The 144,179-nt window shown below is 36.4% G+C and overlaps 8 protein-coding genes and 2 long non-coding RNA genes across 19 annotated transcripts in view; 9 read left to right on the top strand and 1 right to left on the bottom strand.

Annotated features, from left to right (window-relative positions):
• The window catches only part of chrna3 (cholinergic receptor, nicotinic, alpha 3), a 10,708-nt gene extending 5,786 nt beyond the window's left edge, over window positions 1–4,922 (top strand). The window contains exons 4-6 of the mRNA XM_083553017.1: window positions 1,409–1,518; window positions 1,639–2,809; window positions 4,488–4,922. Coding sequence (XP_083409143.1) covers window positions 1,409–1,518; window positions 1,639–2,809; window positions 4,488–4,616 — 1,410 coding nt within the window. The 3' untranslated portion in view covers window positions 4,617–4,922. The remainder of the gene's footprint in view (window positions 1–1,408; window positions 1,519–1,638; window positions 2,810–4,487) is intronic.
• Window positions 4,923–10,517: 5,595 nt separating this feature from the next.
• On the top strand, window positions 10,518–12,118 carry LOC310732567. Its single transcript, XR_014535500.1, has 5 exons — window positions 10,518–10,714; window positions 10,819–10,851; window positions 11,059–11,355; window positions 11,463–11,771; window positions 11,979–12,118. It is a non-coding gene; the product is annotated as an uncharacterized lncRNA (long non-coding RNA).
• A 60-nt stretch (window positions 12,119–12,178) lies between these two features.
• LOC310732568 lies at window positions 12,179–13,781 on the top strand. Its single transcript, XR_014535501.1, has 6 exons — window positions 12,179–12,239; window positions 12,338–12,384; window positions 12,575–12,602; window positions 13,122–13,156; window positions 13,265–13,293; window positions 13,593–13,781. It is a non-coding gene; the product is annotated as an uncharacterized lncRNA (long non-coding RNA).
• Window positions 13,782–22,271: 8,490 nt separating this feature from the next.
• LOC310732484 (uncharacterized protein) lies at window positions 22,272–26,418 on the top strand. Its single transcript, XM_083553098.1, has 12 exons — window positions 22,272–22,345; window positions 22,477–22,518; window positions 22,644–22,949; window positions 23,772–24,080; window positions 24,355–24,471; window positions 24,572–24,596; window positions 24,685–24,716; window positions 24,801–24,831; window positions 25,332–25,384; window positions 25,707–25,731; window positions 25,909–25,979; window positions 26,149–26,418. The coding sequence occupies exons 1-12, from the start codon at window positions 22,321–22,323 to the stop codon at window positions 26,262–26,264; spliced, it is 1,152 nt and encodes a 383-aa protein (XP_083409224.1). The 5' UTR covers window positions 22,272–22,320; the 3' UTR covers window positions 26,265–26,418.
• Window positions 26,419–38,146: 11,728 nt separating this feature from the next.
• On the top strand, window positions 38,147–43,995 carry LOC310732486 (uncharacterized protein). Of its 4 annotated transcripts, none has more exons than XM_083553101.1 (13): window positions 38,147–38,259; window positions 38,384–38,416; window positions 38,566–38,880; window positions 38,964–39,260; window positions 39,350–39,460; window positions 39,838–39,862; window positions 39,968–40,011; window positions 40,097–40,127; window positions 40,199–40,305; window positions 41,126–41,156; window positions 41,309–41,373; window positions 41,459–41,489; window positions 42,956–43,995. In XM_083553101.1, the coding sequence occupies exons 1-13, from the start codon at window positions 38,235–38,237 to the stop codon at window positions 42,975–42,977; spliced, it is 1,137 nt and encodes a 378-aa protein (XP_083409227.1). In that variant the 5' UTR covers window positions 38,147–38,234; the 3' UTR covers window positions 42,978–43,995. The 4 variants fall into 4 exon arrangements, with proteins under 4 accessions (XP_083409227.1, XP_083409229.1, XP_083409228.1 ...); XM_083553103.1 differs by having other exon boundaries at window positions 40,211–40,305; XM_083553102.1 differs by having other exon boundaries at window positions 38,569–38,880.
• An 811-nt stretch (window positions 43,996–44,806) lies between these two features.
• Window positions 44,807–57,930, top strand: chrna5 (cholinergic receptor, nicotinic, alpha 5). 4 transcript variants are annotated; one of them, XM_083553059.1, is made up of 9 exons: window positions 44,807–44,941; window positions 45,341–45,472; window positions 50,831–50,982; window positions 51,161–51,205; window positions 51,720–51,829; window positions 54,568–54,745; window positions 55,819–56,151; window positions 56,769–57,137; window positions 57,601–57,930. In XM_083553059.1, exons 2-9 carry the CDS (start codon window positions 45,400–45,402, stop codon window positions 57,757–57,759), a joined length of 1,419 nt encoding a protein of 472 aa, XP_083409185.1. In that variant the 5' UTR covers window positions 44,807–44,941; window positions 45,341–45,399; the 3' UTR covers window positions 57,760–57,930. The 4 variants fall into 4 exon arrangements, with proteins under 4 accessions (XP_083409185.1, XP_083409188.1, XP_083409186.1 ...); XM_083553062.1 differs by lacking the exon at window positions 45,341–45,472 and having other exon boundaries at window positions 44,931–44,941; XM_083553060.1 differs by lacking the exon at window positions 44,807–44,941 and having other exon boundaries at window positions 44,961–45,472.
• Window positions 57,931–58,373: 443 nt separating this feature from the next.
• Window positions 58,374–67,678, top strand: ugt5f1 (UDP glucuronosyltransferase 5 family, polypeptide F1). Its single transcript, XM_083553023.1, has 2 exons — window positions 58,374–58,499; window positions 64,389–67,678. The coding sequence occupies exon 2, from the start codon at window positions 64,395–64,397 to the stop codon at window positions 65,982–65,984; it is 1,590 nt and encodes a 529-aa protein (XP_083409149.1). The 5' UTR covers window positions 58,374–58,499; window positions 64,389–64,394; the 3' UTR covers window positions 65,985–67,678.
• Window positions 67,679–69,516: 1,838 nt separating this feature from the next.
• Window positions 69,517–104,402, top strand: nptnb (neuroplastin b). 2 transcript variants are annotated; one of them, XM_083553096.1, is made up of 9 exons: window positions 69,521–70,028; window positions 82,254–82,601; window positions 85,607–85,790; window positions 88,302–88,396; window positions 94,156–94,292; window positions 96,520–96,793; window positions 101,894–101,915; window positions 102,334–102,412; window positions 103,286–104,402. In XM_083553096.1, exons 1-8 carry the CDS (start codon window positions 69,950–69,952, stop codon window positions 102,392–102,394), a joined length of 1,200 nt encoding a protein of 399 aa, XP_083409222.1. In that variant the 5' UTR covers window positions 69,521–69,949; the 3' UTR covers window positions 102,395–102,412; window positions 103,286–104,402. The 2 variants fall into 2 exon arrangements, with proteins under 2 accessions (XP_083409223.1, XP_083409222.1); XM_083553097.1 differs by lacking the exon at window positions 101,894–101,915 and having other exon boundaries at window positions 69,517–70,028.
• A 230-nt stretch (window positions 104,403–104,632) lies between these two features.
• Window positions 104,633–114,830, bottom strand: rec114 (REC114 meiotic recombination protein). Of its 2 annotated transcripts, XM_083553175.1 has the most exons (6): window positions 114,655–114,830; window positions 111,502–111,591; window positions 109,723–109,806; window positions 108,874–109,047; window positions 105,360–105,431; window positions 104,633–105,164 (listed from the first exon to the last, which is right to left on the bottom strand). In XM_083553175.1, exons 1-6 carry the CDS (start codon window positions 114,754–114,756, stop codon window positions 105,000–105,002), a joined length of 687 nt encoding a protein of 228 aa, XP_083409301.1. In that variant the 5' UTR covers window positions 114,757–114,830; the 3' UTR covers window positions 104,633–104,999. The 2 variants fall into 2 exon arrangements, with proteins under 2 accessions (XP_083409301.1, XP_083409302.1); XM_083553176.1 differs by lacking the exon at window positions 105,360–105,431.
• Window positions 114,831–116,333: 1,503 nt separating this feature from the next.
• The window catches only part of hcn4 (hyperpolarization activated cyclic nucleotide-gated potassium channel 4), a 104,485-nt gene continuing 76,639 nt past the window's right edge, over window positions 116,334–144,179 (top strand). For both annotated transcript variants that reach the window (XM_083552862.1, XM_083552863.1), the window contains exons 1-2: window positions 116,334–116,628; window positions 116,806–117,473. In XM_083552862.1, coding sequence (XP_083408988.1) covers window positions 116,821–117,473 — 653 coding nt within the window. In that variant the 5' untranslated portion in view covers window positions 116,334–116,628; window positions 116,806–116,820. The remainder of the gene's footprint in view (window positions 116,629–116,805; window positions 117,474–144,179) is intronic.

The raw sequence follows: 144,179 nt of genomic DNA on the forward strand, positions 1-144,179 counted from the left end.
CAAAAGCTACATGTATTTATTTTATTCATACAACTCAGCAGCTGTAGGGTTAAGATCCTTGTTCAGAGGTCCAGAAGTGACAACTTGGTTTGACTCAAAATATTTGGACCCAAAGTTCAATGCCTTAACCACAGCTATGACCTTCTAAGACTTTTGTGTGACTGTGTGAACTAGATCATGTGTTACATGATTGTAATGTACAATGTGGAGGTAAATAATCAAGTGAAACAAGAGTATATAAATAAGTGTATATGTTTTTGTCATATTTTTATTTCATTTAAACTTTGCCAATTTAACAAATTTATAACCTGTAGCGAAATGACCATATTCGCCATAAAAAGGTCACAATATTAAATACATATAAATTCACCATATTCACCATGAATGAGACACAAAAATCATGCATTTAGCTACATAAAACATTAAGGAAAATTTTACCATTGCTGTCTCACTACGTATTCAGCTTTGAGTGCATCTTACAATGGTTGCAGTTGTTTACGAATATTGATAAAATGAACTTCCTGTGCATTAGTTGTATAAATGCACACTTTCCAGTCTATTCAAATCATCTAGACAAACCACAGGATAATACATTTTACTTCACTGCGCAGTTGAATTCTCAGTTCTAATTGGTACGAAGGTGTAATTAATTAATGGTTCCAGCTATAATTCAAATCACGGGTTTTATAAGTAATATACTACATCTAATGTGTTACCGTTTCTATTGTACCGACTTCCACAGGGGCCTGTATCAGTCTGTGGAATCATAATCAATCAAACTCAGTTTGAATATTGCATTTATGTTCATACTGTATGTAATGTTTGCCTGAGGTCAGAGATCCACAAACTGGCCAAAGTTGGCTCATAGTGACCTTTGATTTGGTCCATCATGCTAAATATGAGCAGAGTAAAAAAAAGAGGGGAACCGGACCAGGTTCATGTCTTTAACTAGAGATCACTGACTAGCTGTATAAGGAATTGGACCACATTGTACAATAAACTGGATTGTTCCTCACTGTACTATACATTTCATTAAACTAGAACTTTGATCAAATGAAACTGCATTATTTAAGTCATGTTTTATACTTATTTTTAAATGTTGTGATATAAATGGAACCAGTGAAACTTTAATTTGAATATTATAATAATAATAATAAATTAATTAATAATAATAAATACATAATAATACATTACATACGATACGATACATTATTTTTGTTTATGATATTTTTGTTTATGATATACAAAACATAATTGAATACATTATTACACAAAAAGTGTGGGCACCTTTGACTTAGATCAAGTATCAGTTGTCATGAAGGGGGAATGTACATTTTAAAGAAACCTTAGAAAAACCTTCACCTGGAAAAGCAAAACTTAACAGTTGTAATATTTGCATTTGCCACAGATATGGAATGACTACAAATTGAGGTGGAATCCCAAAGATTTTGGAGGTGTGGAGTTCATCCGTGTTCCTTCTAACAGGATCTGGAAGCCAGACATTGTGTTATATAACAAGTAATGTCAAAACAGATTTTTTCTTTCTTTTGGGTAAAATATGATATAATATGAAGGCCATATCAAAGTTTTAAAGTTCAGAATGTTTTTGGTTGACCTGTATTTATTTCTGATTCACAGTGCAGTGGGAGACTTCCAGGTGGATGATAAAACCAAAGCTCTTCTTCGCTACAATGGGGATGTCACATGGATTCCTCCTGCCATTTTCAAAAGCTCGTGCAAGATTGATGTCACCTACTTTCCCTTCGACTACCAGAACTGCACCATGAAGTTCGGCTCGTGGACCTACGACAAGGCCAAGATTGACTTGGTACTTATTGGTTCCACAATCAACCTGAAGGATTTCTGGGAGAGCGGAGAGTGGATGATTATTGATGCGCCAGGCTACAAGCATGACATTAAATACAACTGTTGCGAGGAGATCTACACGGATATTACTTACTCGCTCTACATCCGTCGTCTGCCCCTTTTCTACACCATTAACATGATCATCCCTTGCCTGCTCATCTCATTCTTAACTGTTCTCGTATTCTATCTTCCATCAGACTGTGGGGAAAAGGTGACACTTTGCATCTCAGTTCTCCTCTCCCTCACTGTTTTCCTCTTGGTCATCACTGAAACTATTCCTTCTACCTCTCTGGTTATTCCACTAATTGGTGAGTACCTCCTCTTCACCATGATCTTTGTCACACTTTCCATAGTCATAACCGTTTTTGTGCTTAATGTGCATTACCGAACACCTAAGACCCATACCATGCCACGTTGGGTGCGTCATGTATTCCTTAGTCTCCTTCCCAGAATTATGTTCATGACCAGGCCTGAGCGAGGTCCAGGGAAGCACAAAAGTTTCAGAGCTTCTCATCGATCATGTTCTCTCCATCCTCCCAATACCTTTCCCCAACATATGAACAAGCAGCATGGCCTACCAGGAAGCCTTTCTCGGCGCACTCCGCTTTTGCTCAGTACCGAACTGAACACCCTGAGTGAAGCTGTTAAGGCGACCTCAAGTTTCTTATGCAGAGATGGGAGATGTACCTGCTGCATGAGGCAGCTCTCTACTAAACTACCCACAGATGGAACTGGAGTGGCAGGAGTGGGTACTTCGGGCGCAATTAGTGGAGCAGCCATAATAGTAGGAAGTGGAGCAGGAGGAAGCAGCCCTTGTTCGAGCTCTTATTCTTTGGATGGCGGACTTTTGACTCTCTGCACACTGTCACCAGAAGTTCGAGAAGCTATTGAGAGCGTTAAGTACATTGCAGAGAATATGAAGCTGCAAAATGAAGCCAAAGAGGTAAGATGTTTCTTCATGCATTTGATTGTTAAATAAATAACAGTACCAAAATGTGGAACATAGCAACCTCCAGTAGATTTATACACACATAAAGAGCTGATCCTAAAAACGTACACATTATTATTTAGGCTTTAGGCCTACAACTAACAACATAATGCCTTTAAAGCATTTCAGAAGGTGTGTATTATCTACTAATGTACTAACTCTGAATATAGTGTAAGCCTGGGAGAAGCACCGGAGACTTACAGTTTATCATCTATCTATCTATCTATCTATCTATCTATCTATCTATCTATCTATCTATCTATCTATCTATCTATCTATCTATCTATCTATCTATCTATCTATCTATCTGTCTGTCTGTCTGTCTGTCTGTCTGTCTGTCTGTCTGTCTGTCTGTCTGTCTGTCTGTCTATCTATCTATCTATCTATCTATCTATCTATCTATCTATCTATCTATGTGTCTCTCTGTCTGTCTCTCCGTCTGTCTGTCTGTCTGTCTGTCTGTCTGTCTGTCTGTCTGTCTGTCTGTCTGTCTGTCTGTCTATCTATCTATCTATCTATCTATCTATCTATCTATCTATCTATCTATCTATCTATCTATCTATCTATGTGTCTCTCTGTCTGTCTCTCCGTCTGTCTGTCTGTCTGTCTATCTATCTATCTATCTATCTATCTATCTATCTATCTATCTATCTATCTATCTATCTATCTATCTATCTGTCTGTCTCTCTGTCTGTCTCTCCGTCTGTCTGTCTATCTATCTATCTATCTATCTATCTATCTATCTATCTATCTATCTATCTATCTATCTATCTATCTGTCTGTCTGTCTGTCTGTCTGTCTGTCTGTCTGTCTGTCTGTCTGTCTGTCTGTCTGTCTGTCTGTCTATCTATCTATCTATCTATCTATCTATCTATCTATCTATCTATCTATCTATCTATCTATCTATCTATCTATCTATCTATGTGTCTGTCTGTCTGTCTGTCTGTCTGTCTGTCTGTCTGTCTGTCTGTCTATCTATCTATCTATCTATCTATCTATCTATCTATCTATCTATCTATCTATCTATCTATCTATCTACATGAAAGTAAAATAGTGATAAATCACATTATTTGGTGGACATTTGATTTTTTTAACCTTAATTAATAGTAAAAGCTCTTCATTTCTGTGATCTTTACAACCAGCATTGGTCATAAAGCAATATGCTGCAAATATTCTAGACTGCTGTTGGTTTATTTAAACCCTTTTTTTTATTCATATCATTATCTTGATAATCTTACATCTTTACATCATATTACTTGAAACATCGAAGAAAGAAAAAAACGATCTGGATCCCAAAGTCTCCATTTACATCCTCTGATTTATCTTCTTATGTGTCCTTTGAGAGGCGATAAACAAGAGTTTTATAGAGAAGCTGATAATTTACACAAATCATCCTAAAATATTTTCCATCCCCTTTCTGTTAATGTACTGTGATGAACATCAGTTGGAATCAAATAAATCAAATCCAGTCATCCAGCAGAATTTGCTCCTTTAATATGAAAATCACACTTTACTTAATGCTTCTGCATCCATTTTGTGAGTGTGAGGATGAAATCCTCTTTACTCTGCTGATCTCCCCATGCTGAGGAGATTTTTGTAATTCGTGTCTGCTGTTTCGCTTCACCTGTTCAAGGTCCAGGATGACTGGAAATACGTGGCCATGGTGATTGACAGAATCTTCTTGTGGGTGTTTATCCTGGTGTGCATTCTGGGAACTGCTGGACTCTTTTTACAGCCCCTTCTCATGGGAGAAGATATGTGATTCTCCATGATCTCCTTAAACAGACTTAAGATACCTTGGAGGGTGTGGAGGGTGTGTTTGACTTTATAAACATCAAACCAAGGACATCCAGAGCACTCAGTAGTCCTTGTATAGTAGCTTCCTATTTTTTTTTTTTTTTTTTTGAGAAGACTTCCAAGAAGTGGGTAAAAAAAAAACAACATCTTTCAACTAATTTCTTAAGCACCTAAAGATCATTAGATCTGAAATTTCACACAGAATTGTGGTTCCAGAGTTTTTTATGTAGTACATTGTGTTGTTAAATGTCATAATGTCATGAATGACTGGATATTCATGCTTGTTTAAAAATAAAAAAAAAATAAAAGTCTTTCACTTATAACTAGCAAAGTGTTGTCATAAGAAATACACTGACGCTATCAGCAGAGCTCTATCCAAAATCTGTCACTTTTTGTCCCGGTTTTGTGGACAGTGCCATCTAGTGGTTGTATAAGGCATTATCAACTCAGAGAACCTACCTACAATGCATTATAATGTATGCCTACAATGCATTATTAAGATTTATATATATATATATATATATATATATATATATATATATATATATATATATATATATATATATATATATATATAATGTGTATATATAAATATATAATCTCATATTGGGTTATATTTCTTAAAGATTCAACTGTATTTCTGCACAAAAAATAATAAAGATCCTAACAATCTATAAAGATCCAATCGGTATAATATAATATTTGACTTTTGGTATCGCCAATAATAATAATAATAATAAAAAGGTTTTAGATTTTATAGTAAAAGATAGGTTGTGGTTTTGTCTCATTTATTTTAAGAAAGAGAAAAGGAAGCTGATGAAGGTGTAATTATATATAGCTGGTATAAAGTAAGTCATAAGAGGAACTGACTTATTTCATTAATGTGCCACTTTCAGTGCAACTACAAGCACAATTTATTTGCACATTTATTTTTTTAAATAAATGCTTGGAATTTGTTGGAAGATCCAGGAGCTATAAAAGAACTCCAAAAGGAACAAGACACTTCGGGATGTGCTGTTTTAGAGGGAAAAATAAACACATAAAAGAAAATAAATGATGACAACAACAACAACAACAACAACAACAACAACAACAACAACAACAGCAACAACAACAACAGCAACAATAATAATAATTAGTAAAAGTAGTATTGTTGTTGGTGGTCATGCATTTATTTATTTATTTATTTACATGAAACATGCTTAATATTGTGTAAGGAAAAGCATTTAAGGGTTTGCTGTTATAGGAAAATAATAATAATAATAATAACAATAATAATTGTTATTATTGTTATTATTATTATTAGTTTCCTACAATAATAATTATATAAATACTATTTATTTGTTTTATTTATATATATAATTTTTTATTATTATTATCCTAAAAAATCCTGCTTTCAAGATATTACAGTTTTTCTCAACTGCTTTCAGTCATTTCTCACAAAAGAACTGCATTTCTCAAAACTACTCGTCCCACCGTCAGAACCTGTTGTCAGTTCTTCACATCATATCAGCAATGTTTTGTTGTTTTCATCAATTTGCAATTGCTTTTGGACAACATGCAAATGGTTCTGTACATCTGTCAGCTGCTTTTGACAATTCTTGTTGCTTTTGTCCTGCTGTGCAAAATAACTTGTCCTGGTTCTCAGCTAAAATGTCACAACCACCAAACCAATTAGTCTTTTTCTCAGGTTGGAAGTCTGTACTATCAAAATGAGTGAACATGTTCTCAGAATTGTATGTCTGTACAGATTTCTACAAATTATGAGTACATGTTTGCTAAGAAATATGTCCAGAATTGACTAATTGCTCTCAGGTGAGTTTTCACCTTCGTTAACAAAGAGAAACATGTGCAACTCTAGACTAACCAATGATCAACCAGTTCTGTGAAATAGCTCAGAGGTGCAACTCATGAAGACTGATTTGACAGGGTCACATATATATATATATATATACAGTGCACAACACAAGTGTTCCCCTTTCTGATAATGGAAGCTGAAGGAAGAAAAAGAGAATTAAGACTGCGTGGTGGAAGAGTACAGAGACACAGAAGAGGAAGGGGTATAAGATGCCAAAGATACACAGCGATTCCAGATGAAATCAGGGCCACACTGGTGGATCACGTTATCAATCATGGCCTTACAATGGAAGAGGCTGGTCGAAGGGTGAAGCCAAATGTTGGAAGAACAACTGTGTCATCAATAATTCAAACATTTCGTAGAGAGAACAGGTATGTAATGTACTGTATAGAAAAAGTAATATTGTAGACTTACTGTTACGTATACTGTAACACACCTTAGGTTTTCCATGCATACAGTATTCTTAGTTATTTACTGTATGAATCAAAATCCTGTGATCCCTATACTTCTATAATTTGCAATATATTTTCTCATGTAGGACTGCAAGACAACCTCGCAGGGGTGGCAGAGGGCCCCTTTTAACACCTCAGCAGGAGGAAGCAATTTGCAACATGGTTATGTCTAACAATGCCATAAGACTAAGGGAGATACAAAGTGCTATTGTTGAAGACAACAGTATCTTTGAAAATATACAATCTGTGAGCATTTCAACTATAGACAGGGTCTTGAAAAGACATGTAATCACCATGAAGCAGCTGTACAATGTACCCTTTGAAAAAAATGCTGACTGAGCTACGACTCCAGTTTGTACAGGTATGTTGTATAATCACTATACTGTAAGAGTAACTTCTACACATTTGATATTGGTGGAACTTCATAGATCTTTACACTTGATGTAGCTGTAAACAATGAAGACAAATACAGTAATTTATGCACACTGTGTTTTTCTGGTGTATAGCGCATAATGGAAATGGAATCAAGAGAACCACCTCATAACTTCATATACTTGGATGAGGCTGGCTTCAACGTGGCCAAAGGCAGAAGGCGTGGTAGAAATCTAATCGGCCAGAGAGCTACTGTTGATGTCCCAGGCCAACGTGGAGGAAACATCACTATGTGTGCTGCTATTTCAGACCAAGGTGTGCTAGCTCATATTCCTATTATGTACAACACACAGCATCTCCTTACATTCTTAGACAATCTCTATAGAAATGTCATTCCTGAAGATGAGAGGGACCTCAATCGAGATGATCTACCAAAGTATGTAGTAATTTGTTACAATGTCAGTTTCGATCACTCTGACAACATCAGGCAGTGGTTTGTCCACCACCGCAGGATGCTGATTGAATTCCTTCCACCCTACTCCCCGTTCCTGAACCCAATCGAAGAGTTTTTTGGAGGTGGAAGGTTTATGATCATCAGCCACATAGGTGGATGACACTGCTGGCTGCCATGGATGCAGCATGTGAGGACATCTCAGCAGATGCATGCAGAGGCTGGATTAGGCACTCAAGAAGATTCTTTCCACCGTGCATAGCAAGGGAAAATATATGTTGTGATGTGGATGAGAATCTGTGGCCCAACAGAGAGGACCGACATGACGCATAGGAAAACTGCCATATAATTTTACCTTTACCTTCTGTACATGTATAGATTTCCCCACTTTGTCTTTTTCAGGTTTTCATTTGTTGGTAAATAGCCTATGTGTAGTTTCCTTTGTTTTCTGTATGTAAGTACCACTATTGACAGTACAGTAAAAATGTGAATACAGTGTGATCGATTCTTCCATATACTGTAACGTGGGTCGATGTTGATTGGTTAACTGAGGTTAGATGGAATCAATCAGAAAAATTATCTATTCATACCATTTAAATTACTGTAACACCTGGTTGATGCACAATGGTTTGCTAAAGTAACTTCTTTTTTTACCGGAGGAACACTGTAAATTATGACACACACCAGTACGGTAATTTAGTAGTTTCTAGTCATCAAAACCTGACTTGAGTATAATTTAAATAACTAAAACTGAGTATGATGTTCTACTGACAACATGACTAATAATTTTGCCTGTCACGTTCACATTGTAAAAAAAATGACATGGGATTCTGCTGCCTCTGACACGACATGATTGATGAAAAAACACGCTTTTGCACGATAGACAAAGCATTTTGAGCAGGTGACGCGTATTTTCCGGTTATCCACTATGTTGTGCAGTTTGTACGTGTTGTTTTGAGAAATGCACTTGGAGATCTGCAAACTTTAATTCTGATCTGAGAAATGACTGAAAGCAGTTGAGAAAAACTGTAATCATGTAAATATAATGTACACTTGCTTTATGGTGTCTTAGCCTTATGTTTTATAACAGGCTTTGTCACACATGCTTGTAACTGCATTTGTAAACTATATACATAAGAAGTTATCATATATTACTGTTATGTAATGCCTGGAGAGCCTGATGCAGATGCTGGATTAAAACCAGTTTGGCCAAATAATCCAAGATGGCAGACATTAATATAAACGTAGAGCAGGCCGCGGTCGGGAATCAGCAAACAATACACAAGAGCGAGAAACAAGAAACAGAAACAGAAAGAGAAATGTAAAGAAAAGGGAAATGGGAAACATGAAATGAGAAATGAGAAACAAAATGGTTTGGTAAATGACAGTGAGCTACTTTATAAACTGGATTTGGACACAAAGACGTATTAAAACACAAACAAATGAACACGGAAGTAAGAACCAATGATGAGACGGGGTGAAGTCATTACTGATCTGAGTTAATGAGTATATACTACACACTTAGACACCAGATTTATAACATGCTATATTAATAATAATAATAATAATTATTATTATTAAATTAAGATTTTCCCCCCGAAACTGTCACAACAAAGTGGGAAGCATGAAATTGCCTTTAGATACAGAATCGTTCGATTTCAGCAAACCCGTTCCAGTATGACAGTGCCCCTGTGCACAAAGCGAGCACAAACAGGATGCTGTATGGTTTATATGGTTTAAAATGAAAGAGCAAAGAGGACTAAAATGGAACGGGATGTAAAACTGTATACTGTAGTGATTTATAATCTTACTGAAGTGTTACACATAAGAGGAAGCCTTCGCTTTTGATTCTGGTTTCATCCTCACGTCATTCTAGGGAGTTGTTAGTCCCCGTTCTCACCTCTGAGCTTTTCAATAGCGACCTAAAACTACATGTGGTTTGATATCCTAAAAACCTTTTTTTGAAGCAATGTCGATTAGGGAAAGCAAACAAATAAAACAAATAGAAAAGAATGTAACGGTAATGAACGGTTTATCGTGATGTTTATTGTAAACCGTTTCAAATGAAATGTTCTACTTGAAGCAAGCGAGACTCCGAAACAGCCATGAGCTAGCAAAGGTTTTGTGGTGCACCACATGGGAGTGGAATAAAAGCGAGAACGCGTGCAGCAGGCAGGCCTCTTTTTTACTCTTTCACTCATTCACATTTATTTATCTTGTGTTAAAACTTAAGACATTGAAGTGTAGTCATTGTGTGGAATTATATTTCGGCTTTTGACAGACATTGTGATAATTTTGGCATTTAGAGCAGTTTTGCCTGAATGACAAATAACTAATAAACAGAATACAAGCAAATTGGACGAATTTCTAATAAGGCAAAAATAAACAAAATTACTGGTAATGTTGATTTAGGATTTATAATGCATTTTATTAAAAAAATATTAAATAATATTTACTCTGGCCACACACACACACACACACACACACACACACACACACACACACACACACACACACACACACATATATATATATATATATATATATATATATATATATATATATATATATATATATATATATATATATATATATATATATATATATATAAACCTTTATAAATGAATCCAGTTAAAAGTCATTTTCTTAGGTTTCTACAAAATAAATAAGGGATACGTTAAGGCTTGAAATAAGATATATACATTAAAACAAACACACTTGTATGTCTAAAAATTGAGAAAATGATATAATCGACAACCCATATAACACTGCTTGCTCGTCTCTCTGGTATGTCAGAAACCTAAGTTTCACTTTGCACTCAGTGCATAATTACCGTTACCCTGTTGTGAACACACAGTGACTTGTAATGAAAGAGAGAACTAAACACATCCCACGCTTAAGCTCTACAATGCTTCACTTCAGTATGTTAAGTAAGTAACTTTTATATCTACTGCAAGAAAATGATCATACATTTTTGAGATTATTAAAGAAATGTCAAAAGTAATAGTTTTCCTGATATTCAATTTGATTTTAGTGATCTTGGTGGCTTGGCTGTTTCAGGCTCGAGGTATGGATTCATTTATGTGGTAGTAAAATACTTTAGCATTAGTATAACACTAACTGTATATAATTTATATATATATATATATATATATATATATATATATATATATATATATATATATATATATATATATATATATATATATATATATATATATATATATACAAGCACATATTTGCAGTTAGAACTAACTCTATTTTTCTTTTAAAGGTAAAGAAATCTATCCAGCCAAGATTTTTGCAAACAAAAACAGAGACATATTGGAGTTTACATGCAGCACATATGGGCTTAAGGATGGATTTCAGAATCATAGTACTTTCCATATTTACCTCTGCAGAAATAGATTTGGCATAGATACAAAAATGAGTTCTCAGGACGCAACATTTTTTATAGACGAAAAAAAAAAGGACAACGCAGGAAACTACAGTTGTGTTTTTTCGGTGGATAGATATAACTATAAGGAAGTAAGAGGACACGGTCTCAATTCTATTTTCATTACTGTGAACGGTAAGATTTAAGATTTTATTACTGAAAAATATGATCATTTAGGAGTAAAGTCTCGCAATAAAAGGCAAATATTGACCTTAACTCATTATGTCATTCCTCACATCAAGATCCTTTCACCCCGGCGGAGATAATCTTGCCCGAGACGAGTGTAAAAGCAGGAAGTGATGTTGAAATCCAGTGCACTTCTTTAAAATTACCTGAGAGGAACCAGAAAGGCAACATTTATGCTTATTTGTATAAGAATGGCACTGTAATTCAGGTGAACATTTGGGACACAGTGAAGAACGAGGTGAGGTTTACTCTAAAAGAAGTCACAACACAAGATGCTGGGACATACATCTGTTTTGTGATGTCAGAGCCGTGCCCTTTTCCTGAAAAAGTGCACGGTGTCAATGAAGTCAATCTTCATGTTACAGGTAAGATGCAAAAGGAAGTTGATAAAATAATAATAATAATACACACCCTCTTATCAAGACAATCATTTCACTAATTATACGTTTATTAGTAGTAATTTTGAATACTACTACTGAATACAAGGTGTGTGTATGTGTGTGTCTATATATATATATATATATATATATATATATATATATATATATATATACACTTTATTTTTTTTCCAGAACACTCATATAAAACTGTAATGATTACTATTGGTGGGTTTTCTCTGCTGCTGCTGATTATTTTGTGTCTTGGACTTTTGGGACTGTTTCAAAAGCAAGGTCAGTTACAAGGTCATTATTAACACTACACGCTGAGGTGAGAATGCTCATCAAATTAATTTATTTTTATAATATAATATATTATGATATATAATATAATGTATTACACCTTTGTTATACACTGTTTTCTTCAGTAGCTTGCTTTAACCTCAAAAGTGAAAGGTTTGTTTATTTTTGATTGTCTTACTATTAATTTTCTATTTAATTAAAAAAATTGCAAATGTATCAATATTAACATTTCCACTGACATTTCTGTGAAGCAGAACAGCTGAACATAGGAATGACATGAACACAGAGATGGCCCAAGGTATCATTGTTTTCCTCTTTTTATATATATATATATATATATATATATATATATATATATATATATATATATATATATATATATATATATATATATATATATATAAATTCTATATATTTTATCTGCTACTAATAAAATTAAAGCTTTGTCTAAAAATGATTTTTTTTTTTTCTAATCGCTTTTTTACTAGTAACAGGTGAAATGCAGAATGAGCTCAGGTAAAGTGGTTTTATTTGTTTATTCTTGATCTCAGTTGTTATGCCTAGAGAGTTAAGAAGACTAAGCAAAAGTTGATTTGCTGTGGGTCAGCTAGCCATCAAACGATGCATGTTTATCACATAATGTCCCTACTCTCTTTTACGTCTGGCTGGCTAACGATAACAGGGTTGAAATTCAAGGTTGAAACTCTTCATCAAACCGTAGGACAGTGTGACAGTCAGCTAAAAGTGTTCTTTGAATAGAGCTTAGCATCCTGAAGGTCCTGTTAGAAAAGTGTGATAAAACTTGACAACATGCATTTTGATGTGGCTGCATTTTTCCATTAATAAAAGTCATTTACTGTGCAAAAAACAATCCATTGTAAACTACTGCATCCACATTTTACTTTGAGTAAGAATGTACAGCTGAAAAAAATCTTTTAAATGGTTTCTCCTTTAGTGTTCTACATTTGCAAGTTTCTAAGATTGTATACTTACAGTTGTGTTTTTTTCGCCTAAATTTATTTTCATGCATTTCAGCTTTGGTTCAGAATGGGATGATACCTCAGACTCAGGTGAGTGTATGCTACAGTGAGCTTTATAATGACATTTTTGAAATGTTGTGCATGACTATCACTTGTAGAGAGATCATATCATTTATCAAATTTTTGCTTTTATCCCAGTTCTTGGTTCACACGAGCGTGTTTATCAGGTAAGCTTGTATAAGTACCTGCTAGTTTTAAGCAATTAGGTGAGATATTATATCAAAATAATAATAATAATAGGATGTTCTAGATCGAGTGCTATTTCAGAAAGAAAAAAATTCAGTGATTTCTGTGATAATTACAACTTGAATTTCAAAGACTTGTAGAATTCATGACAGAGCTGCTCTGGCCCAGCACCTTCCTTCAATTTGCTCACTGTGTATATGCCATTGAAAAAAAATAGCATGGTACAAAAATATTTTATAATGTTATGTGCATTTCTTATTCAGTTTTCATATTTTTTTAGGTGTGTGTGGAGCCATAGGAAAATCAGAAGTACAGCTGGAGCGATAGACCAGAAGCTCCATAATCTCTAGTACTAATAAAATGCTGGTTTCCAAAAGATCCACATTTTTTTTTATTATAACCCACATCTGTCCCAATGATACCATTAATCTTAAAAAAAAAAAAAAAAAAAGATTTACACAAAATTTGTATAATGTTTCAGTTAGGCGTTGTTTAGCACAAGCTAAAAATTATACACAGGCTCTACATACACATCTCATTAAAGAAATATACAGTGCATAAAATTATAAAGGCTTTTTGAACCAAGGATTAACTCAAAATGAAGGAATGCTTTTCTACTGTATGAGTCACACTGTTTATTTACTGTAATTAAGCTTATTGATGTCAAGCAAATGTGAAGTGATTTAATTGCTGTGTACATTTTCCAGTATACAAATGTTTGTTTAGTACTTAAATTAGCTATCCTTAATAAATATTCACACTTATCACATCATTTCAGTTGATGTCATACAAACAACACAGTTTGTTGTAGCTAATAAAGAGCTCCGTTCTGGCAATATTTGCTCCACTAAAAGTGATTTCTCAAAAAATACGGCTTGATTAACTTGACCCTTTGGATGATATTATGCACTGTAGATTATGATAACTTCAATCTGTTTACAGAAACTCCTTTCTGAAATTGCTCCACTATTTTTAGCTGCAGCATTGGGGGAATTGGTGATCCTCTGCCCATCTTGACTTCTCAGAGACACTGGCACTCTGAGAGGCTTTTTTATACCCAATCATGTTGCCAATTGACCTAATAAGTTGCAAATTGGTCCTCCAGCTGTTCCTTATATGTACATTTAACTTTTCTGGCCTCTTATTGCTACCTGTCCCAACTTTTTTGGAATGTGTAGCTTTCATGAAATCCAAAATGAGCCAATATTTGGCATGCCATTTCAAAATGTCTCACTTTCAACATTTGATATTGTATCTCTATTCTATTGTATATAAAATATAAGATATGAGATTTGTAAATGATTGCATTCCTTTTGTATTTTTAAATATTCAATTGTTATGAAGGACATTTTTGTATAATTGTTTGTTCCAATGTAAATGAAATATAATTTACCACTGAAACACTTGTTTGTTCACAGAAAACAAAGTCAAATTTGTTTCATTTATAAGAAATAAAGAATTCTATTTTGCACACTAAAATGGCTAGTTTTATTCTTTTGCTAGATCAAAAATTCAAACCCAGTATGCAAAAAGAAAACATGTACATACTCTGTGTTGTTAAAAAGTATATATTTACATCACTGAACTAAAAAAAAAAATTTAATAGGGTTACTGTATGTTCTGTAATTTAATATGTACAACATTAACCTTTCATAAGATGGACAGCGTGACAGCCCGCTATACCTTCTGACAACATTTTATTCCTCTTTGTCACAGTACCATAACACTATGATTATAGGTTTCCACCCATACTATATGCCTCATAACCTTACTACATAGAACCGAATACTACGCTGTAGTTCATAAAAAACTCTAGTTGATAAAAAAAACACATTTCTGAGTCTCTTTTCCCCCTTGGAAGCAACAAGTTATTAAGAGTTAATTACTGCTGCTGTCCAATAGTGAACAATGGGCTGGTTATAGTACAGTCAACAAATTCTTTTTACCACTCACACACACACACACACACACACACACACATACACACACACATACACACACACACACACACATACACACACACACACACACACACACACACACACACACACACACACACACACACACACAGACAAGATAATCTACTTAGCTCTTTGAAAATGAACGTGTGCGGCACTATCTGTAAGTAAACCTCCAATTGTGCTTTAATTTTTGTTTAAAATGTAAACTTTATTTATTTATTAATTTATTTATTTTGCCTTTTTTCCTCGAAAGATGTGTGTTTGATGATCGCATCATCTGTATCTCTATCAGAAGGTATACCATTTATTTTTCTTCACACTGATTACATGAAGCGAAGTGTTTTACAAAGTTATAAAAAGTTTTGACCAATGATGTTTCTTATCATAATAGATGATCTTAAGTTAAATGTTAAAAAGTGTCTTAATTTTACAAATTTTTGCTTGCAATTGTTGGTTCAATAGGTAATTCTTTGGAGGTTTATCCAGCACAAATATCTGGACCCTTCACAGCAAAAGTTGTTGAAACTATATTGTTCAAATGCAGCACTGACATTCAGAGCGCAAATAAAATAGTTCACATATACAGTACAGACCAAAAGTTTGGACACACCTTCTCATTCAAAGAGTTTTCTTTATTTTCATGACTATGAAAATTGTAGATTCACACTGAAGGCATCAAAACTATGAATTAACACACGTAAAATTATATATGGAATTATATACATAACAAAAAAGTGTGAAACAACTGAAAAATGTCATATTTTAGGTTCTTCAAAGTAGCCACCTTTTGCTTTGATTACTGCTTTGCACACTCTTGGCATTCTCTTGATGAGCTTCAAGAGGTAGTCACCTGAAATGGTCTTCCAACAGTCTTGAAGGAGTTCCCCGAGAGATGCTTGGCACTTGTTGGCCCTTTTGCCTTCACTCTGCGGTCCAGCTCACCCCTAAACCATCTCGATTGGGTTCAGGTCCGGTGACTGTGGAGGCCAGGTCATCTGGCGCAGCACCCCATCACTCTCCTTCTTGGTCAAATAGCCCTTGATGCCTTCAGTGTGAATCTACAATTTACATAGTCATGAAAATAAAGAAAACTCTTTGAATGAGAAGGTGTGTCCAAACTTTTGGTCTGTACTGTATTTGTGTAAAAATGGAGTTGGAGAGAGATTAAAACCACTTAAAAATAAGGATGAGCACAACTTCACTTTGAGAAATATATCAGTACAGGACTCTGGTATTTACAGTTGTGTGTACTCATTTGCAAAATATCCTCCAAAGAATATAACATGGTCAGAGATGACTTCAATCAATCTCCAAGTCACTGGCAAGTAATTTATCCATATTTCTCAGAAACCTGACCTGAATAATCATGAATTTAATCTGTACTTTGATTCAACTTTGCTTTTTTTGTGAAATAGTGTGTCTCAAAGACATTATAAGTTAATTAGGATTAAAATTAGTATTTATTTATATATCATATTCTTCCATTATATCAGTTTGCCTAAGGCTCTGGATTCATATTTATTTAAATCAAAATGCAGAACAGTTATCCAATTAATATAATGCAAATATTAACATTTAATAATTAAAAATTTTAATAAAATGTAATAATTAATTTTTTTTTTTAATGAAAAATAAAAAAGTGAGAATAACTTTACTCCATTGCCAAAGCACTGTTCATACACAAATATTTCTTAATAAATATTACCTATTTATCTTATTTTAAATAACAAGAATTTGGGTTTAATTATTTAGTTACAAATGAAGGTACACATTATTTATTTATTTCATTTTATATCAATAGGATGAGATAAACACCTACCTGATGAATTATAAAAAAAAAAAAAATTTATATATAAATTTTACAAAAGTAATTGCTAAATAATATCCAATAAATGTAAATATTACTGGCATAGTTGAATGGTAGCAGTTTAAAACAAGTTTTATAATCAATTGATGAAATATTGGATATCTGACATTTCAGACACAATGTAATCAGATATTTGTTCATTTTACATCATTGAATAATAGTTCCCATGGAAATCACAGCTGGATAGTGATAGATGAGTAATGCTTTTGCTGTTATACTAAACATCAGAATTCTAGAAACACTGCTTATTTATTGAACTAAAGGACATGAACTAGTGCTTGCATAAAGTGTAGAACATTATTGTAAAAAGTATATTTTGAAAAGTGTACAAAATCTTAATTATCTGATGAACTGAATCTATTTATTTCCGGTCAACAGATAACTTTGGAAATTATTCCAGCACAAATTTCCGGACCCTTCACAGCAAAAGCTGGTGACAATTTAACATTAAAGTGCATGATCCCTAACATTCAGAGTTCATACAAAGAAGTTCACGTGTATTTGTGTAAAAATGGTGTTGGGGAGAAAATAGAACTACTTGGAAATAAAGAAGAACACACCTTCATTTTAAGCAATATTTCAGTACAGGACTACAGTTGCGTATTCTCATTTACAAAATATTCTCCAACGAACATTACAGGATCAAGGACAAACTTAATCCATGTTCAAGTCACTGGTAAGTGATTTTAGGTAATCCAATTAAATCCAATTAGTTTTATCTTATATATATGTAGAAGTGTTAAGATTGTTCATTAGAATCATGTACTTTTATTTTACCTTTTATTTGTGCCATTTTTTACGTTCATAAATAAAAGTTCCTTCATGTTCTCCCACTTAGAAATCATGGAGGGGTCTGAAATTGTCATCGTAGGTGCATGTCCACTGTGAGAGACATAATGTAAAAAAAAATAATCCAGAAATCACAATATATGATTTTTTAACTATTTATTTGTATGATACAGCTGCAAATAAGTATTTGAACACCTGAGAAAGTCAATGTTAATATTTGGTACTGTAGCCTTTGTTTGCAGTTACAGAGGTCAAACGTTTCCTGTAGTTTTTCACCCGGTTTGCACACACTGCAGGAGGGATTTTGGCCCACTCCTCCACACAGATCTTCTCTAGATCAGTCAGGTTTCTGGCCTGTCGCTGAGAAACACTGACGCTGAGTTTGAGCTCCCTCCAAAGATTCTCTATTGGGTTTAGGTCTGGAGACTGGCTAGGCCACGCCAGAACCTTGATATGCTTCTTACAGAGCCACTCCTTGGTTATCCTGGCTGTGTGCTTCGGGTCATTGTCATGTTGGAAGACCCAGCCTCGACCCATCTTCAATGCTCTAACTGAGAGAAGGAGGTTGTTCCCCAAAATCTCGCAATACATGGCCCCGGTCATCCTCTCCCTAATACAGTGCAGTCGCCCTGTCCCATGTGCAGACAAACACCCCCAAAGCATGATGCTACCACCCCCATGCTTCACAGTAGGGATGGTGTTCTTGGGATGGTACTCATCATTCTTCTTCCTCCAAACACGTTTAGTGGAATTATGACCCAAAAGTTCTATTTTGGTCTCATCTGACCACATGACTTTCTCCCATGACTCCTCTGGATCATCCAAATGGTCATTGGCAAACTTAAGACGTGCCTGAACATGTGCTGGTTTAAGCAGGGGAACCTTCCGTGCCATGCATGATTTCAGTTTATTTACTGCTGTACACATTCTTTCCTTATAATTATTATAATATTAACTACATTATATTATATTATTATATATAATATTACTATCATTAATATAGAAAAATCCCATTTGGGGAAAAAAACATTTCTGCAGTGTAAGAACTTTATCTGGTGCAGCAGCAGTATTCACTATTTACTATTTCGTTGAATACATGGAAATATTTATATCTTTTATATATTGAATATCTATTAACCCTTAACTAGTTAGAATCACAATGTTTTCTGTAGTTTATGAACTATAAATTTAAAGAAGTTTTATCCATGGGCTGGTTACTCTCTCTCACACACACACACACACACACACACACACACACACACACACATACACACACACACACTGTATAGCAACACAAACGCTGCGTTTAATTAAAAAATGGCTGTGTGCTGCACCACACTCTGTATTTTCTATTTTAAATAGTAATCTGACATTGAAAAATTGGACAAACTAATTTATTTTGATTTATTTCCTACTTTTTTTTTTTTCTTGAAAAGACGTATTTAATGATCGCAACATCTGTATTTCTATCAAAAGGTATTTCTTACATTTTTACTTCTTTACGCTGATTGTATTACATGTGATTGGCACATAGTTATAAGGAATATTTCCTTTTTTATCTTTATACTTTTTTTGTGTAAACAATAATTATCTTAATAAATTATTATAATTTGAACTGAAACATGTGATAATAAAAATAAGTGTATTATTTTATCTGAAATATTTAGATTTGTTTTATTTTTGTTTGCTAGGTAATTCTTTCGAAATCTTTTCAGCTGAAATTTTTGGAGTCTCCAAAGCAAAAGTTGGTGAAACTGTAACAATAAAGTGCCACAATAACTTTCAGAGCACAGAGAAAGAAGTTCACATGTATTTGTGTAAAAATGGAGTGGAAGAGAGAATGGAACCACTTAAAAATAAGGATGAGCAGATCTTCATTTTGAGCAATATTGCAGTACAGGATTCTGGTAACTACAGGTGCATGTACTCATTTACAAAATATTCTACAAAGAATGTCACAGGATCAGGGACAAACTCAATCTATGTCCAAGTCACTGGTAAGCAACATTGTCTTAATCAGAATCATTATTTTTCATCAGAATTTTTCATTAATAATGTGGCTAAACAGGAAACATGCAAAGCACAATAATTATTTTACAATATCTAAATTTCACATTTTATTAGGTGCAAATACATTTATCATAGATCAAAGATATGAAGCAAACGTTAACCACAACTTATATTTATTTAATGTAAGTGTATTAATGAATAACTGAGATCAGTTCATGTTCTTTTAGATACACTTTGGAAAAGAAATGTATTGCGATTAATCTTCTCGGCTTCAGTGATCATTCTTGCATGTCTCATAGTGATATTTGACTTCAGGACGTCCCATTTTTCCAGCAAGTTCAGCAGCTCAGCCAAAGCCCAGGAGAAGAATAATCCATAAAATTCAACACGTCTAGTCTGAATGTCCTGTGTATACTTGGGTCTGTATACTATCATTTTGCTGATGTAAATAATGTAAACTTTTGCAAAATAAAAAAAAATGCAATTATTATGTTTTTTCATTTGTTTATTATTTTGAAACACTTTTAAATGTAAATTGTCTTTAGAAATATGTTTACATTTTTATTTTTCTGAATAACTATACGTTCATATTAATGTAAAATAAAACTATGTAACCATTGGAATACAAACAGTAAAATATATACTTTTATACAATAAAATGGCTGGTTTTATTCTTTTAGCAGGTGTGCAATAAAGAAAACATCTACTTATTAAAAAAGTATAGTTTGCATTACTAAATCCTATAAACTGGGTCACACTGGTCAATAGTTCCATCATGAGCTCAGGTTACAGTCTATGTAGAGTTTTTGTTTTGAGCTTGGTTATCTCAAACTCTAATATGGATTCAGTGACAGCATACTGAAGTACATCTGCATTAAAATACCACTAATTAAGTACATATGTACAGTTATTGTGTTCTTGTGAGGTCAAAAATCTTATTTTTTTATTTTTTAATTTTAGAGGTGAAAACATCTATCCTGGATACATTTATTGAAGATGTTGTTACAATAGCCGATATATGAAATAAAAAAGATAGTTGTGTAGTAATAAATTATCAAGTATCTAAAAATAATCATAATGATGGTATAACTTTCATTTAATTTAAATTTCTGTGAATTATATAATTAATGATTTAACAATGTTGTTGTTACTTCATCATATGATTGTTTAGGAATAAATCTTGTTAATGGTACCCAAATATGCATTTACATTGACTTTCATTTAAGATTTTATTAAATGCTTTTCCTCATAATCAGATTCTTAAATCTTGGCAAATATAGAGACACTATATTGAAAACAGGAACTCAGGTTGAATTCCAGAGTAAGCGATCAAATTACACCCATGTGCCAAAGAACTGCATTACAGTTTACATATATATTCGGGACATAATGGAAAAATAAGAAAAGTTTTACTCTAAAGAAGTCACAATACAAGATACTGGAAGACGCATCTGTTATCCGCACAAGGTAAATAAATTCGACCTTCACATGACTTCTAAGATGCAGCCAAAACCAAAATATCGACATCAGACAGTTAGTAGCGTCACTGCAGCTATTTTAGAAGCACAGTGTTGAATTGTACATGATGAAAAGAGCATGCATTGGTTAAGCGTTGGTTAGCACAAGCTCACACGATGCACAAAGTCAATGCTGAGAAAATAAGCACATGAGAAATGCTGACCTCTTTTCGAAACCAGTGCATGAACAGACATTTTAAAAATAAAAGAGAACATTTTAATGCAACATTTGACCAAATTCAAGTTATTTTTCAAGTTCCTTTATTGCAGTACACATTCTTTCCTTATAATTACTATAATATTAACTATCATTATTATATTACATTATTAACTATCATCAGTAATGAAAAATCCCATTTAAGGAAAAATAAATTTTCTGCAGTGTAAGATCTTTATCTGGGTCAGCAGCAGAAATCACTTTTTTTTCACTATTTAGTGGAATACAGGGGAATATTTGGTCTATTAACCCTTAACTAGTTAAAAAACTATAACTACATATTAGTTTTATGCACTGGTACTTTAAAATTTTCCTTCCTAAATCTCCTCCTTTGAAAGTGATACAGTGATACTGAGACATTTGGAGACATAAGTATCAGTAAAATGACAATCGTTCGGAAACATTTCTGAAGCACTGCATTGTGAAGTGTTGTGTGCTGCTGTTTTCCAATAGTAAACCCTGGGCTGGTTACAGTGCAGACAAATAAGTTTCACTCACCACTCTTTCTCTCTCTCTCTCTCTTTCTCTTTCTCTCTCCCTCTCTCTCGCTCTCTCTCACTCGCTCTCTCTCTCTCGCTCTCTCTCACTCTCTCTCTCTCTGTCACTTACACACACAAACACACACACAGTACAGCAAAAAAAAAAAAATGTCTGTGTGCTGCACCACAATCTGTAAGTGACCTTCTCATTTGCGGTATTTTCTATTTAAAATAGGAATCTGACTAAAAAATAAGACAAATATATTAAATCAGAAATCCTTTGTTTTAATTTATACTTTTTGTTGCTGTTTTTTTCTTGGAAAGACATGTATTTAATGATTGCAACATCTGTATTTCTATCAAAAGGTATTTCTTTTTACTTCTTTATGCTGATTAAATTACACCTGATTAATATAGTTTGAACTGAAACATGTCTTAATTATATTATTTTTATTGAAAATATTTACATTTGTTTTATTTTTGTTTGCTAGGTGATTATTTAGATATTTTTCCAGCACAAATTGTTGGAGTCACCAAAGCAAAAGTTGGTGAAAATGTAACAATAAAGTGCCACAATAACTTTCAGAGCACAGAGAAAGTAGTTCACATGTATTTGTGTAAAAATGGAGTGGGAGAGAGAATGGAACCACTGGAAAATAAGGATGAGCAGATCTTCATTTTGAGGAAAGTTTCTGTACGGGATTCTGGTATCTACAGTTGTGTGTACTCATTTACAAAATATCCTCTAAAAAACGTTACAGGATCAGGGAATAACTCAATCCATCTCCAAATCAGTGGTAAGAAATGTAATCAATATTTTTTAAAAACCAGGCCTTCTGAATAACCATATATTTTATTTGTATTTTAATTCCTCTTTGATTTTCTGTAAAGTTAATAGTTTGTGTATCTCAAAGGCATTATAATGTAGTTGTTTTATAAGGTAATTAGGACTAAAATTTAAATCATCAATATTTATTTCTAAATTATATTCTTCCTCTATTTGAATTTGTCTATTTGATTTTTTTAAATATTAAATCTCAAAATCACTTTATAGGTGAAATTGCAAATATTTTTATGAAAGAAAACCTGAAATAACATTACTCAACTGGCAAAGCACTGTTCATATTAAAATGATTTTAAATAAATATTATCCCTTTACTCTATTTTAAATAACAAGTGTCTTTTCTTTTTTTTATTCAGTTAAAATTATTGTATGCATTTATTTTATGAATTTATTTAATGGTTGTTTAATGAATCAATAAGATGAGATGAACTCCTTCTTGAGGATTTATTACAAATGTTTGTGTTCCACCACATATTCAACATGTGTTAAAAAAAAACATACAATATAAATCATTGGCAGTCAAATGTTTTATAAACAGTAGGAAATATTGGATAACTGGCATTTCAGACACAACATGACCAGATATATGTTCACTTTCTGTCCATGAAAAATACTTCCCATGTTAAAGATTAGGACTATTTATTGTATAAAAAGTGGAATATTGTTGTATAAAGTATATCAGAAAAATGCACCAATGACACAAATACTAATGACCTGTATGAGATTGTCCATTTGATGAACTGAATCTTTGTTTTTTGTTTTTTTTGGTCAATAGCTACTACTTTGGGCATTTTTCCAGCAAAAATTTTTGGAGCCTCCACAGCAAAAGTTGGGGAAAATATAACATTAACTTGCATCATCTCAAACATTCAGAGTTCAAACAAAGAGTTTCACATGTATTTGTGTAAAAATGGTGTTGGGGAGAGATTAGAACTACTTTTAAATAAAGCAGAGCACACCTTCATTTTGAGCAATATTGCAGTACAGGATTCTGGTAACTACAGTTGCATGTACACATTTACAAAATATTCTACAAAGAATGTCACAGGATCAGGGACAAACTCAATCCATCTCCAAGTCACTGGTAAGAGATTTAATTCACATATTTTTTAATTTTAATAATCCTGTTAGTTTGATTAATCCTGGACCTAATTTGAGGCTTGATTTACCCTTGTTCCATGACATGAACCTCTTTTACACTCCATTTACTTTTTAATATGCCCAGAATTGTTTAGCTTGTTGTTTATAAGAGATGATTCTTCTAATATATATATTTTTGCACTTTTTAACTGCAGTCCTCTAATCTCTTCACACAAAAATAATAATCAGGTTGTAATGTGTTACTTCCATTACCACAGGTCCTAAGACTCAACCAAAGGATTCTGGGAAAAATACCTTGGCAGCTATTTTTATTGTTTTCCTGTTTGGGATTGTCTTTAAACAGATGTATTTCTACAGAAGGATAATATATAACAGTAAGTTATGCACACAGCTGTCTATTAGTGGATATAATATATAAATATAACAATAAAATGGAAAGAAATATTAACTAATAGAGGGAATGTGTTGTTGCAGAGTTGTGTCCAAACCAAGGACAGAGGTACAGTAGATATATTATGAGCAGTATATAATATATTATATTATGAGCAACTGATAATTGCAGACTAATGCACTTTCTTCTTATCCAGCAGTGAACCTGTAAATACAAGGAATATTGAAGGTAAATTACTTAATATTGTGATTTTATATTCATAATTATAATGACGTTTGTATATATAAGTTGATTTAAATATGTGTTTGCAAGGTCGAGGATATGAAAACCAGCCAGTGAACAGGTAAGGAATATTATATTTAGTACATAACCTATAACTAGTTACTAGTCACTATGACAATGAAATGATACCACTTTTAGTGTTTAGCTATTAACAGTCACATTTAACGCAAAAGTGTCACATGAATTGTACAACAGAAACATAAAGTGCACATGGAATAAAACTTATAATAATTAAACTAATATTCAATTATACTTATGGTTATTACACTTAAGTACACTTACACTTAAACTATTGCACCTAAATAAGTGTATGAATTTGTAAAATATATATTTAATAAAAATAAAATGGCAAAAGATGCCATTCAACATGATCACATGCTATTAATAAATAAAGTCTTGAAAATGATTCCATATACAATTTGGCATGTATGTTTAGTTTAGTATCATCCTGTTTATTTCAATAAAAATCTCATTCCTCATACACTAGTACAAAGACTTATTAATTCTTTGCTTGCATCATATGCCTAATACATAAAAATAAATCTCTCTCTTTTCATACAGGAATGTATCTTACAGTGACACGGGTGAATACGCCACAATATCTAACACAGGAGGTAACATCAAACATCTAACAACTTCATCTTGATTATTATTATTAATGTTTAGTTAATTATTTATGTAAATAACTTGCTGAATTACAATATAAAAATATAAAAAAATATATTAAATATAAATAAATGCAAAGTGCAATTTGGTTGTAATTTGGTTATGTGTGTGTGTGTGTGTGTGTGTGTGTGTGTGTGTGTGTGTGTGTGTGTGTGTGTGTGTGTGTGTGTATATATATATATATATATATATATATATATATATATATATATATATATATATATATATATATATATATATATATATATATATATATCATTATATTCACAGGGGACATTAGACCACTCACTTCTTGGTAAGTCACTTCTTGGCAAAAGTATTGTTTATATGCAGTATGCTTAATGCAGTATTGTTTATATGCAATATGTCTGGACATCTAAGATGATTATATTGAGTATCACAAACTATTTTTGGTAAAACTAAACACAAATGTTACATTTTTAACTCAATTATGTCTTTCCTGTTCCTTTAGTGCCACTGAGAACATAGTGGTTTATAGTCTTGCTGAACCTGTTGAGATCTACAGCTTAATACAGCCCCATGGTATCTACATTTCATTTGCTGTTATACTTCACATTCGAACATGGATAAATTGCATAATTTTAACTCAACAGGATTTATATTTATTCAGAGTGACTGTACTTTGTCAAAATAAGTCCTGCCATGCATTATGCAACATTTTCTAATAATCATTTAACTTTTATCCTGCCAGAAAATAAGGCGATCAAGTCTAAAGGGATGAAACCCTCTGCAGAAACACCGATCTATGCTCAAGTAAAGAAGGACAAGAAGAAAAAACTTGCCACTGATTTTTTCCAATATGAATAAATGTCACATCGAAACACATAGATTCAATTATCATGGGTTCAAATATCAAATCAAAAGAAAAGTAATGAGCGGACAGGTCAGAGTTACAGTATTTATGTGTAATTAAACCAGCACTGACATACAAACATGAAAAAAAAAAAAGAAATTAAGAGAGACAGAGGGATTTGTTTAAATCAACTGATCAACTAATAAAGTTGCTTTTAAAATTTCTATTTCAGTAGCAAAATATGTGCTGTTTGTAATTTCCAGACAATACATTCAGCTTGTATTAAATAGTGAATATTGTAATATTTATGCTTACATTAAGATTTTACAATTCAGTTTTATTTTGCTTGCTTAATGAGATATCAACTTTAGCGTATTACTGATTCATTTACTGAGTTAATTTTTTTTTTAAGAAATTATGAACTTTTACTATAACAATCCATAACAATCAATTATATTGCGGAAGTTGTAGCTCATGGCTAACACACTGGACTCCTAATTTCAACATTGTGACTTCAAATCCCAGCCGGTGATGCCACTGTTTGGCTCTTGAGCAAGGCCCTTAACACTCATCTGTTTAGTTGTTTAGTAAAAATGAGATAATTAAAGGTTGCTCTGGAGAAGGGCATCTGCTACATGCCGTAAATGTAAACGTGATATTATAATGAGTTTGTGTAATGTTGACTTCTGTATAATAAAGAAAGAAATCCATGTTTAAGCTTTAATTTCTTTGTCATTAATTCCTTCAAATACATTTCAAAATCTTTTTTAATAATAAAATAAAAATTATATGAAAAAAAAAAGTTATATTTTCATTTAATCACATGCATAAACATTAGGAAGAGAAACTTACAAAAAAACTACTTTTCTGAACATATAAACCTTCAAATTATTTGTTATCATAATTTAATGTATATGTCATATGTTTTTTGAAATGTCTTAAATCTGTCTGTGCTTTAATGTGCCAATTTTGCTTTTATTCATAACAGCCAGATATATACTGTATATATATATTTGGGACATAATGGAAAAATTAGAAAAGCTTTACTCAAAAGAAGTCATAATAAAAGATACTGGAAAACGCATCTGTTTGTCGAAGTCAGAAAAACTGAATTCAAGGTCAATGAATTCAACCTTCATAAGACTTATAAGATGCAACCAAAACCAAAATATCAACATCACTGCAGCTATTTTTGGAGCAAGTGTTGAATTGTACATGATGAAAAGAGCATGCATTGGTTAAGCGTTAGTTAGCACAAGCTCACACGATGCAAAAAGTCAATGCTAAGAAAATAAGCACATGAGAAATGCCGACCTCTTTTAGAAACCAGTGCATAAACAGACATTTTAAAAATTAAAGAATTTGTCTTTTTGAACAACTAACATGTAAAATTAAAAAACATTAAAAAATTTTTTTATGTTTTATGAAACATTTGATCAAATTCAAGTTCATTTTAAGATGATTAATTGCACACATTCTTTCCTCATAATTTTTACAATATTAACTATCATTATTATAATTCATTAACTGTCATTAGTAAAGAAAAATCCCATTTAAGGAAAAATATTCTGCAGTGTAAGAACTTTATCTGGTGCTTATTAGTTTTATGTACTGTTACATTTTTCTGTTCTAAATCTCCTCCCTTTATGGTGATCATTTGTGAAAACTGAGACATTTGAAAACATATCAGTAAAATGACACTCCTTCTGAAACATTTCTGAAGCACGGAGTTGTGAAGTGTTGTGTGCTGTTGTTTGGGAAAAGTCTCTCTCTCTCTCTCTCTCTCTCTCTCTCTCTCTCTCTCTCTCTCACACACACAGACACACACACACACACACACACACACACACACACACACACACACACACACACACACACACACACTTTAATTAAAAAATGCCGTGTGCTGCACAACAATTTGTAAGTGACCTTTTCTTTTGCGATATTTTCTATTTGAAATAGTAAACTGACATTGAAAAAACGAATTTCATTTGGTTTAATTCATACTTTTTGTTGCTTTTTTTCTTGAAAGACGTATTTAATGATCGCAACATCTGTATTTCTGTCAGAAGGTATTTTTTTCTTTTTACTTATTTATGCTAAGAAATATCATGTATTTGATCTTCTGAATAACCATATAGCTTATTTGTGTTTTGATTCCTTTTTGCTTTTATTTGAAGTTAATAGTTTGTTTTTTAACATTTTGTGAAATTTGTGAAATTAAATTTGTCAGGAAATATTTTTATAAAAAAAAAATAATAATAAAATAACATTACTTCACTGACAAATTTATTTTATGAATTTATTTAATGGTTGTTTTATGAATCAATAAGATGAGATAAACTTCTTCCGAAAGATTTATAAAAAAAAAAAAGGCAAATGTTACAACACATTAAAAACGTGTTAACAAACATACAATAAAAAAAATATATATTTGCATAGTGTCAGTATGATGAGTATAAAATGTTAGCAGTGAGATATAATATAAATGTTCTATAAAAAGTAGGAAATATTGGATAACTGGCATTTCAGACACAACATGACCAGATATATGTTCACTTTCTGTCCATGAAAAATACTTCCCATATTAAAGATTAGGACTATTTATTGTATAAAAAGTGGAATATTGTTGTATAAAGTATATCAGAAAAATGCACCAATGACACAAATACTAATGACCTGTATGAGATTGTCCATTTGATGAACTGAATCTTTGTTTTTTGTTTTTTTTGGTCAATAGCTACTACTTTGGGCATTTTTCCAGCAAAAATTTTTGGATCCTCCACAGCAAAAGTTGGGGAAAATATAACATTAACTTGCATCATCTCAAACATTCAGAGTTCAAACAAAGAGTTTCACATGTATTTGTGTAAAAATGGTGTTGGGGAGAGATTAGAACTACTTTTAAATAAAACAGAGCACACCTTCATTTTGAGCAATATTGCAGTACAGGATTCTGGTAACTACAGTTGCATGTACACATTTACAAAATATTCTACAAAGAATGTCACAGGATCAGGGACAAACTCAATCCATCTCCAAGTCACAACAAGTGGTAAGTATGGAGTAATAAGTATTTTACTTATTTAAATCAAGTGAATGAATTAATTATGATTAATATGTGAATGTGTTTAGTTCATGTTCCTCCAGATGCACTGTGGGAGAGAAATATTTTGCGATTAATCTTCTCGGCTGGAGTGATCATTTTTGCATGTTTCATCTTGATTTTTGATTTCAAGACATCACATCCTTCCAGCAAGTTCAGAAGAGAGGTTTAAGCTCACCAGAGGAGAGGAAGCCGTTATAGAAAGTAATTGTTTATTACCAATAAGTGAATATATATATATTTTTTTACAAACAAACCCTATGAACTCAAATGTACTATACCCTTGTGTACTTTAGTACCTTTGTGCACTTCTTCTTTGCAGTATAAGAAATGTGTGTTATTGTTTAAAGTGTAAGCTGGTATAATAATGTTTACTGTTATATTACTACCTTTCAGTTCTGGTGCAGTAATCTTACTGCTCCAGTTATTAAAAAGCTGAAAATAAAACATGCTGTGGATTCTCTGCATAATGCAAAAAAATAGATAGCAATTTTTGGTAATGGACCTTTTTCTTGCACTGACTTTGAAGTAAGTTATATTATTATAATAACCACTAATTGTTATTAAAGAAAGATATAAAAATAAAATAGGCAGTAAAAATCATCATGATTATCAATAACTAATGTTAAAAATTACGTGCCAATCTCCCAGGGTTCAAGCACACTTAGGTACACAGCGCCCCCAGTGTCCATTTCATGGAGTCACACAGAGAAATAAAGCTATAAATGAATAATCCACAATGTTGATGCAACTTTTGGCTTTTAATTTTGATTTTGCAGGTATGCAGGGGCACTGTTAAACATTGCATTCAGACTCCACACACATAAACAGAGCCATTTTGAGACACAAATAATAAATAATTAGTTAAGTGTTTGCGATATCTGCATTTCTGTTCCCATTTGTGCAATACAACTCACATCCAAGCTAATGTTACTGATGAAGTACTGGGAAGAAAAGAGGTGGAGCCTGGGAGAGCAGATGGGAGGCATGCGGAAGGTACTGGAGGGAGGATGCTACACTGGGCATTCTGTCTTGCATAAAAAAAAATACATCTACATCTACAAGGGAACAAAGAAACAAAACCACAAATGAGACTGTTACAGATGCTGTAACAGTACAATAATATTATAATATATAAAAAATAAAATTGATGGGGCTGAAATATGACTGGCAGCAGAATCTGAATCACAGCAGTAACTTTTCCTTCGTCCCATCTTTATTTTCAGACTTTCTCTTCCAATGCAGCTGGATTTTATAGTGCACAGATGTATTGCACACAACTGCCTTGTAGTGTTTGGCTGATGAGACTGATGCTCAGCACAATTTGAATATTAATTTTAATTTTAATACAATTTTAATACATTTACTTGATCATTATTTTGATCATGCAAACAACATTAAAGTATTCCATAAAGTATTACTTCATTCTGTCTTAGATGTTTGTTATCTAATCAATCACCGCTAATCAGTGACTGGTTGGCTCAAGCTAGTTTCAAATCTTTGTGATAATTACTGAGGTTCTAACCCTCAATTATTGAGACAGTCCTAGGACTAGTTGGCAAGCATTGATTTAGTATATTCAAATAAGCTAATTTAAATAAAAAGTTAACAATTTAAAACCATATGTATGTTAGTTTTTTATGACAATAACACAGTTTTCAGATCTATCTAATTAATATGAAATAATTAACTGAAAGTGGCTGTTCTTTTTTCAAAGACCTGTTAGTCTTTATGATAAATTAATATCCAAAATATGGCAACTTGATTGCTGTATTATGAAATTATGTTGAAATATTTCTAGGTGTAATACACCAATGTCCAATCAGAGAACATAAATGGTGAGAATTTTGGGTTGGCTTATACTGGTATTCGAGAAACGCTCGTTGCACAGTGTACTGCAGTGTGATTAAAGTGTTAGGGGAACATATTTGTAGCCAACGATGAAGCCCCTGATCATCATGTGTAAGTATGAATATTTAAAAAGGCAGCTTTTATAGTTTAAAAATAATCTTTTTCAAACTACATTATGAGTCTTAGCTACATGTGTATGTTCTAATTTTAGTCCTTCTAATGGTGTCTGCATCTCTTCAGGAAGGTACTGCTATTTTTATGATTAGTTTCATCTTTTGCTTTTGTATGCAGTATATATATATATCTTATATATTTTTCTCTTAAATGAAAACGAGTTATTAAGTTCAGTTTACGGATAATTGCACCGAGGATCATTTTCTATTGTTGTGCATTTGGACAAATTCTGCTTCTGTATATTAGACTAATCTTAAGGTTTGTACTCTTAAGATTCATGTTCATGCCACTGTTATTGGTTTGTTTTATAGTACAATATCATTTATATTGTCATTTTTACCCACTTTCTCACATGGAATGTACTTACTGTCATCCTGCTGTAACTCTCCATTCATTTACATTTAAAGCATTTAGGAGACACAGATACCCAGGGCGACATATAAATGTGCTTTAAGCCTCTAACAATGAATTAATCAACACTGGTTTACTAGAATACAGAGTTCGGATACCATCACCCTAAAACTTTTTTGAAAAGAACTATAGCACACTTTTAATTTTATTTAATTGTATCTTTTTTAACAAACATAAAACAAACAGGAAATGTTATTTGAAGATACAAGATTTGATGAAGTCTGTCTTGGACTTTTTCCCTTAACTAGAAGATCTGAGTGGTTTAAGACCGGCGTATATTTACAATGGTGGAGTGAGCAAAGTGATCGAAGGTGAAAATGTCACATTTAAGTGCCACTTTGCTGATTCGACAGTAAGCACAGTCTACATTTACCTCTTCAAAAATGGTGAGAAAGTCATGATGGATTCTTTTCAAGATGCAAAAAGAGACGACACCAAATTCCACATTACCAGTGTCACTGTAGAACATTCTGGATCGTACACATGCCTCTACTCTGAACAGAGTCTCAATGTCAGCAAGACGAATGCGACGGGAAACAACTCCATCTCACTCCAGGTTTTGGGTAGAACACGTTCCTAAGTTGGTCTTTACATTACTTTAGTGTGTATTTTACTTTTATAATCAACATATTTTTTGTGTTTAGGAAAATTTTTACCAGCGAAACTTGAAATAACAAATCCATTAGAAACAATGGAAGTGACTTTGGCACTGACCTGCAGCTTAACACAAAATCAGATCTGTACTGAAGTCTACATTTATCTCTGTTTTAATGGGATCAGACTCAGAAAGCAGAGAGTGAAATGTAGTGATCTGATTATTTCCACAACATTTCTACTAGAGAATAGCTCAGGGAGCTACAGCTGTGTGTATTCAGTGTCTGATTATAGTCTCAATGAGGTGAACATTACAGGAGAAAACACCATCTTCATTCAAACAAAAGGTTAGTAATTACTTCAAATGTACCTAATAATATATATTTATTATTGAAAGTGTTATTTTTTAAACATTTTACATGAAATGTTTATCCATACTGCATTTATTATAAAGTGGACAAATCACTTATATTATATAATGCATTTATTGCACATATATTGTTTTCTGGTTGATGCTGCAGTCATTCACTGTGTTAGAAATGTTATGTGATACTGTGTTTTGTTGTTTGCATATATGCACTTAATGTAGACCTGTGTGTACGTCTGCTTACGTTTAAGTGAAATCCGCTTGACTTGATTAATAAATGCATTTTGAACTAAATATTTAAATTAATAAGCGTTTATAAAATTCATATCCAGTCCATACACGCAATGACTATCCTTCTGATTTATTCATTAACTATATATTTGTTCAAAAAATAGAGGATTTCTCTGATATCATACCAGCAAAAATCAACCTAAGGAAAATTGGACAAGACCTTGAGATAAATTGTGAAATTCCTGATTTAAATGTAGTGTTCAAATCTACATGTATCTGTGTAAAAATGGTGACGGTCTGAGAATGACAGTCAGAGATAAAAATGAACACACCTTGTTGAAGAAAGTCTCAAATCAAGACTCTGGGATTTAGAGTTTGTAGTTTGACTCCTTTTAAAATCCAGGTTCATATCTATAGTGAGAAATTGTTGAGCTAAAATGTTTTTTTTTGTTTCCAATAAATTCAATCTGAAGATGTTGAATTGGGATCTTTTCTAGGTTTTACAGAACTACACTGGGAGAGAAATCTTTTCAGAGTAATATTCTCTATTGGAGTGATCCTTCTTGTATGCTGCATTGTGGTTTTTGAATTCAAGACCAACTGATCCTCAGCCTGCTACGGCACTTTATAATACTGTTTAATTGATTTTAGTTTTTGTAATATTAATAGACCACTTTGTGATAAATGATCATTTTGTCTCTTTTGTCTCTTTTTTGAAGGGTTAAAGGGTAATTTTTTACAATAATTATTTTAAAGCGCTTTAAAGCTAGCGACATGTACAGTGCTGTGAAAAGGTATTTTTTTTTGGTTTGTTTTTTGTAGCATATTTGTCAAACTTAAATAATTGAGATCATTAAACTAATTTTAATAGTACACAAGGATACCTGATAACATTTTTGGAAAGCTGGGTTAAATTTCACTTGCCATATCCAGGCCTGATTACTGCCAAAATGGTTAAATCAAAAAATAACTTTAATAGAAACTGTCTGACAAAGTGAAGCATGCTAAAAGATCTCAAAAAAGCAACACATTATGCCGCAATCTAAAGAAATTCAAGAACAGATGGGAAAAAAATATTAACATTTATCATCCTGGAAAGGTTACAAAGCTATTTCTAAGGCTTTTGGACTCTAATGAACCATTGTAGGAGCACTAAAGAACCTTCCTTAGAAGTGGCTGGCCTACCAAAATTACTCCAAAAGACCCCTGAACAAACTTTTAAAAAACTGCAAGACTCAATTTGCAGCTTCAGGACCTGGTCGCTTTGCCATAATTGATAGAACCATGAAATCTGCACTCTACCAGAAAATTCTGAAGGAGAATGTCCAGCCATCAGATCATGACCTCAGGCTCAAGTGCAGTTGCGTTATATAAACAAGTATATTGTATGCCATTATAGTTTTTGGCAAAATGCACAGATGATTCTGTTAAGGTTAAGAATGTATACTATGTTTACTATGTTTATAGAACTGACCATCACAATCATATGTGGGTACCTTCTACATGGAGTGTTGGCAAAATCAATTAAATAGGATTACATTATTTGCAAAGCAACCTCCATGAAGACATGCTGTGTTAAGGTTGGAGCCTTGACCGCAACCCTACTGAATATCTTTGGGATGAACATGACCATATGAACTGGAACATGACCACACCATAGACCTCCTCACCATACATGAATGTCAGACCTTACTAAAGCTACTGTCCCTGAATGGCCACAGCCATGCTCCAAAATCTAGTAGAAAGTCTTCACAAAATAGTACAGCTTTTTTATAACAGCAAAGGAATAAGTTGTGATAGTTGACTGTCCACATATGTTCGTGGTAATATAGCTAGTTGTCGAAAAATAAAAGCAAAATAATAACAATTCTGACACTAACGCTACTAAATGTGCTTATGCTACTGATATGTCCACTGCTGTACACAAACTCAGAGCAAAACATTGCATTAAAGTATATAAATAGAGCTGTGGAAAATTGTGTAGTGTTAACATTTAATACAAAAGTGTTACCATAAACACTGTATTAAATCAAAAGTGGTGCAGTATCCATTGATGACGATTTGAGGGATAGAGGTAAGAGCCACACAGGGCTATCTTCAGACACACAATATTCCTCATACCCTTTAGGGCATCATGGTGGCAGCACCTCAGGAATGTAGACAGTGCTGTTGACATAGGCCTGATGAATTTAGCTCCTAAACTCTGGAATAGTCTTCCTGACAGTGTTCGGGGTTCAGATACACTCTCCCAGTTTAAGTGTAGATTAAAAACATATCTTTTTAGCAAGCCTACACATAACACACATCACATCACAACCTTGTGCTCCAGAATATATGATCACATGCACATTATCAACTTGTGCTGTTAATATCATGAACAGCAGCTACGCTTATTCCTCTCCACTGCTTCTCTTTCTCTCCCCATCCCGAGGAATCCTGAGGTTTGGCCAGCTCCAGTCACGTCCCACCTCGTGAAGATTATGGACCTATGGATGATCATGGAGAAGTAGATGCCGAGTGTTTAAAGGCCCTGGCATGGAGAAGCTGATGCTGGATCTATGATGATCACAAATTGTTCTGTATTGTTGAAAGATTTATGCTCAAACTCTTGATGTCACCCATATGAGGATGGGTTCCCCTTTGAGTCTGGTTCCTCTCAAGGTTTCTTCCTCATATCATCTAAGGGAGTTTTTTCCTTGCCACTGTCGCCACGGCTTGCTCATCAGGGACAAACGCACACCATTCACCTTCACTGTTGTTTTCTGTCAAGCTGCTTTGAGACTATGTCTGTTGTGAAAAGCGCTATACAAATAAACTTGACTTGACTTGACTTGAATGATCAACCCAATAGGAAAAAAGTCAGATGTTAAGCATAATGAGAATATTATAATAATTATAATCTAAAAAAAAAAATCAACTCTTATTGGCTAAACCTCATTCCTGACTACTAGCCGTTTAATCAGCTAACAATAATTTTTTTAGAAAGATACAGCAAAAAATTTAACATTTACTGAATTCAAAATAATTGTTAAATAAATTCACTGGCTTCATATTCTAATATATTTGGGCTCTTTAATTTTATACATAAAGTTAAGTTCAAAGGTTTGAGATGACATTGAAAGTCTGTTTACAAACAAACAGATGTTTTGAAAATGTTAATGTCGTGAACATTTAATATTGCTAAGTCCTATGGAAATGTACGCAAATGTATGCTATTGATCATATGACATCATGCCTAATCTCTTTTAGTGAAGCGTGTGATCAGTTGACTCTGAGATGGATTTGAGGAAAAAAATGGATGGTAGGCTTTTGCATAAATGTGTAGAGTTTGTGCTAGCTTGACTGCACACGATCATTAAATGTAAAAAAAAAAATTAAAATGCTAAAAAATTCATGTGAGTATTCAAAGATTTATCTTGTTGTCATTCACAGAATTTGCAATGAAACATGTTGCCTTAAAGTAAAAGATCATGCAAAATTAAAGTATTTTCTCCAGTAGGCTTAGACTTCAGGACCTTGCTGAATGTATAACCAAAATAAAACATCTTTATTTTTATTAAAAAGAAAATGTATCAAGCGGGTCTGGTTAAATCCAGGTTACTATTTTTCCATCTGTTTGTTTCCCACTTTAATTTTAATGTTTGTAATATCTGAAAATATATCACAAAAGCTTGCAAAAGCTGTATATGCACTCTATTGTGTAAATATCAAGAGTTTACAAAACTAAGCTGTTTTTGCCTCTTCAGTGGTTAATTTACATGATAATCTTTTGTCTTTGATGCAATTTCCAAAAAACTAAAATTACAAAAGGCATGGCTTTCCAGTAGTTTCCAGTATGTTTTTTATGTCTCACTTTTCTTCTTTTTATTGAATATCTTTTTCTTGGGTTAATGAAATCATTTTCAAACTGTGTCATCACTGTTGGCTGTGAGGAGCTCTTCACTGTCTTGGTGATGATGTGCCAGCACAAAAGCTAACATTTTAAAAGCCAGTGAACTGATTATAAACTGAACTGATTTGATGAATCGAGTTTCCCAGACTAAGCAACAAATATTATTCACTGGTTAAAATAACTATTAAATACTCAAAGCATAAGGATCACCTGTACTGTATGTGTAATGTATTTCACTTAAATAAAACAAGTTCAATATAGGAATTTATTTTTGCATTAAAGTTTGACATTTTTTTTTTTGTCGTTTTAACATAATAAAGATTAATACACATCTGTGCTTAATAAATATGTCCAGGTATTTTCTGAGCTGAAATAAATAGATATCTAGATATCTGGATGTAATGCTGTATGTCAATCCAGTTTTGAGCAAAACACACAAATATAAAAGAAAAGAGGATTTTTATAGAAATGTGAAGATGGACTGCGATTATGGTTAACAATAAATGTTTACTATATTATGTGGCCAACTTGCTTTAGCATCATTTTCTATATCATCTATGAATCTATAATTCATGCATTAAAACAATAAGTACACATAAGTAAACCCATATAAAGAAGGAAAATAATTATGGTAAGATGTACAAGTAACATTTAACAGAAATGTTAGAAAAAGGTTTTAAGACTAAAGCACTAAGACTTTTTTAAGCCAAGTTGTGAAAACAAAACAAGGTGTTTTTGAGGTATGTGAAGATATGTAGACTATGAATGAATGGAGGTAACGGCATTTGCGACTGCAGTACATAAAGTTTTCTCCAGAGAAGCTCTTTGGGACACACTGATTGACCGCAGTAAAGCTAATTTAATTATTTTTGTCAATGCCCAGAAAGCCTTTTTTATTTGTTTATCATTTTATAATGTGAAGGTTAACTTTTAATAGTATTTAAATGATAAATAGCCAATCCAAGTTCAGACCCTAAACCACCCAACAAATGTTTTCCGACATGATACAAGCAGACATTTAAGTGTAAAGTATTTACTACTGTATTAATTCTGACCAGCCAAGTTAAACAGGCCTCTAATCTAGCAGAATCTCTCCAGAGTAAGAAATGACAAATGATGGAATCGTGCTTTAATGTTTCTTACTTTACCTATATAATCTCTCCCAAACTCATCTGAATCAATCCAGAAGTGAAGAAAAAGAAAAATACATTCTAAAGAGTTCCTACAGTAACCATGAACCTAAAAAGAGAACTGGCATTGTGTAATTTGGAGATGTGGAAGTGGTTCAGAAACAAAGTGCAGTGATCAGGACAACGTCAGTGTGAATTGAAAAAGGATCTCCATACACTCAAGACAAAATGACGCTTGTTTTGATTGCTGTATGTAAGTATAAATATTCAATGCTGTCAGTTTTCTATAAAAGTTTGTAAATAACAAAGTAGGACAACATTTAGCTTTTTGTCACATTTTCAGATTAGTTTTAACAACTTGTTTTGATCATTTTCAGTTGTAAACATTTTGTCCACATCTCTACAGGAAGGTAAAATAATTTTTTATTATTAATTTGCTTGTAAGTTACTTGTTTGGAAAATGATTTTATTGATTATTACAATGTTTTATATTAAGCTTAAAACTTCTAAAGAAAATGATTTTCCATGATTTTGATTGTTAACTTTTTCCCTTAACTAGAAGATCTGAGTGGTTTAAGACCGGCGCATATTTACAGTGGTGGAGTGAGCAAAGTGATCGAAAGTGAAAATGTCACATTTAAGTGCCACTTTGCTGATTCGACAGTAAGCACAGTCTACATTTACCTCTTCAAAAATGGTGAGAAAGTCATGATGGATTCTTTTCAAGATGCAAAAAGAGACGACACCAAATTCCACATTACCAGTGTCACTGTAGAACATTCTGGATCGTACACATGCCTCTACTCTGAACAGAGTCTCAATGTCAGCAAGACGAATGCGACGGGAAACAACTCCGTCTCACTCCAGGTTTTGGGTAGAACACGTTCCTAAGTTGGTCTTTACATTACTTTAGTGTGTATTTTACTTTTATAATCAACGTCATTTTTTTGTGTTTAGGAAAATTTTTACCAGCGAAACTTGAAATAACAAATCCATTAAAAACAATGGAAGTGACTTTGGCACTGACCTGCAGCTTAACACAAAATCAGATCTGTACTGAAGTCTACATTTATCTCTGTTTTAATGGGATCAGACTCAGAAAGCAGAGAGTAAAATGTAGTGATCTGATTATTTCCACAACATTTCTACTAGAGAAAAGCTCAGGGAGCTACAGCTGTGTGTATTCAGTGTCTGATTATAGTCTCAATGAGGTGAACATTACAGGAGAAAACACCATCTTCATTCAAGAATGTAGTAAGATCAATTCTATTATTGCTCAGTTATATATGCACTATTAACCACATTTTTATGTTCATAAATGTTTTGCCCTTTCTTTTCTACAGATAGAGATGGTTTTGGTCTTTTGAGTGTTATAATTAGTGCTTTTGGAGGTGTACTAGTGGTTCTGTTGGTGGTCATGGGATTCTTCTACTGCCAAGGCATTTGTTCATTCCGTGAGTTCCTTCAGTTGGTTTCTGATACATATTTTATACATTTTATAAGCATTCATATTCTATATCTGATTTTCTTGTCGATCTTTTTTATTCAGCAAGGTTTTTAATGGGTTTTTCTCTTGTCAATTTGTTGGTTCCGAATGCTGAAAAGATGTTTTTAAATGTAGATGTGTTATTTAATACAGTTTTAATCTGCATGTCATGTGAGCAAGTCCCTTAATATAAAAATTCATTTTTTTTTTACATTTATTTTCTTTTTTTCTTAAGATCTAATTAAACCTACCACAAATGTGAATTTTTGATAGATACATAAATCACATTAATCAGTTCAAACATTTAATCATTCATTAACCGTTTATCATTATTTTGTTTTTTAGGAGTGTACAAAGATCCTGATGTAAGGTATTTCTATTTAAAAGGTTTTTAGAATAGAGTTGAAGCAATAATTAATTACAGATACTTTGGATCAAATGAATACTGAGTAAAACTCATTTTTGTTCCTCATAGGACCAGACCAAACAGTGAGGTTTTCTACCATGAGATCAGAGAAGGTATTTTCCTTGCTTTATCCACCATTGTAACTTTTTATTTTCATATTAAATTAAAGCCACTTGCATGTGTTTTATACTTCATAAGGTACGCTCTGCAGGGATGAAAATAGAGAATTGTGAGTGTTCTTTTTGTGACCATTACTGAGTGTACAAATGTATACAGTGCCTGTAAACCAAATGTAAAAAGTATGTTTTTCAGTGGAAGTTGCAGTAGAAGGCCTTGTGAAAGTCCAGTGGAAACTGTTGCAGTGAGCACTGTGAATGCTTCATATGTAACAGTGCAAACGCATGGAGGTAACAATGGTTTACTACAGTATATATATATATATATATATATATATATATTACTATTACTAAGTATATATTACTTGAAGATTGTCGATTATTTGCAATTGTACATTTGTGGACACCTGACAACACAAAATCTTCCACTCCAACCAATGTAAATCATATCTTCATGAAGTTGACTTTGTGCACAACAGCATTATGTAAAGACAAAAGTTAATGCTACTGAATTCAAAAACATCCTCAACAATTACAGTGTTTGACTCCAACTGTGGTAACACTTTGGGGAAGAACCACATACAGTACAGTGGTTGAAAAGGTCAGGTGTTCCAGTACATTTGCTCATACAAAATGTGCTTGAATGTGTGCATGTATGTATGTTTTGTTTGTTGGTTTGTTTGTTTATCAGTTTTGATAATTTCAGATTTTTACACTCTGCATGAAATGTTGCATAAATGTGCATGTGTGAGTTTATGCTGGTATAATTAATAAAAAAGAATTTGCTTCTTGGATCTTGCATAGGTACACAGAAGAATATTGGACCATATTCAAAGTATTCAAGCACATTAGATAAATATTTATGGTTTAAATGATCCTTGAATATAAGGTCAATTTAAGCAGGACATTTAGTTGCTGATCAGATTTTAAATAAAAGAAAAAAAATATGTAGATACTATACCCTAAATTACCATTTATAGCAAGTAAATGTATTCATGATAATTCACACCTCATAATAGATACTCACAAAAGAGGAAATTCGAGACCTGATGTCTACTAATAGCGCTATGCCAAGGTCAATCTAAGGGTAAATCTCTTCCATTTCTTCCAGATGAACAACATGAGGTGAAAAATGCAGTGCAGTAAGTTTTCCTACTGACCCTGAAGTTCACCTTATAATTTCTCTGTAACTTTGTTGTTGTTGTTGTTGTTGTTGTTGTTGTTGTTGTTGTTGTTGTTGTTGTTGTTGTGTTGTTTTAATTATCATTGTGAATTTTTTTATTTTTTTTAACAGAACCATAGATGTACCCTGGTATGACAGCATTAAAGGTCCGTATGCTACAGTCCAGAAAAGCAAAGGTAATCCAGGAACATAATTATTTGACTATATGTGGCTTGTAAAATATTAATCAGAAATGTATAATTATGACACGCTTTTTTCCAGATAAAACAAGTAACAAGCAAGTAATGCAAAGGTAATCCTCATGTTATTTTATTATTATTATTATTATTATTATTATTATTATTATTATTATTATTATTATTATTATTATTATAAAGCATTTTAGAGGCCAAGCACACAGATTGGTCAGCTACTTATTCACAGGCATGCTACAACTGTTACCCTAAATTTCGCTTAGAAATACTACTTAGAGTTCTTCAAGCAAATGAAAAGTCATGATCATAAACATATTAAACACAAATTTGACACCAGAGTTTTGCTGACATTTGCTCAAAATTATGCAAATATGTTTGCCAAATATAACAACTTTTACCAGACTGTAAAGAATGTGATAGTAGAAAAAGAAGAATAAGAAAAGTAAGTGCTTGATCCCCTAATCAGGGGTTTTCAACCGGTGGTCCGCGGCCCCCTGGTGGTCCGCGGCGGCATTGCATGTGGTCCGTGACAGCCTACATAATTTCACTATTTAAATCACTTTTTTTCCATAATTTATTTTTCCAAACATTTCCAAAATATTTGTACATTAGTGGGAAAACTGAATTTAATAAAAATATCTAAAATATTCAAACTGACACAGGATAGGCTAGCTTTGCACCTATCAGGCCTATGCTTTGCTAACGTTGTGTTTTGCGTCATATACGTACACATTCATCTTGCGTGCGAAATAGACCAGCATCTCGGAGTTAAGAAAACACATTATTCAGGTTTTATTGAATAGACGCTTAATAGGAGTGGAGCTGTTATCTAACGTTTCTAACTAAGGTGAAGTTTGCTAGTCAGCACCAGCATGGATCGCTTTTTACAATAGTGGGCCGCCGGATTACTTGTTAGTCAGAATGGTGGTCCCTGGCACAGAACCAGTTGAAAACCCCTGCCCTAATAATGAAGCACCAAAAAGTCTCCTTTTTGGAGACAAAGAGTCTTCAAGACATGAAACTTAGCTTGTTTTTTTTTGTTTTTTTTTTAAGTTCTTTTAACTTTCAAAGTTGAATACAGGAACAAAAGTGTTTCATGGAAATGTTTACAGCAGTTCTCTTAATTCACGTCTGGCCATATCAGACCATCATTTAAAATGTTTGGACCACAGCAAGCATGTTATCGAAAACTCTTAGATTTTTATTCCTTACATAACAGAGAAAAAAACATAATTAAAAGGCTTTAAATCTTAGAAAATTAAATATTAAATTAATTAAATGTGTTAAATTTAATTAAAAAAACTAATTAAATGTAAATAGTAGATATTGTATATATATATATATATATTCTTAACAGCTTCTGAATGTCTTAAAAGAGCTAAAAGTAATCCTTATAATTTATATATTTACTTATTTATATAAAACTCTAATTTTGAAATGTTTTTATTTTAAATACTATGGTTGCACCTTTAACACATGTAAGATTTTGACCTAAACAGAAGTGAAACAAAGAGGCCCAACTACTTTAAATGCCTGAGTTGTGGGTGTTTTTGTTCAATTTTAGCTTCAGCTGTAAAGGAAATTGAATGTACAGCATGGTGAGTCAATGAGGTCTCATCAGCCAACAGCAAAAACCACAAAGTACATCGAACTCCAGATCAGCTACAGAAAACCATCATACACAGGTTTTAATAGTAACAGCGTCTCTATGTGAAGAATGAAACAGCACACTTTCACATGCACAAGCTGAATTAATACAAATCAACATTGTTAAATATTATAATGTTATACTTTTAGGACTGTTGTTTTCATCAGTTGCCAAACTGGCCGTATTTTTAAATAACATAATTTTTTATCATTTCATGACATAATTATTTGTTGTTTTCTTCAAATAGTTCATCAAATTGTATTTATTCGATCATGACTTATTATAACGTAATACTGTAATATTCTGTTAGCAAAATAAACTCTTGTCACTTCTAATGAACCAATAAAAATTACATGCATATGTGAACACACAAAACTAATTTCTTTACAAGTGGTGCCATTACATTTTCCCTTCACTTGAACTAGAAGACCCAAATCTGTTCCTGCATGGCAATACACCTGTGCACAAAGCACACTCCATGACGATATGGTTTACATGGTTTGGAATGAAACATCTCGAGTATCCTTCTGTTGAGCTTTGACCTCAACCCTATTGAATATCTCTGGCAGGAATTGAAACTCAGACTGCACACCAGGTGTCCTCACGTCACCTCCATCAGTCCACGACTTTACAAACGCCCTTGAAGCTGAACAAACACAAATCCTCACAACCACACTAAAAAAATCAGATGGAACATCTTCCCAGAAGAGTAAAGATTACTAGAACAGCAAATGGGAACTAAATGTGGATTGGGATGTTTAAAAAGCACATGCAAATTTTTGCTTACTTTTGTAGATATTGTGTATATGTGCACTTGTATCTGCTTCCTCCTTACTGCATAACAAAACCAGCCAAGCCACACAAAAAAATCACACTTCTGCTACAGTAACAGTTTTGCTTCCCAATTGTTGCTAAACAGACTGTTTACAGTAATGACATTATTCTAATAAAATATATAGAATATATAGGATCTCGGTGACGTCATTTATATATAAACAAAGTCTAGGCAGAGAAGCTGCAGCAGAAACCACTTCACTAGTTAATATGTACAGAAGAAAACATATAACGTCTTTGCTCATATGTAAAATATACAGTAAAGTGGTGTTTTAAAATGAACTTAATTATGATAAGATAATATATACCTTATTCATTTATTAATTCATTTATTTTATAAAATTTTTTTTATAATTAATGCCCTTCCCGTGGGCTCACCACCTGCAGGAGGGACCGTAAGGGACCGGTGCTTGGAGGATTGGGCAGCAGTCGAAGGCGGGGGCCTTGACAGCCCGATCCCTGGACACGGAGAAGTGTCTGGGGAATCTGCTTAGACTGCTGCCCCCGCGACCCGAATTACGGATAAACGGAAGAAGATGAATGAATGAATGAATGAATAATTAATGCCAGCCTGCCATTAATTATTTTCCCAAGTGTTATATTCCTTATATTACATTAAAGTGTATCTTAAAACAAAGACACATCACACTTTCTATACATTTATAGTTGCATACAATGTTGTGGAACACTCACAAATCAAGTTTGTTTTTCTTATCACTTATTTTTCACTGAAAATACCAACATACACAAATTTACAAACATGAGAATAACGTAACACCACATTTGAAGTAACATTTAAAAAATTAACCCCAAATTTTTTAAATTCAGAATAGACTTTATCTCTATTAGTGTTCATCTATACCCCAAGTACTGAACATCATGAAATAAAAGGAAAAAACCCTCCAGACTGACACAAGTGTTTGACCAAAAGGTGGCAGGCTTTTCCATATCAAAGCAAGTCCTTCATTCTGATTGGCTGTCTTTCCAGCTCGAGGGGAAAAAAGACCCTGAGGGGGAAAAAAAGACAGAAGAGCATCTTTTGCAGAGCAGGAAGAGAGGAAGGTAGAGGTAAGGAGAAGATCACAGTTTCTATGTGATGTGTGCGAATGTGAAACAGGAGGGAAACTTGGCACTTGCCAGGTGAGAGTGTGTGATGGGATGAGGAGGTGAGAAAACAGGGAATGTCTCCATCTATGTGCTTGTTGTGGGTTGAATGTAAGATGCTTGTGCACTTGTTTGGAAGTGTTGAAATGATTGTTGCCGGTCTGTGGAGTGAAGGATTCACTTTATATTGTAATATGTGCTATTAATATATGTATAATTGCAATGGCTTATAAGTATAGTATAGTAGATATAAAGTATATATAGTATATAACGTATAGTAGTATAAAGTAGTAGGTATAGTAATTTATATGTTTTGTATACATAATACCATGCTCTTTTGCTTGATTCTCTTTTATTTTGCAGCATGTTCACATTAAATTGCTTAAAAGTGTCAATTGAACACTGACTCTACAAGTGGAAACATGTCACAAGCTCAAATCTCATTTTCCTGTCTGGTTGTGCTTGTCTGCTGCTGTTTCATCTGCTCCACCCTGAGTGAGTTCATGTAACCTCGCTATAATATATTGCCTGCTGTCTTTGTTCAACGTGGGAAGCAAATGGAATGGCTTTGACATAAAACATAAAAATTCAAATTTTTACACAGAGAAGCATAGTTTAATATTTTTGTATTGCCATCGAGTCATTTATCCATTTTTATCATCAAATGAACAAAATGGTGCAAAAAATATTAAATTAAGGTCAGTGTGCATGGGGGTGTGATTTTATTGTTTGGATCTGATTCCTCTTATAGACATTGTAGATTTCTACCTGCTGTAATCATAAGGACTGCTATAACTTCTACTATAGTGCTATTAAATTCTCCTTTCTGATTGGTCAGAGAATATTGATAGATTTTCTACAGTGGTACCACGCTTATCGACCTTAATCCGTTCCTTAAAACCGGTCGAAATGCGAAAAGGTCGAAGAGCAAATGTTCACGCAATATACAATATACACGGACTAAATTGTTATATTGACCGCTAAATAACACTTTATTGTTCACAAACCGAAGTTTAATTTACGATAGATGCTTTCTCCACGAAGGCTAAGGCTAGACTGGGAAGATCCTTTCCCTCGCACCACGTGGGTCGTGGTAAAAAAAGGTCGATAAGCGGGCATTTGGTCGTTTAGCGGGTGCAAATTTCAGTCGAAAAACTGTTCGCTAAGCAAAAAGGTCGATGTCCGAGCCGGTCGATAAGCGGGGTACCACTGTATTAGAGTTGTTTTGACAGTAATAGTGACTGAAACAGAGAACGAGAGCTGGTGTCATATAGACTCAGTGGATGATCCACATAAGACTAGTTACATGCTGGTTACCTTTAAGTTTATTAAATGTAAATGACTGTATATGGTTGTGTCACTTTCACGGTGCTACGCAAACTAAAGTTTAATGGCAATTCTTCACGAGCACCCGTCAAAAACTCTCTGTGTCTCTTTTATGGATACCATTGGGCAGCTACATTAAAGGAGTCTCTTCTTCTTCTTTCGTCTTTCTTCTTCTACATCTGCCCCTTCCAAACCAACTACCTGTTATCCCTCACCACATCCATAAACCTCCTCTTTGGTCTTCCTCTTTTCCTCCTTCCTATAGCAATTAATATTTTTTACCCTAGAGCAGAGGTCGGCAACCCGTGGTTCTTTCATCCCTCTGCTGCGGCTCGCTGTGGCTTTTAAAAATAAATAATGAGTATTTAATTTAAATTCATTTTAGTTTAGTTTATCAGTTTTTTTACATGTAATTCTAAATTTGAAGATTATGGTAATTTTGTAACTTGAAAATAAAACGTGTTTCATTAATTGCCGCTCAAAAAAAGCGTCACACCCGCCAATGTGTGACACCCGTCGATACGCGATTTATTGAGCTTTTCATCCCCCGGTAGGCCATGGATAAATCTAAGAAAAGTTTCAGAAGCAAAAATCACATTAACCAGGTGAAATAATATTTTAATTGGCTATTATATTGTAAATATATATATTTACATTGTTCAGTGAAATATTATTATTCAGGTTGACTGCATGCTCCAGTACACACTATAAAAGGATGACATCACACAGAAACAGACAGCATTTTTTGGTTTGCAGCAGGTGCATAATCAAAGTTTGGCTTTTTATTTTATAAATACGAGGAGGACCAAATAGACATTGAATATTTTATTTGAAAGTAAACTCAGCGTTCAAAATGTTTTTGTTGCATGCCGAAATAAAAGTTTGTTTTCTCTGTTGCATAATTGCAACACACTATAGCTTTTTTTTACATAGCAGATATATGCCGTGTCATCTTCATTTTAGATGTCAAAAGGGTTTGTGGCTCCCAATGTTTTCTTTTCTGTGGAAAGCAGGTTAAAATGTCTCTTTGAGTGTTTAAAGGTGGCCGACTCCTGCCCTAGAGGAATATTTTAAGACTTCTTTTTTTGTCCTATTAACTTTAACATAACTTTAAATGAATAATAAAAAGACACTGGGACATGCTGTTATAGAATAGTTATCAACTTCATGTTGGTGATTCTGTTTTACAGTGGCTCACATCACACCATCACGTCCTCTAACAGTGCAACTTGAATGATAATTCAACTTGAATGACAATAAGGTGTGATGCAGCCAGTCACGTAGCAGTTACCACAACAAAAAAGGTTGATTCAGTTGTGAGTCCACTGTATTTACTCATAAATTAGAATGAAGTAACCTTATTAAGAAGTATGTCATACAGTAAATAATGTACATCCCCAAACCCAGCTGTAAATGGAACCATAACTTTAATGCTTTTGCTTGTCAGGGTAATACCTTGGTCTCAGTGGGCCGTAACATTTGCTCAATTGCAACCAGTAATGGGATTGAACATCCCACTGTGTCAGTAGATTTGAAATGTCACTCCCCCTGTCGAAGATAAATGTCACTGCTCCACCTACATTCCCTGTATTAAGATAGATTCATACAATGCATGAGAAATGCCTAGTATGCTAATAGAAGCACAGACAACTCAATTTTGTAATGCCATGCAGGCGTGGTTTCTGTAAAAACATAATTGCTAACTAGCCTGAATTTTTGTTTAATAGGTTATACTGTAGTGTAATAGTAGTAAAAACACAGGGGATCATTGCTAGAAATGGACATTTCTTGAAGAAAAAAATGTCCAGTTTTTAGGTAAAAAAAATTATATTCTTGCTAGTAGGCTGGCAATGTATTTTGTAATGCAGTGTTTGCATAAGCTAAGGATAATTAACACTTTCTTCCTTGTCTCTCAAAGGTGATAACAGCAAAAGTAACAGTACAAACTGTTGTGATAACTGTTAAGATGTTGCAACTGGTATATTACTGCTGTGATGAGTATTGTTTTTAATCATCTGCTACAGATTAGATTTTTTAGAAAAAAAAAAATCGAAAAAGTAAGGGCGAAAAAAGCATATGTATACAAAGGACAAATTGTTCAAGCAATTCAAGAATTCTATAAAAAAAATTTTTATTACATATTTTTTGTAATTAAAATATATTAATGAGAAACAAAAATCAAAGTGAACAATTGTGTATATATATATATATATATATATATATATATATATATATATATATATATATATATATATATATATATATATATATATATACTGTATATGTAAAGTAACTGTACTTGTTATTTCCTGCTGCAGACTAAAATCTTAACATCTAAACTATTTTTCCTTAAAAATTCAAAATTTAGTTTGTAAATGAAATATGAATGTAAATAGTAAGCACCGGAAAGTAAAAAAAAAAAAAGAAAAAAAATCATGCAAACAACTTTATATGACAGCAGCTCATTAAACCATATCTAGACTTCCATCTATCATATATTTTGCCTCGTAACCGAATCTGCTTCTTCAGTAATGCGCTCCATCCCACTAAATCTTGTTGAGCTTTCCGCTATAATTCATTGTGTAACTGGTGAAATTAGATTAGGGAGGACAGCACTAACGGTGGCTCTGGCTTTACAGAGGAAAATTGCCCAGATTAGTTCTCGGATATATTTCCCATGTTTCCCTGTAAGCACAAATATATTTATGAAACTGCAGTTTTTGCAAGTCATGTCATTACTGCTCAGTATTATTGAAGGCTATCAAGCCATTCACACATTTTCCATTAGATTTGCATTAGTGGAAAGTTATTTTAGGATTACTAGTCAATGTACAAAAAGGATTCTGGTAGGTATTTGCTCGGATCAAGCATTAGGCATCCAAATTCACACATTATTTTTTTTTACGTTTTTTATTCAAACAACCCTGTAAATTAAGCATACCTTTGCGATCTAATTTATTAGGAACATCAGGACAATCCTGCAGTTATTTCATCTGTCAAGCATGTGGCAGCAGCACCATGCAAAAAAGATAAAGAAGAATAAAGCCATGAAAAAGTCATGATAACCTCAGGTTCTCTTTCTTCCTGTCCTGGCATCTCAATGTGGTCTTCTGCTGCTGTAGCCCATCTATCTCAAGGTTTGATATATTGCACATGCTGGACTTCTTCTGCTTACCACGATTATATAGTGAGCTTTAAGTGACTATACACTTCCTGAGTTTGTTGTGTGTAAATATCAATAGTTTCTGATATACTCTAACTCTTCTGGTACCAACAATCATGACATAGTTAATGTGACAGAGGGTAACTATATAAATAATCACTTCAAATTCTAATATGATAAAAAATAACACAAGGAAGAAACTATAAGTGGATCCAGACTCCAAATGAACAGAATCCTTTAGTATATAACAGTAAATAATGGGATTATATGGGGATTATGTTGAATGGTTCAGTAAGAGTGTGTTGTAAAATGAGTGTTTTCACATGATTGCTTTTAGAAATACACAATTCTATACCAAGGACAGCTCCTGGACATGTTTAGGGGTGGGGAGCATAATCACAGGTTTGCTTTCACAAGAATTGATTCCACGATCTTATATGTAAAATTTGTAACATTTAGGCAATAGGTCCATCGCTTTATGTTTTATCTCCCAGTTATTCCAAAATTCATATGAGTTTTTGGGAGTGACAACAATGGACAGGATTAGAAACGAGTTTATTAGAAGGATGGCGCATGTAGGACATTTTGGAGATAAGGTGAGGGAGGCGAGATTAAGAGGTTTGGACATGTGCAGAGGAGAGACATGGGGTATATCGGTAGAAGAATACTGAAGATAGACCTGCCAGGAAGAAGAAAAAGAGGAAGGCCAAAAAGGAGGTTTATGGATGTGGTGAGGGAAGTCATGCAGGTAGTTGGTTTGAAAGAGGCAGATGTAGAGAACCAGGGGGGTATGGAGACAGACGATCCGCTGTGGCGACCCCTAATGTGAGCAGTTGAAAGAAGAAGAAGAGAGGATTATAATGCATGTCAAGAATACTTCTGATATGCAAGATGTGTATTCATTCAGGCTGGCACACAATGTATATTTTTCAGGATATTTTCAGTGCAGCACAAACACCACAAATGTAAGCTAAGTCCAGCACTTCAGTCCTATTAAGGATGTTTTATATATCAGCAACTCTAATAAACCATTCTCCAGCATCGCTAAAGTACAAACTGTAATAAAAAACCACTTGATGCCGTAAATCCCAGACCACAATCAAACTTCGGAGCTTGAAAACTGCTTTTACATCAAACATGGTGAGGTCTGAGCTTAAATAACCAGAGTCTAGAAAAAAATTAACAAAACAATCAAAGACTTCATGATTACAGCAGCAATTCTTAGATTCAAAGATTTTTCACTAAAGCAAAGGTGAGATTTGAAATATCTATGTATAATTAGATCATTACAAATATTTTGGTCATGATATGTTGGAAAACATACATACTGTACAATCGTACTGTATGCCTTAATTCTGTCTCAGCAACTTCCAAGATATCTTCATATGCTAAAAAGGAGGACAAGCTGTTAAAGGATATCTTCAGAAAGTACCAAAAATGGGTTAGGCCAGTGGAAAATCTGAACGGGACAATACGAGTCAAATTTGGACTGGCCATCTCACAGCTGGTCGATGTGGTAAATACTGTTTTACAGTACTTTATACTGAAAACATATTATTTTGTTGAAAAATAATGTTTGAGGGAATTGACTCAAAAAACCTCAAGGTGTTATCTTAGAATTCTTTGATTTGTAAAGTCAAAATGTTGCCTTATAGTGCAAAAATATAAAAAAATTGTATATCTTTTTTTCAAAGGATGAGAAGAATCAGCTGATGACAACCAACGTGTGGATGAAGCAGGTAGTGCCTCCACAATGTAGGCTTAAATATTATATAATACTTTAGTTTTTCCACAGAAAGCTGGTTTGTCCATGATGCTACAACTTGTTAGATATTTTAGCCTCAACTGTATTCTTTTTCTTTCCTTTCTCCTCCTCCTCCTCCACCTCTAAAACATGTGCTTTTTCCTGGCCTGACAGCTTTATGGAGATTGTATCTGCCCATTTCTGCTGGAGCATTATTGTTCCCAGAGGGGTCAGTAGGTCATAGGTTGCCTGGAGCAATTTCTTACAGGATTAAGGCAGATGAAAAGAGAGGTTATTTGGTTTATAGATGGCTTAAGCGTTGATCCACCAGACAAGAGAAGCAGAATAAAAACTGTTTCTGTCTGCTTCTGTAAAGCTCTAGTGAAGAACATGTCAGTATTAAGCTAGGAAGTTATGACCTTCAGTAGGCTGCATCAATGAATCGATAAAAATTGAAATCACTTATAACTAAAATCTCAGATTAATCTAATAGAATGTCTTGTGTTCAGGAATGGGTTGACACTAAGCTGCGATGGAACCCTGAGCACTACCTTGGTATTACATACATCAGAGTGCCATCTGACTCTATATGGATCCCAGACATTGTGCTCTACGACAAGTATGTACAATACATTCACAATGGCAATGTGAAAACAATATTTACAAGAAAACTGAACTGCAATTATATCTGGAGCTGTTTGTCTCCATGAAATTGGCAACAACTCACTTCTGTGAAAATTTACACACTACTTTGGTTTGAGAGTAAGAGAGAAAAATAAACTACACAATACATTAATAACCCATCAGATGTCACTGCAGGTAAATTCTTCATTCTTTCACAAGCAGGTAATTTGGATAATCAGAAAAAAAGTTGGGTGGTTGTGAAAAAATTCTCTGAACATTTCATATGTAAATGCAGTTTTGGTATTGAATGTCTCTAGGTTACGTAAGCAAAACCGGTTCCGTGAGAAAACGAGACGCTGCGTCAACAACGCTTTGGGAATGCCTCTGTATAACGTGTGAAATTGCCACTCTAATTCGTACCTGGGGCCACAGCCTCTGGGTACCGTGAAGGAAACATGTCACTAAATTGTGCTTGCCCAGCAACTGTTTAGCAATCAGAGTAGGATACGCTGCAAAAAACTGACACATAACCTTTTAGGGTGGTAGAAGACAACTCTGTGGTGAACTGTCTCTGAAGGAACTCCAGCACTGAACCGACCGGGCAGTTAACTGGGTCCAACTGTTGGTGCTCGTACCACACATTGAACAGGCGCCATTTTGTGGCGTACAACCTCCTTGTGGAGTGAGCTCTGGACTGAGGAATGGTCTCCACCACTTTGGCCGGGAGACCAGCAACTCAGGGGCCACAGCCTTCACAACTCCGGGCAGGGGTGAACCACAGTGCCCCCTGCCTGAGACAGGCAGGGGGCACTGTGGTTCCTGCCTGAGACAGAGGATCCCTCCTGGGAGGAACCTCCCAAGTAGGTTGCTCGAGAAGGGCTACCAGGTCCACAAACCATGGTCTGCCCGGACACTGCGGAACCAGGAGGAGACGGACTCCGTCCCGGCAAACTCTCTCGAGAACTCCCAGGAACAGCGCAACCCGGGGAAAGGCATACATGGCATCCAGGCCAAGAAAGGCTGTGTGAGTAAGGAAAAACCAGAGGGGACAGAGTGATTTCTTTTGAGTCACAAACAAGTCCAATTGTGCTCTATAAAACTTTCTCCATATCTGCTCCACAACGTCTGGGTCACGCCTCAGCCCTTGCCATGACAAGGAGTCTGCTCCCTGGTTTAAGCACCCTGGGATATATATGCTGCTCTGACGGAGAGCAGTTTCCCTTGGGCCCACAGGAGGATCTGACATGCCAGCTTGTATAGGGGTAAGATTACAGACCCCCCTGATGGTTGATGTAGGAGATCACTGATGTGTTGTCAGTACTGATCAGCATGTGGCGGTCTCTCAGGTCTGGGAGAAAGTGCTTCAGAGCACGGCTAGCATCCCCAGGCAAGTGATGTGCCATGTGAGATGGAACCCGCTCCATAGACCTTGCCCGGATCGGCCCTTGTGGGAAAACCCTCTGTCTCTGAGCCACCACTGGAGGGGTCTCATGTGCAGGAGGCCAAGCGGAACCATGCTGGATGTGACTGCCATCAGACCCAGCAGTCTTTGAAATTGCTTTGTGAGTGACCAAACTTCTCTCACTCTCCTGATGGCTGTGTGGAGAGACTAGAGTTTGCATGTGGAGATTTGTGCTTATTCAGCCACAAAAAAATGTCAGGTACCAATGCAGGTGAGATGAGGAGGCCTGGCATGCAGTCAGTGTTCTAATTCAAACCCAAAGGTGTTTAATAGGGTTGAGATCAGGACTCTATAGTGGGGCACTCAAGATCTTCCACTGCAACCCATGTAAGCCATACCTTCATGGAGCTGGCTTTGGGCACAAGGCCATTGCCATGCTGGAACAGGTTAGGGTTTCCTAGTTCAAGTAAAGAGAAAATGTAATGCTTCCCCATCCAAAGGCATACTATACAATTGTGTGCTTCTATATTTGTGGTAACAGTTTGGGGAACAATATTTTTGTCTTTATAGTTTAGCATAAGTTTAATCAATTACTTTTTATAATGCTAGAAATACTTGCTAGATTAAACACCGTAGGAGATTATTCCATTATTCCATCGATCAATCAAAAAATAAATAAACAAATAAATAAATAAACAAATAAATAAATACCTTTATTTATTTATTTGTTTATTTATTTATTTGTTTATTTATTTTTTGACGTGACATGTTTAACCACATATCAATGATCTGCTGAGGGTTAAATCTGGTGCCAGTTTGTCGTCTGGCATGTTTGTTTATAATGTGCAGCCAAGCAATATTCAATTATAACTTCTAAAACATCCCAGAGTACCCAACTAGTAATTATGAGTTACATAATGATGTGAAAGCTTTTAGCCTGTAATTACTATAATTTTAACACGGCATAAGCTGCAGTATCGACAAACGTCCTGCATGACTACTGAACAGAACCCAGAAAAGATGTTTTCCTAATTAAATCATGAAGGATTTCAGACTACCATTATTGGCACTATTTTTTTTCCTGGCTCAAAAGTGCTATGTTTAATAAATGAATGCTGTGGCAATCTTATAACCTAACATAATTTTAATGTCTATGCTATTTAACATTATATTACACACCAGTGAGAGTGCAGACTAGATTCTTCGACTTAAAATTCAACGTGAATAATTTTGCAGTACATGAATACTTTTACTGTCTACACTGAAGATTTCATGTCTGACTGAAAATAATCAATAGACAAAAATGAAATAAATGAAAATCTTTCAAATAGTGCAGATGGGCAATTTGAAGCCACAGCTACCAAAGCTGTAGTGAAGCATGATGGCACCATCTCCTGGACGCCACCCGCAAACTACAAATCAGCCTGCACTATTGATGTTACCTTCTTCCCTTTTGACCTTCAGAACTGCTCCATGAAGTTTGGCTCATGGACCTACGATGGATTGCAGGTACTTTTACATATAGTTAGGATATGGCAAAGTCTGGTAGCATAGTTCAGCATAGTTTACTAAATTGCTTCTTATACATGATTTCAATTATTTAAATCATGCTCTAGCAATTTGTAATTTTTTTGAAACATGCATTTATGTTTTACAAAGTATATAAGTACAAAAATATACTTAACTTTTTTTTTTAGGCAACAGTTTATTGACTGACAATGGTTGCATTTTGTTTGTAAATGAGGAGGACGGTCGAATGAACCAGAGTTGTTTTTAGATTGATCAAATACGCAAAATGGCATAATAAATATTTATTGAATACAATTTTAAATAAATATATTTATATTTTATTTATTAATTATATATATATATATATATATATATATATATATATATATATATATATATATATATATATATATAAATTAATTTATTTTATATTTATTTATTAATTTATTTATTTATTTATTTATTTATAATATATTATATATATAAATTTTTCGGATATAAACTCAAAAACAGGTAGACTAATGGCAAGACTGTGAAACACATTCCTTACACCAACAAAATCTTGACATAGAGACACATACAAGATATTATAAGACAAAGGTAAGAGTGACATGTGACAGTAATATGAAGTGCAGGTTCTGATGGGTAATGTAGTCTATTTCGGCAAAATCCTGAATGTTATTAATTTTTTGTAACCTATCATGAAAGTCTCAGGCATTCGATCATAAACAATGATAAACAAATTGCAGCAAAAACAGTATTTAGTGTAGTTATAGTGGACTGGGCGAAACTAAACGATGCAAAAAAAAAAATCTGCGAAGTTTTTATTTAAATGCTGTCAATGGATCGTTTGGAAGAGACTTTACTACTGCTTGAGACGTTATTGACCTTTACAATCATATTTGAAATTGTAAATATGAATGTAAACACTGTAAATATCAGTGTGACACAAATTGCAATCATTATCCGAAATTTTTATATTATAATTATTGAATTATAATTACAATATGTATCCGAATATAAAAGTTAGCTACACTTATAACTTATCTTTATGAAACATGATTCTTAAACAGGTGGACATCCTTCTGGAGGACATCCATGTGGACAAGCGTGACTACTTTGACAGCGGTGAATGGGAGATTGTGACAGCCACAGGGAGCCGGGGTATGAGGATGGACACGACAGGCTCCTATCCCTTTATCACCTACTCCTTCATCATCCGGCGTCTCCCTCTCTTTTACACGCTCTTCCTCATCATTCCATGCATTGGTCTGTCCTTCTTGACTGTTCTGGTCTTCTACCTGCCCTCTAACTGCGGGGAAAAAATCTCTTTATGTACTTCCGTTCTCGTCTCACTGACCGTGTTTCTTCTGGTGATTGAGGAAATCATCCCGTCTTCCTCAAAGGTACATTTTGTACCATTGCATAACTATTGAGAGAATAAAAAATAAATGTTTAGCATTGATTCACCTTACTTAATTACTTAATGACAGAAAAGGCTGATTAAAGAATGTGGAATGGGTTAGAGTTGAAGATAAATCTAAGTGTCCACACTAATATGTTATAGTTTAAAATGCATATTGTTCCCTCCGTTTTGGCCTTTCAGCCACACCGAGATGGCGTTTTCGTAGCTTTTTTGAAAACGCTCTCCGAAGTGAATAAAAGTGAAAACGCCATTTTTACGGCACAGTGTGGACTGTGGGGACGGGGGCTAATAAACACGTTGCATTTTTTGGCACGTGTCAAAGAGTTGGAAAGTAAATAAACGGCAGACGAAAATGACGCAGGTCTAAGCATCTGAGGTTTTGTGGACGAGCAACTATTGGGGAAAGTGTGGACATGGAGCTTTTCTAGATTTTCGAAATTATCCGGATTAGTGTAAAATTAGTAAGCAAACCCACCAACACCACTACCCAAGCCTAACCTTCACGTTGTAACTTCTCATAGTTATTACACTACGTAGTTGTTACAAAGTGTGACACCATGTTGGATAGTGCTTTACTCTCTATATTTCCTCTGACAGGTCATCCCTCTTATTGGCGAGTATCTCGTCTTCACCATGATCTTTGTCACGCTCTCCATCATCATCACGGTCTTTGCTATCAACATTCATCACCGCTCTTCGTCCACGCATCACGACATGGCGCCCTGGGTCCGCCGCATCTTCCTCCACAGTCTTCCGAAGCTGCTTTGCATGCGCAGCCATGTGGACCGCTATGCCACAACAGGAGGGAGTCATCGAGCTGGAGGAACAGCAGCGCTAAACTGTGCGAAGGGCTTAAAAGAAGACAGCAGCCTTCTGCTTAACTCAGCGGCACACAACCTTCAAGCAGCACTAGACTCCATTCGATACATCACGCAGCATGTGGTAAAAGAGAATGAAGTCAGACAGGTAAGAAGAATGGCTCTCAGTGAGTTTCTCCTTCTGGGGAGTCAGTAATCTGTTGATGTGAACGATGGCCCCTGTTATATACAGTAACCTATTATTTTCTACTGTGTTCCATGTTTGTCTTCTTTTATTTGTAGGATTATTGAATATTAAGATTAACTGCTAATACCATTAGGTTATTTAGCGAGTTAAGCACATGACAAGAGACAGAAATGAGTAGATTTCTGTATAAACAAGTTTCTAATACAGCACCTCTGGCTTGTGGCCTTGGCTTAACGCAATCTTTTGCCCCCCTTATTGTCTGGGTAATGTTTATACAGCGTCTTTTCCAAATGTTTAATCGCAAGGTGACTGATTGTTGTGCTAACTGGAAAGTTATTCTGTATAAAGTAAAGTTATATTGTATTCGTACATACTAATTATTCCCCCAGGGTTAGCTAACATACAGTGTTGCATCTCTTTACAGGTTGTTCAGGACTGGAAGTTCGTAGCACAAGTTCTCGACCGTGTCTTCCTGTGGGTCTTCTTGTCAGTATCTGTGCTCGGTTCTGCTCTGCTCTTCATTCCTGTCATTTACAAATGGGCCAAAATCATTGTTCCAACCCATGGTGATAACAGTAGCTAGGAAATCTACAGTGGATTGTACAGAGCTCATAATATTAGAAAAAACACCCTGCCAATTATTGATTGATCAATCGATTGATCTTTTATTATACAGCGTTTATTTCCAAAGCAGTGCCGAACGTTCGATGAATAAATAAAAATAAAAACTATTTTATATTTTCCCTTTTTCACTAAGACATTTTGCAATTATTTGTTTTATTTATCCATCAAATTATGTATTTAAATACTGAACACATTCCTCATATACAACAAATACTTTGTAATACATTAGTATAATTTTGGGAAATAATACAATTAATAAAAACCTTTCAAACTCGTCAAATTCCCTCAAATCCTTATGCTTGCCCATTTAATTTATATATATATATATATATATATATATATATATATATATATATATATATATATATATATATATATATATATATATATATATATATATATATATGCCTATTCTGCATGCCTATTCTACATGCGATACAGATGAAAGTAATATGCAAATGACTAATTTACGTCATCAATTACGTCATTTTTAACGACTTTCCTCTAAGAAAAATAAATAAATTTGACAGCACTGAAGCTGAGGGTTTGACAGAAGGAGAAACGCCGCCTCCTGTGTGAAACACACACACACACACACACACACACACACACACACACACACACACACCACGTGACAACCCTGACTAAACAAAACAACACAGTGAGAACACACTCCACACACTCCGGACTCCAGAAAGAGTAAGTAGTTTTCTTCTTGATTAAAAAAAAATAACTAATGCTGGACTCCCGGAGCAATGCATTTCCGGTTTATTGCATTTTCATAAGTTTGTTTCTCGACAATATTTCGATATAGGAAGTAAAACCAGGTTATAATCGCTGGTTCAAAGTGTTGAAATGTATTAAATGTGACTTTGACATGGTTTTGTGATTGACCAAACAAACAGCTTTAAACTGAAGTGTGATGTAATTCAGCAGCATTGCCTGTGTTTATAACCTGCTCAATTACCACATCACAGTTTTTTATAACCTTATCTCTCTTACGGGTAATTTGTTGCACAATGTATGCAAATATTTTAGCTTTTAATTGTGTTTTTTATAACCTATTTCTGCATCATGCTGCTTCCTGATTCAGCCTGTATATTTTGTAGAGAGAGCGTGACAAGCAGGGTTGCCAGGTCTCCTCAAAATGTTGTGTGACTGATTTTTACTTGAACCATTTTTTAACCATTATTCTCAGTCTTTGCATGGGAGTCATTATCCACACCAATATGCCTTTCCATCCGGCAATATTTATAATATAGCTCACATCAGAAACAAAACATTTGTTTAAAAGTATGTGGACACATAACTCTTACAGTTATGCAAAGGTCACAAGGATTCCACTTTTCTGCAAATGCACAAGCAGATTCATAAGGAAATTATGTTTATATACACACACACTCAGGTCCAAAAGTCTTAGACTGCAATGAAAAGAATGGGAATAAATACAATGGGACACCTCACTGTTTCAGCCATATACAGTATTGGGAAAAGTTTGCATGCACCGAGTTCTGACTTCATCCTCACTGAAGACCTTTGCAATAAATTGGTTCGCTGACTGCATCCATTATCACACTAATGATCTCACCCAAGTACTTGTGGCTGAATCGACACAAATCCCCCAAAGCCTCGTTTTTGAAATCTGGTTTATTTCTGTCAGTATAGTGTACACTGTCTGCATTTGTAAAATAATAATAAAACTGGCAACCCAGATGAGATATCCATTGATTCTTGATTCAAAAATTGCTTTAGGGTTTATCCTTCAGGTTTTCCAGTTTCCTTCGATCTTTCAAGATATAAGATTCAAGATTGTATTTGTCACATTCCAGTAAGTGGCTTGTCGATGCTACGTGTGAATCTCCATGTGATTTCTAGGGTTCCAGGATTGGTCCAGGATGAAGAAGTTAATCAAAAGGAAGCAGTTTATTTTCTTAAACCACCAAAAGTTGCTAAAATCCCTTTGCTTATTTGTGTCTGGAATGATCACACCTACAAAGAAATCCAGAATGCTCCATCAGTATCAAGATGACAAGATCTCAAGGAGGGTCACTTAGTAATGGAAAGTTCAAAACACCTCCACAGCTTTTCATCTTTCCAAACTTGTATGTCGAATTTGGCACATCTGAAAAAAATCTGCATATTTTTGAATGAAAGTTAATTCTAGTGTCATTTTGAGGCAATAATGCAAAGCTCCTATGCAAAAACTATGAAGGTTGGCAAAATGTATCTTGTTTCTTTATTTAGAAGTTTCTTTATTTAGAAATGCCTTGTAATAATGCTGAAACCGTCACCATGCCAACAAACAAAAAAGAGAACGAGGACCATATTCACTGAAACATTGAAATCTATTGATCACCTCTAAGCTCACAAAGCGTTTCAGGATCCGAGCTGACAGGCACATTGCTTTTCTGGAAATGTCAGCCTCGCAGGGTATGTGATCCGCTTCTTAATGTTGGTTGTGACAGCTTGCAAACGTCACCTGGACTTTACTTTTCTGCAAATGCACAGGCAGGTCCAGGAGGAACTTGCTGATATTTTACAGGTCTGACGTTGTGTAAGAAGTCGGATGTTTATATACGACACACTCGGGTCCAAAAATCTAAGATCACAATAAAAATAGCACTTTTTTCTTTTAGCATTGGAAATAGACAAAAGGTTTGAATTATACTATATAGACAAAAATATTGGGACACGACTTTTTAAACCCCTATGTGGTTCTTCCCAAAACTGTTACCACAAAGATAAAGGCACACAATTGTCTTTGGATGTTGTACAATTCCCTTTGTGCACAAAGCCAGGAAGATCTGCCTGCTGTGGAGCTCCTCAAATATCAAAAATTTAGTGGAACATCATCTCAGAAGAGTGGAGGATGACTTCATGAACACCTTTGAGATGAATTGGAATGCTAACAGCACCCCAGGCCTCCTCACCTCACCTACATCAGTATCCGACTTTACCAACATCCTTGTGAGCACATCTCCACAAGCACACACTAACATTTAGTGGAACATCTTCCCAGGAATATTATAACAGAAACATGAAACTAAATGTTGAAAAAAGTGCATACGAGTCTTACGGCCGGGTAAACTTTTGTCCATATGGTGTTTATAAAATTAAAATGTGGACATTCAATATACTAGATATTTAAGATTATTGGCTTTTTATTTTTATTTATTTTTTTAAAGTTTGTTGTTTTCGACCCTTCTTTTTTATTCAATGTTAAACAATCACCAGTTTATATATCCACTGCTTTGAAATGATTATTTTCTAGCCAATCACAGATACAGAAGTCGTATTAAAATGAGACAGGAAGTAAAAATAGGATTTGTGTATTTTGCTCGTTTCCTGTAATATCCATTGAGAAAATCAGACTGAAAGCGAAGTCCTCATCTCAGCTAAATAAGCATGTCACAGGGTTTTGTTTGAGGAACTGAAGGTCATGCTGACCTGCACAGAAGATCCAGATACGTTATTCATTTGCAGAATGACATTTTTTCTGTCACGTTTTTATCCAAATGGACACTGACCAGGTTGGAGACTAATTTCCAAAGTTTACATTCCTTTGTATAGTGACGCATTCAGACTGCGCATTTTCACGCTTGGGCAAAAATACTAGCAAAACTTCCACGTTTCAGATACTTGTGATCCTGGTCCAGGATCTTTATGAACAAAAGTTTGTGGACACCTGACCAAATTTGTATGTGCTTCTGAAGAGGTAAAATAACCTTCACACTTCTGGGAAGGTGTTTCACGCTGTTTTATTTATTTATTTATTTATTTATTTATTTATTTATTGGATTTGAGCTCTTTTAGACAAAAGGGCTTAGTAATGTCAGAAGTATCTGAGGGTGAGGAGGCCTGGGGTGCAGTCAGCGTTCCAATTCATCCCAAAGGTGATCAGTAGCGTTGAGGTCAGAGCTCTACTGCAGGCTACTCAAGATCTTCCATTTCAGCCCATGTAAACCATAATCTTCATGAACCATAGATTATTATGCATCATACATTATTGCTTCTCCTCCCACAACCTGTGAAACGAAGCCATCATGGTTCATGTATATCAGAATGGAGTGGTACATAAATGACTTACTGCTGTAGCCATGTTGATTTGCTTGTTTAAATGCCTGATTTATTCGCCGAAAATCTTTACATCACATCCCCTACTTTGGTGTTTGTAAAGCTAACTAAATGCTGAACTGCAGCTTTGGTCCTGCTAATTTAGGATAAATTTTTTCTGCATATCCACCAGTAGTAATTACAGATGTGCTAGTGTGCCCTGCAAGTTCTAGTCATGATATTTTGGAAAAGACATCCTATACAGCCGTGTGCCTCGAACTATGTGGTAGCAACATAGAGAAGAACCATATGGCTGAAAAGTCAGGTGTCCCAATATTTTTGATATATATTTGATAGAAATCATAAGTTTAGTCAGAATCTAGGGGTCATTACCTGATCCGTCTCTGCTCCCGCTGCCTATGAACGGGTGCTTATATTAAAAAAAAATAATTTTTAATAGTGTACATTAATAGTGTACAGTCTGATTAAAACAAAGACAAAGAATATGTAGCAGCCCAGTCATAAAATAATGTATTGTTAGTGGAAATCCTGTTTTTGCTGTCCTTGTATGTCAGCAGTAGTGATAAACATAAGATCAGAATCAAACTCATTTATCCTGTTCATGGTTACAGCAGATCTGGTAGATACAGAACGTAACACAGGCATATCAAGAGGATATGGGATACCCACCAGTGTATCACACACACATTTACACACACTTATCCACACTTGGATGCAATTTACAGAGCTGACAAATCAAGGTGTGGAAAAACCTGTCCATAAAACCTGTTTATATTAATACAAGTAGACACGAGCAAGCAAGCTAATGAACTCATACGCTACGAGCTAAAATAATAAGCAAGACTAAACACTAGGAAGCAGAAAACAAAGGATCAGTGGGAGTAAGCACTACAAATCAACAAACAAAGGATTTCCCAAGGGAATGACATGAACAGGATTTTAGGGAGGCTGAAGAAACTAATGAGAGCTCACGAGACAAGACACAGGTGCAGAAACCAAACAGTGAGTGGGAACAGGGAGAAGCTCAAGCAGGGGGGGAACCAGGAAGTGGGAAAACAAGATTATTTTAATCTTCTTCTAAATTCATATCATATATATTTATATATATATATATATATATTCTCAATGTTAAAGAATTCTGGCAAAAAACAATTGGAAATAGAAAGGAAGACAAAGAGACATGGTGGTGGACTGAGGAAGTGCAGGAGAGCATAAGGAGAAACAGGTTGGAGAAACAGGATTGGGATCGGCAGAGTGATGAGAAAAGTAGGCAGGAGTACAAGCAGATGCGGCAGAAGGTAAAGAGGGATGTGGTGAAGGCCAAGGAAAAGTCATATGAGGAGCTGTATGAGAAGTTGGACACTAAGGAAGGAGAAAAGGATTTATACCGATTGGCCAGGCAGAGGGACCGAGCTGGGAAAGATGTGCTGCAAGTTAGAGCAATAAATGATAGAGATGAAAATGACTAGTGAGGAGAGTGTGTTGAGAAGATGGAGGGAGTATTTTGAGCAGCTTATGAATGAGGAAAATGAGAGAGAGAGAAGGTTGGATGGTGTGGAGATGGTGAAGCAGGACGTGGATAGGATTAGTAAGGAGGAAGTGAGAGCAGCGATTAAGAGGATGAAGAGTGGAAAGTCTGTAGGATCAGATGACATACCGGTAGAAGTATTGAGATGTTTAGGAGAGATGCAGTGGAGTTTTTAACAGGATTGTTTAACAAGATTTTGGAAGGTGAGAGGATGCCTGAGGAATGGAGAAGGAGTGTGCTGGTACCGATCTTTAAGAATAAGGGAGATGTGCAGAATTGCAGTAACGTCTTCTTCTTCTTTCGGCTTCTCCCATTAGGGGTCCCCAGAGCGGATCATCCATCTCTGTCCTCTACATCTGCCTCTTTCAAACTAACTACCTGCATGTCTTCCCTCACCACATCCATCAACCTCCACCTTGGTCTTCCTTTTCCAGAAGACATACATCACCAGATTTAGGCAATGAAAATAAAGAATGCAGTGACATTTAACTCCGCCCCTTTGTTAACGGACACTTCAACCAATAAACAAGCAGAGAAACTATGCAAACTATGCACTACTCTCTATAAATGTGATATTTCTACGAATTTACACAAAATTCATGCCGCTATATTCTTGCAAATGTTTTCTGTGTGTGTTTAAGGAGTGTGGGAGGATGATTTATTGTTTAAACAATAAAAAAAAAAAGAAAAGATTTTTTGGGGTGGTGTTTATCGTTATTGACACGTAACTACCGCGATAAACGGGTGACGACTGTACTATAAATTGACTCAAAAAATATGTTGTGTTACTCTTTAAACAAGCAAAAGTGTTTTGCCTTTTAAACACGTCAGGGCATGTAGTTTCAGGGAAATAATTAAATTAATATAAAGCATTAATGGCTTAAGGTAACATTATGAAAATGAGGTCATTCATATTAGTATCTTATAAAGAATTATGTTCATTTGTATTAAAAAGGTGTCACTTTTTTTTTTGTCCTTTGTCTCAGCTCCTCATGATCCACATGAAGATGATTGCCCTTTGGAAACTCGTCCTCAGCCTGACTTTGACAGGCTCCATCCACTGCGGAAAGGTCCTGGTGTTCCCGCACGATGGCAGCCACTGGGTTAACATGAACATATTAATACAAGAGCTGCACAACAGAGGTCACAATATCACGGTCATCCGTGCGGCTGACAGCTGGTACATCAATGAGCAATCACCCTACTACCACTCCATAACCATCGACTTCTCACTGGGGGGCGACGAAGCTTTCTTCGCCACCTTTGTCTCCAGACAGCTGCAGATTCGACGGGAAGGAAGCTCACTCTGGACTCGATTCAGTCTGGACATGGAGTTAAAAAACAGGTTTTCGGCGGTGCACAGGAACATAAGTGAAATGGTCATCCATATAATCGAGGATCCAAAACTGATCGGTTCGATCCGAGAAGCGGGGTATGATGTGATGCTAACAGACCCCGTGAACGGCGGAGGAGTTGTGCTTGCACATTATCTGCGCCTACCTCTCATTTTCAACGCCCGCTGGACGGTGCACGGAGAAGCCCACTTCGCGATCGCGCCGTCGCCGCTATCGTACGTTCCTTTACCTTTATCCATGTTAACGGATCAAATGACGTTTTTCCAAAGAGTATATAACATGCTCTATTATTACCTTAGGCTCTACTTATACAAGAGCATTGTAGGCCCACATTACAGTGCTTTGTGTAACCGCTACTTTGGGCCAGATGTGGACTATTTTAAATTGTTCCAGGCAGCCGACTTCTGGCTTATGAGAGTCAATTTCGTGTTTGAGTTTCCTCGCCCTACGATGCCTAACGTCGCTTATATGGGCTGCTTTCAGTGCAGGCCAGCCAAAGCCCTTCCAGACGATTTAGAAGACTTCATGAAAAGCTCAGAAGAGCACGGTGTTGTCCTTGTATCATTGGGAACGCTGGTGGGACAGCTTCCTGATACCATAGCGGACGAAATGGCGGCCGCTCTTGCAAAGCTCCCTCAGAAAGTGATCTGGCGATACTCTGGGAAGAAACCGTCCACTCTCGGGAACAACACTATCCTCAAGGACTGGTTGCCACAAAACGATCTGCTTGGACATCCAAAGACCAAGGTCTTTGTGAGCCACGGCGGAACGAACGGGATTTTAGAAGCTATTTATCACGGCACTCCGATCGTTGGCCTGCCTGTGGTTTTCGATCAACATGACAATCTCGCGAGGATAAAATATAAAGGTGTAGCACAGGTCATAGACATAGCGACACTAAACGAGAATGCATTCCACGAGGCTCTGCAGGAAGTCATAAACGAGCCTTCTTACAGTTTGAACATGAACAGGCTGTCCAGGCTTCTCAGAGACACACCTGTCGAACCTCTGGACAACGCCATGTTCTGGATAGAGTTCGTCATGAGACACATAGGTGCCCCTCATCTTCGAACGGAGTCGTACAAAATGCCTTGGTACGTTTACTACAGTGTCGATGTTGTAACGTTTCTACTGTTAGTTACGTCCGGGTTAATTTTAATCATCTTCACCGTAATCCGTTACATGTGCTGCAGGGCATGCATGAAAAAAAGAGAAAAGCAAGACTGACTCTACAATGCACCACTAAATGTGCATGTACACACAGTTTCAATCAATATCACACGTGTGCCTTTAATTAGTAATTAAATTTTTTATTTTACTTAGTCAACTGGTAAAACTATAAGGGGAGGTGGACACTTAGTGGTTAAGCCATTGGACTTTGGATACGAAGGTTGGGGGTTCTAATCTGAGCCAATACTGCCTCTCCTGGGCTCCTGAGCAAGGCCCTCAACCCTACAGCTGCCAAATGCCATAAATGTAAATATATCAATATTTTATGAAAAATCACATCTTTTGATGATTTTCACCTGCAGTACGTTTCCCAGAGCAGTGTTTCGTTATGCACTTGTTCCCTTAGTGGAGTGTTTCGAGTGTTAACTGGTCAATTAAATTATTTTAAAATGTAGCTAGCGTTAGTTCACACTACTGTTCAAAACACTCACTGGTCTTTATTGCTTTATCATCCATGCACTTTTTTTTGTTTAGTTTGTTTTTTTCCCTCATTGCAAGAATTAGTAATAAAAGCAGGTCATGCTATCTATAAACTGTTTCCTGGCTGCTTTCTAACACTGTTTTATTTTATCTGTAATTATTTTTACTTGAATACACTACATGGGCAAATGTAGTGGGACACCTGACTTTTCTAGCCATATGTGGATCTTCTCTAAAAAGCTAAAGGTGCACAATTGTTATAGGATGTCTTTTGATCCAGGCGCATTAGAGGAATTTCCGTTTTCAAATTTATCCGGATTAGTGTAGACGTAGCCCTGATCGTCCTGCTCTAGAGCGCTGACCTCAAAACAACTGAACACCTTTGAGATTAATTAAAACTCTGACTGCACACCAGGCCTCCTCACCCCACCTACATCGGTATCTGACTTTACTAAGAACCTTGTGGCTGAATGAATCTCCACAAATCTTCACAAGCACACTCCAATATCTAGTGGAACATCTCATAAAAGTGCAGGTTATTATAACAGAAAATAGGAACTAAATGTGGAATGGGATGGTTCATAAAGCGCATGCTTATGGTCAGTCGTCCACACACTTTTGTGCATATAGTATACTTTGTTTGTGGTGTGACCAAAGATGGCTTTTTGTACTGTTTTATTCTCTTGTAATCTGTTGTGATTTACACATTATCTTGATTCAGAAAATGTGCAAGATTCCATCTGGCAATTTCTAGCAACTCCTCTTGCATGTATTAGCTTAAAAAAAACCCCACAATGACGAGCCTCTGTGAGCGAGGAATCAGCTGCAGATTCGCACTACAGCACTCGCTCTGCTCAGTGGCACACAACGGCGCTTCCAAAGCCGTCCCTGCCAAGTACTGACCGTCCAGAACAAGCAGAATGAGGCACAGCACAGTGGGCACGAAGCTGGAGATGGAAGTGTTCTGGCAGTAGGGGGCCTGGCAAACACTGTGAATGCAGTGGGATGATGAAGAAGGCAGAGGAAAATGTATACTGGTTCCACAGTGGACTGCACTGATACTTAATTCTCCAGCTCCACTTCTCCTCCTCCAAACCTGTGAATATGAAGCCATATTGGATTCAAGCAGACTGTCACTGAGTTCATTTTTCAGCTTGGTTACATCACAACCTGCTTTGCATGCTACACCATAATCTGATCTTATTCGTCCTGAACCCTTTATTTGTATTAGATTAATTTGTAATTGTGTTAATAAAGTTCAAGTTTAATGAGCTTCGTTTTTTTCTCTTCTCAATTGTTGGAGGAAAGGTGGTCTTTTATGACTACCTCATACCAGATATGACACGACACACTATGACACTACTATTCTGCCTTTTGAATTAATTTGCAACCTGAGTACACGGTATGAACCACTGCATGGATGTGTAATAATAGAGCATTTCATTATAGCGTTACAACCCGAGTGATTCATGTTGATATTGACTGTAAATACGAGCAGTGTTCAAGTCAAACTGGGACTTTTATTGTTACAGTATGAAAATAGATGCTAGTGTAGAAGTACTACACGCAGTAGTAAGGTGGCAATCTGTCCTCTTACGTCCCACCTCATGAAGATTGTGGACCTTTAAAGAAGTAGATGCTGAACCCCCAAACATCCCGAACCATCTAGAGATGTACCAGTGCCAATTGGATTCCACTTCATGTGGTGTTTAGACTTTGGACATCTTCGAGTGTTTAAAGGCTCTGGCATGAAGAAGCTCAGTAGTTGCTCAGTAGCTTCTGGTTCCATAACGTCAACTGACTGTATAAGACTGTAGAAAGAACATTACTCAATCACACATTCCAGTGCTTGTGTTAGTTCTCACTCTCCAGTGTTCTGTATTGTTTAAAGATTTATAATCACACTCTTGATGTCACCCAAATGAGGATGGGTTCCCGTTTTGAGTCTGGTTCCTCCCAAGGTTTCTCATAACCTCTAAGGGAGTTTTTTCTTGCCACAGTTGCCATGGCTGCTCATCAGGGATAAATACACATCATTCACCTTAACTGTTAAATTCTGTAAAGCTGCTTTGAGACAATATCTGTTGTAAAAAGCGCCATAGAAATAAACTTGACTATCACTGAGCGTGGATGGTTCAGGTGTACTGACAAACCTTTCTATGCCTTATCTTTCTAGGCATTAATGATGTGACACTGGGATAAGTGTATAAATGTAGCAGGGGAGTAAATCGAAAAATAAATGCAGTTTCCACTTTTATTAGTTTGCATCACGCATATACGTACACATCTATCTATTTGCCCTTATGAGAAAATCTTCTATTGGGTGTCTTTTTTTTTTTTTATTCTTAAGTTAATTAACTCTTATCTTCATCAGCTATCTCCTCACATGCTTACACACCTTAAGGCAAAACTGACCCATTTTTACATTTAATAAAAAAAAAAAAAAAAAAAAAAAAAAAAAAAAAAGAGCAAGTCATTAGTTTTACGGGTGCAGTATTCACATTTGTCCGGTAGGTGGCGCATAAGGAATGTAAAACCTATGATGCATGAAGCAAAACGGACTGGGAGCCATGACAGTGACAAAAAAAAATACAAAAATCTCGACTTTAACACATTTTAGTGGGTTTTTTTTGCTTTTATAATTTAATCACAGCTTATTTACAATTATGTTCAGGTCATATATAGAGGTCAAGGTGTGGCGTGTAACCCGAAATGCTCATACACCATGCAAATACAAGGACAAAATATGAAGAGTACAACAGGGTCACCTTGATGATAAGAACTGTATGGGCTGATCACTCATGGGGGCACTTATTATTCTGATAAATGCAATTAATTATTATTTTTATACTGTATGTAGGGAGGGTTTCTTGTTCGTTTTAATTTCAACTTAACTGAAATTTAATTGACTTGTTTTTTATTTGGTTTATTCCATTTTTAGTTTATGAAGGACATCTCACACATTTCAAAAAATCCACACTGCAAGGTCTTCGGAGATCAAATAAAAAAAAATAGGAGGTCAGCGGAGGAGGGGGGAAAAAGCGATTAAAAAAAAATCATTAATCAATAATTTAAAAAAAGCGGTTTGCGCGCAGGTCCGTCCTGCGTAAATTGTGCGCAGAGTTCACGTGCTCGAGCCTCCCTGCGTGTAAAGGAGTGGGACCTACACACACGCGCGCGCGCACACGCGCACGCACCGACCGGCGGACCGACTGGCATCCGGAAGCTTCTCCTTTCCCCCCCCCCCCCCCCCCCTGCAATGCCGCGATCTCGCATGGCTCTCCGTCCGCTTCCATGAACATCCTCCACGGCGAGCCGTCGCTGCTTCGTCGCCCGAAACCGACGCTCGTTTTTGACAGCCGACGTCCTGCAGGGTGTTTTTGGCCATCATCCGCGGTCGCGTTTGCGCATCCCCATCATCATCATCATCACCATCACCATCATCCTCCTCCTCTCTGCGCGCGCTCCGTGCCCTATACGATCCTCATCGACTCTCAAGCAAAAAAACAAAAGAAAACAAAAACAACACCATAATCACAGCAATGTGTCTGTGTGCTACGATGCTGGCGACTGCAGTCTTTCTGGGAAATGTACTGCTACAATATGTGTCGTCTCAAAACGGTAAGGATTAAAGGATGCTTTCCTGCAGGAAAGGAAGAGAGAGAGAGAGTGCACACATCTTCCTAGAATGTATAGAAATAGGTTACAGTACCATCCTTTCTGGCTTGCAGGTCATTGCTGGATTGCATCTGCACAGTTTGCATTTTTTTCTTTCCATCAAATTGCATGCACTTTTTTTTTCTCTTATTCATTTGCATCATCAACAACCGACTTACTGGGAATTAGTGTCCGATTAACCCATTACAGCCAGTTACAGGGCCAGAGAGGATTCCCTCTATTCGGTGCATTTGAATGGACAGTGTACACATACTTTCCCTTCGATATGAATTCAATCCACAGCACTGTGTTAAAGTAATTGCATTCAGATATGCATCAGTGGAATTGATTAGGAAGCCCCCTGTACACCTTTTTTTTTCAATTTGTTCACTGAGACACATTCATTTGTGGTGTTGTCTTTTTCCTCCCTACACTAACGAGGTCCTATCAAACACTGTCTTCTCACCGTGACCGAAGTTGACTTGCGAAAGCTTTCTGTTAGTGACGGGATTATTAACCGTATTGTACTCTGAAGGGTTTTCCCAACATGAATGACCTTTAGATCAGGGGAAAAAAGCATTGACTTTTTTTCCCCCACAGATGGCATGTGAAAAATCTTAAAATTTGTTTTAAATAATGAAATGAATGAATAACAAACAGCAAACTTCTAAAATATACAGATGCAATTCAATGCAAGTATGACAGAGAAAGAAAGAGAGAAAGAAAAAGAAAGAAAAGCGTGTTTCCTTGGTAAGGTGGATGTGTATGAAAGCATGCTTTGATAACTCCGGGATCAAGCAACCAGCTGGGTTTGATTTAGTCGCCGTTTATATAAAGGTATAAAGAATTTCACTTCATTTTCTATGTTCTTTCATCGTATTTCTTGCAGCTCCATTTCCACCTTTTTATTTCATCCATTGCTGTTATAAGATAAGTGACTATCATTCAATATTTATCACTTCATTGTACCACACTTTCACTACTACATGAATGCCAAGTACTTGAAAAAATGTATTTTTATATATGTATATTTATTTAAATATGTTAAGTCAAAGCCCCCAGATTTGAAAGCCATCCCCCTCTCTCGCCACGTTAACTAAAATAGTCATCATGGAGAGAGTGACACAGTTTCTCGATGTCAGAAAACTGGCACTCGGTGTCTGAGGTAGTCGTGATTCTCGACCCGATCTGGTCTGTTACACATGAGTTGAGATATACAGTGTGGGTGATCCTATTACACACACTTGTGAATCGTACATGACATACTGTTTAAATCTCCATCCACGTTTCAGATTGTCACGCGTGTGTGGCAGCTGTGATGTTGGCTGTGTCATTCCTGCGCAGCAAACGATTATCGTCCGAGAGGCCTATTAATAAAACGGCTTTGCTGCAGAATTAAGCCGGTTGTAGAAAATGGTTTAATCAGCGTGTGTGTGTGTGTGTGTGTGTGGTCGGGGGTGGAAGTCGTGTGAGAGTCATTCCACGCGATTTGTGGATGGCCCTCTGAGGGCCAGATTCAGCAACAGATATCTGCAGGACTGTAAATAGCTTTGGTCCATCTCGCCGCATATTTCTATTATTAGAACGGAGAGACACGGGAGCGCAGGACTGTGGCTCCACGAATTTCTTCGGTGAAAGCGCGTCCCATTAAATGTTAATAGACCGTGTTGCATGGCTTTCTGCGTGATCCAAAAAAAAAAAAAAAGGCTGCGTCTCAAAAAATAAGGGAGAACTCCCTTCAAAACTCGGGATACTCAGCGTCACCTCGGGCTGTGTCCATCAGTTTCCCTATTTTTATTTTTTCCCGAATTCATAAGCCTTTTCTGGTACGTGGCTAAATATAACTGGATTTGACATTTTTACTCAAGGCAACAACCTTGAAATGCAAAAAAAAAAAAAAAAAAAAAAGATTTCAATGCCGAATTCCGAGCTTTGATTGAGATCTCACCCGGTCTGACTGTGAGAGATTTGCAGCATTACTAAATATATTAATGAAGTTCAGGGGCGCCTCTCTTTGTTTTTCTGCAGCTCAGGTGATTACAGGTAGCAGTGACCACGAATGCCAGTCTGAGCTGCATCACGTGGCAAGCAGCACAATGCAGAAAAGCATGCAGATAGAGCTTTGAAGGTTTTTTGGGGAACTTTTGAGCATGGTACCCTTAAGTTCGTGATGAAAACCCTGTATGATCCACCTCAAGGTGGTTTGTATTCTTCTTAAGATTGTTGTAATACGAGTGGTTATACGAGGTACTGTAGCTTTCCTGTGAACTCAAACCATTCGGGCCGTGTCTCATCAATGTTTCAAAAGCGTTTCCACCCACAGAACTGTTGCTCAACCAATGTTTTTAGTTTTTCGCACCATTCTGTGTAAAGACACTTTTATGTGTGAAAATCCCAAGAGACCAACAGTTTCTAAAATACTTCTCCAGCAACCATGCGGTGTCAGAAATCCCATTATCCCCATTCTGACCTGAATTTATGTAATTTTAAGTGTTGTGCTGTTGCTGTTGAAAGGCTGATTTAATAACTGCACATACAAGCAGGCGTCTAGATATTTCTAAACAACGCGAAGCGCAATGCTGCTGGTAAACTCCGACATTTATTGTAATGATAGTAGCGCGTCTTGCTCATTTTGTCAACGGTAAATTGTTATTAATTTCAAGGATAACAAATCGAAGACAAACGATAACATTTTTGGTGCAAGTGTTTTGGCATTTGCAAAGATCCCTGTATCTTTGCTATAAAGGTTACTTGTATGGACTGTGTGCTTAAACCACATTTCCAGCTCACATTTGAATCTCATTGTCAGTCGCTGAAGAGAAGAGCAAGGTGCTATGAATCAAGACCAGGTGTAAATCATCTTGTAAAATTCTCATGGAGTATCTGAGATATCAAAGTAAAGGAATGAAAGGAACGCTGAAGGTATTTTTAGAATACTAGGCCGATTGTTTAATCTATAGGCAGAAATACACGGATCAGGCATAACATTATGACCTTATAACAATAAATCCCACCCACTAACAGGTGCCTTGATGAAGAGATAATCAGTGTTGTTATGTTATGATGTCATAATCTTATGCCTGGTCGATGTATGAAAAGTCACTATTTAATCTTTGGTGTGTGTGTGTGTGTGTGTGTGTGTGTGTGTGTGTAAGCTGAAGTATTTGTGATTGTATTCATCTATTCATTTTAAGCTGTTATATTAGTACGCTGAAATCCTTATGAACAGCAGTAAACATCCAATCGCACTGGAAACGAGAGCAAAAAGCATTAAAGCTCATGTTCAAGCAGCCTTCATTGGTTGGCACGCAGCATTTGAAACTAGCCGAGTGGGATCGGATGGTGATGTGCAACCCGTGGCTCTGAATGCGCTCTTTCTCACAATGCAAAGATTTTTATTTATATTTTATTTACCCTTAAACACCAACAAATATAACTGGAGACTGTTTCAGGAGTGGGCGGGAGTGCAAAAGTCATCATTCGCATACAAGGTTATATGAAAGTTACAGTGAAGCAAAAGAAAAAGGACTCTTTTTGCATCTTTTGAAAGATTGGAAGAAACCAGAGAGAAACCACAAAGACATTACCATGAGCTCGGGTTTAAACTGGGGACCCTCGGGGACTAGTGATTTTATTAGTCAAATAGTTGACTAGTCAATGAATCTATTATTACATCATATAGTCTGGTAGCCAAACCACACAGTAACACTGAACTGGGTTTCGTAGCCACGCCTACGTTCCTTGTTGGTCCAGCATGTAGGTGTATATCTTTTTTTACATGCACAATGTGTTACTCATCCTGTAGCTCATCAGTGTCAGTTTCTGACCACAGCACTGCTGTCGTCTAGATATTTTGGGTTGGAAGACTGTTTCTCAACCCAGCACTGGCATTGAGGTGTTTTAAACTGGCATTGTCGATGCTGAGCTGAGAACGGTCCACACCCAAATCACATCTTGTTCATCTTGGCCACATTTGATTGATTGGTGAAGAAAATATGAAGGGTTATAAACTGTAGGAAACACAGGCTACAGTCAGTAACTGTGGACCTATAAAGTGACATATATATTGTATATAAACGGCTGATCAGTGGTCCAGAATGAATTGAAAACTTGGGCTACAGATACAGTCAAATGTATGGATTAGCAAAGCAGGGACGGATAAATTGGTTAACATTTTTTTGCAATTAGCATAAACATATTACTGGGTTTTGATATTTCAGGACCTAGTATATATGTAAGTAAACATTTCAGGAGAAAATAAAAACGGCAGCCAAGCACGAAAAAATATTTTCAAAAGAACACCGCAGGTCATTGCCGAAATATTCATTTTGGTCAAACACAGTGTACTGTATCATACATTTTATTGCTAGGAATTCATGAGCTAGTTCATAAAAATAAATCTTAATTGGCTAACTTTACCATATCATATTAGCTAACAGTTTTATTTTATTATTTAGGCAACTGTTAAATAGGACAGCATGGGCAGCACCCTGTAGTGTTTATTCACCTATTGGGCTAGCTATTGCATGAATGATTTGTTCAGTGTACGTAGGATGATTTTGATAATGAGTACTATTGTGATGGCTATTGTCAGTAAATAGAGGTCGACCGATTAATCGCTTTTGCTGATTAATCGGCACTGAACTACAGTCAACCCACGATAATTCGCGGTTCGGAAAATTTGCGGGCTCACATTTGGAACCTAACTAACAGCAAGTTGCGGATTATCTTAAAATTTGCGGTAATCCTCAGTGGGACCGAATGTTCAGGAACGTTAGGAATAACATTTTAAACTGTGTTTTCACTAATATAATAACAAATAATAAATAAATTTCATTAAAACATGTTGTATTAAAGTGACAATATCTAGATTAATTCACTAAGGTACCATTAATTAAAAAATTTGCGTGTATTTACGAAACTCACGTGGGGGTTTTAGAACGTAGCCCCCGGGATTTCTGGAGGGCCGTTGTACTGGCAAAAATCCAAACCTATAGTTTTTCCGGGTTGTGGTACACAGTACTAGAGCGGCCTCTAGAGACGAATCACGTGCTGATGCCATGTGCTGATTATTTGAAGTGTCTTTTTTTTTTTTAATAATTTTTCATTTTGGAATGTTATGTTTGCTGTTTTTAATCCACTATCCGTTTTAAAAAACAGTAAATCGGTTATCGGCAAGTACAATCCAACCTAGCTATCAGTTAACCTCTATCAGAAGAAAACGCGCCTTTATCTTTAAAGATAGATGAAAATAGATGGTCATGTATCTCAAAAATGTGTTATTTACTATTTTACACTACTATTTAAACCTTAATAGGCTGACGTTAACCTAGAACAACAACAACAACAAAAAAGTTCTCAGCATCTCGGTTTCTCAGCTTGTGGTCATGCTGCCAGAACGATAAAGCTGTGAAAGTCTTCACGTGCAAAACGGGTATGCTTGTTAAATTCGTGAAAGTGAAACATGTTTGTTTTCCTATAAAAGAATTCAGTTAGTATCTCTGGCGCTGTTCATGACCGAGCCCATTAATGTATAGTATTTAATTTTGAAATAATATTTCTATATTAAAGTCATTTACAGTTAAACAGGTTTTTAAGCTAGTCCTGACGCAAGCTTTCCTATCTGTGCTAAAGCTATAGGTTTTTGTCAGTCAAGATTCAGTTAGAGAACATGATGCCATATTTCACACACTTTCACAAGCAAATGTTCTCCCCTGCAGAGACATTATTATTATTATTATTATTTCTATTATTATTATTGTTATATTGTGATGTTCACCATTTGTACCTTCGTGGACTAATATTAAACTGAGACACTGAATTTACAGACATGCAACACTATTCCCTGCAGTCAGAAAAAATCTTGATCTGCCTACATAAGAGCGTTGGACTGCTGAGGAGTCTAGTGGGAGTACTGGAGCCTGTCTCGCAAGAAAATGATTTTGGTTTCAGTAATCCTGCTCTCTGACAAGGCAGCATGAGGCTTTGTGCAGCGATCTGCTGTTCTCAGGACAACTGCCATTTCCTTCTGGGATACGGGAGCGGAGCCCGTGGCGTCTCTGATCCGACTCCTGGTGTACTGTATGCTGTGTGCATTCATAGATGCAATTGGAATCGCATCCTCTCAATGGTCATTGTGGTTTCAGTCTTTGTGCAAAAACGTTTCTGATATAACTGACACTTGTGCGAGTCCAAAAGCCAAAACTCATCTCCAAAATCCAAAAGGTTCTTAAACATACAATAACTGGCCATTTATTTATTTTTACATATGAATAAGTTTTTGCATTTTCAACATTGTGTGTAATAGAGCATTTATATATATTTAAATGTTTTTTTTTTTTTTTTTTTTTAGGCCTTAGATGCTATTTTTTACTAATGCCCAGGCAAGGTCATTCCCACTGCTGCGATTTATTTCTTTAGACTACATCTATAAACCTCATCACTGGAGGGACAAATGTAAGCCCAGGCCTGCTGGGGCCTGTCCTGGTAAATCTTTTTTTTCTTTCCTAACAAAAATAGTGTTACCGATAGTCTGTTCATCAGGCTCGAAAACCAGCCCATCAGTCAGGAGTCTTCGTAATAGCAATACAATTATGACTCTTATTAAAAGTCCCAGCCAATAATTGAGCTGAGTGAGCATTTCATTATGCCGCTGTCCGCACAGAGTGGGGGTTGGTGGGATTTAGAACGTAACCCCTGCGATTTCCGGAGGATCGTTGTACTGGCAAAAATCCAAACCCATAGTTTTTCCGGGTTGTGTTATACACTAGAGCAGCCTCTAGAGGCGAATCATGTGCTGACTCCATTTGCTGTTTATTTGTAGTGTCTTTTTTTGAAATTCATTTTGGATGTAACTGTTGTTGATTTCTTTGTTGTAGTTACATTGTAGGAGCAAAAGTTTGTGGACACCCCAAAATCATACAAATGGTTACGATAAAGTTTAATGCACATAGTTGTATACAACGTCTTAGTATACTGAAGATTTAAAGATTTTTTCTTCACTGGAACTCACCCGTTCCAGCATGATGATGCCCCTGTGCCCAAAGCAAACTCTATGGAGATATAGTGAGTTCAGTGTGGAGTGTCTAACATCACTAATGTTCTTGGTGCTTGAATGATCACAAATCCCCACAGCCTCGCTCCAAAATCTAATGGACAGGGGAAATAAATTTGTAATGGGTTTTTTTGACATACGGATGTCATGCTTACTGGGCATCATACTATTAGCCATATGGTGTGGTTACGCTCAAAGAGAAACGGACAACCACTTGAGACCTGAGTGTTACACAATTCTTTGCATTGCTTTGGACTTCCTTGCGACTGGATATCATTGAGGAATAAACTGTAAACTTCTAACTGTATTAACAGTCACTTCTTGATTTTGCTCCTGTAGATGAGAAATTATAATTTATCAGGCATAAATTATAATTTTTGAAATACTCCATAATCACAGTTATACCACAGCACTGTTGAATGCTCAATTCTGATTGGTGGATTAATTTCCTTATACCGCCTGCACCAATGGCGGATCTGGCTACTCGGATAAACTCGAACAAAAAAAAAAATAGATCATTCAATATATACTATGATTTATCCAAAAGTATTTCAGTGTTGATATAATTTCCATGTAAACAGAAAGTCAAGGCAAATCACATTAAGTGGCTCGCCAGTTCTTTTAAATAAACATTAGACCAGGCAAAGGATTTTTAGGTCGGGACGGTTCAGATTAATGAAGAAAATCTGATGAAAGGCCGAAGTGCAGAATGACGTAATTAAGACTGTTGATCTATATTTATAGCAGAGGGAAAGTGTTCATTTTGAATGAATATATATTTTAAATGTGAATTTGGTCATTGTTCTGGAGAACACAAGCTTTCATACAAGACACAAAACTTCAATTTCAGTTATATGAGGACTCTCAAATCCTTATACTTGACCATTTTTCATGATTAGTTTGGAGATGTTTTGACCAAGTCGTCTAGCCATCACAATGTGGCCCTTGTCAAACTCGCTCAAATCCTTCTAACACGTCAACTTTGAGGACAATATGTTTGCTTGCTGCCTAATATATCCTACACACCAACAGGTGCCGTGAAGAAGAGATAATCAGTTATTCACTCATTATAATGTCATAATGTTATGGCTGGTCGACGTATATTATATATATAATAATACGCTAACCAGACATAACATTATGATATTATAATGAGAAACAAAAAAACTATAATAAATAAACTATAATATAATATAATATAGATTGGGGAAATAATTATTTGATCCTCTGCTGATTTTGTAAATGTACCCCCTTACAAAGAAATAAAGAGTCTAGAATTTTTGGCAGGTTTGTTTTAACAGAGAGAGAAAGAATATCCCAAAAAATCCAGAAAAAAAACCAACAATTATATTATGTAAAAATGTATTTGTATTTGATCGAGTAAAATAAATTTTTGATCTTCTACCAACCAGCAAGAATTCTGACTTCCACACACTGAAATTAGTCCTGTCCCTATAAGAAAGTGCTCCTAATATAAACTTGTGTATAAAAGACACCTGTCACTGAATCAACCTCTTCCATTCAAACCTCTAAAATCAGCAGGGGATCAAATTATCATTTCCCCCATCATATATATTTATATATATATATATATATATATATATATATATATATATATATATATATATATATATATATATATATTTATATATATATATATATATATATATATATATATATATATATATATATATATATGCTGAGATTGCAAGAGTTGATGTGCTACAAATTGTCTATTATTGTGCCATTTGTAGAATAAAACAGAACCCCTGTGCTGTTACGGTGTGAAGTTTTTACAGTATGATAACCCAGTCTAAAAAAAAAATGTTTTGTATCACATGATTACTCGATTTAAAACTGCTGGTAAAAACGAAGGCAAACGTGTAGAACTCGACCCCAGTCACGTCAGAGGACATGCTTCCACCATCGCCAAGTCTAATCCTTCTTGTAACTCGTTTGCGTGCCTCAAATACCCTTCAAATCCACCTCGACCGTGTTTGGCTCAGTGCCAGAATGTAATCGGCTCATCTGCTGCTGGAAAGGTCTATACAGATTCCTACATTAAACAACCCTTTTTTTTAGAGACACGGCAATAACAAGAATTTCCTACGGATGGACTGATGGACTGCTTGGAAATCTTAAATAGCCTGAAAATGGGCTAAGTTCCTGAACATGATGGTGTAAGTAACATCTCTGTCTGACAAACAGGAAGGAAGCTATTGAAGCAAACCTGTTTCAGGCGTTTTGCCCGTGCTGCGAGATTGACTCTGTTTATATTGTGTCCAAAATCTAATCAGCTCATCTGCAATGATCATTCGGAAAGGAAAAGGACTGTATTATATTATTATATTATATTATATAGACTGACTTTTTTTTTTTAGTTTTTTTTTTAGTTTTTTTATGAGAAAGATATTATTGAGAACGAACTCTCCATGGTCTCCAAACAGAAGTGTAGCTGTGATGAAAAAAGACACCTCCTGAGCCCAAAAAAATAATTAAAGTTAATAGTAACGAAGATATGTTCAGTTACTTACAAATATAATCACAAAGAAAACAACGTAACCTTAACCACCTTTAAATTGGGTAATAGTTTAGTTGAACTGCATTATGGGTATTTTTGTAGGTTGTACACAAATGTAGAAACTGATGTCAATGTCCTCTTTTTCTCAGCCCATTTTATTTTAAATGCCACATACTTAATCATCGTCCCTACTTGACTCATCCTTGTCTTTTTCCTGACACTCAGACCGATTCTGTTATGTGTTCGAGCTTATGAAGCTGAAGGGTACAAATATTCCAGATGGTAAATAGGGTGGAAATAATGAACGGGGAGGTGGTAATATAATTCATTTTAATAGCTATTAAAAAAAAAAAAAAAAAAAAACCCACAATTAAACAGTCTGAACATACACACAAACATTTAGACAGTTATCTAATTGGCCAATCACGCTGCACCAGCAAGTGCATTAAATCAAACAGGACAAGAGCTTCGGCTCAAATATTAATATGGTGAAAACCTGGGAATGACTGTTGGTCGTCAGATGGACTGATTTGGGTATTTCAGAGACTGTTGATTTGACATCACAGTTTCCAAATTTTACACAGATTGGTGCTAAAAACAGAAAGCATCCTGTGTGAATGAGGATTAGGAAGTGTTTAGTACCTTAAAAAAGCACTCTTTACAATCGTGGTAAGCAGAAAAGCATCAGGTCGCATGTCAAATCTTTTTGTTGTTGTTAGTTTTTACATTGAATAAGGTTTTCTAATAATATAGCAGTGGTTTTCTGGCATTATCATTCACGGAAGCCTGAGATCCATTTCATTTCGTGTAACTAAAATTGAACGATGCGACCGTATTGGATATTCTGCAATGCCCTGATCTGATGCCAAATGTGATGCAGGCAATGAGGTGCATCATACTGAGCAGTGACTACCTCCAGATGACCCAGTGACTTTTTATTACAGCTCATTCTGTTGCAAGGAAAAAACCTGACCTTGTTTTCACAGACAGCCTAAAAATTAAGAGCAAAAAATAAAATAAAAAAATGGTGGCTTCGCATTTATAGATTTCTGGAAAAAAAAAAATAAAAAATCAAGTTATGGTTCAAATAAAATACTTTTTCCTTTTCCCCAACTAAATGTATATATAGAAAAAACACTCCTTTTTCCAACCCCTTTAAGTCCTAGCTCATTATTCAGTTATTTATCATACAGCATGAATAATTCAGTAACTGCAGTAAATCTGATGGGAAATATATAGTTATGAATATGAGGAATGAAAAGCTAAAACCTAGCGATAAAGGTTACGCTAGTGCCGAATTCGGACCCCGAATTTTAACGTTATATTCTTTAAAACTCAACCGCCCTTCTGAAACAAGCCCCTGCTCCAAGTCCTTTGCTTTATGCTCAGTCATGTCAATCTGATAGTATCTATAAGGGAAAAGGCTGAAACTCTGGGGTATAATGTTCTTCTGATACCAAAATACCACTACTGAGAAGCTCCACAGTGTGCAACAGACACGTCATATCTCCAAAAATAGAACGCTTTATTCTGGTTTAATTTGTTCTCTCTCTCTCTTTCTGTCTTCCAGTTCAAATAAGAGTTTATGTGGGTTTTTATACATCTTACAACTTATCAGTACATAGAAAAAAAAAAAATAATAAAATAAATATATAAATATAATAATGAATACTCTTCACATGAAGGTCCAAGCCTTTGGGTTATGCATGCCTCTAGACCCTCGTATCTAAATGGTTCTTGTCACTATGGGAAAAAATATATGAAAGAGGGTTTCAGATTAAACCTCCATTTATCCCCACAAAGATCCACCGAGACGGCGCTTTCATAAACCTTTTCATTAGTAAAGCCCTGGGTGACATATCGGGTATCCCCCATTTGGAACATTGTATTGAAGATATTATCTTGTACTGAAAATAAAAGGAGAGATATTAAATGCTTGAAGCATGGGTATAAATAATTCTTAAGCCGTTTCCAACGCTCCACTGCAGACAATCGGTGTTCATATGGTGCATTTTGCTATATTGACAGGTTCAGTTATATATTTTTTCCTGTGATGCATATAAAATGGTAAAATTAGACATTTGTTCTACGCAATGCATTTTTTTTTGGCGGTTAATGCCTGGAGCGCCGAGTCCAACAGTCGATACGGTTATAGATTATATTAAATAATTGAGACTTTCTGCTGTGTTTTTGTATCAGTGCTGGGAAAGCTTATTAACTCGGTGCAAAGCATTGCGTTGTTCTAGCTAACAAGACGCATTGCTAAAGTTACTGTAAAAGGTCCATTAACTTGTTTTTCACTAATACGTTCACCCTCTTGACTTCTTAATCATTGTCTTTAACTATAACCAAACTGTTTTCTTTTCTCCACTCATTTGTATAATTTCTGGCTTGCTTATTGATTTGCTTCTGATCATTCTTCTTCTGTCCTTTTTTAACTGACCCATATATTTTTTTGTTTTATTCCTGCATTCCTTGGCTCTTTCCATCCTTGCTCCCCTCCCTCCTTCCCTCCCTCCCCCTCCTCCCAATTTTACTCCTCTTTTGCTTTTCCTCCTTTTCATTTCCCTCTCCCTGTCCCCTCCATTGCTTTGAAACCCTCTTCCTCTTCCAGCTGGGTTTGTGAAGTCGCCCATGTCTGAGACAAAGCTCACGGGAGACACCTTTGAGCTGTACTGTGACGTGGTTGGTAACCCCACGCCGGAGATCCAGTGGTGGTACGCCGAGATAAACCGCGCCGACTCCTTCAAGCAGCTATGGGACGGCGCCCGGAAGCGGCGCGTCTCCATCAACACGGCCTACGGCACCAACCGTGTGAGCGTGCTGGGGGTCACGCGCCTCACGCTCGAGGACTCTGGGACCTACGAATGCCGGGCGAGTAACGACCCGCGCCGCAACGACCTGCGCCAAAACCCGGCCATCACCTGGATCCGAGCTCAGGCCACCATTTCCGTGTTGCAGAGTGAGTGGTAAACTTGTGCTGTAGTGGATAGATTACAACACTGTAGCTGAGTAGCTGTAGATCCAACTTCACCCATATCCCTAATGTCATCAAAATGGCCACCACATCAGGCAAAACCATAAAAATGCAACCATCATGTGTTTTTATTATTTTCTTGTTAGAACTATTAAAATTGTTAAAGTGACCGGTCCTTGTGCTTCTCTCAATTCAGCTTTTGTTGCTCTTACAATTTGATGCTATTTGCCATGAAAAATTACCCACTTCCAGATTCCTTTCTGGGATTATTACGTTATATAATATCTATAGCAGCACGTACATTACATGAGTATCTCTGTCTCTAATTGACTCAAATGTCCATCTTGCCTTCTTTTAAGCAGAATGTAAGGATTCACTGACTTTAACTGAAACCCCTCCCCACCCCACCCCTCCTGTACCCCTTTGAGCCTCTTGTTGTGGATGATCACAAACCCAGACAAACGCCACGTCTCCGTCTGCCACTTTCTTCCTCATGCCGCCCTCCCTCACCTTACAAGCAGTCCATCCTGCCTGTTCCCGTGTCGCTTGCCTTGTCTAGTGACTTTTAACATATTTGTTTTGTCATTTAACCGACTGCTTCACGTTTACCTCATTTGGATCTTGATGCCAGGATTCGTTAAGATATTTCTTTTTTTTCCCTGAATCTTGGTTTCAACATTCTTTCAGGATTGCATCGGGTATTTGATTTACTTCAAAGCCTGACCTTATGTGCCCTGTCTGTAACATGTAGGTCTTTGAAGTCTCAACATGTTTATTTGTGCATTATTAGTGGGGGGGGGGGGGGGGGGGGGTGTAGAAGACGCAAGGAAGAGCTTTACCGTTTTTCATGTGTGGATTTCAAATCACAAATCACAAAGCCTTTGAATAAAACTGCTCCGCCTTGCGCCTTCTTTGCAACAATTTGTGTTTGCCCACGAATCAGTAATGACATTATATCATAACCTGCCTTCAAACTCTATGAGCAACAAGTTGGTCAGGTGAATTGGGGTACCGCTCAGCCCAGTGACCCCCGGAGCAGTGGAAAATGCTGGTCAAGTTCGGCTTTTCTCTGAACTGAGCTGTAGTGCACTATGGGGAGCTTAAAATTAGGAGTCCTTCGTTTTTGGCTTCTCCCCTCACGACAGCTACTACTGTGAAATCTTGAGAGACGTTCTTAATAATGCAGTCGGAGCAGCGCACAAGTCTCATCACGCTGTCTGTACGCTAATGAGAACTTCGAGAGCTCGAGCACCATTTCCAAATGATCTAAATATAGCATAAATTTGGGTGTATCTCGAGTCTGGATACATACATACATATATATTGAATTACCACCAAAAAAAAAACAAACAATAATATTCTGTCATTACTGAGCATCAATGTTTTCATATTATATACATGTGATAAGCATTATAACATGTATATAGCAGGCTATACATGCTGGAGTCGTACGGAATAGAATGTATAGTTTGTTCGTGGGACGGCGTCTGAATACGTTCTGGTCTTGTCTTAGCGTTCTAGTTTGAGTGTAAAAACCTACTGTACTGAACATACTGTAGTCTTCTTGTCCAAATTAACCAACTTTTCCAACGCCAGCACACATTAACGGCCTTCGAAAATCACGATTACGTGCTGTTTTGAATGAGTCTGTACTGTGTGAACATTTATGGATGTTAAATAAATGTTTCGGGGGGTTCTACTGAGAATCGCAGTGCATTCGTGGAGGAAGTGGGGGAAAAAAAAAAGCATCTCGGAGAAGTAACAGGATCAAAATGATCGATTTACCATCGTCTCTTTCTCTGAGCAGGTGTCCTACAAATGACCTTGCGAAAAGAAGCTGCCGGATAGCATCAGCCTGAGCGCCATTCGCTATTGCTATCGAATCAAGTAATCTGAATGTTTTTTGTTTTGCATGCATACGTAGGCTGACGGCTTGTGCTCGGTTGCACAGTCTGAGAGGGAAGTAGGTGTTTTGATGCTGCCCAGGGGGGATGGAGGAAGAGCAAATGCGAGTAAGCAAGATCGAGAGAGAGAGAGAGAGAGAGAGAGAGAGAGAGAAAGGCATATACACTGGGACATCGATTCCCTGCAGTTATTGGGCATGCCAAACTCCAGAAGAAGGTGTAAGGATCGCTAATTGGAGTCACTCCTAATCCCCTCCCCTTTTCCTCCAGAGCAAAACCGATCAAGAAGGCTTAAGCGAGTCGAAGAAATTAGGTCTCCCTACCCTACTTCCTCCATCCTCTTTTGTCTTCCAACTGGGTATTCTGGTTGCTATGGAAGGGCCGCATGGAATACCGAGGGAGGAGTTTAACCCGTACATGGGCACAGACCAAAATGACTGGTGTCAGCTTATTGAAAGGCCAACTGAGTGTATTAAAAGTGAGCGCTTAAACAAACATTCATTCAAAAATGACTGGAATAGCCACAAAATAGCATTCAATTGGATCGTACTGTCAATTTGTCACATTTCCACAAATATCTCAAGTTGCAAAATTACAAGTTCTCCTGCATTATAAATGAAGACTGCAGTATTAATTCATAGGTTCCTCCTGCATGATTATTTTCACGGGGGGGAATTGTTCTCCTTGCACTATGCTGTGTTATGCCTGAAGGTAAGTGTTCTCATTGATAATGAAACAATAAGTCTTTGTGAATGCAGTGCAAATTATGTTGGCTTTGCTTCGCTTTTTTTTTTAAAAAAACCTTGGAAGTTATTCTTTATTATTCTTTTTTTTTTTTTTTTTTTTGGGGGGGGGGGGGGGTGGATACGACACATTGGAGTCAATTTAAATAAATGCTCTGATCGTTTCTTTATAAGCGATCACAGCTACTGTAGGTGCGCACACATTTGTCGTTTTTATCCGTTGCACTTTCAAGCTCTTACCAAGATCACAGGCAGCAGCTACAAAAAAAAGGAGAGTCCCAACTGGCCCTGATGATTGTCTCTCACCTCTTTGTAATAACTCCAAGATCTGATTTTGTTTCAGAGCCAAAGATCAATGCATCTGATCAGGAAGTTTTGCCAGCCAAAAAGCCACAGGTAGACAATCCTCCAGTTACATTACAGTGTAACCTGACCAACGCTCACACGGCCCACCGGGAAAGCTTCTGGATGAAGAATGCTCAAGAAATCCCCAACACAAGAAAAGGACTGAAAAACACAGAGATAACGTGAGTTTGTTTTGCGACTGCGCTTTGCTTATGCCTCGAAATCGTCAAAATGATATTTCATTTGCCAACCTTTTCAAAATCTCATGACTGGAAATTGCATGGTGCACTGGCACATCTGTAATCTGTAATTACTTAGCAGGACCAAAGCTGGAATTTCAGCAACTTTCACTTCGGTCAGCACCAAAGTATTGGAAGTCAAGCAAAGCTTTTTTCAGTGGATGAATCAGACCTTCAAACAATCAAATCAAAATCAGCATGTCTACAGCAGTGAGTCATATATCAGCTGCTCCAGTTTGTTTATTCATGTACCATCATTGCTTCGTGTAATCGACTGTGGGACAAGAAGCACTAATGTATAAACTCAATGTGCACTTTATTAATTCCTATCTTGGAATCATAGACTATATGGACAAACCTATTGTGATTTTTCCAGCCATATGTGGTTCTTCCCCAAACTGTTACCACAAAAATTGGAGGAACACAGTGGTATATGATGTCTTTAGATGTGGTAACATTACATTTTCCCTTCACTTAAATTGGAGAGAAAAATCTGTTTCAGCACTTTCTCATTCGCTAAGCGAAATAACCAATCGGAGTTCTTTTTCTCCACCGCTAAATCGACATACAGAAACAGCTGACGCAGTGCGACCAGAGCTGAGTGACAGCTTGGTGTGTCTGGGGCTTTAAGTTCTTATTATTCGTTTTTAATCTAACTCTTATTATACTGTATTTCATTAGATGCTACCTTTGGAGAGAGAATAACATTTGACAAGAGAATGAGAGTAACTTTTTTTTTAACTCTATTCTTAGCGATCCTTCACCCACGGGGACCAAACCCTGCTAACAAGTGCACTGTGTGTGGGGAGAGGCCTGTGTTGTTCAATACAGTTTTAATTTAAGCAACGTTTGTATCACATATTAATTATGTTAGATTTTATGAGATGAAGGACAAAAATATCGGTCCAAAAATTCGCCAGCATATATCGGCCATCGGTTGCACCGATTTCCAAATATCGGCAGCGCCCCCTGGAGCACATAGGGTTAAGGGCCTTGCTCAAGGGCCCCCAAGAGTGGCGAAACCAGGACTTGAACCCCTGAACTTCCCGATTAGCAATACACCCCAGAAAGTAGTCGATCATCTTTCCAGAGGAGTGGAGGTTATTATAGCAGGAAATGGACACTTTGTGGTGAAACTGGATGTGGAATCTTATGGTCAGGAGTCCACACTTTAAAAAAAAAAAATTCATACAGTGTCTAAGGCAGGTGTCAGAGAAAAGGTAAACAAGTTAATTACCATGTCAAAATAATTTCAAAAGAAACAAGAAACAAACTAGGAAATAAGGAAAATGAAGACTTAGTAATTTTACAAAAGAAATGATAAGGGTTTACAAGGATACACTGAAACAACCGTGTATGGGCCGAGAAACTAATCAGAACATGACACAGAACAGGTGAGCACAGTCAGGCAGCAAAACAGTAACAACGCAGGCACAGATACCAGACTAGAACAGAAACCAAAATGAAAATAAGCGCATAGCAACCTGGGAACTGTGACATGACTGGGGATCCATCGCAGGCTTTGTTACAGGGAATCGCATGCATTTAAGAAATTCTGCAATTATATAATTGCATTCGCTTAAAAAAGGAAGGAGATTTCATTGAGGTGTCCATATCATTCACAAACTCTGGTTTAATTAGTAAAGTGATAACATGGCTTATTCAAAAACCAAAACATGTAAACAGATGTCATTCAATTGTCTCATCTGTACAGACTTTAGTGGTGTGTTCATACGTATTACATACCTTATGCGCTGTAATCAACACAATATAAGGTAATTGTGGTTACCTTTTAGTCAGGGTAGCGTTTTATAAACAGGAAGTTGGATAAACACGGATTTTATTTACATATCATGCTTCAGTTCCTCAGTATGTTCCTCTGAGGGAATACGGACACGGGTTCCGAACAGAACTATTTGGCATCCATATCCCTCTCCTGAGCAAACCCGTTTTCCAAGAGTTCCTACTTGGGGGAATTTTATTTCCAGATGAATACCTTTCCAAAAATATATTACTGTGATGTAATAATCCTAAAGAGGGTTTTACCTGAGAGAAAATAGAAACTGCCAGAGTTGCAAGAACCTTTACAGCCAAATACGATAAAATGAATATATCCTGTCAAATTGCATGGACGTAATTTTCTATTGACAGTCATGCCTGGAGCAGGCGGCATCGTGTCAACAGCAATTCTACGGAGGCAATGCTTTGAATCTGCTTCAACACTCCGTGTGCGAAACTGTGGCAAAATAACTTATTGCTGTTGCAGGCAGACTGTTGTCTTAAGGTCCACTCTATGCTGGTAAATATAGTCAAAGCTACACTGAAGCGTCTCTATCCAAAGCGTCTTTAATGCCTGTAGAAAGACATAAAGGTTCTACTTTAGGGGATTGTATCATATCCCACTCTATTTATAGCTACATAACATTTATTTAACTATTTTTATTTTTGTAATAGACTCAACAAACCAAGAGCGGAAGATGCTGGAGAGTACATCTGCGTGTACACTTTCGACAAGGCCCCCAATGCCAATGCGTCCATTGAAGTCAAAGGTAAGATATTTGTATAAGAACGTATTGTGTTCTATGTACAGACCCAGCTACCTGCTAATATTGGTACCTTAGATAAATATTAGCAAAGAAGGCTGTGGACATTTAAGTCATGGTTGTAAGAAATCCTGTAGTCACCCAGAGATATATATATATATATATATATATATATATATATATATATATATATATATATATATATATATATATATATAAAAAATTTCAATATCAAAGTGCAAATGTAGTTTAAATATCTCAAGGGGTGTTCAGGTCTAACTGGGACTTTTGAGTTTATAAAATAAAATAACAAATTTCGTCGACATACTCCTCTACTACATTTATACACTTATCCCAGCAGTTAATTAATGCCTGGAAAGATTCCTCATAGAAAGATTTGCCAGTATGCCTGAAACATCCTGCTTCACTTCATCACCAGGGAACCACCACAAGCGGGATCATCACTGACGGATATACGACCATCTTTAGGACGGTTACACCATACAAATGTCTTACTGCAGCTGAGCATCTCATCCGCGTACTGTGTTTAATTTACTGCAGATATCCGTGGGTTTTACGCCTTCGTTCACTAGAAACTTCATCACCACAACACTGTCGTCTGCTATCTTAAATAGCAGTGTGCGCCTATTAGTAATAGCATACACTATCCGCTTACTACCGCGTGTGGTACCACCACGCTAGCATCCGTTTTTACACCTGCAACATTAAAAGTCCTGGTTTGACTTGAAACGTCGCTCTTAAATTCATAAGGGGACCAATAATTGTAGATGAAACCGATCAGTTTGCCAAATATTTGATATTCAGCAGACTATGTTGTTTTTTGCTGGAAAAAAATCAAGTCAACTCAAGAGTCAAGTCAAGAAGCTTTTATTGTCATTTCAACCATATATAGCTGACACATTACACAGTAAAATGAAACAACGTTCCTCCTGAACCCTTGTGCTACATACAACAACAATCACAGAAAACACAGGACTAGTGTCCTCGCCACATAAAGTGCATGTGTGCAACCTGGTGCAAACAGTGCAAAGAAGACAACACAAGACAGTGTAGGACAAATACACAAAATGCTACATAAAAAAAAAAAATAGCTCCGCCAGTAAACCTGTTGTTGTAAAGAGATGTAAAGTAAACAGTAACAAAAATGTAAACAAACAAAATGTTGTGCAAAGAGCAAATAGCAGCAATCCAGAAAAGATGTGCAAAAACGGCATGTAAACAGTTTATGGTAATGAAGTGATGTAATGTGAGTGGTTCTGAAGACATGGGGGAAATCAAAAGGCTCTTTTACTTATATACTTATATTACTTATATATTTCCCAATGGTACCAATATTAATGGAGGGTTTGGTGTGAGAGTTTCTGCTGTAATTCAATGCTGTTTAAGTTCAATTGTGTTTTAAAAATCTGTTTCCTAATACATTTATCACCTTAGACATTCTATATAAACCATCATTGTTGAGGTTTTCTCTTCAGTGTAAGTGAATTTCTACGTCAGAGGAAAAAGGCTTCGATTTTCAACCACAGAAAAGTTTATAGAAATAAGTTTGTTGGTACATATTACTTCAGGAAAAAGATGCTGGTGGGAGAATGAATGTTTTTAGCTGCTATAAGTCATAAAAGGAATTTGTTTTCTGGACAATCTACAACATGAGCTGATCAATCAAAGTACTGCATCATTTATCTTTATTAAAATATTGATATAACGAAGTGTCTGTGGTGTAAGATCAAGCTGTTATTGTCGGAAAATGATCGAATTTCGCGTGGTAACAATCCGTGTCAGGTTGCATTACACCACCCCGTCTTGTTTCAGTGCAAAGACAATGACGTTGAAGGCATCTTTTAGCAAAAAAAAAAACTCCCACGGAGAGAAATCTTTCATTATGGCAGCACATCATGGCTGGTTGACATGGTCCAATAGTGCAGGATAATTCAATGCTCCGTGCCCACAAATAACCGCATAGTGTCGTAGAGTGACAGCATCATAAAACACAAAACATGAAAACCGTTGGATACAGTAGACAGATTTCTACTGTAAATCAGCTCCATAGCTCAAAGTGTGAAAAAAGAAAAAACTAAACGAGAGCTTTTCGGAGCAGCGTTAAATCCGGAGAGTCACACAGGGAAAAAAAAGCCTTAGCTGGGAGTGAAATAGTGCAGACATGGAGAGATCAAGTCTCATTAGTTTCCTCCACAGAGCACATGAAAAAAGGGCTTCTGGACAATGCCTGTCATTCACCGACAAGAGCGCCTCTTATAGCTCGAAATTCACAATGACACAAAGAGGCAAAAATTACTAGGAGAATTTATACTTCACTAGTTCAGGAAGTTTGTCATATCTATGAATAAGAACAATCATTTATTATAAATAATCCTGTCATGTTTTTTTTTTTTATCTCTCATATTATTTTATAAATCAGCAATTTCAGGCGTCAGGAATTAGAATTGTGTAAATTGGAAAAATAAAATGAGAGCTGTCTTACTAAATGTTATGTCTAATACAGACTCATAATATTTCTGATTCGAACCTCAATTCAAGTCATGCGTCAACTCCACGAGACCCCTGCTGTGTTCCGGCCCGGCTCAGACGGGAAGGAAATCACCCCCTGTAGCCAAGGAGCCGTGAAACACTCCTCACTTAAGCCAATTTGTTTTGACACTGCCGTCGTGCCCACTGAGCATGCCTGGACTGTTCTGGCAGGCCTGGTTTAAACGTTGCTTGGTTGCATAATGTGATGATGCTGTTGTCCACTCAGCTCTGACTTTCCCACTCTCAGCCTGACATGTGACAGGACAGATGCACCGCGCCGTGCATTGCATTCCTCAGTCCATGCACGATCTCGACGCTAAGCGAGACTCGGTTCGATTTTTAACATTTGCAACATTGTGCAATAATGTTCGTGTCTGGTTTTCCAGAACATTCCAATGACGAGCGCTTCCTCTAATAAACATTAACACTAGTCATTAACATTAACATTCGTTTCAACCCTAAAGGTTCAAATAAAATTCTACTATTTTACTATTGAAATGCATTCATAAAAATTACTAATAATAATAATATAATAATAGTAATTTAACAATTGCAGAGGATGCCAATAAAACGGAAGCTGTTGAAAATGAAAATAATTAACATCTGATTATTAATAGCTGCAATGCATTACTACATTATTGTTAATAATAATAATAATAATAAATGATTTCAGTGTTTAACAGTAGCTCCATAGATTTCCTTTATATAATTTAAGCTTATTAGTAGAGTTATTATGCATATTTAGGAAAAGTTATATATATGGACCAAACTTATTCTCTGAATAAGAGGAACGTTATGTATCTAAAGGGTTTTTTGGTTTAAACTGCGGACTATGAATATTGTAAAGATTTTTACACAGGAAAAGTTTTGATTAAAATACACTATATGGACAAAAGTTTGTGGACACATGACCATATGATTCATGTGTGGTTTTTGAACAGCCCATTCCACATTCAGTCCCGTATTACCCATAATTACCTCCACTCCTGTGGGAAGATGTTTTACTAGATTTTTTTATGAGGATCAGTCCCCTTTTTGAGTCTGGTTCCTCTCAAGGTTTATTCTACATACCATCTAATGGTGTATTTCCTCGCCACGACTGCCCCAAGCTTGCTTATGTGTGATAAATACACTTACATTTAAATATAAGTGAATTTTTTTCTATAATTCTTACATTCTGTAAATTTTGGAGTGTGCTTGGTGAGATCTGTGCTCATTTAGCAACAAGGGTGTCAGTAAAGTGAGGTACTGATGTAGGTGAGGTTGAGGAACAACCTGGGGTTGTTCCAGTTCATCCCAAAGATTTTCAGTCGGGTTGAGGTCAGAGCGCTACAGCAGGCCACTCAAGATCTTCCATTCTAGCCAATCTAGGGTTAAGGTTAGGGTTAGGGTTAGACATCCTGTGCCTGCAACTTTGGGGGAAGAAGCACATATGGCTGGAAAAATTAGGTGTCCCAATACTTTTGTCCTTAGAGTGTATGTGTTTATGAATCTAAGTTCAGAACCTGCCAAAAGTTCCTAAAAGCTTTCCTAGAGTAAATGTACATAATTAAGATCATTATTTATTATCGAAATGCATGTTGTAGAATCACTGTAAAGTGTTTGAATTGATTTGGTACAGCACAATTCATCGTACTTGCCACCAGGACAATAAAATAATTTCCTGTAGGGGGAAAAAAAAAAAAACTGTATTGTGATATATATGCTAGACTGATCACAATATATCACAATTAAGGGTGAGACCACAATGGCAAGAAAATCGGTTGAGATAGGAAAAGCAGGAAGGTGAGCTGTGCTCCTTTCTATCTCACGCTCCACCCCCAGGCTCTCATGTCCTTGGCACCTCTCTCTCCAGCTCTCAGCTCTGAGGGAACAGATGGAGGCTTGTGTGCTGGGGTGGGATTAAGGCCTGAATCCAGTCCCAGCCGCTTCTAATAGCAAGAGTTTATTGTTCACAATGATAATCTGCTTATACGTGCGTTTTGGGCTGACAGTGAGAAAAATTCTTAAATACATTTAGCCCTAATTTGATTCGGCACGCGCTGTAGAACGGAGCCGCGTCGAGGTTTAGTGTGCGTTATCATCTAGAGTCTTTTATTGTTTTTTTTTTTCTTCTTCTTGCTTTTAATTGAACGAGTTAAACCACAAGACTAATTAGAAACATGCTTTCATATTATATTATGAAATTCGTCCACATGGCTCGTTCGAAACAGTGTTGCTGATATTCTATTCATCATAACTTCATTATCAGCTTGAGTATGCACTTGCCAACAGTATGTTTACTCATTTACTTTTGGTATAGGTTACAACTCGCTTTTCTTTTAGGCAAACGAAATATGCAAATTAGTCTTCTCTCTAGGAATACCATGCATTGTATGGGTTCTGTTGCCCATCTCTTTCTATCAGTGATCACAAGAGTAAAGGCACACTTACACTAAAGATCAGGGGTTGGATGCAGGCCAGAATGACATTGAACAGCAGTGAAAGTCTGTTTAGAGACGAGGCGATTTACTCTTTGTCAGGGGAGAAGCGTGTGAGGATAATGCCCAACTAAGCTCTTACTCCACCCCCCCACCCCCTTCAGCACACGCACACATCCACACAATCCTCAGATAGCACGTGTGCACCATAATTAGAGAGCAGTGATGTCGCCCGTGTCCCAGGCCACGCCTGGGCCGTCCTCCATGTTCCCGCCAATAAACACCCGCTCCAGGTTTCTACCTGATCCTGCTTAATTGCATGGAAGAAATTACCATAATTTTAAGGATTAGCCAAAAAATAAATAAAAAAGGCATGTCCAGTGTTTAAGACTTGTGGTTGATGGCCACAATGGCAGACTCAACAGATTTTAAGCATCGGGAGTTTCTAATGCATAACAAGGCATCTACCGAGAAGCTGATGACTCAGCGATTTAGCTCGGAATGGTTCATGGAGGAAGAAGGAAAGCCTGAAATGAAGCACGTATCGTTTTTTTTTTTTTTTTGCTTGTTTTGGTTTGTAATTAAGAACATGAAACTAGCCTGATTGTTTCCCTTAGTCAGGATTACAGTTCAGTCATGCGTGTTCTCCCACCACTTCAACTGTCGTCTGACAAACAAATACATATGCATGACATAATACTGTGACAGGTATCACACAGAAAAAATAGGTGGCATTGAAAATAATTTTTTTTTGGTGTGCATTATTTTAACATATTGTCTTTCTCTTCCACTCAGCTGCTCCTGAAATCACCGGTCACAAGCGAAGCGAGAATAAAAAAGAAGGAGAAAGCGCTCTCTTGTACTGCAAATCTGTGGGATACCCACATCCCATCTGGAGATGGCAGAAGAAAGTCAGCCAGGGATCATATGTTGTACGTAGCATGTTGTTTCCTCCTACTGGTACTTACATCAATACAGCTATAGAATAAGCAAAGGCTACAGACCTTTTAATTGTATATATCTAATTGACATTTAGTAAATATGTTGAAGTGCTTATTACTGACAATATAGATTATCTCTTTAATACAGACTCCATATAACACAGATAAGCCCTGATATACTGTATAATATCTTACATGAGCAAAATAGCAGGTCGAACCTGTTTTTCACTTTGTGGTGATATAGTATAGGTATGGTGTGAGAGGTGGTGTAGTTATTCTGCACTTTGGAATGGTCACTTTGGAATATATTGCACACACATTAAGAACACCTCGCTGTTCGGTCTTGCGCAAATGTCTTGGATCTACAAACTCACTACGGCCATTGAAAACAATTCCTTAAAAACCTCATATGTGGGGAGGTGGTAGATTAGTGATTAAGGCATTGTATTTTGGATCCAAAGGTCGTGAGGTTTAATCCCAGCCTCAACAAGCTGCCACTGCTGGACCCTTGTGCAAGGTCTTTAACCCCATAGCTGCCCTGTTGTGTGCATGAAATAAGGCTGGATAAGGGCATTTCCCAAATGCCACAAAAGTAAATATTCTTGTCCTTCTTTTTCCATGATTTTCCACCCTGTTTATCCCATTGCACATGCCCACAGTAAATCAGCCATAGTACATGGTACCAAGTCTATGCCTACAGTAATCCGGATCAGTTTAAAAATGACGTTTGTCCACGTCCACACTTGTTGTGACTCGTTTCCCAAAAGCTGCTGAACCACACCAAAATGTCTGAACGTTTACGCTACTGTACTGCACATAAGCAAAATGTAAGACGCTTCGCCCCTCATCGTTTCTTCGCCATTAATTTGTTTCCGGCTCTTTAAAAAATGTTAAAATGTATCAAATTGGAGAGCGTTTTCAAAAAGTCGCGTTTCCGTTAACTGTAAACGCCATTTCGGTGTGGACGGGGAAACAAAATGCGTTTTCAAATGAAAACATATCGGTGTGGATAAAGTAGCAGCATGGCAGAAGGCCAGGTGGTTCAACCCCATTTGAAATTGTGATACCTGGAACGGGGAACCTTGGGTCTAAAAGTTCTCCATTTCCACTCCACTGCTCTTTTCTTCTATGGGATAAATGTTTGAGCAGTGGTGCTAAGGGTCAGTATCTGGCTACAACCTTGCTTGTCTTGGAGGCTTTGATTGTGTATTGCCAGAGGCTCAGCATCTATGAGGGGCATTCATCATCTAAGCTGTGCTGTACAGCTGACCAACCCCTCATACTTTGGTGCTTGAGGGACAGTTGCATATTTGAACTTCTTAAATCAGTGGGCATAAACATTTTTTCCAAAGTAGTATTTCTTCTTTCTTAGCCTCGGATCTCCATCCTCAATGGGATATCAGTAACAGACATTTGCACAGCAGCCTCATGGGCTTTCCTCCCATACAGTACATCTTGGACATTGTAGCCCTGTCTCTGGCTCCTTGCAACAGGGACTGTGCTTTACTATGACATTTTACTCATTACATCTGGGCCATTTTGTCAGTCGGATGTTTTAAGAATGTACATAGCTCATTAATTGGAACAGGCAGACATGAGGACATTTTTCTTCCTCCATGGCTGCAGCGGTGCAGGGTGTAAATATATGCCCCAGACTATCGATGTTATCCTGAGCGACTTGTCTAACAGGGAATGTTAGGCTATGCATAAGACCACTGTTAGTAGAGGAATGAAATATAACTTTAGCCTGACCTGCACAGCTGTAGTCACACCTTGCTGACAAGTAATGGCTAAAGTGAAAGATGACAAGGGTGTATATCTCTTCAGCCAGACACAAAGGCATGCTGTACCGTAGTATCTGTTATACATTGTATACAATGACCCCATTGTAACTTATAAACTTTGTAAGTTGAGACATGTTCTAACCTACCCAGTAGTCTTAAAGAATTGGGATTAATATGGGGTAGTATACTGTAATTTGTAAATTTGTTAATAATCTAACAAATTACAGTACATAATCTAGCAAAACGGAGTAATTTACACTACCATAATTTATAATCTTTATAGAATATACAAGGTGGTACCAAAAGGTTTTAAGACTGATGTTGCTAAATGGTGCTATTTTGCCCACGTGACAAGACAGCAACTTATCGTACAGCATATTTGCGCATATTTGTTTATTATGTGTAACCGGATGTGTTCATTTCTTTTTTTGTAGGACATCGACAACAGTACTGGACGCTTCTTCGTCATGAGCAAAGACAATTACACGGAACTGACCGTTATAAACCTTGACATTAGCACAGACCCCGGCGAGTATGTCTGCAGCGCCTCAAACGTCATCGGGACTAAAGAATCAACGTCCATTCTGCGAGTGCGCAGTCACCTGGCTCCGCTCTGGCCTTTCCTTGGTGTGTTAGTAGAAATCCTCATCCTGGTGGTCATTATTGTTGTTTATGAGAAACGCAAGAGGCCAGACGATGTGGCAGAGGGTAAGCTATAGAAAAATTTCATTTTTGCTCAAAACTAGCATGTTGTTCCGGATATATCTTTAAACTCTTAATGTAATATTTCCTACTTAGTGATAGACGTTTCTGTAAAAATAACGTTTTGCTGTTTGTCCTTTTACCTCATAAGTACACAGGAACTGGGAGTCCTTCGGCTGTGATAACCAAATATCCATTTAATTTTAATGTCTACAGCTGGTTTAGGGTGTCTTATTGGAGTGTTTGCTATTGACTCTATTAACTGGATATTGGCAGTAATAAGTATTTACTGCACTTTTCTTTGGTAGATTCAGATTCCTAACGCTTTGGGAGCCTGTTTAATTATGAAAAGTACTTAAATGCTTGCGATCATTAGTATCGGTTTCATCATCGCACGTCTTTGTGAATACGGCGCGAAAAATACGACCTTGGGAAGTAAACGTGCGCTGTGTATCATCTCTGAGAGGGTTTCATAACTTGGTAGCCACTAATTCCTTTCGAACAGATCAGCGAACACACAAGAAGAAGAGGCACTGAAAATAAAGAATCTCTATAATAAGGACAGTGTGTATGATTCAGTGCCTCAATCATAGGACTGCATCCAAAAGCCAGGAGTCAGGCACAGATGCATGGTAATTTGACCTTTGCAGCTACACATTAGGGCATCTCTGAGCCAGCGGTGGGTTTTAGTTACCCTTTCAATAAGCAGAGTCATATAATAACAGAGATGGCAGATGGTTTATAACCTGTTATTAATAATAGTACGTTAGCCATGGCAGTGTTCATAAAAAAAAAAAAAAGAAAAAAAAAAAAACAGTTAATGTAATCTGAAGAACATCTTATACAGACAAATGCAAAATTATTGACATCATGCAAATGATCAGAATATGAATATGTATAATGAATAATGCATGCAATGAGTGATACTTTGACCTTCAGACACCTCGAATTAATCTTGCATGCACAACATTCCTCGCTCATTAATAGTGTTAGGTCAGGTGAGGTTCAAATCAAGAACATGTACTGAATGTACTGTATATTAAAGGTCATGACCTTGTTAGAATATCAGTCTATGCCCATGTCTCAATCATCTGGCAGAGAAAATACATTTTTTATAAAAAATTCAAATTAAAAAAATGAAACAGAATTCATGATGCCATCAATTCATGAACCAGTAGCTGCAAATCTGCCCCAAATCATCAATGAGCCACATTTGGATTATACAATAGGTTTGGGGCTTTACCCAGGATGTAGTCCTCATTTTACACCAAACATGCCGATGGTGTATAAAGTCAGATTTTGGCTCTGGCTGCTTCTCTCAGGAAGCTTTCTTTCTTGCAATTCTTTCAAATACTTGTGCTGGAATATTGTTGAATTTTTGACCATCCCAAGGAAACCAACTAACCAGTACAATTCTGAAAGTGCAATCTTTGGTGCAGTATTTGCTTGTTTCAGCCTCTTCCTCACCTCTTTAGTTTAGTATTTATGGGTAATTTATTTAGAGCGCAATCATAAGCCTGACTGGGAATTTATTTTATGAGAAAATCCTGCCTGCTTCGAATGAAATAGTTGCCCTGATTAAAATAGTAAAAAAAAAAAAAAGTGACAATTCCCACTTTATAGGTGTAGTCAGGCACAATTTAAAGTTCAGTCACATCACATTAGCATGTTCCTGTAACCCAAATCAACCTTATTTCGAATATTTCTTCTACGTAGGTTTTGAAAACACAAATGCAATAGTTGTAATGGATAATGCTGTATTTTCTTATAAACTGGTATTAAATATACTAATACCTATGAATACTAATACTATAATATATAATAATACATGAATAATAATACTCAGTTAAATATATCGTAACATTTCTAACAATCACCAGAAAACTGCATCCGATCCTGTATTTAATACAATTATCTGACGTCATGTTTTACTGCACATTTCCATAGCTCTCAACATTGTCATTTTTTGGAATCCCACCAATGATTTCACAAATATTTCAAATGCACACTTGTTCAATGAATATCCGGAACAAAATGAACCTTTGGTCTTACGGCGAAAATCATACCATACCGTAAGAAAATGTGTTTTGGTCATTTTCTTTTTAAATACAAAAAGGATAAAATGAATGAATAAATAAAGAGCTGGCTGTGTATTTCTCAGATCTTGAGGTCACAAATTGCCTTCAGCGAGGCTAAACGAGGCCAATTGTGCTCCTCTGGCGAATTACAGTGTGACAAATGGGTGTTGAGAAAAAGGGGGCGCGGTGATTCTGCCACTTCAGATTCAACAGAAAGGCATGGCTTGTATATGATGCTGCAGTAAAATGAATTTATTTTTTAAAATCACCAGGAAAATCAAGTTTGGAGTACAATTAATACAGCATGCAGGAAAGCTCATGACCATTGGCATATTTTAGAATGTTTTGCCACAGTTTGCTGAATCTGTACTCTGAAAACTGGACATGGGATGCATGACTTTCAACATTACAATAGTTTTTGTGTGTAAACTTTTTTCTGAAACCTGCGTGCTCATTTGAATCCCCGGCTTTACTTAGATCAGAAACTGTAACTCTCATGGAGACTCAGATTTACACCACAGTATTACATGTGAATACCTTGGTTCTAAATTCAGAACATTTTTAATATAATCAAGCTAAACCCATGTAATCCAGTACAGCAGGACAATTTCTTGTGACTGAGCTTTAAACAAATATTACCATGTTTTTTTTTTTCTCCTCTCCATATGGCACCATATTCTTTGGTGGTGGTAAGTTTGAGAACTTGCACGTATGAAAATGTTGCCTTCTGTCTTGCATCCATACAATTTTGTATTAACTGTTGATTCATTAATTAATTCTTGTTCAAATATATTAACCAAATATCCTAATAACTGAGGTCATTTATCTCTGGTGTTTTAGACTACATGCCTGTAAAACAGTCCTCTTTAGTACCTTGCTTTACCCAAGTCAGACTCCTAGTAGATCCAGAGCTTATCCCAGAAACACTGCGCATGGGGCAGGAAAACACTCTGGACACGATAATGGTCCAGTAACACTGCATCTTAGCATGCACACATACACACACGGACACGCCCATTCACACCGAGGATCGGTTTTGAAATGCTAGTTCGTTTACCTGCATATTTTTGGGAAGTGGGAGGAAACTGCAGAACCTGAGAGAAACCTATTTGGACATAGGGAGAACGTGCAAAACTGTGTACATACTGTAACCATGAGATAAATATTATAACATTGTATCAAATGACCGGGATAAATTATTTATGCTTCGTAAGTAAAAAAAAATTATATACAAATAAAAAAATAAAAAAAAATAGTGTGCAAACAATCTGTATTTCCTCTTTATTTGTGAAATGTATGTACTGTTTTGACAGAGCTCTGTGTTCTGAACATGATTTACCCAAGCAAGAAAGCGATTGAGGGATGGGGATGGATTAAGGCAGATTATATCTGGCATTGGTTCTTATCAGCAGAATCCGAGATGAGAATGTAATACTCTGCATTTTGATGCCGCTTCTTACTATTAAATTACCAAAGCTTTTTTGTCACATATATCTAATGCGTCATAGCGGAATAGAACATATTGAAAAGTGGTGTTTTTAATAATAAGCGCATGACATGATATTTCTGAGATCTATCATCATGACTGCCTGTCTCTTAGCTTTATACAGTAACTTTTGTATATACTTGTGTTCTGCAGTCTCATCCAAAACTATTCAGAACAAAGGACACAGGCTTTTACAATGAGTTTTAACATGCCATATATATATATATATATATATATATATATATATATATATATATATATATATATATATATATATATATATATATATATATATATATCATATCATTCCACATTTAGTCCCAATTTGCTCTTACAATGACCCCTCCCCTCTTCCGAATAGATGTTCCACTAGATGTTGGAGTGTTATTGTGGAGATTTGTGCTCATTCAGCCACAAAGGTGGTAGTAAATTCAGAGACTATTGTAGGTGAGGGTGAGGAGACCTGGGGTGCAGTCAGCATTCCATTTCATCCCAAAGGTGTTTAATACGGTTGATGTCAGAGCTCTACAACAGGTCACTCAAGATCTTCCACTCCAACCCATGTAAACCATATCTTCATGGCGCTGATGTTGTACACAGAGGCATTGTCATGCTGGAACACGTCTGGGTCTCCTAGTTCAAGTGAAGGAAAAATTGAATGCTACCACATCCAAAGACATCAGATACAACTGTTTGTCTCCAACTTTGTGATGACTGTTTGGGGAAGAACCACAAATTGCTAGAAAAAAATTGAGTGTCCATGTATTTATTTTTTAGTCAAAGTGCCTAAGATCAAAGTAAAGTTAAATATTAGAGATTTTCATGAAAACATTGAGTCCAACAATTTACTCATAAAGATCAACACTGCCAGCTGAAATAGCTAAATTAGCTGATCAGTTTATTAAGGGAAGTGTCTAAACCGTGTAATTTTGTAAACACAGAACAGTTTAAACAGGGTGGAAGTGACCTCAGTCAGATCATGTTATTGATCAGAATCTTGTGCAAGGGCCTTCATTATTAGAATCTTGAGATTATAAAGCAATAGTGTATTTAAGCGCTGTCTGGCTTTAAAATCTTGCATGGTTTCGTTGGGAATGAGTGTGTATATCTGAAACGGCGTGTCTGTGTGTCAGTTAATTGACTCGCCGTGTTGCTCCGTCTCTAAATATGACCTTTTCGCCTGTTTGGTGAATGTTGAATCAGGCTGCAGATGCATGTTGGCTTTCACATACTCACACACTAACTAATCCTCCATCGGTGTCTCAAATCGTGATTCCGATCATAAATGTTGATAGATGCAAAAAATGCTCATCAGCTGAGGGTTAGACAGATATCAAACCTGTTATAGGTGAATGCCAAGAAAACCTCTAAAACTGCAAAATTATGAATGTCACTACGGCCTTGTACATGTTGTTCGATGTTACACACATAACTATTAAATAACATATTAGAAGGCTATTAAATGATAGCTGTTATTAATGCATTTCTTTCATTTTCTGTTCTTTCTTTCCTTTTCCTCTCCTTTTTTTGACCCGGATGAAGATGATGAACCAGCTGGATCGATGTAAGACCTGAACTTTCCTAATTCCTATCTACACCAATCAACACTTTAATCATCAGTGTAAATTAAATTGTAAGAAGTGTTAGTGAACATACAGTAGGATGAAGTGCTCTTTGTTAAAAAGAAACAAAGAAAAATAATAATAGACATAACCACTGTGAGATACATACAGGAATGTGCAGCGAGTTTGAAACATGATTAACAATTATAAAAATTACCATAGGTTTTCTTAACTTTCCAACAAAGTGCAACTTCAAGCTTTTAATGCATTTAATTTAGTGAAACGTAAGAATTAAATCTAATGCGTCCACATTGAATGGTTGTGTAACTTCAATAAACTCAAATGTTGCCCCAATTTTCATAATTTACCAAAATAAGTTTCTTTTAAACATCTACAAAATGTTTTCTTTTTCTCTGACAGGAAAACCAACTCTACCAACAACCACAAAGACAAAAACCTGAGACACCGCAACACCAACTGATCAAATACAGCAAGTAATGTGAGTATTACTGACCCACGACTTCATTACTTGCAAATGACTTGTAAAACTTGATCATATAAATGACTCATTTGTTTTTTTCTTTATTAGAGAACACATTTTATTCATACATTTAACATTCAGCTTGGATTATGTGTGTATGAGCTGTTACTACAGAAATGCTAGTCCTGTTTTAGAAAATTATTCAACACCTTCTGCTGTGAGAATTCAGCAGTTCTGTGGTGTCTTATATACAGCGTGGCTGAATTCTCACAGCAGATATGTCACGGCTTGGAAAGTAGTTCTGGTTGGAACATTTGTACCTGCAGGTTACCTCAGTCGACAGAGGCTCAACATACTGTATATAAATATATAAAAAATATATTATCATCACCACTGTGGTGACAGTTTTTGCGCTTTGTAACGTTTACTGTTGTGTAAAAAAATAGCCGGAGTAGTCGAGGTTTTAGAACTGAAGTTTCCTGCTTCCTGGTTTCTCCTTTAAATGGTAAGTTTGATTTTGAGAGCAAAAGAGAAAAGGATGTGCACTAATAGATTGAATACTGTATGGTTTGGCAACTCGCTGTGGTAAAAGCTGAATAAAACACGCTCATATCACACAACTCCTGGTAGATGGTGAGGTAAATGAATTATTTTCGGCATAACGACAGTCTTTTTTTCTATTATTCCTTATTATACATAACGTATAATAGACATTGCAATGAAACGCAATGGATTGTAATAAACAGGTACGTCGAATGGATTTAAGAAACATGTTAGAAACAAAATCAGTGTTAACACAAGAGCTCCTAAGAGACCCTAACCCTAACCCAAAGCTCACAAAAACACACTCGTTCTCGTATTAAACATTCCCCATTGCTTGCTGTTTTACAGAATCCTGACTGCACATCTTGACCGTATGAAGGTATTCAAGGAGAGCAGAAGCTCCTGGCCATTTCTAATAAAGCATATCCTGCCTCACTCGGCCAACGAAACAGAAACAGCATATCACTGGCAGAAACGAACAATAAGGACTGTCTTAAAGCATGCCTTATTCAGTCTTATGGTGTGTGTGGACACAATTGATCCAATTCATTCAAAAAGGTGTGCACATTATTTTTACTCTTTTGTGCGGTTTTTTCTTCTTTTTCTGTTTTACATTGTTCCTTTCGTTATGCCAACCTTCTAAGGCGATCCTTTTGCATACTTGCATATCGTGTCGAATGCATGCAGTAACAAACAAATAACATGCCATTTTTTTTTTCTATTGTTATCCCTTTGTGTAGTGTTGCTTCAGAGGATTACCCTAAGTGTGTGTGTGATTATAATTATTATAATTTTTTTTTTTTATTTTAAACAAATTTAAAAGTGAGATAAAAAAGTAAGATCCACTGAGTTCTTTGTACAGTTTATCATCAGCTCATAAAGTTTAACAAAAGGTGTTCTATGTAAAGCTGGACTGCAGGAGCCTAGCTGTGACTGGCAGAGCAGTATTTAATCACGGAGAACTGTCTATGTATTAAAGAATTTTAAAAAAAGATGAATAAAGGATATTTATTTTCTAGAATTACCTAGATGTCTTGTACAGGTTGAGCTGTAAGTGTTCAAATATTATAATAGCATATCTGTAAAAAGTGAAGAAGTTTTTTAATCCTCGATGTCCTCCGACCTTGTTTTTCTTTTTAGTCAGATATGAATCTTGTATAGCATGGCTATTATCCTATGCAATATGTATTCCAATAGAATTAATGGCAACTGTACACTGGGCCACGTTCGTTTTTTGATGACTTTCAGAGACTAAGCTTTAATGTTGTGGGATCATCGGGATGCAGGAACAGCACAAATGCACTGCTGTAGTTGCATGAATACTTCTCTTAAAGAAAACCATGTATCAGTGTGTTGCAGTGCAACTGGACCAATAAGTAAAGATGGCACCTGCTGGAGCTAAAGCCATTACAATAACATGTGAGACCAACTGTTCTTTTTCCAAATAAAGGCTCAAAAATATGAACGAAATGTGTCGTTTGAATTGCTTGATTGACATTAGATAAATGATTGCGAGTCTGGATCCACCCTGAAAGACTATTTGCGATCCGGGTGCTGTATTGCTGTTGTTTCCCCTAAGAATTACGCAAATGTGTGTTGCACTGATGTCATAGGGAGAACTGTTTTTTTTTTGTTTTGTTTTTGTAAAAAAAGGTGTTTAATAGGAGGAAAAATGAAACCATCTGAAACGTTATGATCGTCCAATTTTGTTGGTAAGCAAAGGTCAGTGTAACATTTACAAAAAAATCGTACTAGTTAGCAATGAAGACAAGTGCAATACTGAACTAAAAGACATTAACACAAACTTATACCTTTGGAAGCAGATCCATTTGAGCAGAGAGTATAGCTGAAGAAGTGAGGGAACTGGACAGACTATAGTTCTGATTCATCACTCTCTTGTGTGCGACAGGAACAAAATTAAGCAAACCATTAACCAACCAATAAGTTCAACAGAAATGTTTTAGAACATAACAACTCTAAGTGGATTTGGTGCACGATGCATATCATGTCCGATAATTGAAGTGAATACTGTTGTGAATATTGTCGAGTTGTGAGGTGTACCTCATTCTTTGATTAAGCCTTTTAGCGTCTTCTCCACATCTTCTACAAAACCAGGGAAGCTAGAGTCGAGCAAACACAGACGCAATAGACTCTCCAGATCACCAGGAGGCAGAGTGAAATGATGATATGCCAAAGGCAGGGACAGTCCACTGTCACCCAGGAAATACTAGGGAAAAAACAAACAGTAACTGTGTATAAAATCAGATATCATCTTGTGACACTAAGCTTCTGTGATCTTCAGAACTGAATGACAATGACATTCTGCTCCAATACCGTCACTTTCCAGGACGATGCCTGCATTGCAGTATCTGCAGTGTCTTTTATCAATCAGTGGATCAAATAGCAAAGTCTTCAGTGGTACCTGAGAAAGCTGCTTGATGGACAGAGATTCCTGAGTACCGTCATGGATTGCCTGCGGTGGTGCGACAGGAGTCTTAGGAAACACAGGGATAGATACGATCATTACCGTCTCAGGTCTCACACTGAAGAGCTTTCACCCCAATCAATAGGGCCGTTACTAATTGAAAGAGCTCGTCTTTTTCGAACTACTTGATTCTGTGTCTGCTTTGCTGTCGCCGTGTTGTAATAGTGCATTTTGAATGAGAAGGTCAGAACGTGGCAGAAACTTGCAGGCGATTTCAACATCCAATCAGCCAAAATGTGTGTGTTAACCGAATCTGCAAGAGCGATCGTTCTCGTCAGGAGAATGTTGCTTGAGTGCCACCTAGTGAAAGCAAAGCTACACGTGCGTCTCTTGTAGAAATTTTGAGCCGACACCCTCAAGGGACGAACCCGCATGGTTTAACACAATGAGTTAAAAGTGGGGAGAGTGTTTAACTTACATGCTTGAAATGCCACAGCAAAGGCTGTTTTTGCAGTACGACAAATGGCACTGAGGGATTGTGAGTGTTCCCATAAAATTAAATCATGGTGCTGTGAAGAACAGGCTCCAGTTGATGGCAGTAATGAGGTTTAAGTGGTTTAGTAGTTATTAGATCTTGGTCTCTGCATAAGAGCAGCTGCTGTAAATGTAATCACATCCCACATGTATGTCAAAGGACTTCCAAGCCAGTGGTTCTCAGGTTCAGTCCTATGAACCCTGTACTTTTCACATTTTATTCACTACATCAGTCAGCATAGAAACGGCTTATTTCTGATCTGTGATTGACAGCTGGAGTGCTACAGAATAACTGAAGCAGTTCATACTACAATCTGAATTCTCTTTCTGACTGTAAAATCTTGGTCCATTGTGATAGGATGACTTTTGAATGAGAAATAAGGTAAAGTTTGTTCTGTTAGATTGTTTATGCTGATATAATTGGGCATAAATGACTGCCAGCATTCAGCAAAACGTATATTTCATTAACTGTAAATTGTAATTAAATAAAAAAAAAAAAAAAAAACGAAATAGTGCTGCAACAGGTGACAGTGCATCCATGTTTTTACAGCCTTTTACTACTGATCTGTTTGATATTACAATATTTTCAAAAAAGACTCTAGCTTCAGCTGTTACAAGGCGAACATTTAATAGGACAAAGGGATTGCCGCGGTTACTTCACAATGGACCGCAGCCTGAATGCTCACCCATATGTGACCTGCTGCATCATTATCATAATCATCAACAGCGTCATCTGCTGTTTCCATGCCGAACTCTGCACCCTGGTAACACCACCTACACTACACTCCTTACTACCACGCCCCAACCCAGACACACACACACACTGAACTAAATGCCATACACTGCATCACTGTACTCTACATTGCACTGTTCAGAATATACTTTATATAAAGTCTAACACTCAAGAGTGCACTATAATTACACTGAATACAGTATCTTCTTTGTCTCACTTCTTATTGTACATAACCCCTTTTCTATGTACCGTTTATTTATATTCATATTATTATCATCGTAATATTCATTGATCATTATTTATTCGTATCAATCACATAGAGGTACGAATGACTGCATGTTACGGTTCAAGGCAACGGAACATAATGACAATAAAGTTGAATCTAATCATCGCCATCGATTGGCATAAAATTTTTTTTAACCTAGTCAATTATCAAACATGGATTTCTTATCCTTGTATTTCAACTACAGAAAACATCATTCTATTATCATTAACTAAGTGGTAGCTGATTTTTGTGAATGACTGATTTACTGGAACAACTGTTAAAGCATAAGCCGGTAAATTCCCAGCAAAAATATTACTCTTTATAGTATAAATCTGTAATCATATCAGGGAGCCAAGAGCACTGTGTCCTCTCAAAGTTAACAGCTGAAAAACCTGCAATGTTAATGGCTGGGTAATTAGTCGCGACAATGTTTCGGCTCTTCTGGCAGAAACAACTCATGAGACGCAGGAGACAAGTGGTTTTGATAAATGCGTAATGCGTCACAGGAGATGTTTTGATTGAGATGATTCACTCTTGCCATTCGCTTAATTTATACATTTAGTCATTATTTGTTTAGTAACTGGGAATTTTATATTCAGTACATAATACTAAAAATTTGCTCAACACAAATTTAATTCCTCTCACTACACGTGGGCATTTTAGATTATATTAAAATTCACTGGCAGCTTTGTGACGCTGTTTATCTTGTTTTTTTGTTGCGTAAACTCCCTGCACAAGGTGCATGCATGAGGTTAAGACGACCATGATGATGAGAAATGAGGAGGATAATAGTGCTCTGCTTTATTCAATAGCTGAATGCAAATGTGACCAAATTGACACTATTCCAGAATCGAATTACACTGATAGATAAATATGTTTAAAAAAAAAGTAAAGAAATATAGAGATGAACATTACAGGTATCAAATTATTGACTGCAGGCTGGTTTTCTGCTTGGGAGTATTTTCACATCTACACAGGGACTATGAGTTGTTAAGTTCAAACCATGAGGTCAGTGACAATGTGCTGAAAGTAATCCACAGCTCAAATTATATAAAAATAAATCATTTGGTCAGAAGTGGTCTGTTGGTACCACAGGTCAGGTAAATTGTCTGACATACACTCTATTGGATTGTGTAGTTTGTTGCGTCCCATTTCAGATTTGTTTCTGCTTTGTGAGAGACTGTACACAACCTTCTGTGATGTGTGTGTGTGTGTGTGTGTGTGTGTGTATGTATATATATATATATATATATATATATATATATATATATATATATATATATATATATATATATAATATACATTTTTGCCTCGTTTCCACACGGGCGGTTTTAAATGCCGGATGTTTGCGTCATGGCGGATTTTGGTGCTTGATTTGAGACAAATGTTTAGTGAATACAAAATTATTTTACAGTGGATTTTTTTTTTTTTTTTTTATATATATATATCCGAGTAAGGAAAAAACGTAAATAAACGTGTGTTGCGTTGACGGTTTTAATTTAGCCTCTTTAATATTTCTTTATGTATATGAAAAAGTGTTTGCCTCCTTTTTGTTTTTCTGTGTTTTGCCCAGTCTCTTTCTTATGGTGGAGACATGAACACTGACCTTAACTAAGGCAAGTCAGGCCTGCAGTTCTTTGGATGTTGTTGTTGGGTCTTTTGTGACCTCTTTTATGAGTCATCGCTGTGCTCTTGGGGTAATTTTGGTCAGCTGGCCACTCCTGAGAAGGTTCTCCACTGTTCCATGTTTTTGCCATTCGTGAATACTGTGGTTCACTGGAGTCCCAAAGCTTTAAAAATGCCTTTATAACCTTTTCCAGACTGATAGATCTTAACTACTTTCTTTCTCATTTGTTTCTGAATTTAATTTATTTTTTTGGATCTCGGCATGATTTCTATAAGAAATAAGAAATCGGGACAGCCCTAATATATATATATATATATATATGCTCTTGCTTTTCATCCTTCATGTAGCGTACCTCCTTGTGCTGGTTAGAGATTCCAGTGGTTTGAGTTGTAAATGAAGTGCCAGGCTGCTCCTGAGTGCCTACAGGCAGATATTCATTCAATCTTTCGACTGCCTTCCTGCATAAATCTACAGCTTCAGACCTGCTGCTGCCCTCAAACTGTAGTCGTATCATACGGCTCCCTTCCTGTGAAAAGACACACACACACACACACACACACACACACACACACACACACACACACACACACATACACACACTTAAATGCTGTCTTACTTAATCCATTTAATTGATGTTATTAATAGAACTAATGAATGTTTTGCCTATACCTAAATCAGGCCCTCAGTAACTTTTATTATACCATTTTATAGTTTTGACCTTGTGGGTACATTTGGTTGGTTCCCACAAGGTCAAATCGGTCAGGTATTCCTATCCTTGGGGGCACAATTGCTCCACTCCCCACCTCACTCACATACACACTGTGCCTAACATGTGCCAATCGAAGCTGTGTGTGTAGCCATCCTTCATCAGTATTAATTTTAGAAAAATTTCTAGGTATAGTCTTTCACTTGGTAGAGAGATAATTGCCTTAATTAATAAAAAACAAAGACTTAAAGCATATGCCTTTGAAGCTTAAGCTCAAGGTCACACAGAACAGCTACCCCTGTACATTTGCATATGATCATCCGTCAGAGCTATGAATGAGAACGCGGTAGATTCAGCTCCTGGGAAGATACATCTATCATCTATCTTCTGTCTGCCTCGTTTCGATGATATTTAGCATTTTAGAGCTAAACCCAACATTTATAAAACACAACCAAGCTCACCAATGAATTCATAGCGTGCTTTCCAAACTCTCACCTTCAGCGTGAAGTAGAAAAGCAGGCTATCTGATTTCTGTTGGATCTTCAGAAAGCTCTGAGCGTTGAGAAGAGAGAAGCCTTCCTGTATAAACACAGTAAAACGATAGCTTAACAATCAGGGCAAAGAAATGACTGTCTGACAAAAGACTAACCATATAGACTGTATAAGACTGCAAAAAGAACATCACTTATAATCTTATACTCCAGTAATCATGTTAGTTTTCACTCTCCAGTGTTCTGTATTGTTGAAAGATTTATGATCAAACTCTTGATGTCACCCAAATGAGGATGGGTTCCCCTTTTGAGTCTGGTTCCTCTCAAGGTTTCTTCCTCATAACATCTAAGGGAGTTTTTCCTTGCCACAGTCGCCAGCGGCTTGCTCATCAGGGACAAATTCACACCATTCACCTTAACTGTTGATTTGTGTAAAGCTGCTTTGAGACAATGTCTGTTGTGAAAAGCGCTATACAAATAAACTTGACTTGACTTGACTAAAAGAATCTATCCACATCGTCATATCTTTAATAGCCGAAGTCAGATTTACCAATAAATGCTTACCTAGAATTACCTACAAACTGAAATTCCCTTAATATTCCTGCAGGGGGGTCTATTTCCATAAAATCCTCCATGTCCATACAGTGGCTTGCCAGAAACAGGAATTTCCCCTTAGAAAAATTAATGAATGCCAAAAATAGCTTTCCAAACACCTTGAATGTTCTGCTGCCAGAAAGCTCAAAAGTTTGCTTTCAGAGTCATAATCATATTTATTACATATTTTATATAGCGGCCTATTTTTGTGTATATACACCTTTTATTGTTTGCCCAAAACATCCTGTGTTTTTCTATCATGCTTAATTCTTTATTACATCTACAATATACATAAGAAAAAAAACAAATAACTCAGTTATGCTGAGGGAGGGGGAACTTTTTTTGCTGCAATGGCTTTGGTCCATTTGTGACTGCAAATCAACGCAAAATTCTTCTACCTGATCATCTTCGATCCTATGATCAAATCTGATGGGTGTGGTCTCTTCCAGATTGACTTCAACCACATCCACAGAACACTGGGAACTTAAGATTGGTTAAACGAGGATACAAATGATTACATAAAATTATAAATTATGGCCTTCAGGGTCAGTTTTTGTTCAAGACGTCTAAAATAAACCGACTTACTAATAGTTTACAATTTATTGCTTATGTTTTAAACACAAACACTCGCCATTTTTTTTATTCGGATCTAATCCAGATGACCCACGTGAAAACTTCTTTTTCCTCTAAACAAATATTAGTCATGCCTAAATAAATAAGAAAATAAAAAAACAAGATCCCAGAAGCATTTGCGTCTGGGGAAAAAATAAAAACAAAAAATAACTTTTTTTCTTTCTTCTGCTCACAGCCATAAATGAAGATTATGAGGGCAATCAATCAGAGTCTGCTCTCCGGCTATCAAAAGACCCAGTGTTACGTCCTGAATGCTTGAGCCCACTTGTATGGCACTACGACTCTGAAATGGCACTTTTCTGCCTCTATCCTTTTCTACTGTGCTTCGCTGTACAGAGATATCACAGGAGCTCAGATGCACTTGGCCTGGCAATCACCGGGGGGGGGGTGGTATCCAGGCAATTTCCTCTCTGAATGTAGAGAAACACCACACTAAGCAGTTGTAGTGTTTTTTACTGTATCTGCTTTGCACATAACAGATTAAACATAATCCTGTAATGGGGAGCGCATGTGGCCCGTTTTTACGTGTATTGAATATGTCTCCTCTGGACCTTACCAATAGTTCCTGAGCCTGTGAGATGAGCAGGTGACCAGATTCCAGTATCTTCAGCTCCAACGTCCCTTTGCTTTCACTGGACTCAAACACCTTTAAAAAGTGCAAATGTATATATATAATTTTTGTGTCAACCTCTCGCTGTATTTAGCATCGTGAGTAACTTATAAATATTTAAAACATGCAAATTATTAGGGAATTACTTTTCATGCTTCTTCTAGTGCTCTGTGGAAGGCTGTATTTTCCACTTGGGGAGAATATGAAGACTTTAGCCACTGTGCTTTAATTGAACACCTGTATAATATATTCTGGTATGGTAGTAATTTATATAACAAACCTAATGGATGTCGATGCACAAACAACTAGGAACGTGCCAATAAATGGACTGGTCACAGTAAATTGCAGCTTGAAGTTTAAATGTGTGTGTGTGTGTGTGTGTGTGTGTGTGTGTGTGTGTGTGTGTGTGTGTGTGTGTGTGTGTGTGTGTGGTGTCCTGTAATTGACCAGCATCCCCTCCAGGATGTACTCATGCCTTGCACACAGTGTTTTAGAAAAGACTCCACTTCATCCCTGACCTCGACAGAATCATTTTTTTTTTTAATACAGTAATCAAGTGGAGGCAGCACCAACAACCAAACATACAATCAAACTATTTTTGCCCCCTTATGTTTCCTAAGAATAAGAGTAACATTAAGTTATTATGTTTTTGATCGAGGAAATATATTTCTGGGAAAAATTCGAACTGCAGCATAAAAATAAAAGTGTGTTCAACACTACACTGAAGTGCATTGTGGGATTTGAGAAATGTGTTGGAAATTTTGCTGACTTGTCGTTCTGATTTACATAATAAATCCTCAAACAGCCCCTATTTTGTATTATATATATTGTATTATATAGTGTGTTTTGTCCATGCAGATTTTGATTGTGAGCAAGTTATGAGCGCTAAGTCGTGTGATTTCAGCCGGTATGTAATATAGATGTCAGTTAAAAGTTAGTCACATCTTTATATCAATGATTAGCGTAAACCTCAAAATCCCACATCAGTCATTAAAGCTTCTTAAGCCCCCCGGATTAAAAAACATCAGAAGATAAAAAATCTACAATGCCCTAAATACTGCTGCAATTCCATATCGAACGATTTTTATTGGCTGAGCTAAAAAAAAAAAAAAAAAAAACCTGTAAAGATGAAAGACCAGGTTTTCTTTTTACAAGTTTCTCCAAGTGTATTGTGTATTGTGAGAAACTCTATCTGTTTGTAAAATTCTTTTTGAGCCCAGTAACTGAATCTATGTAAATAGACCAAGATACTCAGCTCTGAATGGATCTGGCTTATCCGGGATCTCAGTGGATCTCAGTGGATCGACTCTAGGCATCATTTTATATATGCAGTACAAGTCAAACATTCAGACACACCTTCTCCTTTAGTGCATTTTCTCCTTTTTTATTATTTTTAACATTGTTCATTAATACTGAAAATATTCAAAATATTAATGAATAAGTAGTAAACAAAAACGTGTTAAAATAACCAGAATAATTTATACTTTAGACTGTCAAAAGTAGTTACATTTAGCTTTGATGACAGCTTTGTACAATCTTGTCATTCGCTCATCAGATTTATGAGGTAGTCACCGGGAACCCAGAGGTGTTGGGTTCTTGTTGGCTGCTTTTTCTTCGCTCTCTCTTCCCATCTCGTTTGGATTTAAAAAGGGTGATTGTGGAGACCATGTCATCTGATGCAGCACTCTGCTTTTTGGACAAATAGCTTACATAACCTAGAGGTGTGTTTGGTGTCATTGTATTTTGGAAATCAAATTATGGTTCCACTAAATGCAAACCAGATGTGAAGGCATGATCCTGCAAAATGGTGTGGTAGCCATGCTGGTTAATTTTCGCCCTCGATTTTAAATAAGTCACCAACAGCGTCAACGGAAAAGCGCCGCAACACGTCACAGTGGAAACCACACATCCAGAAACCATCAGTTCACCCTTTATATGGTCAACAAAGGCACGATGATAAGAGCCAAAAATATCAAATATGGACACATCAGTCCAAAGCACAGTTTTTCACTAAAATGTCCATTTATTATTGTTTTTTCTTTTTGGCCCAAACAAGTTTCTTTTGCTTGTTGTTCTTCTAAAGTAATGTATCGCTGCAATTCGACCATTAAGGCCAGACTCATAAAGTCTTATATTTTAACATCCACTTTTAATAGATCACAATATGTCACTTTAACTCTAAGAAGCATTTATGTAGATGGGAGATTTCCGAGGCTAGTAATTTTAATAGACTTATCCTCTGCAGCAGAGGTAGCTCTTAATGTTCCTTTCCTTGGATGGTCCTCATTAGAGCCTGTTTTATCATAGCGTTTTGATAGTTTTGGCGACTGCACTTGGGAATACATAAAACGTTCTGATAAACTGATCATTTCTTAAAGTAATGATGGACTGTCTTTTCTCGTTACTTAATTGTTTCTTGCCATTATATGGATTTGTACAGTAGCTGTAGTAGCACTAATACGGCTGTCATCAAACCTAAATGTAAATACTTTAGACATAAATATAAAACATATTCTGGGTTTTTGTTTACCTCATAATTCCATACGTGTTCTTTTATAGTCTGGATGTCTTCAGTATTAATGTACTATGTTAAAAATAATTTTTAAAAAATGAAGAAAAACCACTGAATTAGAGAAGGTGTCCAAAATCTTTGACTGGTACTGCATATATACTGTTATTTAATGTCCAATAAATTAACGAATGCATGTTTATATTACATATTTACATATTTTTATTGAATAAATACTTCATAGTTTTATTGTATTTACAAATTTTAATCGAAATAAATGTTTGAGAAGCCTTGCACCACTCTACAGTCAACTTAACTTTCTTATTTAAATACTTCAGTTTTTACTTCGTATTATTTTTATATTTATATATATATATATATATATATATATATATATATATATATATATATATATATATATATATACATACAACACACTTTTATCGTTATAACAATACTAAATACTTTGTGCTGCTTTTTTTTTGTTAGCTACATGGCTAATTATTAGCCCTCAGTCATTTCCGCTAGTTAGCTTAGCTGTTAGCTTGACTTTTAGCTAGGCTAATAATTATTATTAACATTTTCTTTACCTTCCATGAAGAGTTTTCTCCAACATTTTGGGCTTTGGGGAGAAAACGCCCATACCGTTTTATCCTCCAGACAGCCTGCGTTGTTTTAATTTCTTCAGCCATCAGTTTAATTTGTGGACAATATTTTAACAAGATGGATGAGGAATAAAAAACCGGAAAAGTTGGCTACATCCTAATCAGAGTCCAAGTGCACTATGTATAGTGATCGTATCATTGCGCTTGCGCACTATTTAGACACCCAATCTAGTGTGGTAGTGTGCGGTTTAACACGCAGCCTCAAAATGGCGGCTCCTTCCATAGGCGATCATACAGCCATTACAAGCTTGAATAAGGGGCCTTGATTGAGGGCCCAAAATAAATGTTGCATTATTGTCTGGTGTAGACAATATAATTAACAAGCTAGCAACAAGCTACCAATCGCATGATTCATTCTGAACGAGCTCAGTTTAGATTGTATTTTACATGTGGAGCAGGATACACAAACAAATTAAGATAAAAAAAAAATGTATTGTAATATATGTTTTTGAGTCTGGGTTCGAAACTCAGTTTGAATCTCGTGTCCCCGGTTTGTTGCGGAATTGCATTTGCCACATAACTCGTTTGTTTGGCTGGTTTTCCCGATCTCTCGCGGAGAGCACGATAGACCAAAAAACTTATAGGAAATTGTTTTTATGGAGTTTTATGTAAAAAAAAATGAAATGTATTCATAAAAATATAATACATTATAAAATGAGGTTAAATGGTAATACAGTACAGTACTATATTAATATGGTACAGTACTGTATCCATAAAAAAGCTTTTTTGGGATGGCGTCCGTTTATCGCGGTTTTTCGTTTATCGTGGGTTGTTTTGGAACGTAACCACACACAAACAAATATAAATATACTTATATATGTACATAAATATACTTATAGTATACAGTATAAACATTTTCAATCTACAGACCATCCGGTCTACTGAGCTTTGTAACACGTGAACTTGGAGTGTATGCATTAAGGATAATGTTAATGATGTTATGATTCTTATGAATCTAAATAATAGTTATAAATAGTAAATAATATCAAGTCAAGAAGCTTTTATTGTCATTTTAACTATATATAGCTGATGCAGTACACAGTGAAATTAATCAACGTTCCTCCAGAAACTTGATGCTACATAAAATCACAAAAACAGATTAATATTAATATTATTATATTAATATTATTGAATAATGAATATGTAATGAGTGTAATTAAAATAATGTGAATCATTTCCTTGCTGGGAAAAAAAAGCTTGATAATGATTAGGTTTGGTGGGTCAGTTGTTCTCTTTTGGAGGACTGATGGAAATGCATGGCAGTATACTATATATATAGCAAATCACTAGTTAAAAGATGTAAGCCTAATTTTGAATAAGGAAGTTGATCTGGGGTCTGTGATGCCAGACAATTAACCCTGACAAAAAAAAATATCATTGTAAAGGTTTCACTGGGTCTGCCGATGCTAATCCGAGAGACATCAGGGACAAAGCTTTTAATCGATCAGCAACCGGGGTCCAGACCTCACGGCTGTGGGCGGGGCTTGTTTGCCTCCGCCGCTCCAGTGGCAACCTGATAGATCAGCATCCTCATGAATATTCATGAGCGCAGAGCGAGCCTCTCAGCGCGGCGGACGGCGGTGATGTCAGCCGCGCTCCTTGGCTAAGCCAGCGCCTCCTCGACTTTCCTTGTTGATTATTGACAGCCGATAGGGGGATCTGGAGGCTTGAAGCCTCACTAACGCCTATGACCTCCGCACGTCTCCTCTCCATCCATCCTCCCGGCGCCTTCATGGTGAGGCAGCCCCAGACCTGCTTTGTCTTTTTGTTGTTGTTATTGTTGTTGTTGTTTTTTTTTTCCTTCTAATTGTTCTAATGGAATAGAGAAGCTCAGTGCCATGCATCTGGAGTGGGCATGTCCTGATTAAACGGGAGCGCGCAGACCATTTGAGCTAACAGGTAACGGAGGTTATCTTGCATATGCATGCACAGGAGCTCACCTTATGGGTTCTTATAGGTTAGGGTTACATGCAATCGAGTTAATAATATATATATGAATAATCCTGGATCATCTTATGGGAATTATTAGTGAACCTGTTCTGTCATTGAGCTGATCTCCAATGCCTCTGTGCACAGGTTGCATCTCTCCATATGCGCAAAAGGCTTTACAGTTTGCCACAGCACGTCGGCCGGAGATCTTCGACCATGTGCGACGGGGAGGACGGGGACCGGGACACACGCCGGAGGAGCATCCGAATGAAGCCGCTGCCGTCTCCGTGCGCCGGCGAGAGCAGCACGCGGAGCGCGGACGCAGCGTCAGTGGCGTCGGCGGCGGACCCGGAGGCGGCCCGGGGCGCCAAAAGCAACTCAAACGGCGATTGCAGAAGGTTTCGCGACAGCCTGTCATCACTCACCGGCCGCCACAGCCACGAATCCGACTCGGCTGAAGAGAAGCGTCTGATCACCGAGGCGGAACCGAGCCCGAGCGAGGAAAGCCCCACTGGGGCGAGAGGAGGAGGTAGTGGCGATGGCAGCACCGCGGCTGGTGTGGAACCGGGAGCGCGCAACGCTTCAGAATGGTACCCGGGCTTTGACAAGCTGGACGGCGGCATTGAACACGTTCTGCCTGATGATGAGAGGTACTACCAGGCGGGGTTCATGCACAGGCAGTTCGGTGCCATGCTCCAGCCCGGGGTTAACAAGTTCTCCCTGAGGATGTTCGGAAGCGAGAAGGCGGTGGAGCGCGAACAGGAGCGCGTAAAGTCGGCCGGCTTTTGGATTATACACCCCTACAGTGATTTCAGGTAACAAAAAAATATAAAAAGTATACACTGATACGCTTGATGTTCATTTTGTTTTACATGTAAAATTTTGTTAATCAGGACTATATAATTTTTAAAATACAAGGTCAAATCTGTCCTCTGAGAGGGTCCCTCAGTGTGGCCCTCTTGAGCAGGAGTCTAGATCCTAGAACCTTAGAAATGATGGTTCTGATTTGAGAAAGGTTTCCAAGTAGTACCTTCTACCATTTCATAAGTGTATACATATATTAAAGTACTGTCAAAGCTCTATCAGGATAAAAAAAAGGAGACGACTGTCTATAGGAGAGAACCGTGTATGTAGATAATTGTTTATGTACAGTAGTCTACTTGAAAAGTAGTTAAACCTCTGTGTTTTTCCCTCCTGAGATTGAAGATAACAGGCTTCTGTGGTGAGCGTGAGATAGTGCAGTAAGCAAACTTCAATTTGCTTGACAAGCCTTGTTGTTCAGCGTAAAGATTACAGATCATTTACAGATAATGAGGATAATGCGTATTTCTTTCTAAACTATACAGTGATGAACGAGGCACCACGCTGTGCTTAAAAGTCAATTATGTTTTTCATTTGCTCCGTATAGCGCAGGCAGAGAACGTGTCTCGGTGGGAAAGGTTTCACATTTGTGCTGAGGGAACTTTTTCATTTTTAAAGAAGTGTTTATTATCATTATTATTATTATTATTATTATTATTATTATTATTATTATTATTATTATTATCTCACATTTTTCTAATTGTGGTACTGATAATGCACTTATCGGGCTAAAGCGGAGTCTATCTAAGACATTAGAGGTGACATTATCAGTTGGGCTTTTGCATCGCATCTGCTCACTCTCACTATGTAATAATAAAGTTGTGTCCTTGAGGATGACATTGACTCCATACATTAGGTATGACAGTGGCCAGATGCTTGGGTGTAGGTCTGCGAGTGGGGAACCCATTACTGTAGAGATGAATGTGTATCTGGGTGTGTTATGTATAGGATCATATTGTTATTGCATACTGTTGGACAGTGTTTTACTTTTTTTACTCGAAGTCTAATCATTTGTTTAATGCAAATTCTTCATAAACTATAAATTCGGGTTCACATTTGCAGATTATAGTGTGAATGTGTAGATTTACACTTCTTTTGGTGCCTTTTGAAGATAAATTTGCTCTAGAGTATAACCACCTTGAGCACTAGAAACTTGGGAGTTGTTTCTTATCAGCCTCGAGTTTCAGGACAAATCTTACCTGATTAGCATTAAATTGTGAACAGAAAGCCAATCTATCTTCTCTTGACTTTGAAACATTTGCATGTCTTTTACAAATAACGCAACTGATGGCATCTAGTAGATAATTCACTGAATGTCCAGGGTATATTATGAAATAGTCTCTTTGTTCTTCCTACATATTCCTCAGTAATTACCACCTCATTTATCAAGGTCAAACTATGGGAGCTACAAAATGGCAGAAAAGGACAATGCAGCAGCCTCCAGCATCTCAGGAATTAAGAGGTAGAAAGGGTCATGATCTTAGATGAGAGGGTTAAAAAATTGTCAGTAGCTCAACAGTAAATATATTAGTATTGGGTAATATTGTATCAGCAGGTCTCAATAGTGGCATGGTAATGTAGGGCAAATTATTATGAATATATTACAAATATAGTTACATTATTACAGGAAGACATATCACAGTCGTTTTTATTATTCAATTGCCGTGTTTGTATCTTATCTTAAATATCGTAAACAGTAAATGTGTAATCTGTCGGTTGTCCTGTTGTGTAATTAATACTTATAGTTGGACATTACTTTACTTTTACTACACCTTGTACAGTACATGCTTCTCAGTTACCGCTGGTGATGTTTTATGGATGTGTCTGAAAAAAATACCAGCCCAAATGGATCATAAATCTGGGGGGAGTATCACTTCATCACCTGAGACAACTGTCAGAGACAGGCTGCAGTCTGGGCTAGAATGAAATCAGCCCTAACCTCTTTTCTTCATATTCATATATTTTGTCTTTTTAAGAGCAAACAATCTGATGTGAATGTCAAAAAATGAATGTACTGATGAACCTATTACCTTTAAAATACAGTAAATCTTAGCTATGATAGCATATTTAATCTGGTACAACTTTCACCAAACAATGGGTTTATATAATGATTATATATTTAGTGTTTGCTTTAGTTTTAGTGTTTCTCTATTACATTCATGTTTAAGTGCAAGTATGCAGTACAGCCAGTGCCAATTGGATCCTACTTCATGTGTGGAGTTTTGACACTGGACCTCCTGGAGTGTTTAAAGGCTCTGGCATGGAGAAGCTGGTGTTGGATCTGTGATGATCGCAAATGTTGAGCTATTTCATGAATTGCTCAGTAGCTACTAGTTTTATAACCACGATGACTGTATAAGACTGTAGAAAGAACATTACTTATAATCTTACATACAAGTGCTCATGTTAGTTCTCACTCTCCAGTGTTCTGTAATGCTTAAAGATTTATAATTACACTCTTGATGTCACCCAAATGAGGATGGATTTCACTTTTGAGTCTGGTTCCTCTCAAGGTTTTTTCCTCATAACATCTAAGGGAGTTTTTCTTTGCCACAGTCGCCACGGCTGCTCATCAGGGATAAATACACACCATTCACCTTCACTGTTAAATTCTGTAAAGCTGCTTTGAGACAATGTCTGTTGTGAAAAGCGTTATAGAAGTAAACTTGACTTGACTTGACAGCGATTTGTCATTTTCTCTGTCATGTTTGGCTACGTGACTTGCGAATCATTACTTTCACACATAAATCAGCGTGAACATTTTTAAGATGCCTGTTTGGATTGGCAATCAGTGTGGATGCACATGAAAGTCAGCTCTGCTTTTTTTTACTGGGCTCTTAGAATCATTGACTCAGTCATTAGAAAAGCTGCAATTAAAATCTTCGCCTCTCACCCTGTCCGCGTGTGTTGAATTATCTGCATCACTGTAATTTAGTCATTTAGTTGAGGCACGGGTCATGAAGCTGCAGAACCTATCATCTGTGTAGCGAAGAGCGTTTTCTCAGCCACAATGCCGCTCTAATGAGCTGCGCCGCATGAATAGACACTGGTACTTCATATGAGGTGGTAATAAGAGTAATTGGGTTTGTGGATCGTACCTTGGGGAACGTTTCGGATGACGAGGATGTTGATACAAAATTTTCTGGCCTTTAATGTACCCATTTTCCAACCATTTTTCCCTTTTTATAGGTTTTTTGAGTAACTTATGATTAATGGATCAGCAATGAATATAAGATTAAGGATATACAGTTGCCACTATATATTATCCATGGGAAGGTTTTAGAAAAAAAATCCCAAAATCCTAATTAGAAAATCCCCAAAGTTACATATGGTTGGAGTTTGCACAATAAATGACAGGCTTTATTAGAAAAGCTAAATACCAGAGAGAGCAAGTGTCATGCTTTGAAGCAGTTCATCTTGTCTCATGTCACATTTTTGCAGGTGCAAAGAAAAAACGACTAGAGGGATGCAGCAATATTGTACCATTTCCAGCGATGTGTAATATAAACATCGGAGTAGGAAATCTTCTGGTGTAAAAGAGGGATTAGAAATGGCCTCATAATCCAAACCATAGGCATGTTTCCAGCAGTGCAGCTAAATGCTGTTCATTTGTAGACCAGTGAATACAAGCAAAAAAAAAAACAACTCCGCTCGGGGTGTCATTACATTCATTACGAGAACGATCTCGAAGGTATTCTTCTTTAGTGTTATAATCGGATTTCATTTTTGTTTCATCAGGGGCCCTAGCCAACTATTCAAACACGTTTTATATCTACTGCCGGTACATACAGTGGTATGGCCAGGAATTCATTTTGGGGCGGATGAGAAAATATAATATGTTAAATAAAACCACAGAGCGATCTGTAAAATTAAACTGATAAGATCGATGGGCGATGTGACTTTCTTGTTCTGAGAGTAGAAGCAGTGGTGGCATTCAGAATGTAATTTCAAACTTGTTTAATTATTTAAGTTAAGATCTACTGCCAGACAATTTTGCCATAATAATAACGTTAGCAGTGGCAGGAAATAAAATACCTTCAATTTCTGGTGAAAATCGTTTAAATAGCGTGCTAGTAATAAGGGGCGGAAATGAAATCTTACCTTATAAAAGCAGACCTGGCAACAGCACTTCATCAGGTGTCAGGTCGACATCCCCAGGCTCAGAGTGCAGTTAGGGGGCTAGTAGCTTTAAAAAAATAATAATAATAAATACAAAAAGGAAGATTTGACAATTCCATTCAGCTAATCCTCTTTCCCACCACAGCAGCTGGTAGCCAATAAAATGTAATTAAAAATGCAAACTAATTTTGACAGGTAGAACAGTGACCAGTTAACCATTTATGGACATGATACTAACACAGCTATTGTGCAGCTAGGTGACATGTACTGTATATGACAAATAAACATTTTAAAAGATAACATATTTCAAGTGGGTTTAAGGCCCCTTTCTAGTTGCCATGCATCTGTTAATGCACTGAAGCAAAAGGTCATTTTTTTGGGCACAGCATGACAACTCCAGATATTTTAATGTTCTTATGGGCATTTCATTAGAATGTACAATTTGTAATTCAATCAAACACTTCATCTGGTTATATTGGCTTGGTGCGACACTGTATAGATAAACATTTGTGGACATCTGATCATAAGATTCTTATGTACTTGTTGAACATCCCATTCCACATTTAATTCTCATTTGCTGATTATAATTACCTCCACTCTTCTGGGAAGATGTTCCACTAGGTTCATAGTGTGGTTGTGGAGATTTGTGGTCATTCATTCACAATGGTGTTAGTAACGTCAAAGAGGTGAAGGAGGCCTGGGGTGCATTCACTGTTTCAATTCATCTTAAAGGTGTTTGATAGGATTGAATTCAAAGATCTATAGCAGGACACTCAAGATCTTCTACAGTTTGGCTTTCCCAGTTCAAGTCAAGGTAAAATTTCACTTAGAACCACGTCCTATCGCATCCAATTGTGTGCCTCCAAATTTGTGGTAACAGTTTGGGCAAGAGTCACATATGTCTGGAACTTTTAGGTGTCCCCATGCTTTTGCCCATATAGTGAATTTTGGATTGAATCATTAAAGCAGGGCCACAGCAGGTTGGGGTTCAGGCTCCCAATTCCAGAATTTGAGGATTGATCCTGATATCCAGCTTTCTTGGTTCCCAAGACTTACTTGTATGTGGACTTTCTACCTAAAATTCTGATGAATATGGTGACTTTGTGTATGAACTGCTTTTCCTACTTTATCTGTAGTGTTTCTGGGATAGGCTCTAAATTTGGCTTGGCTAATAAAGCAGCCATGTCAATCCAGTTGTCTGTACAGATAAAGTGTTTTAAAGTGTTTGCAGTTATGTGATAAAACAGACTTTGGAACATGCTGTATAGTCAGGAACAACAATTCTGTTGTTTTATAATGATTCACATTTTGTGAACTGCCGAACTCATCAGTACTTGAGTTCATTAACACCTTTGTGGCTAAATATCACAAATCTCCACACACTCCAAAATCTGGTGGAACAACTTCCCAGAAGAGTGGAGGTTATTATTATTGCAAATGGGAACTAAATGTGAAATTGGATGTTCAACAAGTACAGACACAGCTGTTCAATCGCTTGTAAAAGAGAAACACGAATTTGTTCCCTGTTGTAAACAGTTGTTTTCGAGGACGGGGTTTAGAAGCATTATTCATTGCCACAGCCATCTGCTTGCAAAGCATTTACTGTGCGTTCTCATCTCAAAAGTAATCAAATTCAACTTATTTAAGCTAGCTTTGTGATTAGCTGAGAAATTGACCTTTGCTAGCATCTGCATTATTAGTCACAAAAATCTAAAAACATCATTAAGTGTATGTTTTGTTGATTTTCCTTAACTGGAATGGAATTTAAACAGTTAGCATGTTAGAAACATGTTAGAAACATTACTGTTAAATAGAAAACTTTGGCTAAACTTCTTTCAGATAAGCACAAAAAGGAGTAGGCATGATTTAAGAATATTTGGCTCCTTACTACATCCTCATGAGACGCAAATTACTTGATTAACATATTGTTCTGTGCGCATAATAGACATTTCCTGCTAGCTCCAAGCTACGTGATAGGCTACCTACAGTATTTACAGTCAGAGGGGTTGATCTGAAGAAAGAATCTGGCTCTTGTAGCTTGTGACTTCATTTGTATGGGTACTACTTTACTGAAATTCTCTTTAGAAACATGTTCCTCTAGAACAGTGACCGGTAGCCTGGCTAATGTTGGCATTTTTCTTTTACTAATGCACATCATTCACACAATCAGTTCATTAGCCTGCCTTCTCGAAATGTGCGTGTTCTCTCAAAATGTGTGTGTTACAACTTGAAAAAAGGTTAACCAAGGCTTACTATACAACTAAAGTGCATTTCCTGATTTGAAATATGAGTAACATTTAATGATTTTTAGTTCTTTTCTACCTGGTTTGCTTTTTTTTCCCAATGCACATCATTAAACAAAGCAAAAATCAAAGGAACTTGCATTTGCTGAGGGGTGTGCAAGACTGAAAATGTACTTGCAAAATTTTTCCATTCACTGGAAATGAGGTGATGGGAAAAGAGGTAAACAAATCGTTTTTACTAAGCGTGTGCAGAAATCACAGAAATCAACTGGAGCAAGGAGAACATAGAGCTGCTGCTGACTAAATGATTAGATAATTAGATACTCGGTTTGTGTCTCATTTTGAGTCTCACATACAGCATTTATTTTCTCTGGTGCACTTCCTGCGGTCCATTTTATTCCTCAAGCGTGGAGTTTGACATTAGAGCTTTAAGTAAAATTCAAGCATTTAGACTTTTCTGTCCCTCAAGAAATCCCAAAGTCTGGTTATAGAGACGGTACGTCTGGCCTTCTTTGTCTGCCAATCAAATCTAATGTTACTGGCTAAAGTACAGTAAATCTTCTTTATTTGCTTTATTCTCTCTCTCTCTCTCTCTCTCTCTCTCTCTCTCTCTCTCTCTCTCTCTCTCTCTCTCTCTCTCTCTCTCAGAAACTGCTCTTTTTTTTACCATGCTTTTATTCATCTCTCATAACCAGACCGCTCCCCAAAGAGCCTTACCTCTGCATAAAAAAAAAAAAAATAGAAAGAGAAAGCAAAGGAACAAAAAGATAGAAGTCATCCCTTTCCAGGTTTATTTTTCTACCCATTTTTTTCTTAGCACAAGCTGAATACATTAAAGCAAAGTAGAACAGATTTAGAATACAGGTTGCACATTTGTTTGCACATTTTTTTCTTCATTTTTTCATTCGCTCCACAAAAGTGTTTTTTGGATTTTTTACATACATCGGATCTTTACTCTTTTACATCAGTTGAACGAACTGATACTGTATATAAGCCTGTGATTTCTTTACAGTGTCGAATTTTGTATCAGATAAGAAACTACAAATATTTCAGCATCCAACATTCTGCAGGGAATTTCGCCTGCAACGATGAAAGAAAGGAATATAGCGTTCCCATACAGGTTTTGACCATTTGAGTATTATATCTACACTAAAAGTAGTAAGAGTTAAAACATAAAGAGGCTTTTACCCACCACATATACACTGCAGAACAGTGAAATACTTTTTTTTGCATATCCCAGCTTGTTAGGATTCTCAAATCAGAGTGCAAGCTCAGGCACTTTGCATCACCACTAGAACAGAGAGCGTTAAGGGCCTTACTCAAGGGCTTAACAGTGGCGGCCTGGCAGTGCTAAGGCTTAAACCTTCAAACAAGTAACCTAGAGCCTTAACCATTGATCTACAACTTCCCCAACATAATACACTTGATGCACTTCTGGTCATTTTTGCAAACAATGTGCCTGAATATGGATAAATATAAATAAACTACAAGTCTATTTAGTTTGTGGTATAGCTACCTAGCTTTAGCACAACCGTGCATTCCCACTAGTGAGCGACTTGTAGTCTGTTGTGCACTGTATGTCAATACTTTTTTGTGTTCCAATAAATTGAGTGTGATAGAGAGAGATAGAGTTTGAAAATCAATAGGATTCTTATAAGCTTTTCACAGATTGAAGTTTTGCATTTTTTTAAATCATATTTTCATATAGTTTTAATACCATGGATGGTACATCACTCTGAATAAGGGCATCTGCTATATGACGGAATTTTGCAAATGTACATTTCTATAAAATTCCCTTGTGACTCTGCTATAAAAACATAAAATAAAAATGCATTTCCACTGTACAGTCTGATCTTCTGTACGAGTTTACTCTCAAATTTCACTCTTGTGCACTGCAGAGGTTCCTGTGTTCCCAATTTAACACCCATAATTATAATCAGCAGATCATCATCAAGGACTTCATGTGCAGGATCACACTGTGTTAGAAAGAAAAACAAAATAAATGCTGATATAGTTCAGGAACCTGTGCATGTCCATGGCCAATAGGAACATGAACAACAGCAAACTCTTTATGTGATTTTCTGTATATTTGTCTTTAATGAGCGGTTTATGTCTCTCTGTCACAGATCTTGGCTCTTGTAGTACTTTGATTTTTCGAGTGCGGTCTACTTACCACACACACACACACACACACACACACACACACACACACACACACACACACACACACACACACACACACACACACACACATACTTGCCTGTAGATCAAATAGCAGCTTCTGATCCTCTCACTGCGTTTTGATTACAGTTGATTGTTGGCTACATTACGCTATTGATTTGTTTGGGTCTGTCGGACCTGCGCTCATGCCGATGGCTGAAGTGTCGGAAAAATGAGACGTGAAAACAATGAAAAGCAGAAATGCCCTAATGTATGCACCTATATTTGCATTAAATCGATGACTGATGTTATTTGGTAACTATGCGTAAAACAAATGCCCTAATTTCTCTACAGGAAATGTACATTCTTAGGAAATCAGGTATTTGGCGTATTTTAGAACCCCAATAAAAAAAAAAATACTTTATTTTGTTTATCTTGGCTAGTTGCAGTCATAAGGTAACAATAAAGGCACCGTAAGACACCTTAAACCTGAAAAGAATGAATTATTATAAAAAGTTTAGTTTAGAAGGGTTTAAACATTTAAATCTGTGAACCAAAAATACTGTTTTGTTTTGTTTGTTATTGTATATGTAGAAATAGAAAGAAAGTGTGGAAAAAATAGCACAAAAATGATTGAACTCATTTAAAATACATTCGAGGATTAAATATTTGGACTGCATAATTATGCAGTCTCTTCTCGTTTTTATAAAGTGATATTATACTCATCACCACCATCATCATCATTATCATCATCATCATCATCATCATCACCACAGATAAATTTCACAGATAAAGTGGCCTCTGCTTTTACAATATCATCAGCTCAAACTCCTATAAACCATACATTTGGGTGCAAAGACATGATCAGACATGGTCGCCTTTCTAAATAGAGCCCTTTTAAAAAACCTTTAGGAAAACCTGAGATAAAAAAAAATAATACATCGGTATACTGTATATGAAATATGCAGTATTGCTGTGGGCAGTATTTGTGCTCTTGAGGACCATCTGTAAGACATCATGACTAAGAACTGCTGACTATAACTTCTAGTCTGGAGTATCAACTCTTTATCTCCAAAGAGGAACACTAAAGGGCTTTGGGTAGAATCCTGGATCAGATTTAGAGTTGAATAATAATGTGTTTCATAAAAGGGGTAACCATCAGATGTCCTGCGAAAGCTCTTTTTCATAAGAGTATTTATTTGATCTCAAGTCAAGTGAAGCCAAGTAATGTTCTATTGTCATTCCAACCATATACAGTGCAGTACACAGTGAAACGAAACAACGAACCATGACATAAAGTGAATGTGTGCGACATTTAGTGTAAAAAACAACACAAGGCAGTGAGAGAGTGGACACAGGAACACTGCAACACTGCACAGTACAGAAGATATGTATTATTGCAGATAAAGTGTCCATATAATAATACATTCTGTACATGAAAACACTAAATTGAATAGTTTTAGCAGCAAAACAGGATGTGTGTGTGTGTGTGTGTGTGTGTGTGTGTGTGTGTGTGTGTGTGTGTGTGTGTGTGTGTGTGTGTGTGTGTGTGTGTGTGTGTGTGGGCATGCGTCTAGTCATTTTGTACTGAGTAGTCGAATGGCTTGTGGAAACAAACTGTAACACACTCTGGACATCAGGACCCGAATGCTTCAGTACCTTTTCCCAGATGGCAGGGAAGAGTGTGAGTGAGGGATTTTCTGGTCAAGTCAAGTCAAGAGGTGTCTTTGCGAATGCAGCGTGTTGTGTAAATATCCATAATGGAGGGTAGAGAGAGATTCTGGTCTTCTCAGCATCCTTACTATCTGCTGTAGGGTCTTATCTGAGTATCTGGGTATATATATAGATTTTGATTTCTATCATATATATATATATATATATATATATATATATATATATATATATATATATATATATATATATGAATGATAGAAATCTAAGTATAATACATACTGGATATGTACTACTGTAACTGTATTGTAAGACACACCCTGATAATTTGTGATGCACATGTAGTAAACAATATCCTGTATTACAATTAGGTAATAGGAAATAGATTAAAGAGTGTATGTGTTCTCCCAGAAGGCAATCCCATAATTCTTTGTAATTACTATGAGTTAATATGAGGAACAAATTTCTACTGTAGTGTAGTGATTTGAAATAATGTGTCCTCATAAATCCATAAACTGTTATATAAATGGCTTGGCAACTACATTATATGAAAATATTACCATACATCCACTGAATATTGTCTAAATAATAATGATAAAATCGTCGTGCCCCGGAGCAGTTCTCTTTAGTGCAATTCATTCTTTTTTTTTTTTCCGTCACTGCTTCTTTTTTATTGTATTTTAATCTTCAGAAGGGAGTGCACAGGATTATGGAGCATCCAGAATAGACTGAAAGTGGGGTAATAAAAAAAAAAAATAAAAAATAAATAAAAGGCTGCTGTCCATCCACCAATATCAGAGATGCACATCAGAGAAGATTATTACAACTCAATTTATTTAATGGAACAGAGAAAGAGAGGTGATGGAGGGATGGAGAGAAAGGGAGCACATAAAGGAGGGATAGGCAGCAAAATGATAGAAATAATGCAGCAGAGATGTGGAAAAGAGAGAGAGAGAGAGAGAGAGAGAGAGAGAGAGAGAGAGAGAGAGAGAGAGAGACAGACACACGTGAGGCATGCTGTGGAGCAAATTGATGTGTGTTTGCCACCCAGATGCTGCAGTTGGGAACTCGCATGAGCTTGATGGAGAGTGTATGGAGTCACATGGTGATATTGTTGAAGTAACATTTTAACAAAAAAATCGAATGAAAATAAAATGTCAGACATTTTAGATGTCCAATATTCGATTATTTAGTTTGTCACTGAAATGTAAAAATAATTTTGCCAAATTTATATTTGAGTATTACATACACTGCATTTGGCAGACACCCGTATCCAAAATGACTTTCACCTTAGCAGTTAATAAGTCCAGTTTAAAGGACCCAGTAGTTTGGTGTTGTTGGGATTTGAATACATGTGTGATCAGAAGTCTAACATTTTCCCCACTGTGCAACCACGTCTCATATTATTGAGACTAAATAGTTACTTAAGTACCAAAAAAATCTTAAAAAGAATGGCTTCTACTCCTTCGTTCTTCTTATTTAGATTTTCAGAGCAAAAGTGTAAATAGTAACTCAATTATAATTGAGTTAAAGTATAGATACCTTTAAGCAATATTTACTCCAAGTTAAAATTGACTAATTCCAATATTACTTTAGTGGAAGTCTATGAGTGTCTGATTTAAACAGAAGATACCTATAACAACACCAAGATACATATAAATGAAAAGCTAAAAAAAAAAAAAAAGAAAGTTGATTTGTGATGGTTTTATTTCCCAAAATGCAAATTAAACTGTGCACCTCAACACTGCATTAACCAAAATCAACACACCAGAACATGGCAGAATTAAACAAAGAGCAAACAAGTCGGACAAAAATAAAGACAAAGTTCGAGGTGATATAAAAAAAATTTTCCAGAGACTTGCTCTGTTTACACACTATCACCTTTAGAATAGTCCCTTTCGCACAGCAATACAGCGTTACCAGCGTTTCTGCCACTTCTGAAATGTGTCCTGGAAGTGTTCATTTCTAAGCCTGTCAACCACCTTTTGCGATTCGTGCTGGATCTCTGGAGTGATTTCAAAATGGTGACCTTTGAGCCGGATCTTTATCTACGGGAACCAAATCTGGCGAGTACGGTGGGTGCGGAAGTGAGATCATGTTGGTTCAAGTGAGAAACCCACATTTGAGGAGAGCTTGGTGACAGGGTCTGCACGTAGTCAGAACAGACGTGGTAATGCACGTGTTAAGAATAGCACCAAGTCAAATTTTCAATTAATTTTTATTTGTTTTGCGCTTTTTACAATGAACATTGTCTCAAAGCAGCTTTATACAGATAATGTGGTGATAAAAAAATGAATATTTTCTTTATAAGTGTACATGAGTGAGCCGGTGGCGACTGTGAAAGAAAAAACTCCCCGAGATGGCATAAGGAAAAAACCTTGAGAGGAACCAGACTCAAGAGGGAACCCATCCTCATCTGGGTTGCACCGAATATCCATTTATTGCAAATATACGATGTTGCGGGGTACATTGATGGTGATCAGAGTTGTACCAGTCGCACAGCTCCCAATGCACACAGGACGATGTTTTTTGGCAGACTGATTTATGAACGTCGGTGCTTACTGTGACTGTGCGTGCAGGCTTGTGCTGCCATCTGCTACAAAACTAGTCTGTAAAATCTTTGATATCACCTCAGTGTCAAGCGATCTTTCAAATCGGTATCTTCAATTAACCAATTAAATTACAGTATCATGCCACAAAGTAGAAGAACCATATTCAGTATTCAGTATTCAATAGACAAATAAACCTAAAGTACTCTAAAAATGTATAAAGTAAAACAAATATTGTGACATGACTGTGATTTGATGCAGAGTAAAATTTGCTTATATCTTTAATACTCTGTAAAATTAGAGAGTAGATACAGTAACGAATTACATTTACTCTAATACTTTACAGAGTATTAGTTATAAATCACAAAGGTCTTTTTTTTTTTAAATCAGCCATTGACTGTATGTCAATCAACGAACTCGCATCCAATCATTTCAGTATAACATTTATTCAAAACATCAAAAATCAATGAATAAAAACTCAGTGTGTCTGAATATGGGTTAGCCACCAGCATTTAACTCGTGTATGAGAGACCCTGGACCTACTTCAATAAAATGCTTCAATATACTGGAGTAAGTAAAAACTCATAAAATGAAGAGTCTCCTTTGCCTCCCTAGAAGGCATGAAATCTTTTAAGTTGGGGGAAAAAAATCATGTTGAGGTGAGTTTCACTAACGGTAACTATTTATATTTTAATAACACTGTGCCTCCATGAGCTCCTTAGCCCCCCAGGATGTGAATCAGTATGAGTTGAGTGCTTGTAAGGATGGTGGCTCACTACGCTCTGGGACTCATAACGCATTTTCCGGTTATGTGTTGTAAAGCATCACCTCAACAGGCAGTATAAACCTTGTAATGTTCTCATTAGTCACTGTAAATAACCCAAACATATAAAATATGAAAGTTTTCTAGTCATTTAAATGTTGCACTATTCAACGTTTTTTAAGTAAATTATAATTTGAGGGCTACAACAACGATACAATACATTTCAAGTTTAGAATATAACATTATGATGCCATAAAATAACAGAAAATATGGCATCAGGTTGATGCTGTTTAGGTTTTTGTGGTGCATTTTTAAAGGGCGAACATTCCAGAGCATTCTGTGATTGAGATAGCTCTTAAAATGGCCGCCTCCCTGATCAGTGCCCTGACTAGTGAACTACAAGCTGATTGAGACGCTCTGTATCCCAGCCTGCCACAGGTTAGACTGGGATCGATTCCAATAGCTGATATAACTGATGAAAAGCAAAGCAAATTCTAGCTATTGGTTTATTAACATGGTTTTGATTATAAGAAATGTATATTCAATTATTGTTGCATGAATGTTTTGGGGGTAAAATTAAATAAATAGTAATAAATGTTTTAATAAAAAAAAATAGTTTTTACATTTTACAGTTTATGTTTTATTTATGTTTCAATAATTGGGTATATTTACAAGTGGCAACTTATTTTATATTTAGATTTCAAGATATTTTTTAATTGAAAACATTTTATTAATTAAGTTTAAAACCTTATTACTTTATTCACAAAAAAAAAAAAAAAAAATATATATATATATATATATAATTGCACCGAATGGGAATACAGATACACACTAATTCTTTCATGTTTTTCAGTCGTTTTTTCAGAGCACGTCCACTTTTCTGTGCGTAAACAGTTCTGTATATAAAATTGCATTTTTAGGATTTAAAGAGTTCCTTTATCTGAGCTGAATGTTCATGAATAGCACATTTCTTTTAGAGACGGTATAGATACCGATTGATAAATGAGGCTTGCTAATAAAAACATAGATAAGCATAAACCGCTAATGTGCAATATGAGGTGAAAAACGAAAGAATATATTAGAAAAAAATGCAATGTGTTTGCATGAAATGACTATTTTTGTCCGTTTTTGATAGTGTTGTCTGTCTTTTCCCCTTTTCACTGTTCTCTGCGATGATAATTCAAAATATGTCCAAGAGGACACAGTTCTGTCTCTTCTACCTTTCTTACCCTCTTTTTCTTTTTAACAGAATTTCAGTATAGTGTGTTTGTTTGTGCTTGTGGGTGTATGTGTGTTTGTGTGCATGTGTGTGTTTGACATTTGTGCAGATTTTTTATTTTTTTATTTTTTTATCCCCCCATGTGTGAGTGCTTGTGCTTTCCCTTCCAGACATGTGTGAGCATTCCCTTGTGGACTGCTGGTAAATATTAGATATGTCTGTTTCATTTATAATGGCACGATAAATTAAATATAGAGGAGGAAACAGATGGGAAAAAAATTCCACCCTTTCTCCATTCGCACTGCGTTCGTCAGGGTCCCTGGGTTTCAAGCCGATGTCAGGTTGTGACATTTCGATGGCCCCTGAGCAGCGTACGTGGAATCTGCTGCACGTCTCAATCCGGGTCATTTATATGTGACACTTCTGATGGAGACACTGAGATCGTTCTTTGAAATTAGACAGGAAAAAGTAATAAAAGTGTACGCATCCTATTTGCACTCATACAAATCATAATACATACACCTATGTAGACATATCTATACATTGTCCAACACATTTCAGGTTCATATTAATCTCTTTTCCAATTGCTGAATCATATTATTCACCGACCCACCACTGGTGTAATTTCTGCAGTATGATGTCACATAAGTCAGTGTCTTAAAAGGCAGCGCTTCAATATCTACAATGGACCTTTAAATAATGAAGTTTGAGATTAGTTTTGAAGGAAAAACATCTCACCACATTGCCAGGGTTCTGACATATACAATCCCTAACCCTAACGTTTATTTGAAAAGATGAAATAAAGGATCACTGTGGAAAATAGAATTAAAGCTACAGTGCCACAGGAAAGCACTTCACATTTTCGACATTTTATGTTACAGCCTTATTCCAAAATGGATTCAATTCATCTTTTTACTCAGGATTCTACAAACAATACCCCATAATGACAATGTGACAGAAGTTAGTTTGAAATCTTTGATCAATCAGCCAGTATAGTGGCCAAATGGAATCCACTCCTTAGTAAAAAGCACATGACAGCCCACATGGAGTTTGCGAAAAAAGGCACCTGACGGACTCTCAGACCATGAGAAACACTGATTCAATTCTTTGGCCTGAATGCCAGGCATCATGTCTGGAGGAAACCAGGCACCACTCATCACCTGGCCAATCCCATCCCTACAGTGAAGCATGGTGGTGGCAGCATCATCATGTTTTTCAGTGGCAGGAACTGGGAGACTGGTCAGGATCAAGGGAAAGATGAATGCACCAATGTACAGAGACATCCTTGATGAAAACCTGCTCCAGAGCGTTCTGGACCTCAGACTGGGGTGACAGTTTATCTTCCAACAGGACAATGACCCTAAGCAAACAGCCAAGGAGTGGCTACGGGACGACTGTGTGAATGTCCTTGAGTGAACATCTCTGGAGAGATCTGAAAATGGCTGTGCACCTATGCTCCCCATCCAACCTGATGAATCTCTCAAGCTTCATCAGGTTGGATGGGGAGCACCTATGCTCCCCATCCAACCTGATGAAGCTTGAGAGATTCTGCAAAGAAGAATAGGAAAAACTGCCCTAAAATAGCTCAAAAAGGCTTGCGGCTGTAATTGGTGCTAACGGTGCTTCAGCAAAGTATTGAGCAAAGGTTGTTAATACTTATGTACATGTGATAATTATAATTTTTTTTTTGTAGATGTGCCAAGCTTGTAGCATCATACTGTATATTATTCTGTAAGACTGGAAGTTATTAAATATTATATTAGACCATGTTAGGATCAACTGTAAGACAAGGAATATGTTGTGTGCCTAATTCAGGGCAAACTAAAAGTAAGCCAGAGATGACATTAACCTACATTAAATACAAGTATTTGTATTTGTGTTGAATTACACAGATATCATATGCAGTATAAGCGTGAAAATGAAAACTTATAGCTGACCTCCCTCTTTATATTTAGGTGACCTTAAATCTAAATGCTAATGGATGATAATGGTTTGTAAGACAAGGATATGGTTTCGAGTAATTTCAGAATGCGTGACAATTTGTGATTGAAAAATAACAGAATTCAAAGTTATTAAAAATGTAATTACGCAAAATTGGGGTCAAACATGCATGCACCATTCTCTGTAGCAGAACAAAAATGATTGGAAAAAATTGTCTTAATGACAATTTTCTCTTTTTCATTCATTTCAATGAAGTTTGATTTTTTTTTAGCGCTTTCAACAGTTGACATTGTCGCAAAGCAGCTTTGCAGAAATAGATTATGAATATACATTTTAAATTCATAAATCAGTCACTATGTTTATGCCTATTAATCGAGCAGTGGCAACAGGGGCAAGAAAAATCTCCTGAGATGGTATGAAACCTTGAGAGGAAACAGACTCAAAAGGAAACCTCATCCTCATCTGGTGTCACCAAATTCCCATTCATTATAGTTCCATCATTGTTGAGGTGATCAACATTGTTGAGGTGATAGTCTAATTTGAGTCTATAAATGTAGTGGTATAATTAGCGATCCAGACTGACCAGTCTGATTTATAATTTATTTTACAATAAAATAAAATCACAACTATTTCTCACTTTAATTATAGATGTTTCGTACAAAAACATTTTTGTAATGTCTGTGGATGTTTTCTATGTTTTCTATGCAAACTTTAAATTCATATGTGACATTTGTTTTTCCATTTTGATTTCAGTACAATATTGAGTTCAATTCCCAGCCACACCAAACTGCCCCTCATGAGCCCCTTGAGCAAGACCCTTAACCCCATAGCTGCTCAGTTGTATAAATAAGAAAAATGTAAGTCGCTCTGGATAAGGGTGTCTTGCTAAGTACCATAAATGTAAATGTATGAAAAAGCATGCATTAATATTTTTGCATTGTCTTCTGGCCATTAGCTTGTTTTGGCTGTGACTCAGTAACTCATATAACAAAAATCACTGGTAAAGGAAATGTACCTCTCAGTAAATTTAATGACAATTAACTCGAACTACATCAACGAAATGTAATGTCAAACTTCGGCTCCTGATTAAGAAATGGTAGCTCAGTGGTGCAGACATTGGTCTTATGATTGAAAAGTTGTGAGTTCAATTTTCAGCACCACCTGGGTTTTACTTCTGGGCCCTTTAAGCAAGGCCTTTAACCCTCACATGCTTAGTTGTATAACTGAGATAATTGTAAGTAGCTTTGGCAATGGGGTTTTGTAAATTTCTGTAAATGTCCTAAAAGTTTGGTTTATGTTTTTAATTGTTGTAATTTTGACATGAACCACATTTTTGATAAGTGGCCTTGGAAGACATACTGGTGTGTCCTGCTTAGTTTGATCAGCATAGTGCTTTCAACAATAGCAGTTGTCACAAATGCAGTTTTACACAAACCTGGTGTAGATTTCAAATCCTAATGAACAAGCCAAAGGTGACTTTTTGGAGGAAAAGCTATCTGAGATGACATGAGGAAGAACCGTTAGAATCATCACACCCGAAAATGATCATTTCAGATCTACAAATAAAATAGTGTCAAGTAAAAACAGTAATAAAGTGTTGGAAGATCTTTTTATTAGGAGCACATTGTGATTAAACAGCCTAAGATGTGAACAAGAGAGTTTTGACGATTATGGTAACAGTTTTTAGGTACAAGTCTACAGTTGCTACCCATTGAAGCATGGGTGCTTTTGATGTTTATATGAGATCATCCAAAGCAGCAGCTGAGAACCATTTCATGCAGATGGAAAGAATCAGGATGGTCTGGAATCTGAGAATAATCACAGCAGTGAAAGTATGTTAGGTGTCAGACTGCCATATGTAAAAGATGCATCCTGTAATGCTGCCAATTAAACACATATATGACTTTCCATAATATAAGAATCGTTTCACTGCTCACAGTTTACGACTTTTATCTCTTGTGATGGTGGTGGTGGTGGTGGTAAAGGTGTACAAAATATACAAAGGATCTCACACACTATCTACAATCTTTCACTAGGAGAGACATCTGATTAAAGAGAGTCTGATCCTAAAATCATGCTTTCTGACAAAAATAAGTGGGAGTCGTCTGTCACGACTTTTGTGTCACTGGCTGTTTTGTGCCATGAACCTCATACCCAGGATGAAAAAACAAGGCATAACCAAGAAAAAAACAGAATGAATTTAATCTGATCTTTAAAAATAAGTGATCCATCAAAATTCCATTAAATTTGCAATAGATATTAATTTTGTACTTATAAAAAGACTTCCTAAGATACTTTTTATCATGATATCTCGAAAACGACTGTTTAAATGTTATGCAAGATTTACTGTAATGATCACTGTAACTTGCAGATAACCTGATGAGATTTTAGAATTGATGCATCACTACAAACCAAATGATCTGTCTTTTTTTTTTTTTTTAAGCTTTCTTCCCATCTAAAGTATAATTATAAAGCTATTTCAGTTCTACTTGTAATGTTTATATATTTGTGGAGGTTTTTGCAATGACATTTTTACCACAATATAAAAGGTTTTCTGTGATTGTACTGAATAGGTCCTGAACTGAGTTCAGTAAGGGGAAACTCCTAATCTGCAGCTTAAAAGGCTAATTTAAAAGACATATACTATAAGAATATACAATAGATGTATGTATCTTATGGCTACAATTAGCCAAGGAGTTGTATACAGTAGTTCTTAGTTCTGAGAGTTAGATGTGTATTTAATTGTGCAATAAATGCTTTTAGGGTGATATTTATACATGAAAGGGAGCTCGCAGAAATGCATTCAAATCCAGTGACGCTAGCTGAAGCAGAGAGGAGTTTTTCAAAGCTGAAACTAATCAATGGGGAAATGTTGGGTCATGGCGTGGTTCACTCAGGGCGTCATTTAAGCTAGAACCGCCCTTGGCGCTTGGTGGTATCTACTTAGTATGAACATCAGTTCAGCATCGGTTCAACAGCAGAACATTTGGAGAGGATTAAATGATGGAAGAAACTCCTGACTTCAACTTCCCACAACAACCGCCCCATAGTATTGAAGTATTTGAAAAGTAGGTTTTGGGCTCATGATAATTTATTAGATATCAATCAGTGTTTAACTCTTTAGTATCAAAAATCATCATAGTAACATTATAGCTATAATAAATCAGCACTTTGGAGTAAAATTCTTTGGAGACTTTGAAATAAATTTAGATTTTTTTTTTTGAGTAATGCATCCCAAATCTTTTTAGTTTTTTTTAATTGCAGATCATTGTTTAATCCTGGAATCTTATTGACTGTTGGATGTGGTAACTCAAAGGTTACGATGTTAAACTGTGGAATGGCAGCTTCTGAGTTAAAATCCCAGTTGCCAGATAAATTCAGGTGTTTAAATAAATTAATTTTAAGTTGCGCTGCATAAAATCTTCCGCCAAATGCCATAAATGCAAATGTTCCTCATTGCTGTTGTAGCTTTGTGCACATACTATTTGACTATTGGCTGGAATTTCAAACATAATTAGAGATATTGTGACACAAAACTGTAGCTCAGATTGGTTGCACCCCTGAAGCAGAGAGGGTTAAGGGCCTTGCTCAAGGGCCCAACAATGGCAGCCTGGTGATGGTGGGGCTTAAACTCCCAACCTTCAAATTTGTAAGCAGGAGCCTTAACCACTGAGCTTCAACTTTTCTGATATGACTCACTGATAGCAGCTTTTCCTAAGCAGCGAAGCAGAGCTGTCCTCTTCACACACCAGCATGTCAAAGACAACATAGCAACATTTGGTTGGTTCTGTCTGTGTGTGTGTGTGTGTGTGTGTGTGTGTGTGTGTGTGTGTGTGTGTGTGTATGTGTGTGTGTGTGTGTGTGTGTGTGTATGTGATTCGGTTTCCCCTGAAAAAACTCAGACATCCATACAATGCCATATTCACGATGCTATACATCCTCACTTTCCTCACTCATGCACTCAAGAAGCATGCTTTCTCAGACATGCACATCTTCGAGCACACACACACACACACACACACACACACACACAAACAAATTTCTCTGGGGGAGTCCCCCGTACTTGTGTGTAGGCGGTCTGCAGAAACAGAAGCATGCCTTCTTCAGTTGCCTTATGTGTCATTCAGTTAAATCCTGCCATTAATTTCACACACACTCTGTATTATGTCTGTATTAATACACAGTATTTAGACATTTGTTTTGATTCCTTTTTAACCTGTGCTTCTATCTATCTATCTATCTATCTATCTATCTATCTATCTATCTATCTATCTATCTATCTATCTATCTATCTATCTATCTATCTATCTATCTATCTATCTATCTATCTATCTATCTATCTATCTATCTATTATGTAATATCTCAGATTATAATATAAGGCTTCATTGAATGCTTACATGCAAATACATTTTTTTTTATTAATAAGTGGTTCATCTGAATCCATATTAACTACATGTGGAAATTAAGGACAATGATGTAATGATTTACAGGATTTATTTAAGTCTAAATGATAATTTTAACTTGACCTCATCAGTCAATATCAATTCCGTCAAGTAGAATGTATATTATGTATTAATGTATATTTGAGCCATATACAGTGTACAATGATACAAATCAAGGTTCCCTAAGCGCCATGGAGCTACACAAGCCGACAAAAATTAACACAAATCATAGAACTACACAAAACTAACTGGGACACGACATAATGTGCTTGTGTGCAACTTTGTCTTCTTTTCATGGAGCATGTGACCTTGGATATTCTAAATATTTTAGAGTAAGATAGATAGATAGATTTACACATGAATGCAAAAAAACATGATTCAAATGTATTTAATTTTAATTTACAGTCTACTATTCTCTCTCTCTCTCTCTCTCTCTCTCTCTCTCTCTCTCTCTCTCTCTCTCTCTCTCTCTCTCTCTCTCTTTCTCTCTCTCTCTCTCTCTCTCTCTCTCTCTCTCTCTCTCTCTCTCTCTCTCTCTCTCTCTCTCTCTTTCATGCTTTCTCAAACTCTTTTTCACACTAGTTGTTTTCTCACCTTCTCCTACCTGCCCTGCTTTCTAATTTCACATGTGGATCACACGTTGCGTTTTTTTTTTTCTATCTCATTCCACCTGTCTGGTGGTACCACTTTCCCACCCCGTTCTGTCACTGACCCTGTTCCTCTCTCTATCTCTCTCCATCTGTTCGTCTCTTCCCCTATAACACATTATCCCATATCTCGCTTTGTTTCTCTTCTCTCTCATATCCTGTTCTCTCTCTCTCTCTCTCTCTCTCTCTCTCTCTCTCTCTCTCTCTCTCTCTCTCTCTCTCTCTCTCTCTCTTTCGGTGACCTGGTGGATCAGCTCGGCTAGGAGGGATAGAGATGCTTTTTCCCCCCCACAGTGCTCTCTCCATTTGCTGATTACATCACCTGCTTGGGAAGATAATGGTCATGCACTGAGACAATAGATGATACACGTAGAAACCTACACGTTTCTGTGTACGCCCATTCTCCTCTTTTCTTTCACGCTTCTTCTTACAAGATCTCATTTACTTATGCTTTTAAACACACAGTCAAACCCTGTAATATTATGTACACTATGTACAAAGTCAGGGATGGAGTACACACACACACACACACACACACACACACACACACACACACACACACACACACACACACACACACACACACACACATATATATATGTAATTTTGTTGAATTTAAAAACATTTTTTGACCCAATATTAATATTCTTTTCATGATTTTAGTCATTGAAAACACATTTCATGGCCAGATGTTGAACAACAAGCCACGACAACATAATATTTGATGAACATTTCATTCCCGATTTTGTCTTTTTTTTTTGCTGTTATAATAAGCTTCACTCTTTTGGCACGACATTCCAATAGGTTTTGGGCCAGGGCTGTGGGGACTTGTGATCATTCTACTACAAGAGCATTAGTGAGGTCAGGCATTGATGTTGGAGGAGGTGAGGAGACTGCAGTTCTAGTTTATCTGAGATGTGTTCAACAGGAAAGGGTAGCTCAGTGGTTGAGGTTTTGGACTTCTGATCAAATCTCCTTCTGCCACTGCTGGGCACTTGAGCAAGGTCTTAACCCCTAACTCCTCCATACTGTGTGTATGAGGTAATTGTTGTTCAAGATAAGGGTATTTGCCAAATGCCAGAAATGTAAGAAGGGTTGAGGTAAGTTTTAAGAGATCTGGTGTATTATGTGTTTATGTAGACCTTTGATTTCCAAACTACACCTCAACATCATCTAAGTGAAGATTCTTCTACTCTCCAGAGTACAATATATAGAAAGTACAGAGGAAATGTTCAAGGTTTTTGCGCAAACACACACACACACACACACACACACACACACACACACACACACACACACACACACACACACACACACACACACACACAGTGGTTAAAAAAGCTGCACCTGAGAGCCCTAATTCTTACAGGCACATTACACTGTTACTATCTAATACAACAAGGCATACGATTCATCTCTTCGCCTCCCCAACTTCCTTCTTTCCTATTTCCCTTCTGTCTCTGCTAGTCTCTAATGTGACATGAGGCATTATTTAGAGGCAGATGGCACATCAGCACTATTGAAGAGGATTCCTCAAACAAACAACAGCCTAGCAAGCAAACAACTGACAAGAGCAAGAAAATGCATTATTCATTATTATAAGGGAGGGGGAGGGGTGGTGGTTCTTAATTTATATTCATAAATGATCAGATCAGTCACATAGACGTTCATTTTTTTAAAGCATGAACACACAAACACACACATACACACGCTAGCTGCCCTCATTCAGTCAGGGTGGGGTAGAGTGACAGGGAGCGCCCTCTTGTCTGTACACCTCTTAATGACAGACGACCTTTCTAGGGCAATTTTATCTCTCTCTCTTTTTCTCTTTTTCACTCTCTTCATCAGTACCTCATCTTACTAATATCCATGATGCTGGAATGTGTTTCAGTTTTGATGGGTAGCCAAAGCTGTGTGTGTGTGTGTGTGTGTGTGTGTGTGTGTGTGTGTGTGTGTGTGTGTGTGTGTGTGTGTGTGTTTGAAAGAGACTTATCATGTAGCTAGAAGCTCTCAGAAGGTGAAAACATGTTTTAGATGTCCTCTGAAGTCTCTCAGAGAAACACGACTGCATCTCTGCTACTATCTGTGTCTCTGCATTGAAGCGCTGAAATGTCAAAGAGTCTGTCCAGAGACTGTACATGACCAGATGCAGGGAAGTATGTGTGTGTATTTGTGTGTGTGTGTGTGTGTGTGTGTGTGTGTGTGTGTGTGTGTGTGTGTGTGTGTGTGAGTATTTGTTTGTGAGTATGCATGTGTTCGCCTTCTAAATCCTGTGTTTTCTACCCGCATTGGGTTCGGAAAGTCCGAGTCCTCTTCCAAGCAATGTTTTAATTCCATCACTGTTTTCCAATTGTGCAATAATATTTTTCAACTGAATTCTTCGCTAATGTAAGTCAATAAGGTGTGTTCTTATTGAGATTTCAAACACTGAGCATTTTCTTTCCCTTCCAGTGATTCGTGATTATCCGGACTAAACGATATAATTCAATCACGTTAATTAATTAATATAATGTCTGTGTCTCTGTTGAAATGAAGCTCCATTAAGATTAATCTAAAAAAAAAAAAAAAAAAAAAGATTTCACCATGATTTTGATCACATCTCTTCACCAGGAGTGCATCTATAACAAAGAAATCTGGTATGAGGTCCACTAAAGCAACACATAATGCACTATAATAATTCAAATCATTTAATTGTTTTATTGTTTTGCATGACATGGGAGAAGTGGTGGCTCACTGGTTATGGCTCTGGGTTACTGCTCAGGTGTTAAAGCCCTGGTACTGCCAAACTGACACTGTTGGGACCCTTGAGCAAGGCCCTTAGCCTTATGTGCCAGGGCACTGTAACGTCTGACCCTAACTTTCTAACATCACTGGGATATGTGAAAAAAAGAATTGTAATGTGCAGAAATATACATGTGACAAGTATAAAGCACCTTTCAATCTTAAATCTATTTCTCATCTCCTGCATGAAACACATGAACAGAGGTTAAACAGAAGACAGTCACCCCTCTGGAATATTCCACAAGTCAGTCCTATCGGAAGATGTTCAACTAGATTTTGGAGTATGTGGAGATTTGTGCTCATTCAGCTACAAGCGCATTAGTAAAGTCAAGTACTGATGTAGGAGAGGTGAGAAGGCCTGGGGTGCATCCAGCGTTGCAATGCATCCCAAATTCATCCACGTGGGTGTTTAGTAGTGTGACGTCATAGCTGTATACCAGGAGATCTTCCATTCCAACCCCTGTAAAGCATATCTTTATGAAGCTGTCTCCACAATGCACAGTGGCATTGCCATGCTGGAACAGGTTTGGGTCTCTTAGTTTACAGTGAAAATTTTGTACTTCCACATCATGGGACATCCTATACAATTGTCAACCTCCAACTTTGTACAGTTTGGGGAACAACTACACATGACTACTACAAAGTCAGGTGTCCCAGTCTTCTGGTCCACATAGTCTAGCCTTTTCTGTTAGTCATACAGTTTTTTTGTTTCTACTATTCATCACAATTAAACTTAAGGCTGAAGCTATTTTAGAATTTTCTCCACCATTTTGTTGCATCATTTTTAACTTCAGCCATCACAAATTAACACATTTTTTGGCCCACATGAGTGTGAAAGCTCTGAGCACAATAATGAACCAGTCTGAGGTAATCCTGAGGAAACTACAGGCTAACAAAGTGTCATTGAACATTTTCACCTGTCATAGTTATAACAATATTAACTCAACATATTTGCATAGTAGTTTAATTAAGTATAGCTTACTGCATAATTACTATATATATATATATATATATATATATATATATATATATATATATATATATATATATATATATATATATATATATATATATCAATCAAACCTGATTTCCTTTTATGCACTAAATATCTGGAACATATTAAAATTAAACATTTATCAGATGATTATTGATTTCAGCTGTATTTTAGTATTTTATTCACTTATAATTAGAATTTTTCTCAGCTTTTACTTATCACTTTATGTTACTTTTATATTTTTTTGTATAATAATACAAAATTAGAAGAATAAGAATCCTCTTCCAACCATAAGATCACATTAACGATGTAACAAGTCGGACATTTATTTTGTTGTTATTTCTGTCTTTATATGTAAAAAAATGACACCGCACACACATACACACACACACACACACACACACACACACACACACACACACACACACACACACACACACACACACACACACATGTGCACATGCATACACTGCTGTATTTATAGAACAATGTTCTTTTGTGTCAGACTTCCAATGCATAATAAAACAGCGAATGGATTGCTGCTGACTTCGGACAAAGTGACCTCCATTAGGAAGCAATATTAGATGAAGAGAGAAGAAACTTGATGGACACACACACACACACACACACACACACACACACACACACACATACACACACACATAAAAAAAGCCTGTGTCATTAAAGTCATGCAGAGCAACATGTATTACTTAACATTACATTATTGTTCAGACACAGAGCTTTAGATTAGCACTTAGCACACTAGGACAGATAATGCTAACAGGTTAAATATAATTCTAATACCTTTTTCTTAGATTAGATTAGATTAGATTAGATTAGATTAATCTTTATTGTCATTGTGCAGAGTACAATGGGCCAATACAGTTCCAATAAAATGCAGTTAACAAGAAGTGCAAAAAGCAACGTATATAAATAAATCTAATATAATATATAAATATACAAATATACAATCAACGTAGTGTGAAAGTACAATAGCATATCTCCTTTCTCTCAGGAGATATATTACTTTGACTGTAAATAAGGTAGTGAACTCATTTAGTAAAAAAAAAAAAACCTACTTGAGTAATTACTATACAAATTTTTTAACTATCAAAATGGATCAATCCTAA

Source organism: Silurus aristotelis, assembly GCF_946808225.1.
Source record: "Silurus aristotelis genome assembly, chromosome: 10".
Lineage (NCBI taxonomy): Eukaryota > Metazoa > Chordata > Actinopteri > Siluriformes > Siluridae > Silurus > Silurus aristotelis.

Bases quoted from the DNA above. Each gene is read 5' to 3' on its own strand.
- LOC310732484 (XM_083553098.1), top strand. From the start codon at position 22,321: ATGTCTGTGTGCTGCACCACAATCT. The intron at 22,519-22,643 runs GTATTTCTTTTT...TTTGTTTGCTAG, and splicing joins ATCTGTATTTCTATCAAAAG to GTGATTATTTAGATATTTTT. The intron at 25,732-25,908 runs GTAAGTCACTTC...CTGTTCCTTTAG, and splicing joins ATTAGACCACTCACTTCTTG to TGCCACTGAGAACATAGTGG.
- LOC310732486 (XM_083553101.1), top strand. From the start codon at position 38,235: ATGACGCTTGTTTTGATTGCTGTAT. The intron at 38,417-38,565 runs GTAAAATAATTT...TCCCTTAACTAG, and splicing joins GTCCACATCTCTACAGGAAG to AAGATCTGAGTGGTTTAAGA. The intron at 39,863-39,967 runs GTATTTCTATTT...TGTTCCTCATAG, and splicing joins TACAAAGATCCTGATGTAAG to GACCAGACCAAACAGTGAGG.
- chrna5 (XM_083553059.1), top strand. From the start codon at position 45,400: ATGTCACAAGCTCAAATCTCATTTTCCTGTCTGGTTGTGCTTGTCTGC. The intron at 56,152-56,768 runs GTACATTTTGTA...TTCCTCTGACAG, and splicing joins TCATCCCGTCTTCCTCAAAG to GTCATCCCTCTTATTGGCGA. The intron at 57,138-57,600 runs GTAAGAAGAATG...ATCTCTTTACAG, and splicing joins AAGAGAATGAAGTCAGACAG to GTTGTTCAGGACTGGAAGTT.
- ugt5f1 (XM_083553023.1), top strand. From the start codon at position 64,395: ATGATCCACATGAAGATGATTGCCCTTTGGAAACTCGTCCTCAGCCTG.
- nptnb (XM_083553096.1), top strand. From the start codon at position 69,950: ATGTGTCTGTGTGCTACGATGCTGGCGACTGCAGTCTTTCTGGGAAAT. The intron at 70,029-82,253 runs GTAAGGATTAAA...TTCCTCTTCCAG, and splicing joins ATATGTGTCGTCTCAAAACG to CTGGGTTTGTGAAGTCGCCC. The intron at 88,397-94,155 runs GTAAGATATTTG...TCTTCCACTCAG, and splicing joins TGCGTCCATTGAAGTCAAAG to CTGCTCCTGAAATCACCGGT.
- rec114 (XM_083553175.1), bottom strand. From the start codon at position 114,756: ATGGCTGAAGAAATTAAAACAACGCAGGCTGTCTGGAGGATAAAACGG. The intron at 109,807-111,501 runs GTAAGGTCCAGA...GTGTTTATACAG, and splicing joins CACAGGCTCAGGAACTATTG to GAAGGCTTCTCTCTTCTCAA. The intron at 105,432-108,873 runs GTACGCTACATG...GTGTTTCCTAAG, and splicing joins TCTCTAACCAGCACAAGGAG to ACTCCTGTCGCACCACCGCA.